Genomic DNA, 116,992 nt, shown 5'->3' on the forward strand with positions numbered 1-116,992 from the left:
ATATTGTTTCTAATATCCGGAGGGGAGAAAGATGATATTACTCCCAATTTCACAGGGAGTGTACACACACTGTGATATTGTCCCTAATATGCCTGGGGGGAGAGGATGATATTACTCCCAATATCGCATAGGGGTACACACTTCCTGTGCTATTGTTTTTAATATCCAGAGAGGAGAGGATATTACTCCCAGTATCGCAGACAGTGTACACAACCCTGTGACATTCTTCCTAATATCCATGGGGGAAAAGAATAATATTAATTTCAATATCCCAGGGAGTGTACTCATCAATGTGATATTGTTCCTAATATCCAGGAGGGGAGAGGATGATATTATTCCAAATATCGCAGGGGGTGTACACCCAACCTGTGATATTCTCTCTCGTATCCAGAGGGAGAGAGAGAAGATATTACTCTCAATATTGCAGGGGTGTACACCCACCTGTAATATTGTTCCTAATATCCAGGGTGGGAGAGGATGATATTACTCTCAATATAGCAGAAGGTGTACACAATCCCTGCGAAATTGTTTTCAATAAGCAGGGAGGGAGAAGATAATATTACTCCCAATATCTCAGGGTGTGTACGCCCACCGTGTGATATTGTTCCTAACATTCAAGGGGGAAGATGATGATATTACTTTCAATATCGCAGGCAGCGTACAAACTTCTGTGATACTGTTACTAATATTCAAATGGGGAGGGGGGATATTACTCCCAATATCGCAGAGGATGTACACCCCCCAGTGATATTGTTTTTAGAATTTAGGTGGTAGAAAATGATATTACCCCCAATATCCCAGGGGGTGGACATGCCCTCCGTGATATTGTTTCTAATATCCAGGGGGGAAGAAGATGATATTACTCCCAATATTGCAGGAGTTGTACGCCCCCTTGTGATATTGTTTTTTATATCCAGGGCAAGAGAGGATGACGTTACTTTTAATATTGCAGGGGGTGTACATCCCCCCATGATATTGTTCCTAATATGCAGGCAGGGGAGAAGATATTACTCCCAATATCGCAGGGGGTGTACAACCCCATGCAATACTGTTCCTAATAGTATATTAGAGGATATTACACCTAATATTGAAGGGCGTGTACACTTCCCCTGTTATATGGTTCTTAATATCCGAGTGAAAATAGGATGACTTTACTCCCAATATCGCAGTGTGTGTACGCATGCTCTGTAATGTTGGTCCTAATATCCAGAAGAAAAGAGGTTGGCATTACTCTCAGTATTGCACGGGGTGTTCACACCCCTTTTGGTATTGTTCCTAATATCCAGAGGGGAGAATATGAGATGATTCCCAATATCGCAGAGGGCTTGCACCCCGCTGTGATACTCACTCTAATATCCAGGAGGGAAGAGGATGATATTACTTTTAATATCACAAAAGGTGTACACATCAATGTACTATTTACTGTTCCTAATATCCGGGGGAGGAGAGGATTATATTACTCCTAATATCGCAGTAGGTGTACACTCACCCTGTGATATTCTTCCACATATCCACGTGGAGATGTTATTATTCTTAATATTGCAAGGGGTGTACACCCCCCTGTGATATTGTTCCTAATATCAGGGTGGAAAGGGATGCTATTACTCCCAATATGGCAGAGGGTGTACACCTCCCTTGTGATACTGTTTTTAATATCCAAGTTAGGAGAGAATGATATTATTCCAAATATCACAGAAGGTGTACACCACCCCTGTGGTATTCTTTTTAATATCCAAAGAGGAAGAAGATAATATTACTCCCAATATCGCAAGGGGTGTACATCCCCCCTTTAATATTGTCCCCAATATCCAGAATGGAAGAGGATGATCTTACTCCCAGTATCACAGAGTACCCCCTTTGTGATATTGTTCATAATATCCAGGGGCAGAGAATGTGATATTACCACCAATATCGCAGGGTGTGTACACCTTTTGCGATAGTGTTCCACATATCCGGGGTGGGGGAAGATAATATTACTCCCAATATCAGAGGGGGTGTACACCCTCGTGAGATATTGTTCCTGATACACAGGGAGGAGAGGATGACGTTACTCCCAATATCGCAGGGGGTGTACACACACTTTGTGATACTGTTCCTAATATTTAGGGGGGAGAAGATATTACTCTCAATATCGAAGTGGGTCTATACCCCCCGTGATATTGTTTCTCATATCCAGATGGAAAGAGGTTGACATACTGCCAATATTGCAGGTGGTGTACACACTCCCTGTCGTATTGTCCCTAATATTTAGGGGGTAGAGAATGACATTACTCCCAATATCACAGGGGGTGTACACCCACTTTATAATATTGTTCCTATTATTTAGGGGTGAGAGGATGATACTACTACCAATATCTCAGGGTGTATACACCCGTCTGTGATATTGTGTCTAGTATCCTAGGGGAAGAGGATATTATTCCCAATATCGCAGGGTATGTACACCCCTCCATGATATTGTCCCTAATATCCAGGGGGGAAGAGGATGGTATTACTCCCAGTATCGCAGGGAGTACACACTTCCTGTGATACTGTTTTTAACATCCAGGGAAGAGAGGATGATATAACTCCCAATATTGCAGAGGTTGTACACACCCCTGTGATATTCCTCGCATGGGATGAAACTATGTTTGATATTACTTTCAACATTTCAGGGGGTGTACACACCAATGTGATATTGTTCCTAATATCCGGGGGTGTGGATATTACTTCAAATATCAGAGGGGGTGCTCACCAACCCTGTGATAATCTTCCTCATATCCAGGGGGAGAGAAGAGGATATTATTCCCAACATTGCAAAAAGTGTACACCCCACTGTAATATTGTGATATTGTTCCTAATATCCAGGTGGGGAGAGTATAGTATTACTCCCAATATCAGAGGGCTGTACATCTCTGCTGTGATATTGTTTTTAATATCCAGGTTAAAAGAGGATGATATTACTCCAAATATCGCAGAAGGTGTACACCACCTCTGTGATATTGTTCCTAACATCCAGGGAAAGAGAAGATGATATTACTCCCAACATCGCACAGAGTGTACACCCCCCTCGTTATATTGTTCATAATATCCAGGGGGGAGTGAAGGTGATATCACTCCCAATATCGCAGGGTGTGTACACCACCTTTGACATTGTTCCTAATATCAAGTGGTGGAGAAGATGATATTACCCAAAATATAGCAGGGAGTGTACACCCCCTGACATTTTTTCCTAATAGTCAGGTAAGGAAAGGTTGATATTACTTACAATATTCCAGGTGGTGTGCACACTTTCTGTGAAATTTTTCCTAATATCTAGGTGGTAGAAGTTGACATTACTCCCAATATCCCAGGGGTGTACACCCCCTTTGCGGTATTGTTTCTAATATTTAGGGTGAAAGGATACTACTACCAGTATCACACGGCGTGTACACCCACCCCTCTTTGATAGTCTTCCTAATATCCCGGGGGGAGAGAGAATATTACTTCCAATATCATAGGGGCCGTACACCCCCTTGTGATATTGTTCCTAATATTCAAGGGGGGGAGATGATATTACTGTCAATATTGCAAAACATGTACACCTTTCTGTGATATTGTTTCTAATATCCTGGGGTGGGGGGGAGAATGATACTCCTCCCAAAATTGAAGAGGTTCTACACTCCCCCTTTGATATTATTTCTAATATCCAGGTGGGGACAGGATGATATTATTCCCAATATCGCAGGCATACACAATGCCTGAGATATTGATCCTAATAACCATGGAAAGAGAGGATGATGTTACTTCCAATAAGGCAGGGGGTTTCCCCCCCCCAATGTGATATTGTTCCTAATATTCAGGGGGAAGAGGATGATCCTATCCCCAATCACAGGGGGTATACACCCCCCTGTCATATTGCTCCTACTGTCCAGGGAGAAAGAGGATATTACTACCAATATCGCAGCAGGTGTATACCCCCCTTGTGACATTGCTCCTAATGTCCAGGTTCGGAGAAAGTTATTAGCCCCAATATCACAGGTTGTGAACACCCCATCTGTGATATTTTTTCTAATATACAGATACTTGTGATACTGCTCCTAATATCCAGAACGTAGAGGAATATATTACTCCCAATATCGCAGATATTGTTCCTACAGTTCAGGAAGGGGGAAGAAGATGATATCACTCCCAATATCACACAGGGTGTACACTCCCCTGTGATATTATTCCTAATATCCAGGGTGAAAGAGGATGACTTTATTCTTTTTTTTTTTTTTTTTTTTTTTTTTTTGAGAAGGAGTCTCGCTCTGTCGCCCTGGCTGGAGTGCAGTGGCACCATCTCTGCTCACTGCAAGCTCCGCCTCCCGGATTCACGCCATTCTCCTGCCACAGCCTCCCAAGTAGCTGGGACTACAGGCGCTCGCCACCACACCCGGCTAATTTTTTGTATTTTTTAGTAGAGACGGGTTTCACTGTGTTAGCCAGGATGGTCTCGATCTCCTGACCTTGTGATCCGCCCGCCTCAGCCTCCCAAAGTGCTGGGATTACAGGAGTGAGCCACCGCACCCGGCCGAGGATGACTTTACTCTTAATATCGCAGGGGTTGTACACAGCTTCCCCCGCCCCGCCCCGGGATATTGTTCCTACTATCCAGGGAGCAAGAGGATGATATTACTCCCAATAGTGAAGGGGTGTACACCTTCCTGTGATATTGTTCCTAATATCCGGGGGGGAAGAAGATGATATTACTCCTAAAATTGCAGGGGCTGTACACCCCTGCTCCACGATACTGTTCCTAACATTGAGCAGTGACGAGGATGATGTTATTCCCAATTTCCGAGAAGGTGTACACTTCTTCTGTGATATGGTTTCTAATATTTAGGAAAGGAGAGGATTATATTACTTCCAATAGGTGTATTTCTGTGATATTTTTCCTAATATCAATGGGGGAAAAGGATGATATTACTCCCAATATCACAGGAGGTGTACATCCTCCTTGTGATATTGTTCCTAATATCCAATGGGGGAGACAATGATATTACTGTGAATACCACAAGGAGTATTCCTTCTGAAACTATTCCAAAAAAAACTGAGAATGAGGGACTCCTCCCTTACTCATTCTATGAGGCAAGCATCATTCTGATACCAAAACCCACCATAGACAAAACAAAAAAGAAAACTTTACATCAATATCTGTGATGAACATAGATACAAAAATCCTCAACAAAACACTAGCGAATGGAATCCAGCAGCACATCAAAAAGCTAATCCACCACAATCAAGTAGGCTTTATTCCACAGACGCAAGGTTGGTTCAATATAAACAAATCAATAAATGTGATTCGTCACATAAACAGAACTTTAAAAACACATGATCGTCTAAATAGACACAGAAAAGGCTTTCAATAAAATTCAGTATAACTTCATGCTAAAAATCCTCAACAAACTAGGCATCAAAAAAACACCTCAAAATAACAAAAGCCATCTATGACAAACCCACAGCCAACATCACACTAACAGACAAAAGCTAGAAGCATTCCCCTTGAGAACCAAACAAGACAAGGATGCTTGCTCTCACCATTCCTATTCAACATAGTACTGGAAGTCCTAGCCAGAGCAATCAGGCAAAAGAAAGAAATAAAAGACATTTGAATAGGGAAAGAAGCCAAACTATCTCTCTTTGCAGATGATATGATTTTATACCTAGAAAACCTCAGAGTCTCTGCCCAAAGGCTCCTAGATCTGATAAACAATTTCAGGAAAGTTTCAGGAAACAAAATCGATGTACAAAACTCAGTGGCATTTCTATATGACAATAATGTCCAAGTGAGAGCCAAATCAAGAATTCAATCCCATTTGCAATAGCCACAAAATAACAATAATAAATAATACCTAGTAATACAGCTAATCAGGAAGGCAAAAGATGTCTACAGTGAGAATTACAAAACACTGCTGAAAGAAATCAGAGACAACACAAATGGAAAAACATTCCATGATCATGGATAGGAAGAATCAATATGGTAAAATAGCCATGTTGCCCAGAGCAATTTGCAGATTCAATGCTATTCCTATCAAACTACCAACAACATTTTTCACAGCATTAGAAAAAAGTATTCTAAAATTCATATGGAACCAAAAGAGAGCCCAAATAGCCAAAGCAATCCTAAGCAAAAACAACAAACCTGGAGGCATCACACTATCCAATTTCAAACTATACTACAAAGCTATAGTAACCAAAACAGCATGATACTAGTACAAAAACAGACACACAGACCAATGGAACACATTGGAGAACTCAGAAATAAAGCTGCACACCTACATCCATCTAATCCTAGACAAAGTTGACAAAAACAAACAACGGGGAAAGGATTCCCTATTTAATAAATGGTGTCAGGATAACTGGTTAGCCATATCCTAAAGATTAAAACTGGACTCCTTCCTTCTACCACATACAAAACTCAACTCAAGGTGGACTAAAGAAGTAAACGTAAAACTGAAAACTATAAAAACTCTGGAAGATAATCTAGGAAACACCATTCTGGACATCTGCCTTGGGAAACAAAAGAAACTATCAAGAGAGTAAACAGACAACCTACAGAATGGGAGAAAATATCTGCAAACTATGCATCTGACAAAGGTCTAACATTCAGAATCTACAAGGAACTTAAATTGACAAGCAAAAAACAAACAACCCCATTAAAAAATGGCCAAAGGGTTGGGTGGGCGGTGGCTCACACCTGTAATCCCAGCACTTTGGGAGGCCGAGGTGGGTGGATTGCTTGAGCCCAGGAGTTCAAGACCAGCCTGGGCAACATGGCGAAACCATGTCTCTACTAAAAATACAAAAATTAGCCAGGCATGGTGGTGCATGCCTGTAATTGCAGCTACTCAGGAGGCTGAGGCCCAAGAATCACTTGAACTCAAGAGGCAGAGGTTGCAGTGAGCAAAAATTGTGCCACTGCACCACTGCACTACAGCCTGGGCCACAGAGTATGACTCAGTCTAAAAAAAAGGGGGGGGAGGGGTGGTGGCAAAGAACATCAACACTTTTCAAAAGAAGACATACACGTGGCAACAAGCATATGAAAAAATGCCCAACATCACTAACCATTAGAGAAATAGAAATCAAACCCATAGTGAGATACCATCTCACATCAGTCAGAAAGGCAATTATTGGATGGGCATGCTGGCTCACGCCTGTAATCACAGCACTTTGGGAGGCCGAGGTGGGTGAATCATCTGAGGTCAGGAGTTCGAGACCAGCCTGGCCAACATGGTGAAACCCCGTTTCTATTAAAAATACAAAATTAGCCAGGTGTGGTGACACACCCTCTAATCCCAGCTACTTGGGAGGCTGAGGCAGGAGAATTGCTTGAACCTGGGAGGCGGAGGTTGCAGTGAGCAGAGATTGTGCCATTGCATTCCAGCCTGGGTGACAGAGTGTGACTCCATTTCAAAAAAAAAAGGCAATTATTAAAAAGTAAAAAAATAACAGATGCTGGTGAGGCTGCAGAGAAAAGAACACTTATACACTGCTGGTAGGAATGTATATTACTTCATTGTGGAAAGCAGTTTGGAGATTTCTCAAAGAACTTATAACTACCATTCAATCCAGCAATCCCATTACTGGGCATATGCCCAAAGGAATCTAAATCATTCACCAAAATGTTCACCAAAAACTTATACAAAAATATTCAGAGTAGCTTATTCAGAAAACTCCAAACAAGAAACAGTACTGATGTGCACCAATAGGATAAAAACTGTGGTATACCCATATAGTAAAACTACTAAGCAATTATAAAGGAATGAACTACTGATAAATGCAACAAGATGGATGATTTCAAAGACCATGCTGAGTTGTAAAAAAGTCTACACAAAAGAAAACATATTGTATGACTCAGTTTTATTAAGTTGAGTTGTAGGGGAGTTAACTGGAAAGGAACTTTCAGAAGTGCTAGTAACATGTCTAAGCAGAAGTTTAGGTTATAAATTTGTATACATTTTTCAAAACTCATGGTATGTACATTTACTATTTGTGCATTTTATTGTATGCAAACCTTACCTCAAGAAACAAAAACTGTAAAAAATAGTTTAAGAGGTATGGTCTGTTACAAACTACAGAGTAAAATTGTTCTTAAAAAGAAAAATAAATTCAATTATTTGGGGGGAATATATGCTTCAAATCAAGTATATGAAGGATCAGTATGGACCTTACACTTATCCACAAGTCTACATAGTTTGCTCCCTCATGTCCTTCGGGTCTCTGTGAAAATGCAATTTTAATAGAAAGGCCTAGCAGTCCTGTAACAAACAATCCCATTCCCCTCACTTTCTATCCCTATGTCCTATTTAATATTTACTTGTAACTTTTATTACCACTACAAGAACACATTTGTTTATTATGTCTCTCCACCACCGGAATATAAACTCCAAGGGAGAAAGCATTTTTCTTGTTTTCTGTTATCTTCAGAGCCTAGGACAATGATTGACCCATAACTGGTACTCAATATTTGTTGAATAAACAACTGAATGAATATTACCAAGGATGTGAATTGCACCTGGGGCAAACACTATAAAGGGCTTTACCATGGGAAAGGGAGAGCATTCTGAACACATTATTCCATTTACAACATGCAATGTTCCACTCAATTATCATCAACTTGTGATGTGGATTTTAATGGAAATGTGTCCGGGCTTTAAGGGACAAAAAAATATATATATATATACACACACACACACACACACACACACACACACACACACACTAACCAGAGTCTCCCTTCTTCTCTCATCTCTCTACCTTTTGGTCTCTACCCACAGGGAGGCTATCATTTCCACTGAAACCCGCCTACTCCACATATCTTGTCTCTCTCCAGCCCTTACTTGATACTCCCTCAGTAAGGAAGAGTGACGAATCTGATAAATCACTTTGATATTCATTTGGCCATGTTTTACTTGAGAGTGAGATCACCGAGGGAAGCTGGCTCATGTTCTTGCCAGCTTTTTGTCTCTTTTTTTTTTTTTTTTTTAAGGAGACCTATTAGGACTTGACTTTCTCAGTGCCACCTCTGATTAGCTGTGTGAGGCAGGTCTATAGGCCTTATTCACACTTCACATTGGGTAAGGAGTCTAACCTTTGCAAATCCAAGTCAAGACTCTACAGGTGACCTGAACAGATTCAGGATGGGGGTTTCAGGCCTAAGTCATGTTCTCCCGTACATTGTTTTACATTAAGAGCCTTGAATTGAGGATTATAGGATACTTGCATAGATTAATAAAGTTTCTACCAGTGTCCCATTTGGACAGTAATCACTGAATATATACCATATTAGTCAAAACACTAGATGAGTTCTGAAACTCTACCTCAAGAAAAATATAAAAGAAACATAAAAATAATGTAATACTCCATTGGTGCTAAATAACTTATTTTAATAAATTTGTCTTTAATACAAGTGTAAAACAAGAGTCCTTTCATTTCAACTATAGTTAAACCCAAACTTTAAAACCAGTCAATAATTAACAATGTATTAATTTTGAAAAGTTTTTAACTGTAAGAGTATCAAATATAATACAGAGCTCTTAAATACTTAATGCTTTCTGTCACAATATTAAAAATAAACTTAACATTCCAAGACTATGAAAAGTGCCCCCTCCCAATGTTTTTGAACAAGTAAAAGTATAGTACCTGCTGGTGTTTACATTTGTTAAAAATTTAAAATAACAACAACAACTTGAATGTGATTTGAGTACTTCTAAACCATCCAAAATACCTGATACGGGTAGTAGGTTCATGGTTTTGGTAAAAGAAACTAGGTCACAGAGTTTTAATGTTATAACTGGACTTTTAAATCATAAAGAAAGAAAATCTGATGTCATTTAGTAATTTTTCTTGTTTATTTTTAATTTTGCTAAGAAGGAACCAGATTTTATATCATCATTCTTCATCTGAATGGACTGCCATATGAAGTTCTGGTTTCTCCGTTTCTTCTTGGTTAGCTGGTTACTACCAAATGCCTGAGGACAATTCTCAGAGCATTTCCACATGAAGGTGATTAGTTTTCATTTAAAATAAAATTAATAACACATGTACATGTAGATGAAAATATAACAAAACCATATGAAAGCTTGTCAGAGACATTCAACTAGAAACTAAAACAGTAGCCACTAGAAAGAAGACATAGTGGAAAAATTTTTAAACTGAGATACTTTTTGTTGAATAATTACAGTAACTACTACCAATATATTCAGACCAATGAAGATTAGAAAGAACATGCAAAATGCTGAGAAAAGTAATTTCCCCTACAATTAAAACAAACGTGTTTTAATGAGAGATAAAAAAAATCAGTCAAGCTCTTAAAATGAAAATTACAAAACAAAACATGGGATTAACAATTTATTAAAAATTACACCCTTGATTTTCTTGAGGGAAAAAAACAGTAGTTTTTTTTATAACAAGGGCATGAGAAAGACTTCAGATTAAGACTCATACTCTGTTCTAAATGAAAAGTAGTAAAATTACTTCTAGTAGAAAATATCTGCTATGGAAAAAAACTTTCAGGTATTTTCCATTTGATGTAGGTATTAATAAAAAATATGATGTTTATATCTAAAATATAAAGCAGCAATTTATTTTCATTTATAATATAAAGTGTTTTAGGAAAAGTTTACTCTTCTCAGTGTTCAAAACAAAATGGCAATTGTTTTCCATACCCAGCAATTTTAATGATAATGTAAAGTAAAAATTTAATCCTGCTGAACTAAAGCTCAATAGATTCAAATTTTAAAAATATGAAAATATCTACATTTTTAAAAGTTTAAAATTTTTGTTACTTTGCAATGACAGATCTGCTTTTTCTAATATTGAAAAAATTTTGCCTTCTTTTATTAATATAAAACTATTCAAATAATCACAACACAATCCCTTATACCAGAAAAGCATAATCACATGATACACTCATAACACTCAAGAATTACAATCCAGAAAGGGGAAGTCTTCCTCAAACAATTTCTTTCTTTCTGTCACCTCCATTCCATATATATAGTCTTCATTTCACATCACATACATAGAAAAATTATCACAATCTAACAGGTAGATAAGAAAAAAATTTTTTTTGGCCTTGTAGAGCTCATCAAGTAAATTTATTCATTCTTCTTAGTATGTTTCTTTTTAACATTATCTGAAGCAACATCTACAGGCTTTGAGGCCAATGAACCAACACCATTGGAAGGTGATTTTGCTTCACTTTTCTTCTCACATGATGAAAACGGCTGCTGCCAGCCAAAGAGCATCCGACTCAATGTATCCTCAAAAGGAGCAAATGTCATAGTAGAAGTCTGTGTAGTCATCATGGTTATCTGGGGGAAGAAAGTTCAATTTTGAATTTAAATACAAATGCTTTTTGTTTCTCAAGAGAGAAAAACAAAGGAAAAAAATCAAAATGCATTAATGTAAACTGCAGGAAAAGCAATTTAAGCTACATTCTGGTAAAATCTCTGTTCTCCATGAGATTATACTTAATGGAAAAGAACACAACTCATTAAAAATAATACAAGGTACCATATTTTGGGGTGCCAAATGATCAGAATAACCACTTTCACAAAAATGCATTTAGTATTCAAAGGAAGTAAGATAAAATATCAACATTACCATGCACTTGTGTCAGAGCTAAGATAAGTGCTTTACATTGTCATTCTCTTTAATTTTAACCCAACAACTACTCTATTATTATCCTTATCAGTGAGATGTGGAACCAAGGCTCTGAGAGGTTAAATAACTTGCCCAAAGTCACAAAGCTAATAAGTGGTAAAGAAGTTTGCAATATCCAGATTTTGAGTTCAATTACTAAATAAACTGACTATCATCATCTAAAGTCACAGACTTTTAGTGAATTGCAGAATTCCACCCTCAACAGATTGTAGAAAGTCTCTATCCCCCAATTTTTTCCATATATATTTTTATATAAAGGAACCAAGACCTCAAAGGGTAGAGAGTGCTCCCATTCCTTTATGTGGCAAAATGCACAGTGTTCACAGATGTTTAGATACACTCAAGAAATTAGACTGATGCCAACATAAATCTGGGAGGAGAACTTTCAAGTCTAGAATAGCTCCAAAGAATCCAGGAATTTCCCCAAGAGTCAATTCCTCCAGAACACAGATAATGACTCAAACTAGAAATTTTGGGTATCAAATTTCCAAAGAAGACCCCTACATAACCTACCTGCTTGGGGAAAATGGTATCAAGAATAAATTCTTACTAGTTGCAATACAGTAGGGGGAGTTGGAAGAAAAGTATATGTTCATTACAAAAGGAATAGGTAAGTTAAATGCATACTATGCAACAGTTAGACTAGAAAAGAAAAAGCAAAAAATTCTTAGAACATACTGTTAGGTGAAAATGAGACACAAAACAAGAGCCAGAGTGTACTATAATTTATATAAATTAAAAACACATCGACACACAACATTGTGAGAGTACTAAAGATCACCGAAATGTATATTTTAAAACAGCTAATTTTATGTGAATTTGAACTCAATTAAAAAAATTTTTTTAAATACAAGCCCATGGACTTCAGGCCAGTCATGATTAAATAGCTTCTATCAGGGCTCAGTCTCTCACCAAAATCAACAAAAGGCAGAAGTACATAAAGTAACTGCTAAAAGACACTGACAAACAACTGAAATAGGCAGAACCTGATGGTGCTACTATCCAAGAGAAAAAAAGCTGAGCAGACACTTTAGCAGCCAGCTGCTTGGTACTGGGAAGATAAGTTGGAACTCAAGGTCAGACAAGGTGAAATTGCCCAGGGATATACTTCAGGCTTAAAGTAAGACCCCAAAAGGGTTACACTGTAGAAGGGCAAACTGAAATGCAATACAGCACTAAGTCTAAAACTAACAATATGATTAAAATATTCTGCTTGTGCATTAACATTAACAACTGTCTTCCAGAAGATGTTAAATGTAGTCCCTGCCCTCAAGGAGCTTACCTACTAGTCAGAGATAGGCAAGTAAATCAGTAATTGCCAAACAGTAAAGAAGAGTAAGGGCAGTAATGGAGATTTCCCAGGAACATTTAAACAATGGATATAGATCTGGAAGTCGTTTATCACACAAGTGAAAGGTAAACGCATAAATATGAGTGTACACACCTGGAGAGAATGTAAAATGAGGAGTCTAAATATAACATTAACCTCCAAGTTTATGCCATTATTGGGTAAGATCTAAGGACTTTTTTATATTAAATTATTCCTTAGAATAAATAGTTACAATGAGATACACTAGCATAATCACCTTGGTCATAGCTTGACTTAAGGAACTGCAAATAAAAGATAATAGAAGTCAAATAAAAAACAATGGTCTACTGTCAGGAAAACAGCAATGTCTTTTTTTTTTTTTTTTTTTTTTGTTTACAAAATCCAAAAGAGAAGAGTGTCAGGATTTAAAATATTTTCTGAGAACATGAACTATAATAAGTATTTTTCAAAGTCGAGTGTTTTAATAGAATCTCCACTCCCAAAAGACTCATCACTCGGTTGAGAAGTATTGCTGGCATCAGAAATTACTGCTGAGATAGACATATGAGGTTCAAGGACAAAATTCTGTGAATTCAGCCTCTTATCAGACCTTGATTTAACAAGGTGACAAATATAATTGTGACAAATAGAATAAATCCTTATTCTTTTACAAATAAAATATAAAACTGTCTCCTTATTTAGCAAACTATTAAAAGAAAAAGCATATTACCTAAAATAAACAGTATTTGGCTTCATAGTCTCTTACTTAAAAAGGAGAGGAAACAAAAGAAAATAGAAGCCCTAAAAATATTTTGGTATTTTCAACATATCCTAAAATATAAATTAATTCAGGTAAAGAAATTGTTTATATGCTATCTCAAGTTACACCATTTCAAAATGTCCAGTAAAATGTGACACACAATATAAGTACAAATGGCACTTACATCTACTTTTATATTCTCTGTAGTGCTTAGCATTGAGAATACACTGAATGAATAAATATAACATCTACTTCATAGCATTAATTCAAAGGATACCTTAATATATCTATATAAGAAAAATTTGCACAATTAATCTCTCTTTTCATCCAGAACATACTTCTTCCTGTCTCTACCTGCCCAAATTCAAATAATCCTTTGCAGTGCAACTTGTGTCTATTCCAATAGGCCCTTATCAGTGTCTTCCAATGAAAGTCACTTGGCCCTAAAATGAATCCCTAATGGCACATGGCATATTCAAGTAGGTTTTCTGATCACTCTATGCTTTCTCCATAGATTATATCATTCCCTCAGACTTTGCTAATTATTAATGTGAATGATTCAAATAAATTAAAATCATAGGGTTTATATTTTTACAAATGTAAAAAAAGCTAGGCGAATGAACTGTTCATTTTTGGTATATATCTTTAAGTGTGCAATAATTAGAGACCTGTGAAAGAGCATTTTGACCATTTACTAGTCAACAAATACATATTAAAAATCAACTATATACACTAGACTCAATGCTAACGATGCAGTGATGAATACTGCAAACTTAGTACCTACTCCTTAAAAAGTTGAGTTAGCATATCTCATGTTCCCTTTTAGACAATAATATCTTAAGAATAGGGTTTGGGTCTTATTCAATGTTTATATAATCACTTATATCCCCCAAAGCACCTAAGAACAGTGTCCCTCATTCATGTATTCAACAATACATTATACCTTATTCAATGCATCAATGAATAAAATATATACATTACACCTTATTCAATGTATATATGATCATGTGGATCCCCAAAAGGGCCTAAGAACAGTGTCTGTCATTCATGTATTAAACAATACATTACCTGAAGACACTTCTCATCAGTATTCAGCACATCTACACTCCTTAAAACCATCTCCTCCTCCTTAAAACTCTCATCAACCACTCCTTTTCCATTTCCCATTCTAGATTTCCCTTCTCTAAATATTAGAGAACTTTAAGGCTCTGTCCTCACTCCTGTCTCATTCCATGCTTGTCTTCCTATAACTGCCTCCCTAAATTAGCTTATAAATTGCAATAAACAATAAACACAATTGCAATAAAAATAACATGGTTTTTTACAGAGCTAGACAAATTGCTATTAAAGTTCATATCAATAAACAAGAATAGCTAAAAATATATTGAAAAAACACAAACATAGAAGAAATCCAGAAAACACTGAAAAAGAACATTTGCAGGAGTGCCTGATTCTCCACAGCCTCATCAACAGAATGTGTAGCCAGACTTTTAAACTTTTAGTTTGTGGGAAGGTTGCTTGAGTCCAAGTTTGAGACCAGCCTGGGCAATATAGTGAAACCAAAATTGTACAAAAAATACAAAAATTAGCCAGGCATGGTGGCACACACCTGTAGTCCCAACTACACTCAGGTGGCTGAGGTGGGAAGATCGCTTGGGCCTGGGAAGTCAAGGCTGCAGTGAGCCATGATCATGCCACTTCACTCCAGCCTGAGCGACAGAGCAAGACCCTGTCTCAAAAGTAAAATAAAATAAAAATTTAAAATTTTGTGCCAGTTTGATGAATGATAAATGGTATCTCAAGTGTTATTTTAATTAATGTTTCTCAAGTACGAGTTCTACATTTTTCAATATGTTTGAGGAACATTTCCCGATCTTTTCTGTGTGAACTCTCTGTTGATAACTTTAACTTTTCCATCAGGTTTTGGTCCTTTATCCCTTAATTTTTAAGAGGGTGTTATATATCAGGCATACCAGCCCTCTGATATATGTTGTAAGTATTTTATCACAGTTATTTGATAGCTATATTTTGACTTTGTCCACAGTGGCTTTTGCCGTGCAACTTTAAAAAACAATTTATGGAGTCAAATTTATCAATCTTTTCTTTATACTGAAGGAAGAACCAAGTAAACCCCAAAGTAAACAGAAGGAAGGATATAATAAAGACCTGAAATTAATGAAATCTAAAACAGAAAAACCAATGAAACCAAAAGCTGGGTCTTTGACACAAATCCATGAAATTGACGAACCTCTAGGCAGAGTGCTTTTAAAAGAGAGAAGAAGAAAACACAGATTACCAATATCAGGAATGAAAGGAGAGACATTACCACAAATTCCACAGACATTAAAGGGATAACAAAAAACTATTATGAACAATTTCATGCCAACAATAAAAAACTTAAGTGAAATGGCAAATTCCTTAATAAATACAACTTAGTAAAACAGACACAAGTAAATCTGCATAGCCCTGTATCTATGTAAGAAACTGTTATCAAAAACCTTCCTTTAAAGAAAATTCTAGGCCCAAATGACTTCATTAGTGAATCTATCAAACATTTACCAATAAATAATATCAAACCTACATAAACTCAGAGAATACAGAAATTCTTTTCCATTTATTTAAAAAGTCCAGTTTTATGTTAGTACAAAAAAGAGAAAAAAATTACAGAGAAAACTACAAACCAATATCCATTAACACACAGGAAAAAAAATCCTTGAAAATATTTTAAAAAATGGATTCAGTAATATCCATGACTGATAAACACATCATGACTAAATGGGGTTTATCACAGAAATGAAAGATTTATGTAACATTTTAATAATCAATCAATGTAATCCACTATACTAACAGAATATAGGAGAAAACCCCTATGATTATTTTAACTGATACAGAACAAAGCATTTGACAAAATCCCACACCCATTCATGATAAACTTTCAGCAAACTAGAAATAAAAGAGAACTTCCTCAACCTCATAAAGGACATCTATAAGATGCTTAATAGCTAACATCATATTTAAGGTAAAAGGCTGAATGTTTTTCCACTAAGGTCACAAACAAAACAAAGATGTCTACTCTCACCATTTTCCTTTCACATTGTACAGGACATTCCAGCCAATACAATAAGGCAAGGAAAAAAAAAAAAAAAAAAATTGAAAAGGAAAAAGTAAAACTATCTTTATCATAGACAAGACCATGTATATAGACAATGCTAAGGAATCTACACAGAAGCTACCAGAACCAACAGGCAAATTTAGCAAGGTCACAGGATACAAGAACAATGTGTAAGAATTAACTATATATTTAAATACAAGCAACGTAAAATTCCAAATTGAAATTTGAAAAACTACTATTTCTAAAGGCATCCAAAAATATGAACTACTTCAGGATAAATTTAAATTTAACAAGATACATATAAAACAATGAAAACCACTAAATAGTACTCCAAAAATTTAAAGAAGGCCTAAATACATGGAGAAACATGTATCAACAGACTAAATCTTTTTAAGACCTGACTTCTTCTCTATAGACACAATCTCAAAAACAATTCCAGAAGGCCTTTTTTCCATAGAAAGTGACAACTTAATCAGAAAACTTATTTAGAAATATAAAACATGTAGACTATCCTAAGAAATATTGAAAAAAGAATAAAGTTGGAGAAACTGTACTACTTGATTTTAAGACTTACTATAAAGTTATGGTAATTAAAACAGTTTAGTATTGGCTAGAAATAGACATATAAATCAATAGAACAGAATATACTCCAGAAATAGACCCACATAGGTCAAGCCAACTGATTTTCAACAAAGGTGGCAAGATCATTCAATGAGGGAAAGAACTGTCTTTTCTTTTTTTTTTTTTTTTTTTTTTTTTTTTTTTGAGACGGAGTCTCACTCTGTCGCCCAGGCTGGAGTGCAGTGGCCGGATCTCAGCTCACTGCAAGCTCCGCCTCCCGGGTTCACACCATTCTCCTGCCTCAGCCTCCCGAGTAGCTGGGACTACAGGCGCCCGCCACCGCGCCCGGCTAGTTTTTTGTATTTTTTAGTAGAGACGGGGTTTCACCGTGTTAGCCAGGCTGGTCTCAAACTCCTGACCTGGTGATCCGCCCGTCTCGGCCTCCCAAAGTGCTGGGATTACAGGCTTGAGCCACCGCGCCCGGCCAGAACTGTCTTTTCAACAGTGTTGTAACAACTTCATATTCATATGGAAAAAAAAAAAAAAACACCTGACCCTTACCTCATAGGACTCGTAAAACTTATTTTGAAATGGTTCACAGATTCTAAAAGTAAAAAGGATGAGTTCATGTCCTTTGTAGGAACATGGATGAAGCTGGAAACCATCAATTGCAAAGACAGAAAACCAAACACTGCATGTTTTCACTCATAGGTGGGAATTGAACAATGAGAACAATTGGACACAGGGTGGGGAACACCACACACCAGGGCCTGTTGTGGGGTGGGGGGAGGGGGGAGGGATAACATTAGGAGATATACCTAATGTAAATGACGAGTTAATGGGTGCAGCACACCAACATGGCATATGTATACATATGTAAAAAACCTGCATGTTGTGCACATGTACCCTAGAACTTAAAGTATAATTTAAAAAAAAAAAGAAAAAAAATCAAAAATTATAAAACTTTTAGAAGAAATAGGTGAAAATTCTTCAAAACCTTGAGGAATAAAATAATTTCTTAAATAGGACACAAAAAGAAGGACCATGAAAGGAAAATCTAGTAAAGTAAACTTCATCAAAATTTAAAACTTCAGCTCTTCTAAAGACAACACTAAAGAAATAAAAAGGAACAGCATAAACTGGGAGAAAATTATTTGCAATACATATATCTCACCAAGGATTGACATCCTGAATATACAGAGAACTGTTACAACTCAATAATAATACAATTTTTAATAGAGAAAATATTTAAATAGACACTATTCAAAAGATGATATATGAATGGCCAGTAAACACATGAAAAGACGCTCAAGTCTCTAGCCACCAGAGAAATGCAAAATAAAACTACAATGCGATATCACCTCATACTTATAAAATGCTAAAATTAAAATGACTGATAATACCAAATAATTAATAAGGATCTAGGACAATCAGAAGTCTCATACATTGCTGGTGGGAAAGTAAAATGATACAACCATTTTGAAAAATAGTGTGGCAGTTTCTTAAAAAGATAAACATATGCTTTTCAGATGACCTAGCAATTCTACTCCTAGTTATTAAGTGAAATGAAAATACATATCTGGCCAGGCACAGTGGCTCATGCCTGTAATTCCAGCACTTTGGAAGGCCGAGGCAGGCGGATCATGAGGTCAGGAGATCGAGACCATCCTGGCTAACATGGTGAAACTCCTTCTCCACTAAAAATACAAAAAATTAGCCAGGCGTGGTGGCACACACCTATATTCCCAGCTACTTGAGAGGCTGAGGCAGGAGAATCACTTGAACCCTGGAGGCGGAGGTTGCAGTGAGCCAAGATTACACCACTGCACTCCAGCCTGGGCAACAGAGCAAGACTCTGTCTCAAAAAAATACAAAAAAGAAGACAAAGAAAATACATGTCTATGTATAGACATATATGTACACATATTCCTAGCAGCTTTATTTATAACAACCTTATTCAAATAATCAAAAGCTGGAAATACACCAAAACCCATCAACAGATAACTGGAAAAACAAATTGTGGTACCTAATATTGTTGCGGGAAGTCAGGGACCCCGAACGGAGGGACCGGCTGAAGCCACGGCAGAAGAATATAAATTGTGAAGATTTCATGGACATTTATTAGTTCCCCAAATTAATACTTTTATAATTTCTTATGCCTATCTTTACTGTAATCTCTGAACATAAATTGTGAAGATTTCATGGACACTTATCACTTCCCCAATGAATATCCTTGTGATTTCCTATGCCTGTCTTTACTTTAATCTCTTAATCCCGTCATCTTCTTTGTAAACTGAGGAGGATGAACGTCGCCTCACAACCCCGTGATTGTATCAACCGCACAAATTGTTTGTAGAGCATGTGTGTTTGAACAATATGAAATCTGGGCATCTTAAAATTCACTGATGGCTCCAGTAATGGTAATGCTGGCTATGTAGGTCCTACCAGACAAGCTTATTTCTACACCACTGCACTCCAGCCTGGGCAACACAGCAAGACTCTGTCTCAAAAAAAATAAGAAGACAAAGAAAATACATGTCGATGTATAGACATATATGTACACATATTCATAGCAGCTTTATTTATAACAACCTTATTCAAATAATCAAAAGCTGGAAATACACCAAAACCCATCAATAGATAACTGGAAAAACAAACTGTGGTACCTAATACTACTTAGGAATATGTAATTATATGGGTAAATCTCAAAAACAAAATGAGTACATACTATATGACTCTATATGAAACTACAGAAAAGACAACTCTAATCTGTAGTGATATAAAGTGGATAAATGGTATACTGGGGCTATGGATAGTGGCTGGGATTTATCAGAGCAAGGTACAAGGGAATGCTCTGAAGTGATAGAAATGTTTCATACACTGACTGTGGTAGTGGTTACACAGGTATACAAATTTGTCAAAACTCATCAAAATGTACTCCTAGACTGAATGTACTTTATTATCCATGAATACAGTTTATTATGCATCAATTATACTTCTAAAAAGTTGACTTTTAAAAACTTTTAAAGCTCATTTCTAATAATTTCATAAATATTAAACGCTACTTTGCTAAAGCATTTTTCAAAATTGTTACAAAACCCCAAATAATTTTAATATCAATTTGCAATATAACCCACATTTTACATATCTATAAACAAAGAAAGTTTTAGCATACTAACGCCTTAGAAAGAATTCAATTTGGTCCAATAATTTTATAGCCAGAGTTTCTAGGATAAAGTCATATTTATAATTCTCTGTCCAGATTTTTAATAAAAATCAGTAATGTTAAATGGAACACTATCATTTTATAGAGAAATAGTATGAAATTATATTGAGAAATTGGAATAGTCATTAAACATTAAGATTTTATTACAACCCAGGCATTATATATTTCTTTACACTTAAGGAATAGATATCAAACAATCTTGGAGTAAAAAATAGAAGGCAACTTGCTTCAAGTTTGTACCAAGTCAATCAAGCAGAAACCTGAAGAACCTTGTTTTAAGATGAGAGGCATTTATACTTGGCAGGCATTTTCTTCCAATGAAAAAATAAAGTAAATGTGCCACTACCTTGACACTTATAAACATGTTTAAAAAAAGCATTGACGACATTGATTCTCACAGTTGGCTGAATATTGGAATCACCTAGATTAAAAAAAATACTAATCCCTATACAACATCCCTAAAATTCAGATTTAATTAGTGTAAGTTAGGCCCTAGGCATATAGGCTGTTTTAAAACTCCTCGGGTGAGTCTAATGTGCACTAATTTGAAAATCACTAGCTTAGAGACCTGTTCCATCATCATAGAAGTCAGTCGTGAGCTGAATGATTATATATGCCCTGATTTCAGTGGGTAGTGTTGTTATTTTAAGCATCTGATAAGTGTATCTCCCTTGATTAAAAATAAATACCTTACAGAAGAGATTATATGTTTTATTTATCATTGTCTCCACATATCTGGAACAATGAAGGCACATAGCAGTTGCTAAATAAGTATCTTTTGAATGAATATATGATTGCCTTATACTTCTTTTATATCCCCATCTTGTAATAGACTATGCAAATTAGAATTCAAAATATATATATTGAACAAATTAATGACTGAAGCAATTGGGGATAATATTTAAGGCAAAACCAAATCTGATAAAATATACACATATTTTAAAAACACACACATATATATAAGTAGATCAAAAGTGGAAAAAGGATATACAAAAGAGTGCAACATTTGGCAGCTGAGAATTATTTCATTGAGTTTTCAAATATTCTTCACATTCTTATACTTAGAAACAAAGAAGTAACCCCAAATAACTAATTCATTAGCTAATATCTCAGAACTTGTACATATGCAGATAAATTTTCTTTTAAAAACAGAATTACAGTTTAATCTTGATGAACACAGCTCAGGTTTTAAAATTCAAGTAAATAAAATTTTAGTACACGTCATGATAGTCTTACTGCATAGCTGCGTTAAAAATAAAAAGTATTTGGTATCACCTATTGTTATGTGCTCTCAGTTGAGATCTAGTTAGTTTCCTAGGAGTCTCACATTGATAAACAACTATTTTGGTACTTCCTTACATAATGTGTTTATTTAGAAATACCTTATTAATAACAGACTTCCTTTTGATTAGCTACATTCTCAGATATGGCTTCATTTATAAAAGTTCCACAACTATTACATGATTTTTAATTCAGTTAGTATCTTAGACTACAGAACTTCGGTTTTCTTAAAATCAGCATTGGTTGCTTGATTGTAGGTTTGTCACCAAAAAGTGCTGCTTCACTCTCCGTGGTTGGAAATCTTTTCTGATGTATCAAGGGATATTCATTCTGAAACTGTTTTAGCTTTTTCCTTTTCTCCTTTAGAGGTAAATTCTTGTTTTTAATAATATTTTCTAAAAGTTCTGCAATTGCAGCTTGAGAGGTAGAAACTTTTTGCTCATCAAAGTCCTGAGCACTAATCTGCTTACAGTATGAATAAGTTGGCAAACGAACAAACAGTCCATCTCCAGGATTTTCAATATGTCCCTTTTTTAAGTAGTCAAGATGTTTTTCCGCTGCAGTCTGTAAGTAAGAGGGTACTTGAAGAATTTCCTGATGATGATCCGGTAAGAAAGAAACTAATCTTCCAGCAAGAAGCTCATCAAGATCCACTTCTTTAGCACAGCATAGCACACACCAAGAAAAGGTATGTATCCTCAGTGATCTTGTGCCCAATGCATCATGAAGTTTAGGCATATCAACATTTTGACTCATTTGGGAAATCATACGCATTAAAAGTTGAAGCTTTCTATAATTTGCTGGGGGAAGTAACAAACAACATAACTGTACAGCATCGATGGCAACCCTCTCTAAATGACGTTGCAGGAAACTCTGTGTGCCAGTCAACACAGAAGAAGCTGGAAGTAAAGAATTTTCTGAAAATTCTATTGAACTTTTGCAGAGTCTTTTATTGATTGTGGCACTAGACTCTCCAAGTTCACTTTCCATAGCTGTTTGCACACTTTTGCTGCCTTGTCCAACATTTGCTTTCATGATAATTTCAGCCACTGGTGTATTGATATAACTATTCCTTCTTGTACTACTTCTTAAAAGCAAACTCTGAGACCTACAAAGCTGTTTTGACTTGCATTTCCCATGACACAACTTCTCTTGGTCTTGAGCAGTCAAAGTAGTGGTTCTCTTAAAACCAGCACAGAATGGCTTTTGAATATTTTCCTCTGAATGAAGATTCAACAGGAATTCCTCTTTGGGCTTAGACTCTAAAAACAGTTTATTATTTTGTCCTTCTATGTTTGGAAAAGATAGATGAAACACACTGGATGCCTCTTATTTGAATTCCCTGACACATCTACAATACCTTCCAAAGAACAACAGCTTGGTTTGCTGTTAGAGGATAGATCATGCATACCACTTAACCCTATTAAATTATGACAGCTTCCTCCCATTATGTCATTAGCACTCACTCTTCTGTTTCTTAAATTAACTAGCTGCATTTTCTTAGCAAATCTTTCTTGAAATCCTGGATTGCTTATCTGTAGTCTCTCAGAATAATCTGATTCTTCTTTTTTCTCTATGAAGCAGACTGAGAAGAAGGTACTCAGTTGATTTGAAGGAATTCAAATTGTTTAAGTGAAGGAATTTTTAAGACTGTGGATCATCTTGGATTCTATGTATCCCACTGGATCTATCTGAAACTATCACATAGCCACAAATAACCAAAATGTTCACAAATAATTTGTAATATTCAAAAGTAAGTAGAGGTTCAGGGAGATCTAGAAAATAATCTGTGATTGTTCTGAACACATCTTGTTCAAATCCAACATTAGTTGAATTATTCATATCATCAGTTCTTGGCCAATCTGCCAGGCCTCATGGCAGATAATACCCAGTGAGGGAGGTCATCCGATTTGTTTTGTAGTATGACTACCCCATGTTTACTTGTATTGGCCATGTTGTACATTACATATTGGGGAATTACTTGTTTTGGATTTATGACTTCTTCTAGGGATGGCACACCTAAAATGGTTTGCAGGTAGATCAGAATAACATATCTCGAAATTTCTTAAACATCTTCCTGGCTTAGTTCTCTATTATCAACTGTATTTTCTGGATCTTCACTGATTATTTCATGCTTTATTTTCTCAGCATTTTCCTCGGATAAATGTATTCCATGCTTTTTAGGAGTTCTACGAGATAAGTTTCATCATTTAAAAATGCTATCTTTATCTTTGGAAAAGTTCTCTATGTTGTTTTTTCTCAATTCTGGATGCCTTCGTGGCAGAGTTTTAAGTGGCGAAGTAGCAGGAAATCTGAAGAGCTGCTTATTATCGTCAACATTTTCTGATCCCCACCTGCCTTTGATATCTTCAATTACATGATTCTTAAGAAATATCCTCAACAGTTGGATAGTCTGTTGACTTGTAACTTTGGGACCAAAATTGCTATTATTTCTTAATAGGTCACAAAGCCAATCCACTGCTTCTCCTGCTGTGAAACAATTGCCATATTTTTTAAAGTGTTGTCTATGTTTTCTTAGAGGCATTCCTGCTCGAAAAGATGTGATAACTTCATTCCATAAGTAGCAGAATCCATTTAAGATGGCCATACCAGGAAGATCTGAATTCTAGCTCTGCCACTTGCTGTAGATGTGACTTTAGAAGGCCTCTAACGTCTGTGAGCCTCAGTGTCCACATTGGTAAAGTAGGACTAATAACACATGCCTGCCTGAAGGGCATTCCAGCTTGGTGGCCCGATAAGGCCCAAGAGGCACACCCAGACTCTCCATAGGTCTGTCAGCGCCCGGTGGCGTCCATGGCGGCGAAGGCAACACTCAGGCCCAGTGGCCCGGGCAGTGACGAGTCTCAGCACAACCATCAGCCCCGCCGCCAATTTGAATAGCATCTGCTAAAGCATTTTTTAAAGCGATCCTGATAAAGTTGGGCCCTGTACCATACCTTGGGAAACACTGCTGTTGGTTATACCTAGAAACAGAGTGAACAGGTCACAAGGTACGTGAATTTTCACCCTCGTCAGATATTGCCAAAATGCTCTCCCAAGTTTTATTCCTGTTTATACTCCCTCCAAATCCCTTTAAAATAGTTTATACTCTTCATCTTCACTTTTTTATTCACCTCAGTTGATTACAATCATTTTTCTATCCCTTACCAGTCCACTGAAATTGCTTTTACTAAGGTCACCAAATATCTCTTAATTTCAAAACCCAACAGCCTCTTTTCAGTTTTAGTCATTCTTTACCATTTCTTCTGCTTTATTTCACAACAGCTCTATTTCACAATTACTCCTTATAGAGCCAATTTTTATTTTTAAGTATTTTTAAAACATTGATGTAGATGTGGTGAAAAGGGAACACGTTTACACTGCTGGTGGGAATATAAACTAGTACAACCACTATGGAAAACAGTATGGAGATTCTTCAAAGAACTAAAAGTAGAACTACCATTTGATCCAGTAATCCCACAACTGGGTACCTCCACAGAGCAAAAGAAGTCATTATATGAAAAAGACACTTGCAAACTCATGTTTATAGCAGCACAATTAGCAATTGCAAAAATATGAAACCAGCCTAAATGCCCATCAAGCAACAAGTGGATAAAGAAAAGGTGGTACGTATACACCACGGAATTCTAATCAGCCATAAAAAGGAACAAAATAATTGGATTTGCAGCAACCTGGATGGAGCTGAAGACCATTATTCTAAGTGAAGTAACTCAGAAATGAAAAACCAAATATCGTATGTTCTCACTTATAAGTGGGAGCTAAGCTGTGAGGATGCAAAGGCATAGAATGATACAATGAACTTTGAGGACTTGAGGGGAAGGGTGGGAGAGAGATGAAGGACAAAAGACTACACATTGGGTATAGTATACACTGCTTAGGTGTACCAAAATCTCAGAAATTACCACTAAAGAACTTATCCATGTAACCAAAAAAACACCTGTTCTCCAAAAACTATTGAAATAAAATTTAAAAGATAAAAAAAATGATTAAGATTATGAAATATATTATCAGTTTCAGTAAACTCTAAATGGGATTTGGGCAAATGAATTAGTTTAAAATGAACATTCTATTTAGAAACTGGTGGATATACTTTCTAATTAGGAAAATGTTGAGAAATATTATAAAAGAAGTTCAGCATTGTATGTTTTCCTATTTTTAAATATCTTTATTATTATTACATTGCAGTATGGTGTTTAAGTTTGGGTGTTAAAATATAGAACTTTACATCCAGGAACAATTGTAAGAAAAATTATCATTTTTATTCCACAAATTAGGTCATGAACAAAAGCTGATCCTGTAACTCAAGAAAATGTAAGATATCAGTGCTATTTATTTATTCTTACCAAACCCACAATATACATTCATTTTCTTTAAAGATTAAAGTTAGAAACTCAAAAATAATACAGCTCCCACCCATTCAGCAAACTAGGAGTAGAAAGGAATTAACTTCCTACTCTGCTAAAAGGCATCTAGGAAAAACCCATAGCCAACATTATGCTTAATAGTGAAATACCAAATGCTTTCTCTCTAAGACGAAGAAAAAGACAAGAATGTTCATTCTCTCCATTTCTATCAACACTATACTGGAGGTTCTAGCCAGGATAACTGGGCAAGAAAATTAAAGACATGCAGATTGAAAAGTAAAGAGTAAAATCATCTCTATTTGCAGATGACATGATCCTGCATATAGAAAATCCTAAGGAATCTATCTTCTATTTTATTATTTATTTATTTTATTATTATTATTTTTTGAGATGGAGTCTGGCTCTGTTGCCCAGGCTGGAGTGCAGTGGCACAATCTTGGCTCACTGAAACCTCCGTTTTTGTATTTTTAGTAGAGACAGGATTTCATCATGTTGGCCAGACTGGTCTCGAACTCCTGACCTCAAGTGATCTGCCAACCTTGGCTTCTCAAAGTCCTAGGATTACAGGCATGACCCACCATGCCCAGCCAGGAATCTACCTTTTAAAACATTTATTAGAACTAATAAATGAGTTCAGCAAGGTTGCAGGATACAAAATCAATATACAAATATCAATTGTATTTCTACATATTTGTAATAAACAACCTGGAAGTGATATTTTAAAACAATTGTATTTAGCATAACATCAAAAAAGAATAAAATACTTAGGAATAAATTTAACAAAAAAAGTGTAAGACGTGTATATTGAAAACAAAGATGGCCAAACTAAATCAAAAGAACTCCTGTGTTGATGAATTGGAAACCTTACTGTTAAGATGGCAATTATTCTCAAATCAATTTACAGATTTAAAGCAATCCCTATCAAAATAAGTGCTGGCTTCTTTGCAGAAATTGTAAAGTTGATCCCAAAGTTCATATGGCAATGCTAGTGACCCAGAATAGTCAAACAATTCTGAAAAAGAATAACACACAAATTCAGAGGTGTCACACTTTTTTTTATTATTTATTTTTCTTTATTCTTCAACTTTCATTTAAGATCAGGGGTACATGTACAGGATGTGCAGGTTTGTTACACAGCTAAATGTGTGCCATGGTGGACTGCTGCACAGATCATTCCATAACATAGGTATTAAGCCCAGCATTCATTAGCTATTCTTCCTGATGCTCTCCCTCCCTCCACCTCCCCCTGACAGGCCCCAGTGTATGTTAGGGAGGAGTCTCTCCTTTTCAATATTTTGGACTAGATTCAGTAGAATGGTACCAGCAATTCTTGGTACCTCTGGTAGAATTCAGCTGTGAATTCATCTGGTCCTGGGCTTTTTTTGGTTGGTAGGCTATTTATTACTGCCTCAATTTAATAACTCCTTACTGGTCTATTTGGGGATTCAACTTCTTCCTGGTTCAGTCTTGCAAGGGTGTATGTGTCCAGGAACTTATCCATTTCTTCTAGATTTTCTAGTTTATTTGCACAGAGGTGTTTCTATTATTCTCTGTTTATAGTATAGTTTATAGTACACTGTTCTTTATACAGACGGTTGTTTGTATTTCTGTGGGGTCAGTGGTGATATCACCCTTATCATTTCTGATTGTGTTGGATTCTTCTCTGTTTTTCTTTATTAGTCTAGCCAGCAGTCTATTTATAAATGTTTTCCAAAAACCAGCTCATGGATTTGTTGATTTTTTTTTTTTAAGGGTTTTTCATGTCTCTGTCTCCTTCAGTTCAGCTCTGATCTTGATTATTTCTTGTCTTCTGCTAGCTTTGGGGTTTCCTCTTGGTTCTCCAGTTCTTTCAGTTGAGGTGATAGGTTGTTAACTTGAGATCTTTCTAGGTTTTTATGTGGGCATTTAGTGCTGTAAATTTCCCTCTTAACACTGCCTTAGCTGCATCCCAGAGATTCTGGTATGCTGTCTCTTTGTTCTCATTAGTTTCAAAGAACTTCTTGATTTCTGCCTTAATTTCATTATTTACCCAAGAGTCATTCAGGAGCAGGTTGTTCAATTTCCATGTAGTTGTCTGGTTTTGAGTGCATTTATTAATCTTGAGTTCTAATTTGATTGTGCTGTGGTCTAAGAGACTGTTATTATTTCAGTTCTTTTACATTTGCTGAGGAGTGTTTTACTTCCAATTATGTGGTCAATTTTATATTAAGTGCGTGTGGCAATGAGAAGAATATACATTCTGTTGTTTTTGAGCAGAGAGCTCTGTAGCTATCTATCAGGTCTGCTTGATCCAGAGCTGAGGTCAGGTCCTAAATATCTCTGTTAATTTTCTGTCTCAATGATCTGTCTAATATTGTCAGTAGGGTGTTAAAGTCTCCCACTATTATTGTGTGGAAGTCTAGGTCTCTTTGTAGATCTCTAAGAACTTGCTTTATGAATCTGGGTGCTCCTGTATTGGGTTTACATATATTTAGAATAGTTAGCTCCTCTTGTTGAATTAAACCCTTTACCATTATGTAATGCACTTGTCATTTTTTATCTTCATTGGTTTTAAAGTGTGTTTTGTCTGAAACTAGGATTGCAACCCTGCCTTTTTTCTCTGTTTTCCATTTGCTTGGTAAATTCTCCTCCATCCCTTTATTTTGAGCCTATGTGTGTCTTTGCGCAGAACATGGGTCTCTTGAAGACAGAATACTGATGGGTCTTGACTGTTTATCCAGCCTGCCATTCTGTGTCTTTAAATTGGGGCATCTAGCCCATTTATATTTAAGGTTAGTATTGTTGTTATTGAATTTGATCCTATCATCATGATGCTAGCTGGTTATCTGCAGACTTGTTTACGTGGTTGCTTCACAGTGTTACTGGTCTGTGCTTCAGTGTGTTTTTGTAGTGGCTGGTAATGGTTTTGCCTTTCCATATTTAGTGCTTCCTTCAGGACCTCTTGCAAGGCAGGCCTGGTGGTGATAAATTCTCTCAGCATTTGCTTGTCTGAAAAGGATCTTATTTCTCCTTCAATTATGAAGCTTATTTTGGCTGGACATGAAATTCTGGTTTGGAAATTATTTCCTTTAAGAATATTCAATATTGGCCCCCAGTCTCTTCTGGCTTGTAGGGTTTCCACTGAAAGGTCTGCTGTTAGTCTGCTGGGCTTCCCTTTGATGCTGACCTGGTCTGTCTCTCTGGCTGCCCTTAACATGTTTTCTTTCATTTCAACCTTGGAGAATCTGATGATTATGCATCTTGGGGTTGATCTTCTCGTGGAGTATCTTACTGGGGTTCCCTGGATTTCCTAAACTTGAATGTTCGCTTGTCTTGTTAGGTGGGGGAAGTTCTCCTGGATGATATCCTGAAGTATGTTTTCCAGCTTCGTTCCATTCTCCTCATGTCTTTCAAGTACTCCAATCACAGGTTAAGTCTCTTTACATAATCCCCTATTTCTCAGAGGTTTTGTTCATTCTTTTTCACTATTTTTTCTCAATTTTTGTCTACCTGTCTCATTTCAGAAAGATAGTCTTCAAGCTCTGAGCTGCTTTCCTCTGCTTCAGGTATTCTGCTGTTGATACTTGTGATTGCATTGTGAAGTTCTCATGTTGTGTTTTTCAGTTCCATCGGGTCAATTATGTTCCTCTCTAAACTGACTATTCTGGCTATCATCTCCTTTATTATCATGATTCTTAGCTTCTTTGCATTGGGTTAGAACATGCTCCTTTAGCTCAGTGAAGTTCATTATTACTCACCTTCTGAAGCCTACTTTTGTCAAGTCAGGCATCTCAGCCTCAGCCTAGTTCCATGCCCTTGCTGCAGAGATGTTGCCATCATTTGGGGGAGAAAAGACACTCTGGCTTTTTGAGTTTTCACCATTTTTGCGTTCTTTCTCATCTTTGTGGGTTTATCTACCTTTGATCTTTGAGGTTGCTGACTTTCGAATGGGGTTTTTATGGGGTCTTTTTTGTTTATGTTGTTGTTGTTTTCTGTTTGTTTTTAACAGTCAGGCCAGTCTATCATAGGGCTGCTGTGGTTTGCTGAGGGTCCACTCCAGACCCTAGATACCTTGGTTTTTCCCAAACCTGGAGGTATCATCAGTGAAGGCTATGAAACAGCAAAGATGGCAGTCAGCTCCTTCCCTGGAAGCTCTGCCCCAGGTGGGTACTGACCTGCTGCCGGACCGAATGCACCTGTAGGAGGTGGCTGGAGATTCCTATTGGGAGGTCTCGCCCAGTCAGGAGGAACAGAATCAGGGACCTGCTTTACAAAGCAGTCTGGCTGCTTTTTGGTAGAGGAGGTGTGCTGCACTGGAGGGGACCTTCCTTGTCCAAACCATTTGGGCACTCCAAAGCCGGCAGCCTAGAATGGATGAGTCAACTGAGTCACAGAGATGGTGACTGGCCCTCCCTCCGGGAGTTCCATCCCAGGGAGAGATGGAGAACCCTGGCTGGAATGGATGTAGTCCCTGCAGGGAGGTCCTGTCCAGTGAAGAGGAATGGATCAGGGTCCGGCTTAAAAAAGCAGTCTGGTAACGATCTAGCAAAGCAGCTGTGTTGCACTGTGGGGAAACCCTTTCTCATCTGTAACATTTGTATTCTCCAAAGCCAGCAGACTACAGTGGCTAAGTCTGCCAAACCACAGAGACGGTGGCCACTCCTCCCCCTAAGAGCTACGTCCCAATAGAACCCTTTTGAAGTGGCTGAAGGCCCCACAGGAAGGTCCCGCCCAGTGAGGAGGAATGAATCAGGGTCCTGCTTAAAGAAGCAGTCTGGCCATGATCTACCAAGGGAGCTGTGCTGCATTGTGGAGGACCCTTCCTCATCTGGACTGTTCATATTCTCCAAAGCCGGCAGGCTGGAACGGCTAAGTCTACCAAACCGCATAGATGCCAGCCGCCCCTCCCCCCAGGAACTCAGACCTGTCTCAGACAGATTCCAGCACGTTGCCGATGGCAGGCTGGAACCCAAGCCAGTGGGTCTTAGATTGTGAGGTGCCATGGAAGTGGGGCCTGCAGCACGATGCTGCTTGGTTCCCTGGATTCAGCCCCCTTCCTAGGAATATGTACGGATGGATTTCCTCACTTGCTGGGGACCCCAGGGCCACAGTATGTAAACTCCTGTGTCTCTGTGTGCGCCTGAGTGGCTGCTCTGCCAAAACTCCACACAGCTCTGTGCATCAGACCCAAGACCCTGGTGACATGGGTTCACGAGGGGATCTCCTGATCCACGGGTTGCAAAGGTCCATGAGAGAAGCGTGGATCCCTGGGCAAGTTGCATAATCACTCACTGCTTCCCTTGGCTGGCAGTGGGGGTTCCTTTGGCTCCATGCTGTTCCCAGCTGTAGGAAGTGGTTGGAGATCCCTATCGGGAGGTCTCACCCAGTCAGGAGGAACAGAATGAGGGACCCGCTTAAAAAAGCAGTCTGGCTGCTTTTTGGTAGAGGAGGTGTGCTGCACTGGAGGGGACCTTCCTTGTCCAAACCATTTGGGCATTCCAAAGCCCAAGGTCCCTTACCCTACATGAGCTGTTTGCCTAGACAGTCCCACTGCAAGGTGGGTATTTCAGTTGAAGGTGCTGAATTCACTTGCCCCTTTTCACTCCTTTCCATGAGTGCCATGGACCACAGCTGCTTCTAATCAGCCATCTTGGATCCTACCACAGTCACACGTCTTGATTTCAAAACTAACTACAATGCTACAACAATTAAGACATAGTAGTAATAGCATAAGGACGGGCACACATATGGATGGAATAACATTAAGAATCCAGAAATAAACCCTCAAATTTACAGTCAACTGATTTTTGACAAGATTGTAAAGGCAATTCACAAAGGAAAAGAATTGTTTTTACAATAAATAGTGCTGGAACAACTAGATATCCACATGAAAAAACTTGGACTGTTCATCATACCATACACAAAACTTAATTCAAAACAGATCATAAAAACCAAATACAAGAGCTAAAACTATAAAACTCTTGAAGAAGATATAGAGGTAAATCTTTATGATCTTAGATTTGGCAATGGTTTCCTAGTTATGACATACAAAGAACACATAATAAAAGAGAAAATAGGTAAATTGGACTCATAAAAAAAAGTGTTGTTGGGTTTTTTTTGTTTGTATTTTTTTTTCTGTTCAGAGAACAGTCTTTCTCTGTTGCCCAGGCTTGAGTGCAGTGGCACAATCTCGTCTCACTGCAACCTCTGTCTCCCTGGTTCAAGTGATTCTACTGCCTCAGCCTCCTGAGTAGCTTGGATTATAGGCACCCACAACTAATTTTTATATATTTATATTTTTAGTAGAGATGGGGTTTCACCATGTTGGCTAGTCTGGTCTCAAACTCCTGACCTCAGGTGATCTGCCCACCTCAGCCTCCCAAAGTGCTGGGATTACAGGCGTGAGCCACTGAGTCTGGCCTTCATGAAAATTTTACCAATTTGTGCTTCTAAGGGCACTATCAGTGAAGAAAAAACCTTACAGAATGGAAAAAAATATCTGCAAATCATTAAGTCTGATAGGGTTCTAGTATCCAAAATATGAAAAGAATTTTACAACTCAACATTAAAACAAAATATAAATTAAAAATGAGCAAATAATCTGACTATTTTTTCCAAAGAAGATATACAAATACCTAACAAGCACAAAAAAGATACTCAGCATCATTAGTCATCAGGAAAATGTACATCAAAACCACAATGGGATGCCACTTCACACCCACTAGGGTGCCTGTAACAAAAAATACAATACTATGCACTAGTAATGGTGTGGTGAAATTGGAAATCTCATACATTGCTGATGGGAATATAAAAAGATAAAGCTACTTTGTAAAACAATCTGTCAGTTCCTCAAAAGGATAAACAGAATTAACATATGGCCTAAAAATTCCATTCATAGATGATATACTCAAGAGAAATGAATCACATGTCCACACAAAAATATTTACATGAGTGTTCACAGCTTATTATTCATTTTAGCCAAAAAGTGAGACAATCAAACTATCCATCAACTGATGAGTGGATAAATAAAATGGCCTATAGCTGGAAGTATTGGGGAAAATGTGAAATGACTTCTAAAGAATACAATGTTTCTTTTTTGGAGTGATAAAAATGTTCTAATACTGATTTGTAGTGATAATTGCACAACTCCATGAATACACTAAAAAAACTATTCAATTATACACTTTAAGTGAACTGTATGATATATGATATGGTTTGGCTCAAACCATACATCACTCATATCTCCACACTCAAATCTCACCTTGAATTGTACAAGGGAGGGGCCAGATGAAGGTGACTCAATCATGAGGGTCTTTCCCGTGCTGTTCTTGGGATAGTGAGTAAGTCTCACGAAATCTGATGGTTTTATAAATGGGAGTTCCCCTGCATAAGCTCTCTTGCCTGCTGCCATGTCAGATGTGCCTTGGCTCCTCCTCCGTCTTCCGCCATGATGGTGAGGCCTCCCCAGTCATGTGGAAATGTGAGTCCATTAAACTTCTTTTTCTTTATAAATTACCCAGTATCAGGTATGTCTTTATTAGCAGCATGAGAACAGACTAACACAGTATGGAAAATATATCTCTATAAAGCCGTTAGAAAAAATATATACAGCTCAAAATTTGAGGACTGGAAGAGACTACATGTGAAGAGCTTTTGCCTCCAATATTTGTTACTTGATTACAGCCACAGACCATCTCCATTTCAGAGACTACTGAAACAAAAATGAATGATTCATACAGTGACTTCATTCTAAGACACATATTAGCTATCCTGTTTTCCTTTTAAAAATCCCAAAGATAAGTTTTTAGCCAAAAATATCGAATCTAAAATAGAGGTGGCCATAAAATTTTCTAGACTTAAATAACAATTTTATTATAAAATCAATTGTCAATTTGTGAACAGGGAACAATACTTATTCATGGTATGAATAGTCAGAATTAGCCTCATGATACAGCTGCAAATAAAATTCATAAGATACGTCAGATACAGTGACAGAAAGACATGCATCCTCTCTAATCCTCAACAACTGTACAATGAAGACGAGAAAATTAGGATTCAGCGACATAAGTGGCTTGCCTACTCAAGGATTAGCCAGCAAAGCTGGGATTTGAACCCAAGACTGCCTGTCTCTAACCTATCTTCAAGAAGGAATAAAGCTTCCACCCAGGCAATATTAATAGAAAAGAATGACCACAAATATGTCCTATATAAAATATTTGAAATTTTAGAGCTTAAAGGAAACTCAGAGAATATCTATCTCAAGTATCTCATTTTACAAATGAGACACTATCATCTTTGCAGTCTCTGATCAGCATTGGCTATTTCTACTACTCTCTCTTCTCCAATATACTACTAGGCTATCTGCAAGTGTTTCCTGATAGCCCTAGCATAAAGCAAATAAGAAATCACAGAAAAGTTAAGTTTCAGAAAGTCATGGATGTACTGAGTAAACCTCCCCAAATTCTTCCTCTTAGATAATAACAATAAATAAATGTTTCTCTTACTTGCCCAGTATGCAGAATTGTATCAAAGGGGAATGGTTATACAGGATTTGTAATAATTATAGGTACTTTGAATTCTTACCTTTGTGGCCACAATAAAGATGGTATAAAGGAACATAAGATTATGCTTTGATATTGCCAGATGCTGGGTGTGCTGGAATGTGAAGATAACTGACCCCAGAAGGGTTACCTTGGAAGGGCTGAAAATAAAACACATTTTAAATCAGCAAGTAATAAATATGACATATCTCCATCGTTTTCAAAGAGTGCTCTGCAAAACATTAACTTCGTGGGTTATTAATAGATGTAATGCAAAGATGAGTTTTGTTAATACACTTTAAAAAGTGTTGAAAATGCTGAGTTATACAAAGTTAAATACCTTTTTTCACATCATAAACTACAGATTTTAGAATAACCATACATATTCTGACTCTCCAACAAAAAGAGTACATTTCTATATGCAATATTTCTGAAACATATTTGGCCATATAACAATTTTTTCATAAAGGATTTCAAAGTTCCACATTGTACAGCATGATTTGGAATTAGTCATTAAAAACCTTACAGTGCTAAAAAGCTCACAGAGTGGAGTCAAGGAAAAGAAAGGCCAGATTTTTAGCATTTGCCCATTTCCATGATGTAAATACTCCCATCATGGCCAATGTCAGGCTGCTGCATGGAAGAGGAGAGATGTACACAACTGGTTCTCATAAAACGATAAAAGCCATCTCCAGCCTATCATTTAGCTAACTCCAGCACAGCATATTAGTTTTAGCTAATATATTAATGCTTAGATTGTAAAGTCTAAAATAAGATGCTAATTTACCAAATAAGAAGCATTACTTTATGTTATATATTTGCCGCATATTTAAAGTATATTTCAGTAACGAATCATTGCCTAGCTCTCTATCTTACAAGTAAAAAAGATAAATGGTAAACTCTAAGAATGCCACACTGCAAAACAGGACAAATCTAAAGGTTCCTATAAGTCATTTTATTACTTTATTTATTTAATTATTACAAGCAAAGGACTGAGTTCAAAACAGGGTGAAGTTTGGACAACAGACCAAACCTGAATTACTTTCCTGTGGCTACTGTAATAAATTACAACAAATTCAGTGGCTTGAAACAGAAAAATGTAAAATCAGTATCACTCAGTTAAAATCAAAGTGTCAGTAGGGCCATACTACCTCTAGAGACTCTAAGAAAGAATCCACTCTGTCTTTTTCAGGTTCTGGATCTTGCTTAACAATATGATTGAGTAACAGTCATGTTTTATTTTATTGTTTTCTTCTTTTTTTTTTCTTTAGTCCCCATATCTGTTCCATCCAAACACTGTTGAAGAAAGAAACAGATCTGCGGGACCACCAAATGCACTGCCAACAGTCATGTTTTGGAACAGTAGTCTCTAAATCTTTTTGATTGTACATCCCTATTGGTTAAAAAAAAAAAAAGTTTTACAGCATTCCCAAATTATGGCTATCAATTAATTTGGAAATTATATATAACTGCATTATAAAATGTACACAAAATTAAAAATTTAAAAGGATAAGATAAAAACATGGAATTATATCTGTTTTAAGGTTATTTTGTTTCTCTTTCTTTCTCACTGTTTTCTGCACCACGGTGGCTCATTATGAGCATTGCCTTGGCATACACATCTACCATTTTGGATTGTATTATCTTAAGGGTTGAATCTAAGGAATAAGGATTTCATAGACAATGCATTGGGGCAAGGCATTGGAGAAGGTCTTAAATTTAGGAAAAAGTCCATTTTAAATTGGAGTATGAGATTTGTTTAAAAGATTAGAATGCATTTAGAAAATCCTTATGCTTACTGTATTAGTTTCCTCTGAAACTAGCAAACAAGTTATCTGCTTCCAAAATGCAATGATGAAATAAGCACTGAATAACAGTTAAAGATATTGCCATTCCAAAAGGGAGAAAAGAGGAGGAAAAAGGTTCAACAGTCCCAAGCCATTTTGAAATCCAGAAGGGCAAATTCCATTAGGATTCAAGGCCTGGGAATAATCTTCTGTGGCTTGAACCTCTATGTTGGTGGTTCTGGCCTCTGCACCTGAATCCAGCCTATGCGCCTGGCCTCAGGCCTCTGGGCCTGTAGCTCCTACCATGAAGTCATTTTTCCTTTTCCTTCCTTTTTTAAGCATATGTTTGCAGGTGAGCAGTTTTATCAGCCTGATTCTGGTCTGCAGAACTTTAAAAGTCTGACAGCCTTCTTTCATTTAATCCTGTTTTTCTCCTTTCAGTCCAAGCTGGCAGCGTTCCTTCTGATTTAATATTTCCAAATCCCCATTGGGTCTCCTGTGTATGCACACCAATCCATGTCACTAGGCAAAGAGAGTCTTCCACAGATCTTTCTTGGATAACCTCCTCTCTATCCCTGGCTTCTGCTATAATGATTGAATGGATCCATGAGTCAAACATCCAATCCCTTCAGCACTAGGAAAAGTTGTTCAGTCACACCCTCACTTCTCTCCAGAGTGAATCTCAGTTTTATCAACTTTGCAGTCTCAATAGGCTGAAAGTTTCCCAAATGATAGAGTCCTGGTTTTGAGGGGTTTTATTTGTTTGTTTGGTTAGTAGCATTCATTCCCTCAATTTAACTCTTTCCTCTTGCACTCTACTATAAGCATCAGGAAGAAACCAGGCTGTACCTGGAACACTTTGCTTGGAAATTTCCTCAGCAAAAATATCCACGTTTACTGATTACAAGTTATGGTTTCCACACAACTGTGGCAAACAATTGTGCAGCTAAGTTTCCACCACTATATAACAAGGATAACCTTTCTCCAGTTCCCAATATCAGGTTCCTCATTTCCTTTCAAGTCTTCACCAGCACTTTTAACAACATTCCTACCAACATTTTGCTTCTAACAATATATGTATTCTCTAAGACTATATATTTATAGACTCTCTCTAATATGCTCCTCACTTCCTTCAGATCCCTCACCAGAAGTGCCTTTAACATCCATAGTTGTACTGCACACTTCAAAATTCCTCTAGCCTCCACCAATTATCTAATCCCAGGTGTCTGTTACAGCAGCACACCACATCGTGTATCAAAATCTCTATTACTTTCCTGTGGCTACTGTAATAAATTACAATAAATTCAGTGGCTTAAAACAGAGAAATTTAAAATCAGTATCACTCAGTCAAAATCAAAGTGTCAGTAGTGCCACACTACCTCTGGAGACACTAGGAAAGAATCCATTCCTTGTCTTTTTCAGCTTCTGGGAGCTACCAGCATTCCTTGGCTTGTGGCTATATCATTCTAATCTCTGAGATGTGTGGTCAAATCTCCCTCTGTTTTCCTCTTATAAGGATATATGTGACTGCATTCAGTCCCACCAGAAATCCACGACGATCTCTTCATCTCAAGATTTTTAATTTGCAAATATGGAAAGAGTGTGTTCCCATATTGGTAACATTTCAGGTTCCAGGGGTTGAAAACTATTAGAACTTTAGAAACCATTATTCAGTTTTACTGCATTTATTTACTGTAAAAATATGTTTATGCAGAAAAATACAGAAATATACTGACACATTAACAGAAATTGTCACTAAACAATGTATTAGAAGTTTCTTTTATGTTAATATTTTCCCAAATTTTCCACAATACGTATATTTTACTTCTTAAAACTTGGGGTAGAGAAGGAAAAGAAGGAAAACACTCTAAAAGAGTTACTGTGGGGCCAAGGGACAACTTGACTTTGTTTTTGGCAGGACTAGATTTTTTTATTAAATGAACTGGCAGCAATAAGCAATATGAAGGCAATTAAGAAACAATTCCACATACTAGCATTTAAAGAATACCTACGGGTCAGGTGTGGTGGCTTATGCTTGTAATTCCAGCACTTTGGGAGGCTGAAGAGGGTGGATGGCTTGATCCCAGGAGTTTGAGACCAGCCTGGCCAACATGGTGAAACCCTGTCTCTACTAAAAATACAAAAACTAGCTGGGCGTGGTGGTGTGCACCTGTAATCCCAGCTACTCGGGATGCTGAGGCAGGAGAATCACTAGAACCCAGGAGGCAGAGGGTGCAGTGAGCCAACATCACACCCCTGCACTCCAGCCCAGGTGACAGAGCAAGACTCTGTCTCAAAAAAAAAAAAAAAAGTTTAATAAGATCTAATTAAATAGAAAGCTATCTGATGTTCATACATTGGAAGACTTAAAACTGGACAGGCACGGTGGCTCATGCCCATAATCCCAACATTTTGGGAGGTCACGGTAGGCAGATCACTTGATGTCAGGAGTTCAAGACCAGCCTGGCCAACATGGTGAAACCCTGTCTCTACTAAAAATACAAAAATTAGCCTGGTGTGGTGGCATGCACCTGTAATCCCAGTTACTTAGGAGGCTGAGGCAGGAGAATCACTTGAACCCAGGAGGTAGAGGTTGCAGTGAGTTGAAATCATGCCACTGTACTCCAGCCTAGGGGACACAGTGAGACTCTGTCTAAAAAAAGGAAAAGGAACACTTAATATTGTTATAAGAGAGCAACAATTCCCAAAGCGATCTACGGGGTCAATGTTATCTCTATCAAAATTCCATCACTGTTTTTGTTTTTTGTTTGATTACTTTTTTTTTGTTTTGCAGAAATGGAAAAAATTACCTAGGATTTTTAAGGAAGCCTCATGTTCACATGAAATTGCTAGGGACCCTGAATGGCCAAAACAATCTTGGAAAAAAAAAAAAAAAGAACCAAGTTAAAGGACACACACTGCCCAATTTGGAACTTAACTAAAAAGCTACAGTAATCAAAACGGTATGGTACTAGCACAATGATAAACATATAGACAATGGAATAGAACAGACAGTCTAGAAATAAACCCATACATCTATGTTCAACTGATTTTCTACTAGGGTGCCAAGTCTATTCAGTGGGAAAATAATTCAATAAATGGTGCTGGGACAACTATATATCCACATACAAAAGAATGAAGGTGAACCCCTAATTCACATGATATATAAAAATTAACTCAGGCCAGGCACAGTGACTCACGCCTATAATCCCAGCACTTTGGGAGACCTAGGCAGGAGTATCGCTTGCATCCAGTAGTTTGAGATTAGCCTGGGTGACATAGTAAGACTCCATCTCTACAAAAAATAAAAGATAAAAATTACCTGGGTGTGGCAATATATGCCTGTAGTCCCAGCTACTCAGGAGGCTGAGATGGGGGCATTGCTTGAGGCTGGGAAGTTGAGGCTGCAGTGAGCTGTGACAGTGCCACTGCACTCAGCCTGGGTGACGGAGTGAGATCTTGTCTCAAAAAAAAAAAAAAAAAAAAAAAAAGAAAAGAAATTAACTCAAATGGATCTGTGAGCTTCTTTTAAGATAACTCTTTAAAGAAAACACAGGGGAAAATCTTCGTGACCTTAGATTTGGCAATGGATTCTTAGTGATGTCAAAAGCATAAGAAACAAGAAAATAGAGTGATGTTAGCAAGGTGGCCAACTACAAGTTCCTAGCCCTGCCCTCCACCCCAAAACAAACAAACAAAACAATAAATAACAACTACATTTTGATGAAAATAACTAAAGGAGAGTACCAGAATACAGCAAAGGAGCAGAAGCAACTCCATAGAGCACAAAAACACAGTATGGCCACATAGAGAAGGGAAGAAAAGTCCTTGTCTCCACCACTACTTCCCCTGAGAGGGTCAGCATGAAACCAGGAGGGACTTCTCCCTTCCAAGAAAAGGTAAACAACAGAACCCCAACAACCATCATCACTACCATGAACACCCACAGTCTTCACCACTGTGGACTTCTGCAGCCCTCATAGGTACTGAACCCAGCTGAGGGAATTGCCCAGAGTCCATATGGCTGTGTTCACCCCAAAGAAGAATCCTACACCTCCCTCATCTTCTATAGCCCTATCTGCTACTGTGCTATACCATTTTGAAAGCAGAGCCTCTCTGGGAGTGCATCCTGCTCTGTACATAAATAGTTACTGTACCCTTCCATCCCTGAGGTTTTGTTGTCACTGTAAAAAGCCTGTCTAGTGACCTGCCATCCTCAAGCCTACCTGCTACAATGCCCTACCCTTGGGGTCAAGCTGCTATGGAGCCATTCCATCCCCTATATCCCAGTTGTTTCTGTGTCCTACTCCTCAGGGTCTAAGCTAATGCAGCACTTCACCTTCTGAGAAATAAGGGCTTTGGCCAAGCAGAGCAGTCACACCTCTGGCACCTGAGCCAAAGCAGCACCAGAGCTGACATGGCACCCCACCTCCCAGGCAACCTGTGCACTGGTCTAGCCAAGCAGTTGATCCCCCTTGGCAACTGAAACAGGCAGGGCCCCGTATCCCAGGGAAATAAGAGCATTGGTTGAGTTGAACCACCCTGTCTTCCAGGTGGAACAGATGCAACACCCTATCCACAGAACCAGACTAGTCCCCAGAGTCTACACTGCTGAAGCATCCCACCTCCTCAGACAGTAGAGTCATCCTTGTGCTACTCCTTGCCCTCCAGGGCCCAAGACACAGCTGTGCTCCACCATTACCGGGTAACTATTGTTGCTGCACCTGGCCTCACAAAACTTAGGCCTCTGCTGTGTACTACCAGCCTAGGGTCCAGAGTCCCCACTGCAGAGTGCCTCATGCCCCAGGGCCTGAGTTTCTGGTGTGTACTCTTGACTCTGGGACTCTTGCTCCCTGGGGCTCAGGCCGTTGGAGCACCCCTTCTTCTCCAGAGCTATGCTAGTTCTGTGCCCTGCCCCCAGGATCAGAGTCACAGCTACGTCCCTGCCCCATGAGAACAAGCTGCTGTGGCAAACCTCAGCGTCACAGACCCTAATTTTGTGGCTAATCTGCATCTACTCAGACCTCATAGAGTAAATGTGCAGCCCAAGTCCCAGGTGCTACAGTAGTTTCAATGACCCTGAGCTCAGCACACTGTATCCACAGCTAATCCAAGCATGCACCCTGCAGCCCAGCACTGCTGTGACTGCCTGTGGGCCATGTCAGATCAGACACCAAAAAGGATCCCCTCAGTTAGGATCGCTCCCATTGTTGGGAAAACAAGAACTCGAGGACCCCAAAGTCCTTGCAACTGAGGATCCTAACAACTCATGCTGCCAGTACTGCTGCAACAAACTCTTAAAGCTTAAGCCACTTAGGCACCCAAAGTCATCAATGACACTGATTATAGTTAAAGAAGCTGCACAGAAACTACCAGTGTGCCCACTCAGAATAAGAGCCACCATACCCTGTCCAATTGGTACATACAGGTGAAAGCCTTTCCCTATGAAAACCACTATGTAAAGTTTGGAAGAGGTGATTGTTCCACCAGATGTGCAGATATAAATGCTGGGTAGGACACAAAATATAAAAAAGCAAGGAAATGTGACACCACAAAAGAAACACAGTAATTCTCCAGTAACTGACCCCAAAGAAATGAAAAGTTATAAACTGCCTAAAAAAGAATTCAAAATAATGATCTTAAGGAAACTCAGTGAGACACAAGAGAATACAGACAGATAATTCAACAAAACCAGGAAAATGATTAGAGATCTGAATGAGAAACTCAACGGAGACAGAAATCATTTAAAAACAACCAATCAAAACTCCTGAAGCTGAAGAATCCAATGAATGAAATTAAAAAAAAAAAAAAATAGAGCTTCAACAGCAGATTAGAAAAGTAGAAAAAGAATTTGTGACTTCAGAAGAAGTTTTTGAAATCAGCCAGTCAGGAGAAAAAAAGGAAAAAGAATGAAAAAGAGTAAAGAAAGCCTATGGGACTTATGGGACACCATCTGGCAAACAAATTTTCACATTATGAAAGCCACGGAAGCAGAGGAGACAGTAAAAGGACAGAAAGCTTATTTAATAAAATAATCCACATATGTAATCCCAGCATTCTGGAAGGCCAAAATGAGAGGGTCGCTTGAGGCCAGGAGTTCAGGACAAGCCAGGGCAACACAGTGAGACCCTATCTCTACCAAAAACAAATGTGTTTTAGTTAGCCAGGCATGGTGGAACAATCTCTAATACCAGCTATTTTTGAGAGGCTGAGGTGGGGAAGATCATTTGACCCAAGGAGTTCAAGGTTGCAGTGAGCTATGTCCAAGACACTGCACTCCAGCTTGGGCAACAGGGCAAGACTCTGTCTCTAAAAAAAATTATTTTTAATAAATCAAATTTGCTGAAAACTTCCCAAGTCTTAGTTGAAACACTGATATCCAGATCCAGGAAGCTCAAAAGTCCCCAAACAGGTTCAACCCAAAGACATCTTTACCAAGATGCATAATCACCAAATTGTCAAAAGTAAAAAGCAAGGAGAAAATTCTAAAAACATCAAGAGAAAACTAACATGTCACATACAAGGGAATCTCCATTAGATAATCAGTACACTTCTCAACAGAAATCTTACAGGTCAAGAGAAAATGGGATGATATATTCAGACAGCTGAAAGAAAACAAGTGTCAGCCAAAAATACTATACCCAGCAAAGCTATTCTTCAGATATTAAGGTTACATAAAGACCTTCCCAGATAAGAAAAAGCTGAGGGAATTCATCACCACTAGACCAGCCTTACAAGAAATGCTCACGAGTGCCACAACTGAAAGCAAAGGGACAACAATTACTATCAAGAAAGTATGTGAAAGTATATAATTCACCAGTAGATAACTTCAAAATCAAACTCAGAATACCATAGTGCTGTAATGGTGCTATATAAATCTTTCAATCTTCTAGTATAAACATAAAAAACCAAAATGGTCAAAAACAGCTATAATTCAAAGTTAAGGAACACACAAATGATAAAGTAAATTAAGGCAACAAAAATATAAATGAAGAATAGGGAAAATATCTAGAGTACTTTTATGTGAATAAAGTTAAGCTGTTACCAGCTTGAAATAGTCTGCTTTAACTACAAGATTCTTAAAGTCAGCCCAATGGTAACCACACAAAAAAAATACAGTGAATATGCAAATTAGAAAGAGAAATGAAATAAACCTAGGTAAATAACAAGAGGAAGAAAGGAACAAAGGATCTACAAAACAAACAGAAAACAATTAACAAAATGGCAGGAGAAAAGTCCTTTCCTAGGATGAACGTAAACGGATTAAATTCCCTAAAAAAGATACATAATGGTTGAACTGATTTAAAAAAAAAAAAAGATCCAACTATATATGCTGTCTACAAGGAACTCACTTTAGCTTTAAGGACGCACACAAACTGAAAGTAAAGGAATGAAAAATATATTCCATGCAAATGATAACCAAAAAAGAGCAGAGGTGAGTATACATACAGCAGATAAAACAGACGTCAAGTCAAAAACTTTCAGAAAAGACAAAGAGGGTCAGTATTTAATGGCAAAAAAGTCCATTCATCAAGAGAACATAATAATTGTAAATATGTATGTGCACAACATTGGACGAACTAAATATATGAAGCAAATATTAATAGACAGGAAGGGATGAAACAGCAATACAATAATAAACATCTATAGAATGTTCCATCCAACAACAGCAAAATACACATTCTTCTCTAGTGCACATGAAACATTCTTTAGGATAGACCACATGTTAGGCTGCAAAACAAGTCCTAACAAATGTAATAACATTAAAATCACATCGTGTCATTTTGATCACAACAGTATCAAACTAGAAATCAACAACAGGAACAATTTTGGAAAATTCAAAAATACGTGAAAATTACACAGGATGCTCCAGGGCAACCAATGGGTCAAAGAAGAAATCAAAAAGGAAATTTAAAAATATTATGAAACAAATGATAGTGGAAACAAAACATACCAATACTTACATGATGCAGCAAAAGTGGGTCTAAGAGGGAAGTTTATAGCAATAAATATCCACATTAAAAAAGAAATATTTCAAATAAATAACTAACATTATGTATCAAGGAAATAAAAAAAGAATAAAGAAAACCGAAAATTAGCACTAGGAAGGAAAAAATACAGAAATAAATCAAATAGAAAAAACATAGGGGAAAAAATCAATCAAACTGAGTTAGTTTTTTGAAAATCTAAACAAAATTGACAAATGCTTAGCTACACTAAGCAAAAAAAGATAGAAGACTTAAATAAAACCAGAAATAAAAGTAGAGACATTTCAACAGACACCAAAGAAATAAAAATAATAATAAGCGACTACTATGAACAATTACATGCCAACAAACTGGATAACCTAGAGTAAGCGAATAAATTCCTAAAAAATATAACCAACCAAGATTAAAGCAGGAAGAAGTAGAAAGCCTGCACAGGTCAATTACAAACAGAGACTGGAATATAAACTTAAAGTCTCCCAAGGGACTAAAAAGCCCAGAACTAGATGGCTTCACAGCTGACTTCTACCAACTTTCAAAAAAGAATTAATACCAGTACTTCTTAAACTCTTCCAAGGAAATAGAGCTAGAGGGAATGTGCCTAACACATTTTCAGAGGCCAACATCAGCTCATGCCTAATCCAAAGACGCCACCAAAAAAAAAAAAAAAAAAAAAAAAAAGAAAGAAAAAAAAGAAAACTACAGGCCAATCTCTCTGATGTAAAAAATATTAGTAAACCGAATTCAAATAGCCAAGATAGGAGAACTACCTAAGTGTACATCAACAGATGGCTGTTTGTGTTACTATAAAGAAATACATGAGGCCCAGAGCTGAGCAGAACTAATAGAAATCTACAGTACTCTCCACCCCAAATCAAGAGAATATATATTCTTCTCAGCACCATATAGTACTTATCCTAAAATTGACCACATAATTGGAAGTAAAACACTCCTCAGCAAATGTAAAAGAACAGAAATCACAACAAACTGCCTCTCAGACCACAGTGCAATCAAATTAGAACTCAGGATTAAGACACTCACTGAAAATCGCACAACTACATGGAGACTGAACAACCTGCTCCTGAATGACTACTGGGTAAATAATGAAATGAAGGCAGAAATAAAAATGTTCTTTGAACAGTCCATGCTCATGGATAGGAAGAATCAATATTATGAAAATGGCCATACGGCCCGAGGTAATTTATAGATTCGATCTATAATTCATATATCAAGCTACCAATGACTTTCTTCACAGAATTCGAAAAAACGATTTGAACGTTCGTATGGAACCAAAAAAGAGCCCACATTGCCAAGACAGTCCTAAGCAAAAAGAACAAAGCTGGAGGCATCAAGCTACCTGACTTCAAACTATACTACAAGGTTACAGTAACCAAAACAGCATGGTACTGGTACCAAAACAGAGATATAGACCAATGGAACAGAACAGAGGCCTCAGAAATAACACCACACAGCTACAACCATCTGATCTTTGACAAATCTGACAAAAACAAGAAATGGGGAAAGGATTCCCTGTTTAATAAATGGTGCTGGGAAAACTAACTAGCTATATGTAGAAAGCTGAAACTGTATCCCTTCCTTACACCTTATACAAAAATTAATTCAAGATGGATTAAAGACTGAAATGTTAGACCTAAAACCATAAAAACCTTATAAGAAAACCTAGGCAATATCATCCAGGACATAGGTATGGGCATAGACTTCATGACTAAAACACCAAAAGCAATGGCAACAAAACCCAAAATAAACACATGGGATCTAATTAAACTAAAGAGCCTCTGCACAGCAAAAGAAACTACCATCAGAGTGAACAGGCAACCTACAGAATGGGAGAAAATGTTTGCAATCTACCAATCTGACAAAGGGCTAATATCCGGAATCTACAAAGCACTTAAACAAATTTACAAGAAAAAAATCAAACAACCCCATCAAAAAGTGGGCAAAGGATATGAACAGACACTTCTCAAAAGAAGACATTTCTGCACCCAACAAACACATGAAAAAATGCTTATCATCAATGGTCATCAGAGAAATGCAAATCAAAACCACAATGAGATACCATCTCAAACCAGTTAGAATGGCCATCATTAAAAAGTCAGGAAACAACAGGTGCTGGAGAGGATGTGGAGAAATAGGAACACTTTAACACTGTTGGTGGGAGTGCAAACTAGTTCAACCATTGTGGAAGACAGTGTGACGATTCATCAAGGATCTAGAACTAGAAATACCATTTGACCCAGCCATCCCACTACTGGGTATATACCCAAAGGATTATAAATCATGCTACTATAAAGACACATGCACATATATGTTTATTGCGGCACTATTCACAATAGCAAAGACTTGGAACCAACCCAAATGTCCATCAATAACAGACTGGATAAAGAAAATGTGGCACATACACACCATGGAATACTATGCAGCCATAAAAGAGTATGAGTTCATGTCCTTTGTAGGGTCATGGACGAAGCTGGAAACCATCATTCTGAGCAAGCTATTGCAAGGACAGAAAACCAAACACCGCATGTTCTCACTCATAGGTGGGAACTGAACAATGAGAACACTTGGACACAGGGCGGGGAACATCACACACTGGGGCCTGTCATGGGGTAGGGGGATGGGGGAGGGATAGTATTAAGAGAAAAACCTAATGTAAATGATGAGTTAATGGGTGCAGCACACCAACATGAGACATGTATACATATGTAACAAACCTCAACGTTGTGCACATGTACCCTAGAACTTAAAGTATGATAATAAAAAATAAAAAAGATGTTCTTTGAAAACAATGAGAACAAAGCTACAATTTACCAGAATCTCTGGGGCACATTTAAAGTAGTTTGTAGAGGGAAATGTAGAGCACTAAATGCCCACAAGAGAAAGCAGGAAAGATCTAAAATCAACACCCTAACATCGCAATTGAAAGAACTAGAGAAGCAAGAGCAAACAAATTCAAAAGCTAGCAGAAGGCAAAAAATAACTAAGATCAGAGCAGAACTGAAGAAGATAGAGACACAAAAAATCAATGAATCCAGGAGCTGTTTTTTCTTTAAAGATAACAAAATAGACCGCTAGCAAGACTAATAAAGAAGAAAAGAGAGAAGAATCAAATAGACGAAATAAAAAATGATAAAGGGGATATCAACACCGATCCCACAGAAATAGAAATTACCATCAGAGAATACTATAAACACCTCTACTTAAATAAACTAGAATTTCTAGAAGAAACAGATAAATTCCTGGACACATACACCCTCCCAAGACTAAACCAGGAAGAAGTTGAATCTCTGAATAGACCAATAACAGGTTCTGAAATTGAGGCAATAATTAATAGGCTACTAACCAAAAAAAGCCCAGGACCAGACAGATTCACAGCTGAATTCTACTGGAAGTACAAACAGGAGCTAGTACCATTTCTTCTGAAACTATTCCAATCAATAGAAAAAGAGGGAATACTCTCTAACTCATTTTATGAGGCCAGCATCATCCTGATACCAAAGCCTGGCAGAGACACAACAAAAAAAAAGAGACTTTCAGGCCAGTATCCCTGATGAACACTGATGCAAAAATCGTCAATAAAATACTGGCAAATCGAATCCAGCAGCACATCAAAAAGTTTATCCACCACGATCAAGTTGGCTTCATCCCTGGGATGTAAGGCTGGTTCAACATATGCAAATCAATAAACGTAATCCATCACATAAACAGAGCCAACGACCAAAACCACGTGATTATCTCAATAGATGCAGAAAAAGCCTTAGACAAAATTCAACTAACTTTCATGCTAAAAACTCTCAATAAACTAGGTATTGTTGAAACGTATCTCAAAATAACAAGAGCTATTTATGACAAACCCACAGCCAGTATCATACTGAATGGGCAAAAACTGGAAGCATTCCCTTTGAAAACCTGCACAAGACAAGGATGCCCTCTCTCACCACTCCTATTCAACATAGTTATTGGAAGCTCTGGCCAGGGCAAAGAGGCAAGAGAAAGAAATAAAGCGTATTCAAATAGGAAGAGAGGAAGTCAAACTGTCTCTGTTTGCAGATGACATGATTGTATATTTAGAAAACCCCATCTTCTCAGCCCAAAATCTCCTTAAGCTGATAAGCAACTTCAGCAAAGTCTCAGGATACAAAACCAATGTGCAAAAATCACAAGCATTCCTATACACCAAGAACAGACAAACAGAGAGCCAAATCATGAATGAACTCCCATTCACAATTACTACAAAGAGAATAAAATACCTAAGAATCCAACTTACAAGGGATGTGAAGGACCTCTTTAAGGAGAACTACAAACCACTACTCAACAAAATAAAAGAGGACACAAACAAATGGAAGAACATTCCATGCTCATGGATAGGCAGAATCAATATCGTGAAAATGGCCATACTGCCCAAGGTAATTTATAGATTCAATGCTATCCCCATCAAGCTACCACTGACTTTTTTCACAGAGTTGGAAAAAACTACTTTAAAGTTTATATGGAACCAAAAAAAGGGCCTGTATAGCCGAGACAATCTTAAGCAAAAAGAACAAAGCTGGAGGCATCAAGCTACCTGACTTCAAACTATACTATAAGGCTACAGTATGGTACTGGTGCCAAAACAGAGAGATAGACCAATGGAACAGAACAGAGGCCTCAGAAATAACACCACACAGCTACAACCATCTGATCTTTGACAAACCTGACAAAAAAAAAGCAATGGGGAAAGAATTCCCTATTTAATAAATGGTGCTGGGAAAACTGGCTAGCCATAAGTAGAAAGCTGAAACTGCATCCCTTCCTTACACCTTATACAAAAATTAATTCAAGATGGATTAAAGACTGAAATGTTAGACCTAAAACCGTAAAAACCCTAGAAGAAAACCTAGGCAATATCATCCAGGACATAGGCATGGGCAAAGACTTCATGACTAAAACACCAACAGCGATGGCAACAAAACCCAAAATAAACACACGGGATCTAATTAAACTAAAGAGCCTCTGCACAGCAAAAGAAACTACCATCAGAGTGAACAGGCAACCTACAGAATGGGAGAAAATGTTTGCAATCTACCAATCTGACAAAGGGCTAATATCCAGAATCTACAAAGAACTTAAACAATTGTACAAGAAAAAAGCAAACAACCACATCAAAAAGTGGGCAAAGGATATGAACAGACGCTTCTCAAAAGAAGACATTTAGGCAGCCAACAGACACATGAAAAAATGCTCATTATCACTGGTCATCAGAGAAATGCAAATCAAAACCACAATGAGATACCATCTCATACCACTTAGAACGGTGATCATTAAGAAGTCAGGAAACAACAGATGCTGGAGAGGATGTGGAGAAATAGGAATACTTTTACACTGTTGGTGGGAATGTAAACTAGTTCAACCATTGTGGAAGACAGTGTGGTGATTCCTCAAGGATCTAGAACTAGAAATACCATTTGACCCAGCCATCCCATTACTGGGTATATACCCAAAGGATTATAAATCATGCTACTATAAAGATACATGCACACATTTGTTTATTGCAGCACTATTCACAATAGCAAAGACTTGGAACCAACCCAAATGTCCATCAATAATAGACTGGATAAAGAAAATGTGGCACATATGCACCATGGAATACTAGACAGCCATAAAAAAGGATGAGTTCATGTCTTTACAGGGACATGGATGAAGCTGTAAGCCATTATTTTCAGCAAACTATCACGAGAACAGAAAACCAAACACTATATGTTCTCACTCATAAGTAGAAGTTGAACAATGAGAACACATGGACACAGGGAGGGAAGCTTCACACACCAGGGCCTGTTGGGGGTTGGGGGGCTGGGGGAGAAGTAGCGTTAGGAGAAATACCTAATGTAAATGACAAGTTGATAGGTGCAGCAAACCAACATGGCACATGTATACCTATGTAACAAACTTGCATGTTGTACACATGTACCCTAGAACTTAAAGTATAATATCAATAATTTTTTAAAAAAGAAATACGTGAGGCTTGGCAATTTATAAAGAAAAGTGGCTTAATTGGCTCACAGTTCTGCAGGAGGTAAAAGCGTAGCACCAAAATCTGCCCAGCTTCTAGTGAGAACCTTAGGAAACTCACAACCATGGCAGAAGACAAAAAGGGAGCACATCACATGGTGAGACTGGGAACAAGAGAACAAGGAGGGAAAGGAACCAGACTTTTAAACAACTAGATCTTGTGAGAACTCAGTGAACAAGAACTCACTTATCACAAGAGGATGGTGCTAAATCATTCATGAGGGATCCGCCCCCGTGATCCAATCACCTCCCACCAGCCCCCACCTCCAACACTGGGAATCACATTTCAACATGAGAGCTGGAGGAGACAAAGACCAAACCATATCAACGGATGAATGGATAAAGAAACTGTGATATATACAGGTTGAGCACCCCTAATCCAAAAATCTGAAATTCTAAATCTTCTAAAATACAAAACTTTAGGAGTACCAACATGATCAAAAGAAATACTCATTGGAACATTTTGGTCTTCAGGTTTTTGAATTTGGGACGCTCAACCAAGTAAGTATATAATACAAATATTCCAAAATCCAAAAATATCTGAAATCCACAACACTTCTGGTCCCAACCACTTCAAATAAGAGATAGTCACCTTGTATATACAATGGAATACTATTTAGCCCTATAAAGGGAGATCCTGCCATTTGCCACAACATGGATGAATCTAGAGGACACTATGCTGAATGAAATAAATCAGACACAGAAAGAAAATTACTGCATGATCTCACTTATACATGGGATCTCGGGGAAAGAAAAGTCAAATATACAAGGACAGAGAATAAAACAGCAATTACCAATGGGCAGGGTTGGGGGAGGAAATGCAAAATATAGGTCAATGGATACAAAGGAGCACACATGTACGATGAACAAGTCTAAAGATCTAATGTATAACACAAGGACTACAGCTAATTATAGTGTAATGTATTCAGGATTTTTGTTAAATGGGTAGACTTTTAACAAAGTCTATGTATGGCTGCTCTTGCTGCATACATAAAAATGAGAAACTACGTGAGATGATGGATATGAAGCAGTACAATGTTCTCAGTAGTCTATGAAAAACTGAAAATATAATTGCTGGTACAACCAGTAAAAATAATAATTCAAAGAGGTATAGCTAATAAGCCAAAAAGTAAATTAAAGTGGAATTCCTACAAATATTATCTTGGAATCAAGAGAAGGCAAAAAGAAGGACTAGAGGAAACAATAAATAATAAAATCATAGACTTAAATGCAACCATATCCATAATTACGTTATTTGAATATAACTTATATATAGTCATATATTTTATTACCCCAAGTTACAAATTAATTGGACTAAACCCTCCAATTAAAAGGTAGAGATTGCAACAGCCTCCCATAGTACTAGGATTACAGACATGAGCCACTGTACCTGGCCTCTTTCTATTACTTATTTATTTATTTTTTAAGTGAACCGTAGAACAGCCTCAGTCAGATCCTTCAGGAAATATTCCAGAAGAAGGCACTGTTATTATAGGAGACGAAAGCTCCATGTGCATTATTGCCCCTAAGACCTTCAAGTGGGACAAGATGTGGAGGTGGAAGATGATGATATGGATGATCCTGACCCTGTGTAGGCCAAGGCTAATGTGTGTGTTTGTGTCTTCATTTTTAACAAAAAAAAGCTTAAACAGTAAAAAACAAATCTTAAAAATAGAAAAACACTTATAGAATAAGAATACAAAGAAAGAAAATACTTTTTTACAACTGTATAATGTGTTTGTGTTTAAGCTAAGTGTTACTACGAAAGCTCCAAAAAGTTTTTAAAAATTTAAAGTTTATCAAGTAAAAATATTAGTTAGGTAGAAGGAATAAGATCTAGTATTTGGTAGCATAATAGTACAATATAGTTAGCAATAATTTATTGTACGTTTCAAAATAACTAAAAAAGTGGAATCAGAATGTTCCTAATACAAAGAAATGATAAATGCTTGAAGTGATGGATATCCCAATTACCCTGACATCATTACACATTGTATGCCTGGCTGAAAATATCACATGTACCCCATAAATATGTACAATTATGTATCCATAATACTTAAAAATAAAAAATTTTAAAAATAAGTAAAGGGAATGTTTTAAAAAAGAAAAAAGTTACCATAAGACAAGGTTAGTTTATTATTAAAGAAAAAATTTTTCTATACATTTAGTGTTGCCTAAGTGTACAGTGTTTATAAAGTCTACAGTAGTGTATACTAATGTCCTAGGTCTTCACTTACCATTTGCTCAATGGCTCACAGAGAGCAACTTCCAGTCCTGCCACCTTCATTCTTGGTAAGTACCCTCTACAGGTGTATCATTTTTTATCTTTCAGACCATATTTTTATCACACCTTTTCTGTTTAGATATATTTAGATACACAAATACCTACCACTATGTTACAATTGTCAATAGTATTCACTACAGTAACATGCGGTAAAGGTTTGTAGCCTAAGAGAAATGGGCTAAACCATATAGCCTAGGTGTGTAGTAGGCTATACCATCTAGGTTTGTGTAAGTACACTTGATAACATTCACACAATGATGAAATGACACATTTCTTAGAACATATCTCCATTGTTAAGCAACATATGACTATATACATAAGCACAAACCATCATAATGAACCAGTGATCTATCTCACTTGACCCAGTTGTTGATAATTCATATAGTCATCTAGTATGTATTATCTACTATGTGCTAGGTGCTTGGGACACAAGAGCATTCAAAAGAGACAAAAATCTCTGTCCCTGGCATTTTATATTCTTTGAAAGGTGGGGAGAGGAGCCAAGGGGAGGGGAGAATAAATATAATGATTAAGTAAATTATATAACACGTTAGAAGGTGATAAATGTAGAAAAAAGTAAAATAGAAGGCGGTGTTGCAATTTTAAGCAGGGTAGTCTTCACTGAGAAGGAAGCATTGAGAAAATACTTTGAGCAAAGTAGATAAGGGAGTTAGCCATCTAAGAAAAATCATTCTAGGTAGTGATAAAAGCTAGTGCTAAACCAGACCACACTTGACTTGCTCAAGCATGGAGTAAAGCGAGCAAGGGAGATAATACCAAGAGATGAAATCAAAGCAAACTGGAAAGGAGGAAAGGCACATTTGGAGGGCCTTATAGGCCATTTGGAGGAGTCAATGCAAGGTTTCTGAACAAAGTAGAAACAAAATTTCATTTTGGTTATAAAAGCCCAAAAAAATGTTTTATGGAAGGTGCTTCAAGGCATATAATCAAAATGAGAAAAATCTCCCCTGAATATCAAGAATATCTTATTTATAACTTATCATTAATCAAAGCCTCCTTTGTTCTATTTCTAAACTATTTCATTCAAATTTAAAGGGGTATTTTCCAAGTTAAATATCCCGAAACTTGTTAGTTCACACAAATGTACTTCATCACTCGTACTGCCTTTAGACCTTCTTTTTTTTTTTTTTTTTTTTTTTTTTTTGGAGACAGAGTCTTGCTCTGTCACCCAGGCTGGAATACAGTGGTACGATCTCGGCTCACTGCAACCTCCACCTCCCAGGTTCAAGTGATTCTCGTGCCTCAGCCTCCTGAGTAGCTGGGATTATAGGTATATGCCATCATGCCCAGTAAGTTTTTGTATTTTTAGTAGAGACGGGGTTTCACCATGTTGCCCAGGTTGGTATCGAACTCCTGAGCTCAGGCGATCTGCCTGCCTCGGCGTCCCAAAATGCTAGGATTACAGGCATGTGCCACTGTGCCCAGCCCTCAACCTTCATTTTTAATTCATTATAATCTATTTTTAATCCAATTTAAATTAGAAAATGAGCTTATTTTTACATGAAGTCTTTCCTCACCTTGCTTCTTATAGCCACCATTCTCTAAGTCTTTTCCTTCTTGAATTATGGGAACAGTAACTATATTTCTCTACTTCATTTTTAGGTACATCAGAAACATATCTGTGACTTATTTAAGACTGAGTCTGGGCCAGGCGCAGTGGCTCAAGCCTACAATCCCAGCACTTTGGGAGGTCAAGGTGGGTGGATCACCTGAGGGCAGGAGTTTGAGGTCAGCCTGGCCAACATGGTGAAACCCCATCTCTACTAAAAATACAAAAATTAGCCGGGCGTAGTGGGGCACGCCCGTAATCCCAGCTACTTAGGAGGCTGAGGCAGGAGAACTGCTTGAACCTGGGTGGCGGAGGTTGCAGTGAGTCAAGACCATGCCATTGCACTCTGGCCTGGCATGTGAAACTCCGACTCAAAAAACAAAAAAGACTGAGTCCAGCCTGGCACAGTGGCTCATGCCTGTAATCCCTGACCCTTGGGAGGCCAAGGAAGGAAGATCACTTGAGGCAAAAGTTAAGACCAGCCTGGGCAACATAGCAAGACCCCATCTCTACAAAAATAAAAATAATGGCTGGGTATGGTGCTTCACATCTGTAATCCCAGCACTTTTGGAGGCCAAGGTACAAGGATCGTTTGAGCCAAGGAATTCAAGAGCAGCCAAGGCAACATAGTGAGATGAGACCCTGTATCCACAAAAATTTTAAAAAGTAGCAAGGCATGGTGGCAGATGCCGGTAGTCCCAACTTCTCAGGAGGCTGAGATGGAAGGATCACTTGAACCTAAGAGATCAAGACTGCAGTGACATACCACTGCACTCCAGCCTGGGTGACAAAATAAGACCCTGTCTCAAAAAAAAAAAAAAAAAAAAATACAAATACAAAAATTAGCCAGGCATGATAGCACACACCTGTAGTCCCAACTAGTAATACTTGGGAGGCTGAAGTGGGAGGATTGTTGGAGCCTAAGAGGTCTAGGCTGCAGTCAGCTATGACTACACGATTGCACTCCAGCCTGAACAACAGAAAGAGAATCTGTCTCTTTAAAAAATTAATTAATAAGACTAAGTCAGTGTCTTCAGAGAACAGATTATCTTAAATAGATGCAAAAGGCAGTTTGTATCACACAATGGGTTATTTCTATAATCTTTCTCTTATTTTTATCTGTAATTAAGCCCAACTGACATTTTTTAAAGCCACTCAAAGGGCTTTATAACGTATTGATTTGATCCCACAAACTTGACATTTTACTATCAGAACTATGTATATAGCCTGAAATCTGGATGATGTCATAGTCATTAATGAAAATGCCAAGAGCCTATCACCTATTCATTTCCATCCAGAGTAGTCTATTCCTACATAGCTTTCACTTCATAAATATATACTCTTCCCACAATTCTACAATTATCTAGAGGTTTTTGTTTGGTTTTGTTTTCTAAAGAGAGAAACCCACAGAGAAGGAAAACATATATTTTAAACTACATTTGAGAAAGCAGACTTTTTAAAAGAATAAAATTTGCTAGTTCTCTTCCCATTATCATTACTATTTATTTTTTCAGCTATATTCCACCCACATTTAAAGTCCCTAAAATGTTCTTAAAAAGAAATTTGGTGGCCGGGCGCGGTGGCTCACGCCTGTAACCCCAGCACTTCGGGAGGCTGAGACGGGCCGATCACGAGGTCAGGAGATTGAGACCACCCTGGCTAACACGGTGAAATCCCTTCTCTACTGAAAATACAAAAAAATTAGCCGGGCGCGGTGGTGGGCGCCTGTAGTCCCAGCTATTCCGGAGGCTGAGGCAGAAGAATGGCGTGAACCCCGGAGGCGGAGCTTGCAGTGAGTGGATATCGCACCACTAAACTCCAGCCTGGGCGACAGAGCGAGACTCCGTCTCAAAAAAATAAAAAATAAAAAAAAAGAAATTTGGTAAGATCTAAGGATAAACATCTAGGTCTCAGTATAATTTATACCAACTTACTATGACATCTTCAGCCATTCATCACCTTCTGGTTTCCAATCTCCTTTTACCAACCTCTCAAAATTCGTTATAATGGTACCACCTGCACCTAAAAATATGAAAATAAAACAAAAACATTTAGCCAAATTTTCTTGAAAAACATATTTAAAGGGAGCCATAATTCTATCACCTGATAAAAAAATTCCAAGAGGATTCCCAAAATATAATTCTTGGGAAGAAGAAAAAAGTTGCCTTGTATATTTAGGGTACCAAAACAACTGCAATTCTTCTCTTTCACCAGCATGGCAAGTGTCTATTGTACTGTAATTAAGGTTAAAACTGGGGCCTCGGGCACAAAGATATGGTTAGAGGTTTGTTTCAGAACTGAAAAATAAAATCCTCTGCTTTATACATTTCCTTTCCTGATATGACCAGTTGTAGGTGCAGTATATTGTAAAAAGAAGTTAGAGAGATGTGTTCAATTCCTACATACAAAACAAAAAGGCAAATGATGCAAAGTTCAGTGATCATGAACCCATAGTCAATCATATTTACTATTTCTAGTAATTCTGAATGAAAAAAACACAGAAAAGACAGAGCAGTATTTTTTGTCCACATGTACCACATAATTTCTTATGTAAACTTATTTTATTTACAGTGGCACTATACTTTAATTAACTATAAATCTTTCTGGTTCTGGGGATCTTAAACCAATCATAAAAATTTTCTATCATAAGACGATCTCAAAATAATGGCTTATGACTAGTACTAGTTTTGAATTAACTTTACTAGCCAACAGAAGGTTTTAACCTTCCAAAAAGTGTCTGTTATTAAAGTATGTGATCCATTAATATAACTAGAGAACTGTTCAGTAATGGTATTAATAATACACCAATAAGAGAATATTTATGAACACATATTGTTAATATTACCTCGGGCCCATCCAATAGCTATCATGACGATCCAGCCATTTTTGTAATAGCTATTAGCATGTGTGACTCCACCTACTATTTTCCAAGTTCTGGTCACTTCCTTCATTCCTGAAGCCAGCAGTTGAACAGGTAGATATGAATAGCCCTGGCAAACTAGGTCATACGGGCAAAAAAATGTAATATACCTGAAAATAAAATGTACACATTTTAATATATGAATGGAATCAGAAGAACAGAAATTAAAATCCAACCTAACAGCAGTAACAATTTGGCAAAACACAACAAATGAAATTTTCCATATAAACATTTAACTTGATTTCAATAAAAGCACAACTTGGGTAGGGAGTCAATATTTTAAATCACATGAAACATATGTCATCTGCCAAAAAGTCATGATCAGAGGAGAATGTAAATTGTGGACTTCTGAATACTTTATAGATAATATGAAATATTTAGTGAGTTCTTAATTTGTGCCTATATTGTTCTAGAAGCTAAGTGCTGAATCCAGTAACAAAACAAATGCATAATCATTTCCAGGGGTAGGGACTCCTACACAGTGTCTTTGTCCTCTGGGAAAATGAATTAGAGAAAGGGCCCTTTGGTAACAGCAAGGGCTACATTTCAATCCCAACTAACATATTCACCTGTGCCCCACTGTGCAGGACATAAACTACAATCTATACAAAGGTACATGACAGCTCACAAGAAGGCAGATTAATATTAAGGAAAAACACATTTCTACACAACTGAAAGAATATGAAGCTTGTTCTTTAATTTAGTTCACTAAGCTTAAGTTTTAACCAAATTAAATTGTGATGAAAAATAATTCAACCCATCTCTGGTAAATTATTTTTTTAAACTTCATTTGTTCTAAGCATCTGTTCAAATACTAGCAGTAAGATCTATCGGAAAACATACTGCTTTTTTCTCGCCATTCTCCAAATACTCTGGCAGACAATTTTGTGCTTAAAGTAGAACATATCTTCTTTCTAATGGGATGAATAAAAGACATGGCATGAAAGAATATCATACCTCTTTTAAAAGAAGCTATTAATCCTATTGTAATTCATGATTTATAAAGTCAGAATTCTTCAATGTTCATGAAATATGAAATGCTTGCCAAAATACTGCTTCAGCGACTAAATAAAAAGATACAATAGTCTGTTTAGCCTAAAGCACCCTTTCTTCTTTATCTCCACTTACCAATTCCTTCCTATTCTTCAAGGTGCCACTCAAATATTACCATAGTCATTGACTTTGGGATTCTTGTTTTATTTCATCATCTCAGCTGAGATCACATTCTGATGGCTCTGTAAAACTAAACCAATTGGTTCCTATGCCTAAAAATAGCTCTTTATACATTTTTCTTTATAGTATAAAATAAAGGCTATAATGCTCATAATGAACTATAATAGTTCTCAGATGACAGGAATCATTCATGTTACCCTCTAACCTAAAATTCAGCATGACGAAAAGTAGCCCTGAATTAAATCATTTATTAGCAATCAATCTAGAGACAAAATACAAAATATAGCAAATCAAAGCATTAGTTGATAATTAAAAGTTTGAGAAAAAAGAATAAACTATCTGAGAGTAGTAAAAAGATTTCTGAAAACCATTTGTATGGCTTTAAAATTTTACATGTTCATATAAGAATTTTAAAAACAACCAGTATGATTTAAAATTTTTACACATTCATAGAATATTTGAAAAGTCTCTGTATACTTCTCTCTTTGAATATAGAACTAAATTTCTAAGAAGTTGGTTAGGTAATGGGGGAAAGTATACACATTTAATTTTTAAATGTATTTTTAATAAAACAAAAATATTTTTGTATCTATTACAGATTACATTAAGGGGGATTTGTTTTCACCTTAGCAGTAATTAGCACCCAAAAGTAAAATATTCAAAAAAAACAACCAAAAGAATATTACAAATGACCCATTTTCATTCCTTACACTAAGCCTGACTCTAACATGAGTTAAAAACTTATACTATTACAATAGCAATCTTGGACTTTTATATTCAACTATGAGACATCATAGTATAACACAAAAAAATTTGCAATTATTGCAACTCTTCATTTAATCAGATCTTTCTAAAGCACAACTACAATAAGCTAACATTTTAAATAAAAAAACTACTTTCATTTGAGAGTTAAGTAGCCACAGGGCAAAAGAACAATTGTTTATTGTGCTCAGTAGACTTACAAGTAAACATATCAGACTAATGGCACCCTCAACAACCATTCCTGCTCTCTAACAAATTAGCTTTTTAAAATTCTTTTAATAGATCCCTCAACCAACACTTATTAGGTAATAACCTTGTAACCCCTTCTGTAAACATAATTCCACCTTTAACTAAAATTATCACATCTAAGGTAACTTTAACTTGTAAAGTGCCTAAAGAAAACGCATCGGAAAAAGAGAGAAGAAGTGAAATGAGAAAACAATTGACTTATCATACATTTAACTTGTAGAGGTTAAGTTAATGGAGAGAAAAAAGTAACGAAAACATAAAAGTCTCAAACGGGATACAAACAAGATCCTAGACCACTAACAAATGAAATCTCAACCAGTTTAAGAAAAAATGAGAGTAGAATTTAGGTTAATACAAAAAGTTAGGCAGAGAGAAGCTTCCCAGGCTTAGTCACTGAGAACTCTGTTTTCACTCTACTATCAATTCCACTCCTCTATGGAAGACAATATCACTTAACTAAGACAAAACACAATGATAAATTAAATACAGTTCATGTTAGTCCAATATGACAGCTTTGTTCTTGCTCTTATCACCGCAACAAATTGCCAATTTTTTGTACATGCTTTGAAAAATATAGACAGAATGACACCCATAAAATGATACCTTTTTGTTGTATTTTTCCTCATCTAAATGTAGTCTCGGTTACACAAATGTGCCATATGTAAGTAACTGATACTTGCAGTTTTAAGAAAAATGTACTAGGAAACAAAAATAAACATACTAAAAAATTATAAAATATTTATTTCCCCCGGAAACAGCTTTTCAAAACAAATAAAACCTATGAAAGTGTACACTGTCTTCCAAACAATACTATGACGTACCAAGTTATTGTTTCTCTTTGCCAGTAGATGGTGCTGATTTCCAGATGTATACACTATGAGCTACTGTACTAAAGATTACCTTGCTTGCTTGTTTAAAAACATTTCTAACATCATTTTATCTCTCAAATTAAAATCAAATGGGCCAGGCACGGTGGCTCACACCTGTAATCTCAGCAGTTTGGGAGGCCAAGGCAGCCGGATCATAAGGTCAGGAGTTCAAGATCAGCCTGACAAAACATAGAGAAACCCATCTCTACTAAAAAATACAAAAATTAGTCAGCATGGCAGCGGGTGCCTATAATCCCAGCTACTTGGGAGGCTGAGGCAGGAGAATCACTTGAACCCAGGAGGCAGAGGTTGCAGTGAGCCGAGATCGTGCCATTGCACTCCAGCCTGGACAACAAGAGCAAGACCCGTCTCAAAAAAACAACACCTCAAATGAAGCAAAGATTACAAATTTGTTCTAAATATGAAAACTTTATAAAAGAAAATAGTAAAATACACTATGTCTTTAAGCCATAAATTTTTTATATTTAAGGATCTCTGAAGACAAAGATAACATTCCTGTTTCCAGAGCACAAAACAATATACTGTGTAAGTAAAGATTAAAGGACTAGATACCCCAGATTGGAATCCCAGCTTCAACTACTCAGTAACTGTGACACCTCAGGCAAGTTAGTAACCCCTCCATGTCTCAATCACATGCTTTTTAACATGTAATTGAATAAAATAATACCTACATCACAGGGTTCTTGTCAGGTTTAAGTGAGATAATGTAAGTAAAACACTTAGAAAACTGAGACCCATTGTGCACATATACCCTAGAACTTAAAGTATAATAATAATTTAAAAAAATGAAAAAAAAAAGAAAACTGAGACACAGTAAATGCTGTGTAAGTACTTGCTATTATTGTTGTTTTGTAATGCCTAACAAAATACCTAGAACCAATAAAACTGCCATCAACAAAAGAATAAAATACAGATATTAATATAATGGACTATATAGCAGGGGGAAGGTATGTTCTACAGCTACATACAAACACACAGATGAATCTTAGTAACATAATATTGAATACAAATCTTAGCTTTTTTATGTAGTTTTAGCATGTTTATATCCATAAACAATATAGTTGTTAAAAGTTTTATAAATAGAATCATATGTATTTTTCTTTTTTTTTTTTTTTTTTTTTTTTTTTTTTTGAGATGGAGTCTCGCTCTATCGCCCAGGCTGGAGTGCAGTGGCCGGATCTCAGCTCACTGCAAGCTCCGCCTCCCGGGTTTACGCCATTCTCCTGCCTCAGCCTCCCGAGTAGCTGGGACTACAGGCGCCCGCCACCTCGCCCGGCTAGTTTTTTGTATTTTTAGTAGAGACGGGGTTTCACCATGTTAGCCAGGACGGTCTCGATCTCCTGACCTTGTGATCCGCCCGTCTCGGCCTCCCAAAGTGCTGGGATTACAGGCTTGAGCCACCGCGCCCGGCCAATCATATGTATTTTTCTGTTTAAGTTCTATTCCTGAGATTTATTCTTATTGTGTGTGGTTATAATTACTAATTTTCACCAGTATTTACCATAACAGAATTAATATGCCATAATTTATCGATTCATTTCTCTGCTGACAGAGTTGTTCCTAGTTTTCCCTATTATAAACAGTGTTTCTAAAAACATTCTTGCATATATCTGTACATAAGCAACATTTTCTCTTGTTTTATGCTTAAGAGATTTATTTTAGGAAAGTGATTCTTAAACTCTATTGGATAATGCCATTATGTTAACATCTGTATTTTTTCTTCTGTGGATGAGCATTTTTATTGCTTCTAGTTATTTCACTGGACATCACGAAGTTGAAGATAACCTCTGAAGGTGGAAGAAAAGAGATGGAATGGGAGGAGACCACAGAAGGGACATAAAAACTAATGGTAAGGGTTCTGAGAAGATGGTAGTGGCTGCAAACATTTTGATCTCTTCAAATTCCCATAAAAACATACAGAGAAATAAGACAGGAAAACCAAAATCCCTTGCACAATAGTTGACTCTTGAACAACATGGGGGTTAGGGATGCCAACCCCTATGCAGTCAACAATCCACACATAACTTCTGACTCTCCAAAATCTGACTATTAATATCTTACTGTTGACCAGAAGCCTTACCAATAATACGAACAGGTGATTAACATATATTTTTTATATTATATGTATAACTTTTTCACTGTCACCTATCTGTCCCAGATGTATTCTTATAATTAAGCCACAGAAAATGTTATTAAGAAAATTTTAAGAGGTAATGTATTTATTATTCATTAAGTGGAAGCGGATCATCATAAAAGTCTCCATTCTTCTTCATCTTCACAAAGAGTAGGCTGACGAGGAGGAGGGGTTGGTCTTGCTATCTCAGGGGTGGCAGAGGCAGAAGAAAACTGCATATAAATGGATCCACACAGTTCAAATTCATGTTGTTCAAGGGTCAACTGTACTTACAACAAAACTATGTAACAAGATATCCCCTCAAATCCCAAAATGCAAGTGGGTAGAGAAAAATCACCAACATCCACAACACTGTACTACTTGGCAGAAAGAAGAAAGCAACAAGGTGGCAACTGATGAACTTAAGACCAAAATAATACCAAAACAGCTAATGGATATTCACTGGAAAGCAGAGCAGACTAATTTGGAAACACACACAAACACACACACACACACACAAATGCTACAACTGACAGGGGTTCTGGCATCTCTAATACCAGATAAGACAAAGAGCCCATGATAAGAAGTTCTGAAAGGGTTGGAACAATTTAGTCCCTCTGAGCTTCAAGCTTTTGAAACTGATCCACCAGGGCTCTCTTCTATAACAAGCCCCACACTGAGAAGAAACTGAGAAGAATCGAACCTGAGCTCCCCACAATGAGAAGAAACTGGGAAGAATCAAACCTGAGCAGAATAGAAGAAAGAAAAGGCCCAGACCAAGCCAAGGAAGGCAAGAGACCCAAGAAATATCAAAAAGCAGGTCCTCATCTTTTGAACACTACATAAAAACAAAAGCAGGAGCTCTGTGAAATCAAAAAAATATTTCCACCACATTCTGCAAGTTTATGAAAGCCAATTTCATATAAAAATGACCAAAAGTATCATGATCAAATCCTATACAAAGTTATTACAAGAAAAAAATAAGCAGAATAAATCCTTACAGACAATGTAAGCACTCAGGAAAACGTCCCCACAAAACAGATCAAAACTGTAAACTATTTCAAAACAAGCTAAAGACATTAAGAAAGTCATGTAAGACATAAAAGAACACACATAAGAATAAGCAAAACTGAGAACCAAAGATTCAACACTCAGGAGAAAAAAAGAGATAGAAGAAAAAAAAATCACTTCCAAAATAAAAAACAAACCAGAAAACACAAAGAGAAATAAACATAACAGACAGTGTCTTCAAAGAAACAGCAGGTGAAAAGAGAAAAGAGAAAAACAGATGAAAAGCAGGTTAATTTTTTTAGAAATACAGATTTTTTAAAAATCCTTGAAGAAAGGCAAAGAAGAGCCAATATACCAATAATAAGAGTTCGTAACCAATGCAAAGGAAGAATACAAACACTAGTATTACTTTCTCAATTAAAAAAAAAAGTGTAGGTACCAAAAAGAACACACCATGTACAAGTGAATACTGTTGCACAACAACCAACACCAAGATATTTTATTTAAATGACTGGACTTTAATGAAAAAATAAATCTTTAGGGATCTAGAAAAAAAAAGATCTTAAAAGAGAAAGAAAATTAAAAGATCACCAGACTTTCACAGCAGTGCTTTAAGCCAGAAGAAAATGGAGTAATATATATTTAAAATGACAGTGTAAAATAGTACATTTATTGTTAAAATGGGAGAATGAATAGAATATATGCAATAATAATTTCTGTAATCATTTCCTTGGTAGTCTTCGAACATTACTCTAAGACTACTGTGTGCATAATACAGAAAAAAATCAGTAATGTTAGAATATATTAATTGAATCACATCCTATGTCCTTAAGAATCCAAATTCTTAGGGTACAAGAAAGGAGACATATATGAAATAGGGAAAAAATAAATAAAAGCTATATGGTCCTGAATTTGAATTAGAAATATGAATATCAACTCATGAGTTATTTTATCTTCATTTTTCCTAGCTCTGTTCACTAAAAAGGCGGAGACATAATGATCAACCCAGTAACAATGAGCAGATGAAGTCTCTAGCACTCAAGTCGTGGTATTGAAATGCCATTGTTCACCAAAAGAAACCAGAACATCTTAGAGAAACAAGTGATTCCAGAAGAAAAGCACAAGATGAATCTTACAACACCAGGTAGAAAGTAAGCTAATTCAAAATCTGTCTCAGGAGTCAACCTAAAGAGGCTTCCACTGGCTGAAGATGGGATAATTTGAGCTTCAATATGAAAATAACTGAAATTTTATTAAAACCAATGAAATACGGTTAGTCCATGGGCTCGTAATTATTTTCTTTAAGCTAGTATCTTTAGAGGATGACAGAGATCTAGTTCATTACACTGAAAATTGGTAAATGAAGGGAAAGAAGCAAGCATTACCTTTCCAGTATGAACTGTATAGCTGGTTTCCAAATAGATGATAAATAGGAAGTATCTATTTGTATTTTGGGATCTTTGGGATATCACTTTTCTGGGCAGAAACCTCTGTGGCTGGTGGCACCCTTGACCAAGCTCTTGTCCTGCATCCAGGAAGAATGAAGTACGCAGACAAGTGGAGGGTGAGCAAGACAAAGAGAACCTTTGTTTAGTGTTAGAGCAGCTCAGAGAAGACCCACAGTGGGTAGCTCCTCTTTGTAGGCAGGTCATCCTGTTGAGTGTGTAGCTCTCAGCAAAGAGGAGGGTGGGTGGCTCTTCTCTGCAAGCAGGTCCTCCCATTGTCTCTGCAGCTCTTAGCAGGGAGGAGGCTCCTCTCTGTGGTTTGCAGGCAGGTCATCCCATCAAGTGCTCGGCTCTCAACAGAGAGGGTAGCTCCTCTCTGCAGCTGGTCATCCCCACATCTGCAGCTCTCAGCAAAGAGGAGGCCCTGCAGAGAGGGTGGGGCTACTGCCTACTCCTGGCTCCCAAGAGCACAGGGGTGCCTGGGTTGCAGCCATGACTTGGGCAGCTACACTTGCACCTGGGGAGCTCCAGCCCCACCAACTTGGAAGGGGCAGGGCTCCCACATGTCCCCAGCTCCCTCCGCTCCGTGGGGCATGGCACTGGGCTGAGTCTCCTCACTGTCTAGGGTGGGTGCTCCAGGTCCTCACTGGGCCTGGGCTGGCATCCGGGGCAGGGGTAACATTGCCGTGCAAGCTCTCTTTGTGGCCCCAAAGCTCAGGGGCGACCTGAAGCTCCCCCTCGGCCCATGCAGGAACCAGCCTGGCCCAGTCCCATCATGGAGGCCCCAAGGGTGGCTGGTGGGCTGTGGGGGATGGGGGGCTGTCCACCTTCTCCCTGTGCCCTCCCTGAAGCAGCTGGCATGATGGCAGCAGCCACACCAGATGGCCTGCGGCTGTTATCATTTATAGTAATAGTCCAACTAATAAATAAGAAGAAAAGATAAAACTAGACTATCTTCACTTTGCAATTCCTAATAGACACTACGTGTAAAAGGGTGCTAATGTCACAAAACAGGACCTCTTAGAAGTCTTGCTAAAGGAATCTAGCCTAATCTGATTTGGATTCTGCATCAATCTTCCAACTGTAAGGAAACACAAAGAACAGAAGAATATAATGATCTATACCATGATTATGCAATCAGCAAACTCTGGACTATGGAAAACTTTACGGATTGACTGGCTCTGGTTCTTCAACAGATAAAGTTTAAGGAAAAGAAAGAAATGAAGGCATAACTTTTTTTTTTTTAATTAAGAAACATATGAAATTTTTAAATAGGCATGACTAAACTATAGTATCTAAGGATAAACATTGAGTTATAAAATTATTAAAATATTCAAAGAAGTGATTACCATAAAAGTCAAGATACTGGTATGTTATCATAATGGTTATCTAAAGTAGGAAGTGGGTCGGGCACAGTGGCTCACGCCTGTAATCCCAGCACCTTGGGAGGCCAATGCAGGCGGGTCACTTGAGCTCAGGAATTCAAGACCAGCATGGCCAACATGGTGAAACCTCAGCTGTACTAAAAATACAAAAATTAGTTGGGCATAGTGTCATGCACTTGTAGTCCCAGCTACTCAGGAGGCTGAGGCAGGAGAACTGCTTGAACCCGGGAGGCAGAGATTGCAGTGAGCCAAGAGCCACTCCACTCCGACCTGGGCGACAGAGCAAGACTCCATCTCCAAAAAAAAGACAGAGAAGGGGGTTATGATTGGAATGGGACACACAGAAAGCACTTCTAAGATAAGTGGAGATTGCAGTGAGCCAAGAGCCACTCCACTCCGACCTGGGCAACAGAGCAAGACTCCATCTCCAAAAAAAAGAGAGAGAAGGGGGTCTGCATTTATTTACTTGTACACCACATGCAGTTTACATCTTCCTTAACTACTCTCCTTCCCAGGTAAATTCCAATTATATTCGACATCCAGCTAAGCGGGCCCATCGCTTCTCACCTCTATCCTAGTCAGTATGTTCAGCAAATATTTATTGAGTGCTTACTGTGGGCAAAACATTGTACTGGATAATTGAGGAGAAAAATAGATAATTCCCTTATTCAGTAAATGTCTACTGAGCACAATCTAGTGAATCATTACAGTATGGCCTCATTGTTTTGTTTGAGGTGTATTATTCATAACAATATTTTATACCATTCATATCTTAATACAATTATAGAACCCAACATACTACCAAAGATAAGTAATTGTGTGGTTATATGCCATTTAAAAGTATCCAGTGTTTGATCCCATTATTACAAATAATGAAAAAATGATTTGTTTTAATCTGTAATAAACTGATTTATTGTGCAGTGACTGTAATATACTAGAGTTATATTAAATTGTTTACTCAGCCTTACCAAACACATACTAGGAAATAACCCCCAAAATAAGTATTTAACTTTGCATTAGATATAAAGGAGACTGGGTGCTATAATTAGATTATTTAAAGGCAGATAGTTGTTATCCCAACTGATGTAGTATGTTCTGTAATTGAGAACATGTTCACCAAATTTTACTTTTTAGTGATTTATATGTACATTTTATAGGGGACATGTTCTACGTATACTGAATAAAAAACTTTTATAGTAAAAAAAAAAAAAAAATAGCCAATGTGGGAAACATAGTGTGAGACCTCATCTCAACAAATATAAAAATTTTAAAAATGAGCCAGGGGCCAGGCATGGTGGCTCACTCTCTGATGGGCTATTATTCCAGTACAGTTAAAACAACATTTTTTAAAAAAAATCAACAGATAACATGTTGGATAGCAATAATTCTAAGAGGAAAAATAAAGAAACATGATGTGATAGTCATGGAAGAGGAGGTGCTACTTTAGTCAGTGAAGGCCTCTCTGATAAAACAAAATATGACACTTCTGAGGAAAAAAGATTACAAAGAGAAGAAAGCAAGTACAAAGGCACTGAGGTCGAAGAATACCTTACATTTGAACATTCAAGAAATTGCAAAGCTCTAGCAAAGCTCATGTGACTAGAGAAAAGTGAGCAAGAATAGAGTTGTAAAACATTACATGAAAGAAAGTGAAAGAGAATATTTTGTAGGATTTTACAGGCCATGGTAAAAGTTTGGGATATTGTTCTTTTTTATTTTTTATACTTTAAGTTCTAGGGTACATGTGCACAACATGCAGGTTTGTTACATATGTATACATGTGCCATTTTGGCGTGCTATACCCATTAACTCGTCATTTACATTAGGTATATCTCCTAATGCTATCCCTCCCATCTCCCCCAACTCCCCAACAGGCCCCAGTGTGTGATGTTCCCCTTCTTGCGTCCAAGTGTTCTCATTGTTCAATTCCCACCTATGAGTGAGAACGTGTGGTGTTTGGTTTTTTTGTCCTTGTGATCGTTCTTAATAACATAAGAAATTACTGAGCACATAAGTGACATGTTCTAATTTAAGTTGTCCCTCAGTATCTGTGGGGGACTGGTTTCAGGATTCTCCCTCAAAATCTGTGAATGTGAGAGTCCCTATATAAAGTAGCAGAGTATTTGCACATAACCTACACACATCCTCCGCTATATTTGAAATCATCTCTAGATCATTTATAATACCTAATACAGTGTAAATACTATATAAATTGTTGTTACACATTTTTTTATTTGCATTATTTTTATTCTTGCATTATTTTTTATTGGATTTTTTTCCCAAATATTTCTGATCTGCAGCTGGTTGAATTCAAGCATGCAAAACCCATGGGTATAGAAGGCCAACTGTAATAATTTCGTCTGCTCTGTGAAGAATAAAGAATAGACTCAAAGGGATAATCAAAGGAGCAGCAAGACCACTTAGGAAGCTCCTGCAATCATCCAGAAGGTTAGTATTATAGGAACAGAAATAGAAATAACAGAAAGTATCAAATTCTGGATATCTTCCTTTTTGTATAGTTGCAGCATCTATACACATCAAAAAATTCTTCCAAAATGCTAATAACTTTGAAAAATAGTGTTATAGAAATAAAAGTCTTTGGGAAAGTTTTTTAAAACACATAGCAACTGGAACACTACACTTTAAGAGACGGTTAAACAAATCTGTGAGAGATAGTGGCTATAAAGTGGGAAGACTCTAAAGTTAAAAACTTCGTGTTTTGATTCTAGCTCAACCACTTACTAGACAAGAAAATTATAGCAGCATTCCCTATGCCTCAATTTTATCATTTGTCAAATGGAAATAATAATAGCTACCTTACGGTACTCCTGTGATTAAATATGACAATGAATATAAAGAGCTTAACTGACATATGGTAACAACTCAACACTGCCATAGGTTCCCAGGATTACTTTTTCCCATAGTTATTATTTGTAATATCCCATATTCATTTTAAAATTATCACAATAAAAATGAACTGTAAGTGTTCCCGTTATATATTTAATGATATGGTTTTTAATAGAAAACACAGTTTCTGCTTTATATATAAAAAAGCACTATAATTTGTATTATAGATTTTTTTAAACTTGATGGATCAATCCTCTTAAGGATAACAAATTTGGATGTGCAAGAATTCAAAGCAATTCCGGGTAACATTTTTTTCTTCACTTCAAAATTATAAAATTTAAAGATCTCATAAAATCAACAAAGTATGAGAAGAATAATATGAGCCATAACTGTTTGGACTTTTTGGTTAGTTTCAGTTGGTCACATACATGATTTTATCATGTTGGATACCTGCATGTATCAGTTAGGTTCACAAGATAAACTCTAGGGCCAAATACTTAATGCCCTTTCATATTGGAAATGCTTCTATTAAAGACACATAAGAGGCTGGGCATGGTGGCTCATGCCTGTAATCTCAGCACTTTGGGAGGCTGAGACGGGCAGATCACTTGAGGTCAGGAGTTTGAGAATAGCCTGGCCAACATGGTGAAACCCCGTCTCTACTAAAAATACAAAAATTAGCCAGACGTGTTGGTGCATGCCTGTAATCTCAGTCACTCGGGAGGCTGAGACAGGAGAATCACTTGAATCCAGGAGGTGGAGGTTGCAGTGAGCCTGTAATAAGGGTTAAAAACAAAACAAACAAACAAAAAAAAAACAAGTTTTCCTCTGCTTAGCAGCTCACTTCAAGGACAGTTATAAGATAACACTGTCCAGAAAGCCAAGGCCAAAGGAATGGGCTCCAGACACCCCTACCCCCTCCAGAGCAAGGTTAAGAAAAAAAAAAGAGAAAGACAAATTCCTTTACTGTTACTCCTTTCCCTTGCGTCTTAAGCATAACTATGTTTTACAAATATCTGTATTTAGCCAGTTCTTGTTTTTCTTTTGACACAGCTACAAGGCCACCAGCTATGTAAGGCCACAAGTTATACACTATATGATTAACTACTTTTGTTTTGCTCTTATAAGCCCACTTATAAAAACCTCGCTCTGTCTTTGTTCAAGGTCTAGCTTTTTGGAAGTAAATCCACTGAGCCGGTGCATACCTCAAAATAAATATCCTCCTGTATTCACCCATTCTGGTCTCTCTAATCCTCTGCATCCCTCAACAAGCCAAGAGTGCGCCACTGCACTTGCAGTCTTGCACATAGCAAGACTATGCTCAAAAAAAAAAAAAAAAAAAAAAAAAGTACATAAGACAATGGCAGACAATAATTGCTTCTGGGAGAAGATAAGGGGAGACGAAAAAGAAAGAGACATACTTTGCACTTAAAGACTTTGGCATGGCTGGGCGTGGTGGCTCACGCCTGTAATCCCAGCACTTTGGGAGGCCGAGGCAGGCAGATCATCTGAGGTCAGGAGTTCAAGACCAGCCTGGCCAACATGGTGAAACCCCGTCTCTACAAAAATACAAAAATTAGCTGGGCATGGGGGCTGGTACCTGTAATCCCAGCTACTCCAAAGGTTGAGGTGGAAGAATCACTTGAACCCAGGAGGTAGAGGCTGTAGTGAGCTGAGATCATGCCACTGCACTTCAGCCTGGGCAACAGAGCGAGACTCCATCTCAAAAAAAAACAAAAAAAACAAAACAAAACAAAACAAAAAAAACCTTTGGCATTATTTGGGTTCCTCCCTTGCAGATGCATTAACTTCTCAAGCACATAAAATATTGTTCAAAGGAAAAAAATTCATTTTACTAACAATTTACAACACAATTGTTTAAATGTCACATAGGTCACCATAATGGCAGCTTACCAGATTGAAGATGCCAGTAATATGTTAGTGTTGTTTGCGAGAAACTTCAGTGGAGGCTCTGCAAGCAGTAGACAGGATAAAATTCCTCCACCAAAGCAGTGGAGCATAGCAGTAAACCAGCTTGAAATAGGATTCTTCCATGCCAGTGCAGCTGCTCCTGAAATGGTAAAGTAAAATATGGTCTGCGATCATTATATATTTATTAAACAAGCCCCAAAGTACAAGTTGCACTAAACAAATAAACTTCTTAAATTCATAATTTTCAACAACTATTATTCATAGTTGTACCAATCAAAATCATTAAAAACCATATCTTTTATTCTTTAAAGCAAGACTGGAAACATTTTGTTAATGGGTGATTTTTGGCACTTTGGCACCTTTAAAATATGCTGTTCTGTTTAGGCTGTCATTGCCATTTTCCTAGTAATGGATTATTATAAACAATATTCTCACTTATTGCCTCCTTTCATCCCAAACCCTACAGTAAGTACTCCCAGACAGTATGTCAAAGTGATTAAATAAGAAAAATTTATAATCTTAAGTATATTAGAAAATAAAGAAGCTGAAATAAACAAACTAAGCTTTCAACATGACAGGTGAGAAACAGAGTAACAAAATAAACCTAAAGGTGAAAGGTTTCTTAGGAATATATATTTATACTACCTCAACATGAGTCTTAACTAATTACTTATTAATTGTAGAGGGAAATAATAACTTCTGAGTGGGGGAAACCTTGCAGACATCACTGTAAATAACATCAAATGACTGCTGATATGATGCACTGAGAACACATCATCACTTCTGTGGTATCTTTTTTTTTTTTTTTTTTAAGACAGAGTCTCGCTCTGTTCCCCAGGCTGGAATGCAGTGGTACGATCTTGGCTCACCACAACCTCCACCTCCTGAGTTCAAGCAATTCTCCTGCCTCAGCCTCCTGAGTAGCTGGGACTACAGGTGCCTGCCACCATGCCCAGCTAATTTTTGTATTTTTGGTAGAGACGGGGTTTCACTATGTTGGCCAGGCTGGTCTCGAACTCCTGACCTCATGATCCACCCACCTCAGCCTCCCAAAGTGCTGGAATTATAAGCATGAGCCACTGAGCCCGGCCACTTCTATGGTATTTCTAACAAAAATATACAACCTGAACTAATTGAATCAGACAAACCCAAACTGAGGGCTCCTGAGAAAACAAAAACAAAAAACAAACAACAACAACTGGCTTATATTTTTTTAAATGTCAAAAACACCCAAAAAAAGGCCAATAAAACATTCTACATATGAACAATGTCTTTAACTCAAATTGTATTTATTTATTTACTTAATTACTTATTTATTTATTTTTGAGACAGGGTCTCGCTCTGTCGCCCAGGCTGGAGTGCAGTGGAGTGATCTCGGCTCACTGTAACCTCAGCATCCTGAATTCAAGCGAGTCTTGTGCCTCAGTCTCCCGAGTCGCTTGGATTACAGGCAGGTGCCACCATGTCAGGCTAATTTCTGTATTTTTAGTAGAGACAGGGTTCTGCCATGTTGGCCAGGCTGGTCTGGAACTCCTGGGCCTCAAGTGATTCACCCGCCTCAGCCTCCCAAAGTGCTGGGATTACAGGCGTGAGCCACCACACCTGGCTTCCAACTCAAATCATTTTATTTTTAATGTACTGGCATTTAGAAGAGAAAAAAAAAATTTCTCTGTCCTACATTAAGATGTTTGAAATATGCTATCAATAGAATGATTTTCCCCAAAATTCTTAGCAACATTTGTCACACTGAGACCTAAATCTAATTCCAAATATAAGATGTTTAAAATGCAAATAATTACATATGAACTTTAATATCAAAATACTTTCAGCCAGGCATGGTGGCTCACACCTGTAATCACAACACTTTGGTTTGGGAGGCCGAGCTGGCAGGATTGCTTGAGTCCAGGAGGTCAAGACCAGCTTGAGCAACATAGCAAGACCCCCCATCTCTACAAAATATAAAAAATTAGCCAGGCTTGATAGTACACACCTGTAGTCCCAGCTACTCAGGAGGCTAAAGTGGAAGAATCACTTGAGCCCAGGAGTTCCAGGCTGCAGTGAGCCATGACAGTGCCAATGCACTCAGCCTGGACACCAGAGTGAGACCCTGTATCGAAAATAAATAAATAAATAAATACCTTCATCATGAAATGAAAGCTACAAAGAAAAATAAAGTCATGCTCTACTTCCATAAATGCACTTAAAATCACATCTACATAATAATCCCAAATTCTGGCAAAATGAATCATTAAACTATGCTTAAAACAGTTTTATGAACTTACAGTTATAACAAAACTTAGAAATATATTTTGTTAATGCACTACATACATGACTTCTTTATTTTGTTGTACTCAGTCTATTTTAGTTCTAGAGTGTGTCCCTGTTTTTAAGAACTAGTTGCATTGTAGTTATTTTCAAAACAGTTGACATTCAACTTGCTAGGGGCTGACATAACTTCTAGAAAGAAGCATGGGAATGTTCTAGCCTTCTCAAAGCTTCAACTCTACATATTAAGTATTTTTAAATTGCATATTAGTTTACTTTTGATTTAGTCTTTCCCCTTTATAGATTTATCTTCTTTTTAAAAAGAGAGAAAAATGAACAACCCATATGCCTCAAGTATGCTTTTTCATCAAAATTATTTAAAAATAATCACGTAGGCAACAGAGGCTTACAGATTATCTATGACACAATTCAAGGAGTTTTAGATCAAGCTGGGGGGATGTTTTTGGTTTTTACATTTTTAAAATTTTTTCAGGGACAGGGTCTCACTATGTCGGCCAGGCTGGTCTCAAACTCCCGGCCTCAAGTGATCTTCCTGCCTCAGCTCCCAAAGTGCTGGGATTATAGTGTGAGCCACTGCGCCCAGCCTTAGATCAAGTTTGAATCATAGTGGACCAGGTAGATCCACATACTCACCTTGTAGTTATTCCCCAGTTCCTTAATGAGTAATTAGAACCAACATACTTGGCAACTGATTCAATGCCCATATAGATTCTTTGATTTATGGCATGAGGATCAATATGGTAGAATGGATCACATAGAAGCCCCTAGAGATTCCTCTCCTCACCAACAAAGTAACCAAACACAATACCACAAAAATTGGTGCCAAAACCAAAGATGAAAAGGTGGCTATCACATTCCACTAACTTAACTGTTTGATCTAAATATAAGACAGATGGATCTTGGAGAATAGCTAGGAATTATAAACACAGAAAGGTCATGACTGTAATTGCAGCTAGTATTCAAGATGTAGTATTTTTATGGGGTCAAATCAACACAATTCTTACAACTTGGAAGCAAATGCTTTTTTCTTCCTATTAATTTGCAAAAAATCCCAGAAGCACTTTGTGCTTTGTTCAACCATTACAGTCTTGCTTCAGGTCTATGTTAACACTCTTGCTCTCTAAAATAGTCCAGAGATTTTGATCACATTGAGAGATCACACATCACACTGATCTGCACTGATGACATTATACCGGCTGGGTCTGATGAGTGGCAAGTAGCAAGTACTTTAGTTATCTTAATAAGATATATGCAAACCAGAAAGTAGGAAGTTCAAACCCTGCTCCTGGGTTTCTGTTCAGTCCGGAGATAGAAAACACTATTATTTAAATAGAACTCAGTAGGTATAAAATTGTTCACTAGGTTATTGAAAAGGCAAAAAGTAAATACTATGTTATCACAGAGTTCAGTTCCAGAAAGCAGTTACTACTCTGGGGAAGCAAAAAAATAGACTGAAATTATTAAAATTTAGAAACTTGGTAGAGGAACTCTTTAGAGCCCAAACTGAGACCCCTGTGGAGGAAACACTGCTCAGGTGGTGTTCTAGACAGCTCATTTATTTTATTTTATTTTATTTTTTTTTGAGACGGAGTCTTGCTCTGTAGCCCGGGCTGGAGTGCAGTGGCCGGATCTCAGCTCACTGCAAGCTCCGCCTCCCGGGTTTGCGCCATTCTCCTGCCTCAGCCTCCTGAGTAGCTGGGACTACAGGCGCCCGCCACCTCGCCCGGCTAGTTTTTTGTTTTTTTTTTTTTTTTGAGTATTTTTAGTAGAGACGGGGTTTCACTGTGTTAGCCAGGATGGTCTCGATCTCCTGACGTCGTGATCCGCCCGTCTCGGCCTCCCAAAGTGCTGGGATTACAGGCTTGAGCCACCACGCCCGGCCCAGCTCATTTATTACACAAATAAAATACTGAGTTTAAGTTCTTATCCCAAGCTACCTAGCCCATTACTGATACACTCTAAACTAGATGCAGGTCTCCTGACTTTATGAGCTCTTTCTACTACAACATACTTCCTGATTAATATTTTTTGACAGGTCACCCAAATATTCTAACTTTTCTTTCACTTAAAAAATATTAAATAAATTTAAGCAAAATTCTTTAAACTCACAGAAGTAAATTATGAACTGTCATTTCTGAAACATACTGGAGTCAAACCTGGCTTTCTTTTTTCTTTTTTCTTTTTTTTTAAGATAGGGTCTAGTTCTGTCACCCAGGCTGGAGTGCAGTGGCATGATCTCGGCTCACTGCAAACCTCCACCTCCAAGTTCAAGCAATTCTTGTGCCTTAGCCTCCTGAGTAGCTGGGATTACAGGCGCGTGCCACCATGCCCTGTCAATTTTTGTATTTTCAGTAGAGGCAGGGTTTCACCATGTTGGCCAGGCTGGTCTCGAACTCCTGGACTCAAGAGATCCACCCGCCACAGCCTCCCAAAGTGCTGGGATTACAGGCATGAACCCCTGCACATGGCCTTTGGTGCTTCAAATCATGTAACAAAGGGGCAAAGCTTTGGGGAGGGTCATAAATGTTCTCTATTTATCTGCATATTGATTGTGGGTGTGTTTGAAAATCCATTGAGCCGGACATTGATAACTTTTGCACTTTTCCCTGTTTTTACATGGAGATTCATAAAGACATTGCAAAACTGGGCTGCCACCACTGCTGCCACCTTTCCAGGATGCCCAGAACTGATAAATTCTAGACCTATAAACTTGCATCTCCCACAAATTAGAGGAAAGGAACAATGACAAACTTTATTCCAGGATTTAATTCATAGAAATGACAGAAATCATTGGAGAAAATAACCATGTCAAATGATACCTTATTGAGAAATTGCTAATTATTAAAACCAAGAATATTAAATGGGTATGCAAAGGTAAGGCACAGAATAGTAAGAAATTTTGGAATTAACCAGATCTGGAGTCAAGAACTAGCTCCATAACTATAAACTATACGACTTAAGGAAGGTTATTTTATCCCTTTAAACTACTCCTCATCTATAAAATGAGTTAAATAATACCTACCTTACAGGAATGCATGAGGAACAGAATATGCTGAAATGTTCTCCCAGTATCTAAAATCAATCATGCCTACTATTACTGTGTAGAAGGCGCGGTGGCTCACGCCTGTAATCCCAGCACTTTGGGAGGCCAAGGCGGACAGATCACAAGGTCAGGAGATCGAGACCACGGTGAAACCCCGTCTCTACTAAAATACAAAAAATTAGCCGGGCGCGGTGGCGGGCGTCTGTAGTCCCAGCTACTTAGGAGGCGCCTGTAGTCCCAGCTACTCATTCCCAGCTACGCAGGAGAATGGCGTGAACCCGGGAGGCGGAGCTTGCAGTGAGCCGAGATCGCGCCACTGCACTCCAGCCTGGGCGACAGAGCGAGACTCCGTCTCAAAAAAAAAAAAAAAAAAAGGTAGTGCAACCTTATGTGACACTATCAAAAATAAAGAAAAAGCACCAATAAGTCTCTTTAGCGCTATAACAGCATCTTTCATTGTGGTATCCTCAACATCTAATATAATGCCCAATACAGAGTTTCAATGAGTATTTGCTAAAATTAATTATGCATGATTTGAGAGAGGCTAGCAGAATAGTCACATCAGAATTTAGAGTAAAACAATACATTTTGTGTGTAATAGAAATTACTGTAGTCAGGAAGTCTTATACAAAACGGTGGTTTGATGTGAATGTTGGATTGAAAATGTATTTATTTTAATGAAGACTTAAGAGACATTTAAAATGTAAGATAAGATAGATTAAAATTAATGATGTAAACTTTCCATTAAAATGGTTTCTCACTAGCAACCACCAAAACAGCATATTCCAACTTCCTAATAAAATGCCCAGGAGACGGAGAAAAGAAAAAACAGCACCAAGATGGCCGAATAGGAATAGCTCCAGCCTCCAGCTCCCAGTGTGAGTGACACAGAAGACGGGTGATTTCTGCATTTCCAACTGAGGTACCAGGTTCATCTCACTGGGGCGTGTTGGACTGTGGAGGCAGGACAGTGGGCGTAGCCCAACAAGTGAGAGCCAAAGCAGGGCGAGGCATCGCCTCACCAGGGAAGCACAAGGGGGAAGGGAATTCCCTTCCCTAGCCAAGGGAAACCGTGACACACAACACCTGGAAAATCGGGTTGCTCCCACCCTAATACTACGCTCTACCAAGGGTCTTAGCAAAGGGCACACCAGGAGATTATATCCTACACCTGGCTCGGAGGGTCCGGCGCCCACGGAGCCTCCCTCATTGCTAGCACAGCAGTCTGAGATCTAACTGCAAGGTGGCAGCGAGGCTGGGGGAGGGGCGCCCGCCGTTAGTGAGGCTTAAGTAGGTAAACAAAGCCTCCAGGAAGCTGGAACTGGGTGGGGCCCACCAAAGCTCAAGCAGGCTGGCCTGCCTCTGTAGACTCCACCTCTGGGGACAGGGCATTGCCAAACAAAAGGCAATAGAAACCTCTGCAATTGTAAATGTCCCTGTCTGACAGCTTTGAAGAAAGTAGTGGTTTTCCCAGCACGGAGTTTGAGATCTGAGAACGGACAGATTGTTGAGTCTCAGGACTCAAGTGGGTCCCTGACCGCTGAGTAGCCTAACTGGGAGACATCCCCCACTAGTGGCAGACTCACACCTCACACCTCACATGGCCGGGTACACCTCTGAGATGAAGCTTCCAGAGGACCAATCAGACAGCAACATTTGCTGTTCACCAACATTCACTCTTCTGCAGCCTCCATTGCTGATACCCAGGCAAACAGGGTCTGGAGTGGGCCTGGAGCAAACTCCAACAGACCTGCAGCTGAGGGTCCTGACTGTTAGAAGGAAAAATAACAAACAGAAAGGACATCCACACCAAAACCCCATCTGTATGTCACAATCATCAAAGACCAAAAAGGTACATAAAACCACAAAGATGGGGAAAAGCAGCACAGAAAAGCTGGAAATTCTAAAAATCGCAGCACGTCTCCCCCTCCAAAGGAACACAGCTCCTCGCCAGCAGTGGAACAAAGCTGGACAGAGAATGACCTTGACGAGTTGAGAGAAGAAGACTTCAAACAATCGAACTTCTCCGAGCTAAAGGAGGAATTATGAATCCAGCGCAAAGAAACTACAAACCTTGAAAAAAGATTTGACAAATGGCTAACTAGAATAACCAATGCAGAGAAGTCCATAAACGAACTGATAGAGATGAAAACCATGACATGAGAACTACGTGACAAATGCACAAGCTTCAGTAACCGAATCGATCAACTGGAAGAAAGGGTACCAGTGATTGAAGATCAAATGAATGAAATGAAATGAGAAGAGAAGTTTAGAGGAAAAAGAGTAAAAATAAATGAACAAAGCCTCCAAGAAATATGGGACTATGTGAAAAGACCAAATCTACGCCTGATTGGTGTACCTGAAAGTGGCGGGGAGAACGGAATCAAGTTGGAAAACACTCTGCAGGATATCATCCAGGAGAATTTTCCCAACCTAGCAAGGCAGGCCAACATTCAAATTCAGGAAACACAGCGAACGCCACAAAGATACTCCTCGAGAAGTGCAACTCCAAGGCACATAATTGTCAGATTCACCAAAGTTGAAATGAAGCAAAAAATGTTAAGGGCAGCCAGAGAGAAAGGTTCGGTTACCCACAAAGGGAAGCCCATCAGACTAACAGCGGATCTCTCAGCAGAAACTCTAAAAGCCAAAAGAGAGTACGGGCCAATATTCAACATTCTTAAGAATTTTCAACCCAGAATTTCATATCCAGCCAAACTAAGTTTCGTGAGTGAAGGAGAAATAAAATCCTTTGCAGAGAAGCAAATGCTTAGAGATTTTGTCACCACCTGGCCTGCCCTACAAGAGCTCCTGAAGGAAGCACTAAACATGGAAAGGAACAACCGGTACCAGCCACTGCAAAAACATGCCAAAATGTAAAGACCATCGATGCTAGGAAGAAACTGCATCAACTAACAAGCAAAATAACCAGCTAACATCATAATGACAGGATCAAATTCACACATAACAATATTAACCTTAAATGTAAATGGGCTAAATGCTCCAATTAAAACACACAGGTTGGCAAATTGGAAAAAGAGTCAAGACCCATCAATTTGCCGTATCCAGGAAACCCATCTCACGTGCAGGCACACATAGGCTCAAAATAAAGGGATGGAAGAGGATTTACCAAGCAAAGGGAAAACAAAAAAAGGCAGGGATTGCAATCCTAGTCTCTGACAAAACAGACTTTAAACCAACAAAGATCAAAAGAGACAAACAAGGCCATTACATAATGGTAAAGGGATCAATTCAACAAGAAGAGCTAACTATCCTAAATATATATGCACCCAATACAGGAGCACCCAGATTCATAAAGCAAGTCCTTAGAGACTTACAAAGAGACTTAGACTCCCACACAGTAATACTGGGAGACTTTAACACCCCACTGTCAACATTAGACAGATCAACGAGACAGAAAGTTAACAAGGATATCCAGGGATTGAACTCATCTCTGCACCAAGCAGACCTAATAGACATCTACAGAACTCTCCACCCCAAATCAACAGAATATACATTCTTCTCAGCAACACGTCACACTTATTCCAAAATTGACCACATAGTTGGAAGTAAAGCATACCTCAGCAAATGTCAAAGAACAGAAATTACAACAAACTGTCTCTCAGACCACAGTGCAATCAAACTAGAACTCAGGATTAAGAAACTCAATCAAAACCGCTCAACTACATGGAATCTGAACAACCTGCTCCTGAATGACTACTGGACACGTAACAAAATGAAGGCAGAAATAAAGATGTTCTCTGAAACCAATGAGAACAAAGATACAACATACCAGAATCTCTGGGACACAATTAAAGCAGTGTGTAGTGGGAAATTTATAGCACTAAATGCCCACAAGAGAAAGCAGGAAAGATCTAAAATTGACACCCTAACATCACAATTAAAAGAACTGGAGAAGCAAGAGCAAACACATTCAAAAGCTAGCAGAAGGCAAGAAATAACTAAGATCAGAGCAGAACTGAAGAAGATAGAGACACAAAAAACCCTTCAAAAAAAATCAATGAATCCAGGAGCTGGTTTTTTGAAAAGATCAACAAAATTGATAGACCGCCAGCAAGACTAATAAAGAAGAAAAGAGAGAAGAATCAAATAGACTCAACAAAAAAATGATAAAGGGGATATAACCACCGACCCCAAAGCAATACAAACTATCATCAGAGAATACTATAAACACCTCTATGCAAATAAACTAGAAAACCTAGAAGAAATGGATAAATTCCTGGACACATACACTCTCCCAAGACTAAACCAGGAAGAAGTTGAATCCCTGAACAGACCAATAACAGGCTCTGAAATTGAGGCAGTAATTAACAGCCTACCAACCAAAAAAAAGTCCAGGACCAGACTGATTCACAGCTGAATTCTACCAGAGGTACAAGGAGAAGCTGGTACCATTCCTTCTGAAATTATTCCAATCAATAGAAAAAGAGGAAATCCTCCCTAACTCATTTTATGATACCAACATCATCCTGATACCAAAGCCTGGCAGAGACACAACAAAAAAAGAGAATTTTAGATCAATATCCCTGATGAACATCAATGCAAAAATCCTCAATAAAATACTGGCAACCCGATTCCAGCAGCATATCAAAAAGCTTATCCACCATGATCAGGTGGGCTTCATTCCTGGGATGCAAGGCTGGTTCAACATACGCAAATCAATAAACGTAATCCATCATATAAACAGAACCAAAGACAAAAACTACATGATTATCTCAATAGATGCAGAGAAGGCCTTTGACAAAATTCAACAGCCCTTCATGCTAAAAACTCTCAATAAATTCGGTATTGATGGAACATATCTCAAAATAATAAGAGCTATTTATGGCAAACCCACAGACAATATCATACTGAATGGGCAAAAACTGGAAGCATTCCCCTTGAAAACTGGCACAAGACAGGGATGCCCTCTCACCACTCTTATTCAACAGTGTTGGAAGTTCTGGCCAGGGCAATCAGGCAAGAGAAAGAAATAAAGGGTATTCAGTTAGGAAAAGAGGAAGTCAAATTGTCCCTGTTTGCAGATGACATGAGGGTATATTTAGAAAACCCCATCATCTCAGCCCAAAATCTCCTTAAGCTGATAAGCAACTTCAGCAAAGTCTCAGGATACAAAATCAATGTGCAAAAGTCACTAGCATTCTTATACACCAATAACAGACAGACAGCCAAATCATGAGTGAACTCCCATTCACAATTGCTTCAAAGAGAATATAATACCTAGGAATCCAACTTACAAGGGATGTGAAGGACCTCTTCAAGGAGAACTACAAACCACTGCTCAACGAAATAAAAGAGGACACAAACAAATGGAATAACATTCCATGCTCGTGGATAGGAAGAATCAATATCGTGAAAATGGCCATACTGCCCAAGGTAATTTATAAATTCAATGCCATCCCCATTAAGCTACCAATGACTTTCTTCACAGAATTGGAAAAAACTGCTTTAAAGTTCATATGGAACCAAAAAAGAGCCCACATTGCCAAGACAGTCCCAAGTCAAAAGAACAAAGCTGGAGGCATCACACTGCCTGACTTCAAACTATACTACAAGGCTACAGTAACCAAAACAGCACGGTACTGGTACCGAAGCAGAGATATAGACCAATGGAACACAACAGAGCTCTCAGAAATAATACCACACATCTACAACCATCTGATCTTTGACAAACCTGACAAAAACAAGAAATGGGGAAAGGATTCTCTATTTAATAAATGGTGCTGGGAAAACTAGCTAGCTATATGTAGAAAGCTGAAATTGGATCCCTTCCTTACACCGTATATAAAAATTAATTCAAGATGGATTAGAGACATAAATGTTAGACCTAAAACCATACAAACCCTAGAAGAAAACCAAGGCAATACCATTCAGGATATAGGCATGGGCAAGGACTTCATGTCTAAAACACCAAAAGCAATGGTAACAAAAGCCAAAATTGACAAATGGGATCTAATTAAACTAAAGAGCTTCTGCACAGCAAAAGAAACTACCATCAGAGTGAACAGGTAACCTACAGAATGGGAGAAAATTTTTGCAATCTACTCATCTGACACAGGGCTAATATCCAGAACCTACAAAGAACTCAAACACATTTACAAGAAAAAAAAAAAACATCAAAAAGTGGGCAAAGGATATGAACAGACACTTCTCAAAAGAAGACATTTATGCAGCCAACAGACACATGAAAAAATGCTCATCATCACTAGCCATCAGAGAAATGCAAATCAAAACCACAATGAGATACCATCTCACACCAGTTAGAATGGCCATCATTAAAAAGTCAGGAAACAACAGGTGCTGGAGAGGATGTGGAGAAATAGGAACACTTTTACACTGTTGGTGGGAGGGTAAACTAGTTCAACCATTGTGGAAGACAGTGTGACGATTCATCAAGGATCTAGAACTAGAAATACCATTTGACCCAGCCATCCCACTACTGGGTATATACCCAAAGGATTATAAATCATGCTACTATAAAGACACACGCACACGTATGTTTATTGCGGCACTATTCACAATAGCAAAGACTTGGAATCAACCCAAATGTCCATCAGTGACAGATTGGATTAAGAAAATGTGGCACATATGTACCATGGAATACTATTCAGCCATAAAAAAAGGATGATTTCATGTCCTTTGTAGGGACATGGATGCAGCTGGAAACGATCATTCTGAGCAAACTATCACAAGAACAGAAAACCAAACACCGCATGTTCTCACTCATAGGTGGGAATTGAACAATGAGAACACTTGGACACAGGAAGGGGAACATCTCACGCCGGGGCCTGTTGTGGGGTAGGGGGAGAGGGGAGCAATAGCATTAGGAGATATACCTAATGTAAATGACGAGTTAATGGGTGCAGCACACCAACATGGCACATGTATACATATGTAACAAACCTGCACGTTGTGCACATGTGCCCTAGAACTTAAAGTATAATAAAAAAGAAAAAACAAACAAACAAACAAGAAAACTTACACTATTAGCCCAGACTGAAAACTATAGCCAATCACACGCCAGGGTTCAGGAGGATTCACATGTTTGTTCACAAGACAAATGGAAGTAAACAAAGAAAAAAATTAATCCCACTTGTTACATTACCTGATGTCTTTTATGTCTTTGCTTATGAAGCAAAAGTTACAGAGAAGGGTGGAGGAGTATTATCTTTCCTGGGATTTTAAAGCCTAAAACCTGAACCAAACAAAAATGGGATGCAGTCCTTCACACCTTAGGCAGAAAAGAGTTAATCCCCTTTCTCATTTTGCCTCCGGTGGCATTTTTTAAGATCTAGGCAGACAGTACAAATGATCCGATATAAATGGTGGGAAAGTAGGGGGTGAGGTACTGGCAGTGGTAGAGTACATACCAAAACAAAGTCTCAAGGAGTAACACGTCTGAGAGGGTAAAGATATGAAGAACTCCGGTAGTAGTATATATATGAATTATAGTTTACTGTAGGTGTGAGTTCTAGAGAATCAATCACTGGGGGGACAGGAAAAAGTTGCCAATTAAGTAACGCATACATATTCTACATAAAAATCTAAAAGAAATGGTGTTGAAATAGGAGGAATACACACATATTAGCTTCAGTTCTGAATATGAAAAAGGAATGCTGACCACATAAATAGAGAGTAATACAAGCTACTCACTCCATCTACTGACAGCCTGAACAAATGTATCTTATTCAAAATGAGTTAGAAGAAAAAAAGACATATATGGGGTGTAAAAAAATTACTATAGGACATAAAGTGATTAAGATTCAGAAGATTCAAGTGAAATAGATAACATTTAAGAATTAGCTACTAGAGAATCCAGAGAAATTTTCTACAATATAATGTAAACATTTACTCCAATAGATTTGGAAGTCTAAAAGAAATAGATGATGCCTGAGAGAGATATAAATTACCAAAACGACTTAAGTCTGGATTGGAAAAAAAATAAGATTTACCCATTAAAATATACCAAGAAACATAAAACTACATAGTTGAAGTCTACCAAATATCAAAGAACAAGCCTATTAAATAAACCATCCCAAGCTTAAAAAATGGAAAGCTTCCCATTCTATTTTACAAAAACAGCATAACCTTGGGCCCAAACTGAGGGTCACACAATAAAATAACCTAATAGGCTCATTTCTATTATAAACATAAATGCAAAAATTTTACATGAAGTACTGCCAAATCAAAATCCCTAATGAATTAAAATAATGTATCAAGTAGTTTAGTCCAAGAATATAAGGATGATTCATCATTTTTAAAAAATGTAATACTGTAATTCACTATATTACATTTTTAAATGGGAAACACAATATGATCTCAATAGATTTTGAAAAAAAAAAAAATAGCACTTGATAAACTATGTCACCTTCACCAGATGGTGTAAAGATATAGGGATAATCCTAGAAAGTTGGGAATAAAGAAAAACTTCCTTAAAAGTGTCCTTCATAAAAACCTATAGCAAACATCACTCTTGAGAAAACTTTAAAAGCTTTCTCTTTAAATTCAGGAATATTAGGAGTAAGACAAAGTCACCCACTATCATTAGTATTCAACAAAACACACTTCAATATAAAGAGGCTAGAAAAAAAAAAATAGAACTCGGGTTCTTGGCTACAAGCAACAAAAACCAACAAACTTAAGCCATAAATAATTCATTGGAAGGATTTCAGTAGCTCACAGAAAAAAATAAATAAATAAAAATAAGAGGCTAATGAAAACAAACAAGAGGCCGGGCGCGGTGGCTCAAGCCTGTAATCCCAGCACTTTGGGAGGCCGAGAGGGGCGGATCACGAGGTCAGGAGACCGAAACCATCCTGGCTAACACGGTGAAACCCCGTCTCTATTAAGAAATACAAAAAACTAGCCGGGCGAGGTGGCGGACGCCTGTAGTCCCAGCTACTCGGGAGTCTGAGGCCGGAGAATGGCGTGAACCCGGGAGGCGGAGCTTGCAGTGAGCTGAGATCCGGCCACTGCACTCCAGCCTGGGCGACAGAGCGAGACTCCGTCTCAAAAAAAAAAAAAAAGAAAACAAACAAGAACTAAGGACACTCAAGAGGTCTATGCAGGAGGGATGATCTTAGTAAAGGTCGAGAGCAGAACCAGTTCAGTGAGCTTAGAGCCTACTCTGTTGAGACCACTGAGTTCCAACTGTTCTATCCAGCCATGATCATACTTGCAAAGGAACATCTATACAACAGAAAATACTGCAGATAGATTAAGAACCTATACTTTTTTAGAACTATAGAATTTAAAAAAAAAAAAGATCAAGGAGGAGTATTTTTATAACCTTAGGCCTGAGAAAGCCCTTCTTAAAATACACAAATCCCAATAGTGACATAGGAGAAAAAAATTAATAGATTTTTTATGAAAAAGTAAAAATACTATGAAATTGTTTAAACTTCTGCCATAAAAGACAATATAAACAAAGCTAAAAGATAGCAAGAGTTATGCGGAAAAAGGACTACAGACATAAACAGAATTAATATCCATGATCCACAAAGAGAGTCAACAGAAGACAACAGCCTACAGCCCAATAAGAAAATGGACAAAAAAAAAATCAAGCAATTTACAGGAAATACAAATGACCAATAAGAGGCACAAACTCATCAGTACCATGACAAATGTAAATGAAAAATTGTTTTCTGATCATCAGAATGGCAAGATATTGAAGACCAATAATAGAACTGTCAAAGGAAATGGGCAGTCTAACACACTTCAGGTAAAAGGCTAAACAGGTACACTGTTCACTCTTGCGTCTGAATTCTATCATTTTTACCTCTTTACAAGTACTGGTACTGTCTGATACTATATTAGTATTCAATAATCACGTGGTTCTCAATTTTTGGAATCTCAGGAGCCCTCTACATCCCTAAAAATTAGCAAACAGATTAATGGTTGCCAAGGATGGGGGACAGCTTACACAAAAGTGCAGGAAGGAATTTGGGGTGGGTGAGAAAACTGTTCAGTATCTTGATTGTGATGGTGGTTAAATGACTGTATGTGTCTGTCCAAAAACACAGAACTTTGTATTAAAAATGGTGAATAGACTCTATGTAAATTATATCTTTTAAACAATCTGACTTAAATTCTTTGAGAACCCCAAAGGGTTTTGTTTATGTTGGTTACAAGTATCAATACTTAGCATCTTAGGAATTATAACTGAGAAAATTTTAAATAGTTGTGGAGGCTAAAGCAACTCCAACATCCGCCATGTTGACTTATGATTAACCCCAGTTCTGGGATTGCTTCTAAGATTTATATTTTATCTACTGTTCCTTGTGTAAAAGCATATACTTACCAATCTTGCCCTTAGGTCAAACAACCTTAACGCTATTTCACTTACCATAAATTCTGCCCTTAAGCAACTGTCCTACACATCCCTGGTTGGGGGTTGGGGGTCGGGTAATGGGGGTGATCCACCATCTTCTTGGGGCCACCCAAGACATGGCTTCTGTTCTTAAGTCCCTTTCAAAGGTTTCTTTCTGAGAAACTGAATTCCTCAGCCTTTCAGCTTCCTTAGCCTTTGCGGGTAGGACTGCATAGACCTGTCCACTATGCAACAATTGTTTTCCATGTTTTCATTTTTTAAAAAGTACATGTATTAAATGTTAACATAAATAATGTGTTCTTCCAGCCTGGCCAACATGGCGAAACCCCGTCTCAACTACTAAAAATACAAAAATTAGCCGAACGTGGTGGCAGGCGACTATAATCCCAGCTACTCGGGAGGCTGAGGCAGGGAGCATTGCTTGAACCCGGGAGGCAGAGGTTGCAGCAGGGAGCCAAGATCGCGCCACTGCGCTTCTGCCTGGGCGACAGAGAGGCTCTGTCTCAAAAACAGTAATAATAATTATTATAATGTATTCCTTATGAAAAATAACTTTTCTAAAACAAAAAACATTTAGTGAGAAGAATCACACTGTTGTACATTTTAACAAATGTCTGGCTTCAAATAGAAAACTGTTAGATTCTCATATCTACTTCCTTATGTTACAGTATCACAACTCAGCCTCTGGAAAACTCCACTGTACACTTTTGGAAAAATGAGAGTGACAAAGATAACATCTGCATATTATTATAAAAGTAATTTTAAACTGGCAGTGTCAGAGAATCCCATGGGTCCCTGGACCACAATTTGAACATCTGATTCAGCCTATACCAAAAAAAAATTTTTTTAATCAAATTCTGAACATGTAGTAGCAACAAAACTTTTTTTTCAAATCAAGGAAATAATATCTTATGCAGATAATGTGTTCTACTTTAATACAGTAATACCATCCTTACCCAGGTCAAAATTTGTATCAATGATTTAAACTGAGCTACAAACTTCAACGTAAATGAAAAATATTTCTGAGGTCTAATGAGTTTTTAAAACCAGTAAGCAGTCCATAAAAAAGGTACAGCATCATCCTCCAGACCTCACTCATCAACTATCTGTAGGGCAAGGCGACGAAAGACAGCAAGAACACAAAGAAAGTAGGCAAAGAAATGCCTGACCTCAAAGAAAGAAGAGGTCCATACAACTAAAAGGACAGTAGAATAACTACAAAAGTAAAGCAGTATTAGAGCAAACGCACCCTGGTGTAAAATCCAATAAAATACAACTACTGTCCCTTGATCGCATTGCTGAAAGAACTCAAAATGCTGTTTCAAGGATATATCCCCGTTCTGCAGATAGTCAAGCTATGCCAGGTAACTCTTACTTGTACTGTGTTCGTAGTGACTGGGAAAAGGGGAACGCACTCGCTTCTCACATGCTAGGCAGGATGTCAGGACACTGCGTGAAGGGGAATCCTGGTCTGGCTACAGGAGGCTTTTTGTTTCAGTGCTTGTACAACTTTCGTAACTGGAGAGTAGTCCGCAACCATCTATTACTCCAAGAGACTAAGTCAGAAACCTGCTGTCTCCTCCCGTGACTTTCAAACACTGTGCGAGCGAGTGGCGGTACGGCCAGGAGGCCGCGCAAGCCCTGGGCTGGCGCGGGTAACTATGGTTCCGAAACGCGGCGGCGGCTTCTGTCAGTCCTGGGACTTCTGCTGGCGGTTGGCAGGGTCCACCCCGCTCGTCCCGACTGCGGGGTCGCGGACCCCAGGTCACGCCTCCTTTGACAAGTACTAGAGCCTCCGTCCTCCCCGGCCCGTTTCCCCATCTGCACTCAGGAAGTCGGACCTACCGGCCCTTGGCGCCCCTCCAACTCTACCATCGAACTGTCTGGGCTAGCGGCCACTCAGCCGCCCACCCGACTTAGACGGTCCTCGCCGTCAGGGGCACTCTGAGGGGCCCGGCCCGCGGCGCCCCGCACTCACCCGGCTGACGTTTCACCGCCATCACTGACACTAGATAGTGCGCGATGTCAAAAAAGGGAAACATGGACGTGCGGGAGAAGGCCAAAGCCAAGTCGTCCCATGGAGAGTCCATAACGACCACCGACCGCGGCAACCGAAGCAGCCCCGGCGACTGGTTCCCCGCGCGCGCACAGTGAAGGGTAGCAGAGCGGACACCCACAGCCGGCAGCACCTCCGCGCCGGCTCCAGCCCTGCGCGTGCGCCCTGGCGCAGGGGGGGGCGGGGCCGCTCGTCGCGGGAGCCGCATGCTCACTGGCGCCAGGCGGGTGGGCGGGGCGAGCGGGTTCCCGGCAGCTGCAGCAGGCTCGGCCTGGGTTCTCCTAATAAGGGTCCAGCGTCTTCCCCATCCTGGGCGCGGCGCAGGACCTGAAGAGTATGCAAATGAACGAAACACGGTCCTCAAGGGGAGACGCTCAGAGTTGGATTTATTTCTGTAAATTGATGTCATTCACCTAACATTTATCGAGCAACCACAGTGCAAGTCACACTGACTTACTGGAGATATAAAAATAAAACAGTAATATCCTGCCCTCAAGAACTATGCCTTCCCTGAAAGATATTTTTTATAAAAAGAGATAAAACGCACATAATGGTACAAAAGCAAGTACTGAGAGGTAAAGCTGCCGTGCGAGAGCAGTTCCGAGACGAAGATTACAATTCTAGGAAGTGGGTAAAGTGACATGTGAGCCGGACTTTAAAAGTTAAGTGAGAAGCAAAAGCTAGGTGGGAGATGGAGGCGGGTGTTTTGGGTTGACTACGAAGTGAGAAATGAGGTTGGGAAAAGTCCCCGAATGGCAGACAAAGCCAGGCAGTTTGGCTCCAGAGGTTAAATTCTTGATCAATCAATATGTTATGCGCAGAGCCAGAATCCCTTCTCCTAATCATTACGCTAACCGGGTTGTTTGGTGGAGGATGAGGGCGTGGAGGTGCAACCAAGCAACAAGATTAAGAATAGATTGATGAGAAGCGACTGACAACGGAAAATCGGAGGGTATTCACTGGTCCAACCAAAAGGTAGTGGAGGCTGTGGCAGCAGAAATTGAGACCAATTGTGGGAAATATGGGTAGAAGCAAAATACCGTCAGTGAGTGTCAGTCTGTACAGGCCGGAAAGGCAGCATTTGTCAAAGAAAATGAGGAACAGGTGGGTAGGAGGATTGTGGTTGCATTCTGATAAATAGGAAACAAGAAGGAGTAGGTTTGGGTAAGAAAAAAACTAGCTTGGCACACTTTTATTTGATGTGTGAACAGAACATGCTGGCACCAGGAAATTGGAGAAACGTGATTAGCTGCTAGGTAGGCGAGGCAGCTTCACAGGAGTATGCACTACAAGAGGAGAATTTTTTTATCTGAATATTTATTCATTAATTTTAATTCATTTAACAAAATGTTTTTTGCGTGCCTACTATGTAGCCAGCATTTTGCTGGATGTCAGAAGTACTGCCCTAACACTAAGTGTTTAAAACGCAAGAAAATTGTAGTAAATCTCTACACTTCATTACTTATCAAGAAAGAATAGATTTGTTCAAATATTTTCACTTGTGGTTTTCTAAGCAAGCACTTCCTGTAGAGAAAAGTCTTTAGACCGGTAGCACACTTTCTAGCAAAACTAAGGGGAAAAAAAACACCTGTGAATATTTATACTTTCCTGTTTAAGTCTGTTCTTTCCATACTTTTTACACAGTCCCTTATTTTTGGAATTTTAGTTTTGTGAATTTAGGCTCAGAGTTTGGATATTACTTCTTTTTTCTTTTGTTTCCTTTTTTTTTTTTTTTTTTTTTTTTTTGCTATGTAGTCTCACTCTGTCGCCAGGCTGGAGTGCAGTGGCGCAATCTCGGCTCACTGCAACCCCCAACTCGCTGATTCAAGCGATTCTCCTGCCTCAGCCTCCCGAGTAGCTGGTTACAGGCACACGCCACCACGTTTTTTTGTATTTTTAGTAGAGACGGGGTTTCTTCATGTTGGCCAGGATGGTTTGGAACTCCTGACCTCGTGATCCGCCCACCTTGGTCTCCTAACGTGCTGGGATTACAGGCGTGAGCCACCACGCCCGGCCTGGATATTATTTCTTTAAATATTTTACATTTTAACAGTCTTTAATTTTGAAAAATATATGGTTAGTCTTTGGGCTTAAAAAAATACTTAATATGATGTAATCCTTAAGACATCACTGAGTTATGTGTCTTTACCGGTGTTATTCTGGGGTACCATTAAATCCATTATTAACACCGATAGGGCAAAAGTGAATAATCACTGATTTAAAAAAAAAAAAAATCAGAGGTTTTATGAAGAAAGTAAATCAAGCACTTTACTTCCTTAAACAGAATAATTCCAATAAAAAGGAATTAATTATCTCAGATCTACAGATAATTTGAAAATTGTTGCATTTCAAAACAGTAAGAATAAACTTGGTCCTATCTGCCTAGAGCCTAAAGAAATTTCCTTATAAAGTTCTAGGGGAAATTGAATGCTAATCTCACAAAAAGACAAGTTCCATCTACATTTAAATGTGCTCACCATATTTGCTTCTGGTCAGTGGTTGACTTATGTAGTCTACGAGCATCGTAGGAGGAAATGGAAGATGGAAAGACCCCTTTCCTTCTTACCTTTAAATTACCATGCTATTGAACTTTTTGAAGTACCTTAAAGTCCACAATTAGGAAGTTTTATATTAAAGGGACCAATTGCATTTTAATTACCAATTACCTTTAAATTGGTAAGAAGGAAAGGCAAGATTTGGGAAAATTACATGTGAAAATTCAAAGTCTTTCTGACTTTTGGAAGGGGTATACAAAATTACATAATTATTGGTGACAAAGTGAATCCGAATTACAAAGTATAGCTTATTCATTAGGAAGCCAAACTGGTCTAATTGTATTAATATCCGAAAAAGAGTTTCGTGGGGTGTTTTTTCATTTTGTTTTGTTTGTTTGTTTGTTTGTTTGTTTGAGACTGAGTTGCGCTCTTGTTGCCCAGGCTGGAGTGCAGTGGTGCGATCATGACTCACTGCAAACCCCACCTCCCAGGTTCAAGCAATTCTCCTGCCTCAGCCTCCAGAGTAGCTGGGATTACAGGCGCCCACCACCACACCTGGCTAATTTTTTGCATTTTTAGTAGAGACAGGTTTTTACCATGTTGGCCAGGCTACCCAGGCTGGTTGAACTCCTGAACTCAGGTGATCCACCCGCCTCAGCCTCCCAGTGTGCTGGGATTACATGCATGAGCCACCACGCTCGGCCTGAAAAAGAGTTTTGACTAAATCTGTTGGAGGCACTTTTTAGTTAAAAAATAGTGAATCTAATTTTTATAAGCCAGGTTTTGCAGCACCAGCATGATGAACATTTGGGGCTAAACAATACTTTGTCATGGTGGATTGTGCTTGCATTGTATGACGTTTAGCAGCATCACTGGTACTAGATGTCAGAGCCACGTGCATGCACACACACACACACTCTCCACTTGTGACAATCAAAAACGTCTCAGCTTTGCCAAATGTCTTCTGGGGCGGGGGCAGGGGTTGGGGGGCACAAGATCACCCCTGGTTCAGAACTAGTGTTGTAAATGAATAAATGCTTTCTTCAGCAATATAAGCCTCTATTAATACAAACAATATGGTCATGTCACTAATGTTAATTATCTCTTTAATTCTAGAAAAATCCATATAACCCTTCTTAGTCTCAGTTTACACATCCATCTTCCTGGGTCAAACTGACAATATCCTGAAACCCAGTGTCATACATGCAATCCTAGCTGTTTCTTCCCTGTAATACTGCTTTCTACCCACTAAGTGGCATGCCTTTCACTTTGGGAAATCTATAATAATAACTTTTTATTTTTTATTAATACATCATACTTGCACATATTTATGGGGTACATGTGATATTTTGATATATGCATACAACGTGTTATGATCAAATCAGGGCATTTAGCCTATCCACCACCTCGAACATTTATCATTTCTTTGTGTTGGGAACACTTCAAATCATCTTTTTTGTTTTTCTCTTTTGAATCTTAAAGGACTATGAATCAGATCATCTCTTCTAGCCATTTTGAAATAAACAATATATTATTGTTAACTATAGTCACCCTACCATGCTATTGAACTTGTTAAATTACCTTAGAGTCCACGATATGGAAGTTTCATATTAAAGGAACCAATTGCACTCCTAAACCTTAGTATCTTGGTCAGGCATGTTCATTCTAAAGTTATTTTGATAAGCACTTGATAGCCACACTGTATCAAATGATAGTGATATGTGACATTTAAGACAAAGTATATGTAATTTGAATTCAACCTTTTTAACTATTCAGGATTATCAAGGAGAATTAGCTAGAGAGCACCAATTGCCCTCAAAATACCCGCTGAGTTCAATCAGTATAATTAGATGCCAGTGCATGAGACTGAAGTAAAACCAATTTAAGTATACACTCAACTCTTTAGACTCAGCATGTATCTAATAATAGTGCCTTTGATATTGTGTCTTGGAAAAGCTGACATGGCTCACTTACTTACTGCACTGGAAACTAAAATCCTTTTCTATAATCGTCATTTGTACCACTAATATAAACTAGTAAACTAAAAATGTTCTCCGTGTATAACAAGTACAAACCTACCTGATTAAAAGCCTGATGTTATTATGGGAATATCTCTAACTTTCTTCAGCGTAAGGACCACCAAAACTGTAGTCACCCACCAATGCCATAGCTGTCAGTTATCTGTGGTCATTAACACTTAAGTTCAACATATTCCTCTTCAACATCTCTGTTCAAGAGTAACAGGTACCATTAAATCACAGAATAAACGAGTTTCGGAAGTTGAATGGACCCCCAAAAAAATAGTAACATGGAGTACAAGTAATAGAAAACCGTTTTGTGCAGCTTAAGCAAAATGAATAACTTGCCAAAAATCTACTAGGGAATCTCATGAAAGCCAAGAAAAGTTGAGCTCAAGAAGAGCAAGAAGCAGAGCATTTCTGGGCCCAGCAGCAACAGGTGGGTGTGCACTTCTCTCAGTCACTGATGATACTCAATGCCAACATCTCTTTGTCTCTGGGTCCCCCTATTGAATGTTGTCAGGAGGGAGACCCTGTCCTGACCTGGGACAGCTGTACACTCCTGGTTAATCGCTTCTGATGAGAGGCTGGGTCATGTGATTCAGATCTGAAGCATCCCTCCATATCAGAGGCAATTTCCTGAAAAAGGAGGGAGCGGCTAGTCACAGTGGTTCGACCTGTAATCCCAGGACTTTGAGAGGCCAAGGCAGGAGGATCGCTTGAGCCCAGGAGTTTGAGACCACCCTGAAGAACATAGTGAGACACTGTCTCAAAAAAAATAAAGAGAAAGGAGGGAGCTAGGCAGACATCCCAAGAGATGTCTAGTATAATCATTTTCTTTAACCCATTTATTTTATTTATTTTTTAATTTTTGTTTTAATTTGAGAGCAAGTCTTGCTCTGCTGCCCAAGCTGGAGTGCAGTGTGGCGTGATCTCAGCTCACTGTAACCTCTGCCTCCTGGGTTCAAGCAATTCCGTGCCTCTGCCTCCCGAGTAGCTGAGATTACAGGCACCTGCCATCACGCCTGGCTAATTTTTGTATTTTTAGTAGAGATGGGGTTTCACCATGTTGTCCAGGCTGGTCTCCAACTCCTGACCTCAAGTGATCCGCCCACCTCGGCCTCCCAAAGTGCTAGGATTACAGGTGTGAGTCACAGCACTTGGCCAACCCATTTATTTTAAAGTAGGAAACTAAGTGCTAGAAAGGTCACCACCAGCAGTGACAGACCAAAATTTGTTACTATTCTGTTACAATCAGTCTTCCTATGTACTCCTACTAGGTTTTCTCCTGTCCAACAGAACCCAAATACTTCTTTTAAAGTTTTCCTTTACGGATAGATTCAGCATCCCTACAGCAATGAAAAGGTTACCCACCAGATAAGGGCCAGGAAGACCAATTAGTAATCATTAGTAACCTCATACCATTCTTTGACATTATCTCAGCAGATCCCATTGCTTTGTTGTCATTTAAGATTTCTTTTTCTTTTTCTTTTTCTTTTTTTTTGAAACGGAGTCTCGCTCTGTTGCTCTGGCTGGAGTGCAGTGGTGGGATCTTGGCTCACTGCAACCTCTGCCTTCCGGGTTCAAGTGATTCTCCTGCCTCAGCCTCCCAGATAGCTGGGATTACAGGTGCCTGCCGCCATTCCCAGCTAACTTAAGATATTTTTAAAATAAAATAAAAAGTCCAGTCCAGCTACAACATCCATCTTACATGCAATACAGAACTTCTTTCCTCCCATTTGCTCAGGACTGCCTGTCTCAGAGACTTTGATGGGGGAATGGGCATGGTGGAGCCCTCCAAGCTTTCTTCATCTTCTGTTCCTTTCATCTTCTGTGTCTTCTAGGGTTAGAGCAGTGAGGAGGGAAATTAGAGAAAAGGAAGAGAAGACTTTCTAGTTGGCAAATGTTGGTCATAGTTTTTGTTTTTTGGTTTCTTGGTCTTGGTTTGCTTTTGGCTATTGATATTCTTCTCTATGGCAGGCTCTCAATGCAGACTCATGCATGGGGTGTATTTGTGGGTTTCCCAATGATGCCATGGAGCTCACATAGCAAGATCTCCTAACCTCTACAGTTATGGCAGACGCCATTGGTTGAATCACCCAGCACACGTATTCAACTCTGTGTATCAGGTTAAAACATTAGATATAGTTTGTTCAGCCTCTCAGCAAGGCGTGAACTTGTGTTAGGATATTGGCAAATAAAACTTCAGGGGACCTAGGTTGACATGCTTCTGAAAACAAAGTAAGGAAAAACAAAGTTGGAAGACTGACACCGTCCAGCCTCAATATTTACTACAAAGCTACAGTGATAATCAAGACATATGATATTGGTGAAAAAATAAAAAAATAGATCAATGAAAATATGTGGCTTCTCTGATAAAAGGGACCTATGCCCTTGACATTGGCCCTTCTCCTTGTCTTTCTGCCTAGAGCTGGGGCAGCCATGTTGTGACCATGAGAGAAAATAGCAGATCATCAAAATTATCAATTATCCTTCTCAGACTTCCTGTTATGTGAAAAAATAATTTCTTATCTGTTTAAACAGAGTCTGAATTGGCTCAGGGAAAGTTAGCACCTCTTTCTTCACGGGGAGAGGAGTAGGAAAGCAAAGCCTCTAGCCTACTGAATTCCCTTCCATGAATTTCCCTTCAAATTCTTGACCTCTTACGTTGTTGAAAGTGAAGTTCTCTGGACCAGTTGTTATATTTTATTAAGTCCTGCATAGACAGGGCTTAATTGTCTTTTCAGAATGTAGAAGTAACATCTTTTGTCTTAGGGGCTCTAATGGAATTTCACGATAAATTAGCATCTTGTTATACTAGACGACAGGCAAAGGAAGGAGATTAGAAAACGGGGTGGATGATGCTGGGCATGGTAGTTGATGCTTACAATCCCAGCACTTTGGAAGGCCAAGGTGGGAGGATATCTTGAGGATAGAAGTTTGAGACCAGCCTGGGCAACATAATGAGACCCCATCTCCACAAATTTTTTAAAAAAAATAGCCCGGGGTGGTGAGGTGCACCGGGTCCCAGCTACTCGAGAGGCTTAGGCAGAAGGATCACTTGAGCCCAGGAGTTTGAGGCTACCGTAAGTTATGATCGTACCACTGCACACCAGCCTGGGCAACACAGCAAGACCCTGTCTCAAAAAAGAATGAGATGGATGGGTGAGGTTTGAAAGGAAGTGCACATGGCTGCAGCTGGGAACCTACAAAGTGTCAGTTATCTGAATAGATGGGTTGATCAAACCAAAACACTAGCAATGAGAATACACCATGTACTTGATGTATGGGCAAATAAAAAGAATCATACCCAGGGATTTATAAATGTGTCCAAATACCAGAGCATGCATGGTCAGGAGGGTCCATAAATACAGAGAGAGCAAATACAGTTGCAGGTGGATTAACAATCACAGAGAGAAATTATTCCAATGTAAGCTGTTTCCATGTGACAATTGACAATAAATACAGACTTCATTGGTTGAGTCCAAACTTGTCTAGCTTTCATACAGAATGTGTCTACATTACATATATTTTCAAGACTATTGTTAAAGATAATGGTCAATTAGTGGAATTGTATATGTATGGATAGAATGTATAGTCCAAGGACTGTTTCAATCACTGTATGTGCTTTAAATAACCATAAATCACGTAAGATATAAAATCTGTAAAATGTAAAAATCTACCAGTATTCTATTTTTTATCTATGAAGCTGGATATTCTTATAGTTTTGCATACAAAAATTGGTAATGCTTCCTCAATCCAAAATAAACTAAGGAGAATATTTTTACTGTTAATAACAGCAGAGCTTTTCATAGGCATTATGATTATCTAAGAAGGGGATAATATCCCACAGTAATTTAACCTTGGAAACAATTTTTTCCCTGCAAGTAGTTCATAAAACTGGAAATTCATCTTGGAGAACCCCATGTAAAACCTTTCTGATCTCTGCTGTTTCAACTGGACTATCAGGTTATTTATAGTGTTTATTCACTCAGTAAATATGTATCCCATTTTTCAGATAGGAACCATCAGATTATGATAGCAAAGGTTTTTCTTCCACCTCTTTTCTTTTTTCTTTATATTTTACTTTAAGTTCTGGGATACATGTGCAGGACGTGCAGGTTTGTTACATAGGCATACATGTGCCATGGTGGTTTGCTGCACTTATCAACCCACCATCTAAGTTTTAAGCCCCACTTGCATTAGGTATTTATCCTAATGCTCTCCCTCCCCTAGCCCCCCACCCCCCAACAGGCCCTGGTGTGTGATGTTTCCCTCCCTGTGTCTATGTGTTCTCATTGTTCAATTCCCACTTATGAGTGAGAACATGTGGTGTTGGTTTTTCTGTTCCTGTATTAGTTTGCTGAGAATGATGGCTTCCAGCTTCATCCACATCCCTGCAAAGGACATGAACTCATTCTTTTTTATGACTGCATCTTCCACCTCTTTGGCTACTTTTCTGTTAGGCTTAACTAGCCACTAGCAGTATATCAAATTACATCCTTGACTACATCTTGAGTTCGTTTGAGAAATATTCTCATCTTGGGAGGCAGTGTAGTATGGTGGTAACATAAAACATACAGGCCTTAAAGTCAGACACTCCACTCATTGTGTAACTTCACAGAAAGTAGTTGCTAGGCTGGGTGCGGTGGCTGGCTGAGCGCAGTGGCTCACGCCTGTAATCCCAGCACTTTGGGAGGCCAAGGCGGGCGGATCATGAGGTCAAGAGATCAAGACCATTCTGGCCAAAAAGGTGAAACCCGGTCTCCACCAAAAATACAAAAGTTAGCTGGGCATGGTGGCACACGCCTATAATCCCAGCTACTCGGGAGGCTGAGGCAGGAGAATCGTTTGAACCCGGGAGGCAGAAGTTGCAGTGAGCTGAGATCATGCCACTGCACTCAAGCCTGGCAACAGAATGAGACTCCATCTCAAAAGAGAAAAAGTTGCTAAATCTCTATAAGCCTGTGTCTTCATCTTTAACATAAGAATAACAGTACTTACTTCACAGTGTTGTTTTCAAAATTAAGAGATCAGGTACATAAATTGCTTTCACAAGTGCCTGCCACAAGGTAAGTGCTTAATAAATCTTAACTATTACTCTTCTTCTAGACTATTCAGATCTCCAGATCTCTTAGTAGGAATTTGGAAGTTCCTTTCCTACTGCTTTCTTTATTATTATTATTATTATTATTATTATTATACTTTAAGTTCTAGGGCACATGTGCATAACGTGCAGGTTTGTTACATATGTATACTTGTGCCATGTTGGTGTGCTTTCTTAACTACTAACATTGTATAGAATATATTGATTTTAGAGGCTCAGTGATTAAGACTGCAGGTGATGAGGCCAGACATCCTCAGTCAAAGCCTGGCCCTGCTAGTTGCTAGTTGAAGTACTTTAGGCAAGTTTCTTTGTACGTGTTTTCTCATTCATAGGATGACAAAAATTAAAATCTGGACTTCATGGGTTTTTTTGTAAATATTAAATATATCAACACACGTAAAGAACAGTGTCCAGCACACAGAAAGCCCTCAATAAAGGTTGGTTATTATTATTCAAAATTTATTTTCCAAATATCGTAATGACTTTTTGAATAATTTTCTCTTGTCATGAATAGAATTTAATTTGGATCTAATTTCATAAAAATTACCTACTGCATAAAAGCAGTCAAATTTGTGTTCTAGTGTGCTGATCTGTTTGACCTAATTGAAATGAACAGAATTATCAGTGTGCAATAAAAAAGGATGCTTAGGTTACAGACTTCAGGAAGTTAAGAAAAATTGCAACATTCCAAGAAAAACGTGTGGGAATTTTTTCTTTCTTTTTCTCCCCTTTGGTTTGTGTTTTGTTTTTTAGTTTTATATCCTTTTTTAAGTGTTATATATGTATAATAACATATGCCCAAGTAGAAATAACAGTAATGCTTCCTTTAATACACAAAGATGATGTTATTGCTTTGACTAAAGCCATGTTCTCGAGTTTTTCTAGTCTGTTTTCACATCCTCCCAGCTACAAGTCCTCTATATTGAAATATACTAGTTCAGTTTGGAATAGTTTTCAATAGGGCCTCTCTGGTCCTCTAAATTCACCTAAGCTTGAGATGCCAAAATAAAAATACCGTTAGCCAGGACATGGTCTAAATAAAGGCTGGGAATGTTCCCTACTAGACTGAGGTTAGGACAACTGGGCTGACAGCTGCTGCAAATCCATAATCAGAAGAGAGGCTGAAGATAAAATTAGATAAAAGGAGGTTGAGACTGGCTAATTAGACTGGGTGGTTGGCAAGTTTGGTCAGTCAGATCATAGCTCAGACTAAGGAATCCACCCTAAGGACAGATGAGGTATAGTCAGCTGGCATCAATGTTACCAGAGCAAAAAGGTTAGGTGAGAAAAATTCAATGAGGTAAGAAGACACGTCAGGGACATTGTGGATGACCAGCCACATAAACCTATTGATGCCAGCACTGGCAGAGGCCAAACAAGGATTTCTCCCAGGCAGGTGAAGAGTTGCATCAAAAAAGATTTGCCATCCAAAAGACACTTTCTCACAAAAAGCCCTAATCAGAGAACAAAACACTGATAAATAGGATTACATTAACATTGAAAAATTCCAGTTACCAAAAGACACTTTAAGAGAGTAAAAAGGGGCCTGGCGCAGTGGCTCGCTCCTGTAATCCCAGCACTTTGAGAGGCCGAGGCAGGTGGATCCCTTGAGCCCAGGAGTTCGAGACCAGCCTAAGCAACATGGCAAAACCTGGTCTCTACAAAAAAAAAAAAAATAGCCAGGCATATTGGTGCTTGCCTGTAATCCCAGCTACTGGGAAAGCTGAGGTGGGAGGATCGCTTGAGCCCAGGCTATCGAGGCTGCAATGAGCTGAGATCACACCACTGCACTCCAGCCTGGGTGACGGAGTGAGACCGTATCTCAAAAAAAAAAAAAAAAAAAAAAAAAAAAAAGTAAAAAGGCAAGAAAAGAAGATACTTGTTATATGCACACACACATACCCAAACACACACACATATCCATCTCCAACAATAGACTCTTACCAGAAAATATAAAGAACTTGTATAAATCAATAAATGAAATGCAACTAATTTTTTAAGAAAGTTCAATACAAAAATAGTCAAAAGCCTTTACAGGTAATTCAGGAAAGAGGATATCTAAATAATCAGTAAACTTCTGAAGACGTGCTTGATTTCAATAGTCATCATGGAAATACTAATGAAAATGTTAAATAAACTACAGTAAGATATGCTTATAAAAACGGCTAAAATGAAAAAAAAAAAAGGTAATACCAAGTGCTGGTGAGGATGCTAGGCAACTTGAACTGTCTCACACCGTTGGTGAGAATATAAACTGGTACAACCACTTTGGAAAACTAGTGATATATGTTAAAAGTGAACACATACATGTCCTCAGACCCAGCAATTCCACTTCTAAAGGGGGCATATGTTCACCAAAAACATCTACACAAGTGTTCATAGCAGCAATATTTATAATAGCCCCAACACAAATGTTCCATTAAAAGTAGTACAAATGAATAAATCTTGGTTTAGACTTGCAATATATGTACAATTTTCTCTATAGCAATTAGGATGAATAAAATAATGCTACCTGCATCAAAATCAATAAATCGGACAAATGTGGTATTAAAAGAAGCCAGAGACTTAAAAAAAATACGTTCTGCGTGATTCCATTTATATAGAGTTCAAAAACAGGCAAAACCAACTTATGAAATTAGAAGTCCAGATCATGTTTGCTGTTGGATGCAGGAAAGGGGTTCTGGAGTTTGGGTTCTGTTTTGTGGGCTTGGGGTGTTCACTTTGTGAAAATTCATAGAGCTGCATTTTTATGGTTTGTGTACCATAAAATTTTTTATGGTTTGTGTACCATAAAATTTCAATAGGCCTGGCGCAGTGGCTCATGCCTGTAATCCCAGCACTCTGGGAGGCAGAGGCAGGCAGATCACATGAGGCCAGGAGTTGGGGACCAGCCTGGGCAATATAGCAAAACCCCATATCTACTAAAGATACAAAAAATTAGCTGGGTGTGGTGGCACGCGCATGTAATCGCAGCTACTCAGGAGGCTGAGGTGGAAGAACTGACTGAGCCCAGGAGGTTGAGGCTGCAGTGAGCAGAGATCGTGCCACTGCTCTCCAGCCTGGGCGACAGAGTGAGACTGTCTCAAAAAAAAAAAAAAAAAAAAAAATTCAATAAAGTGGGTAAAATGATATCTTCTAACAAATATACAAGGCAACTTGGGACCTAGTAAGCAGTTTGGCTCTGTTTAGGTTTTCTGTCTCTCCAGAGACGTGGGAGTAGCATGGTGAACTAACGGATAAGAGCCTAGCCGAGCCGAGCCTAGCCTAACTCACGTAAGTGTTTGTCAGAGGCATTGCTGTGTCATCAGCTCAGTCAGAGGTTCCTTCTGGAACCCTGAGACATAACAGCTAAACTGTATACAATTTCCTTAATCCCATGCTTCCCTGAGGTCTGTTTTTCAAAGAATTACTTCCAGGGCAGATGAAGTTAATAACTCCAGGTTAATCATCCAAGATCATCTTTAGGTGCCAGTAATCTAAGGACTTAAAAATGATTGGCTTTTCATGTCATTTACTTCTTCATTTATTTATTTTTAAATTCAGAGGTAGAGCTGCTTAAAAAGCAGATAGAGTGGCAGATTCCATGTCTACCGTGGGGCTCAATTATATGCCTCTGCATACTACAAGGGCCCTCCTCTCCTTCCTGAAAGGAAGTAATTTTACCTAAGTAGGGGTAAGATTCTTGTATTGCGTTATCGCTTGAACAAACATATAATTTGGGCTGCAGACACATGCAAATATTATGAGGCTCTTGGAGGTGCCTGGCCAGGAGCTAATAATATGTGTCATTCCCCTAGAATTCAGAGCTCAGTGGCAAGGATACCTGAAATCAGCCTCGAAATTCATTAAGCAGCTGTTCTCTACTGGCTGCTAGATCCTGAGTCACTGAGGATAGAGATGAGAATACACCAATTTCCCTAAAGACTGCCATTCAGGAGAAGAGGAATGGTGAATGCTTCAATAGTTATTTGAAAAAATGACCACCACCATCACTGCCTACATTGGACTCTTGGAAGATATTTATGACAAAATTCCCAAAGGCTGGTCATGCATCTAATCAACTGTATGTCCAGATAAAGAACATCTCCAGGCTTTCAGGAAGCTTTGCTTTAATAGCACACAAATAAATGAACAAAGATTGTATGGCATAATAAATGCTGTAACAGCAGGAAACACAAGGTATTGTGACAGCTCTTGGAAGTTGAGCTGCTGACTCAAATTAGAGAGGTTAAGAAAGTCTGGGAACTAGCTGGCTGTCGAATGCTCTAGAATCATAACCCCATTTTGTATACTATAGTGTTTTGTCTGCCCTCCCTGAATTTAAAACAAGGTATTTCTTTCAGAAGGGACCTAGTCAATCACATGGCAGCAAATTAGGCCACTAAATAGTGGACATTCTCCCAGATCTTGAGTCACAGTGTGCCCAGCTTGAAAGTTGATTAGGACTCTGGTCTCCAAGTTTGGGGTCCAAGGAGAACCCCTGAAGCTTTGCTGAAAATCACTGACACGAGGCAGAAGGCAAATTAGAGTAATATTTTTAGGTTTTATGGCTAGCTTTGGGGAAAACGGGTTCTGATTACTACTAATTTAACCCATCCTGGGGAAGAGGGAGTCTATTGGGTTGGTGCAAAAGTAATTGTGGTTTTTGCCATTACTTGTAATACCTTCTATGGCTAGCCTCAGGGGAGAATGGGACTGAGAGACAGGACAGCAGGAAAAGATCAAAGAAAAATCTGTCACTGATGGACTTTTGCTCTTAAAACATACGTGTGCATGTGTCTTTATGACTCTGAGGCCTTCATTTTGAGGTATTGTTTTCTGAGCCCCAACATCCACAATAGCCGTCTCCTAGAAGCTGAAATCCAAGTCCATGAACTGATGCAAACATTTCTGCATTAAGTAGGTGGAAGAACAGGTGTCGTGCAGGCAAGGTGGCCACCATATGAAGGACTACTCCATAGAACAGTCTCCTTCTCTTGTTTCTGTTTATATATCTAACCACAAAAGCATGGGCTCAAGCACCCCAAATATCCCCTCCCCCAGCATCATATTGGGAATCTCTGAGGCCCACCGCTATATTCATTGGTATACTGGCCCCTGGTCCATGGCATATGCATCTACCAAAGACTAGGCTCAGAAAGCAGATAAACTTTTATATTTTTCAGAATGAGGAAGAAAGAGCTCAAGGACTCCCTCTGACATCAGGGCAATTGCAGTGTTTGGTGGGTGGGGATTGGGAGCTGGGGAAAAGGTCAATGAGTGAAACTGAAAAGTTGCCCCCCCCCACTTCTGCAATACCTCAAACATGTGGTATCTTTCCACAGCCACCTTCCTGCAAAGTCCAAAGACCAGCACTACTCTGACTAGACACCTAGTACAAAGTTGGGGGAAAGAATGTCATAGTGGGAAGCCACTGTCACACACCAGTCCAGAGAGCTGTGTCATTATAAATAATGAAGGACAGTCACAGAGATGATATCCCATGTCTTTATAAGAAGCCCCAATAAACCAGACCACTGGATCTGGTAACCGTCTGGTCTTTTCTGTTTGTTAACTTTCTCTGGCTTTAATCCCAGAGGTGACAGTGGACTTTGATTCTTACGTTGCATTTGTATGTGGGAATTCCTGTTGTGCTACCCTAGAAACTGATCCGAGGCAAAACACCCAAAGCTATTTGGGCTTGGTTTTTGGCATCCTGCCTATTCTAGCCCGACATATAACTCCTTTCCATTCTTCGTTTGGTCTGTATTACACTAACAGTTGCAGCAGCTATTAGAGACTGCACTCTACTGTATAACTGGGGTTCAGAGGATAGTTGACCATGGTATTCTACATCAGGGATCAGTTAGACTCTGCCTATGGAGAATCCTGGAATCTAAACAACACAAAAGGGAAAAAGCTGTCGGTATAGATTCAGTAATACATTTTCTAGCATAATAATAATGTTTATTAGTAGGTCTTACCTAACCTTATACAGTACAAATATTTTCTATTCATCAGGGATTTTTTTAAATGTTAGACAGATTTTTTTAAATCCTCTAGGTTAAAAAAACTGTATCACTACAGTTTTCACAAACAAATCATCTTACTCACACAGCAATGTCTATGATAATTAATTTGAATGTGGTCAAGGTAGTTGGTTTGGCAAATCATCTACACTGCAGCCCACATCCACCCTAACCCTTAGTCCTTAGCCCATTATGATAATTTGGCAAAAGTATGTGGATGGAGCACAAAAATCCAACAGGGCAGCATTACATCAGCAAAAGAAAGCCATCCACAGCAAAATTAACACCAAGGTTAAGGTGTTTAAATATTCATTATTGTTTAGATTGCTAGTAGTAAAAGAAAGTCTGAAATTGATCTGTAATCATTAACCATCTAAGAAAATTGAGTTAAAACTATTAGTGGAAACTTTCCAGACAAGCTACCCTAAGGCAATTGTGAGTTGAATAAGGATATTTTAGTGTTAAGAAATTATTTATTTAAATTTATCTGAAGTCTTCCACCTCCAACCCTCTGCCCTTCCACTTCTCATCCCAAACGAGCAACTGAAGCTATGAGAATTCATAAGGATGTTCTTTAGCTTTAAAAGGGAGAGGGGGCAGGAATGAAAACAGAGATGAAAAATGCCCTCCTTTTCTTCTGTTGACAGAAACTAATCATTGCTGCATATTTGTTGCTCTCTGCTTAAGCTATTTCAGGGGTGGTGGAAAGGAAGGTGTGGCAAAATGAGCATCTGACCGAGAAGGCCTCAGTAATTCATTAATTTCAGGGTAGTGAATCTTTTCAGCTCTGTAAATGGACTGTGAATTACAAGAGTCTCTCAGATGAGAAGCAGGAGCTCAGTGAGAGACCCAGAGGGAATGAGTCCTCTGCATAAGAGAAAGGCGCGTTAGGCCGGGCGTGGTGGCTCAAGCCTGTAATCCCAGCACTTTGGGAGGCCGAGATGGGCGGATCACGAGGTCAGGAGATCGAGACCATCCTGGCTAACACGGTGAAACCCCGTCTCTACTAAGAAATACAAAAACTAGAGGTGGAAGCGCAGGAGCTCAGTGAGAGACCCAGAGGGAATGAGTCCTCTGCATAAGAGAAAGGCGCGTTCCACTGCCAGCTGTGACAGAGACAGGTGTGTGGCAGACAGTCTCCAGGGAAGATGTCTTCAACTGCTTGGGCCTCATCATCCAAGGGTATAGCCTGCTTAGAAACTAATGAGCAAAAGTACTGAGTGCCAACCACCCAGGACATCAAGAGCCTCATGGGGAAGAGGGTCAGTTCTTCAATTTCACAATGCATGAAGGCTTCTTAAAGGCTATTAGTGTAAACTTTTTAATGTTTTGTGTACAGTCCTACTCACATGCATGAGAACCAACTTGCTGACCTTGTAAGGTCCCCTCCAGCCTTATGTGAGGTAGCATACTGAGAGGACAGGGAACACTAGCTTTGGAATCAGAAGTCCAATTGGTAACGGGAGGATTTCTCTTGGAGGAGCCACTTAATATCTCGAAGTCTCAGTTTCAAGACTTCAAAATGGGGTTGAAAATACCACTTTTATTTATCTCATAGTCTATTATGAAAATTACACTATATACTTATATATTTTGATAAAATATAAAGCTTTGTATGAACATACATTATCTTTAAAAACTATCCGTGATGCTGGGTGCAGTGGCCAACACCTGTAATCCCAGCACTTCGGGAGGCCAAGGCAGGAGGATTCCTCGAGCCCAGAAGTTTGAGACCAGCCTGGGCAATATAGCGAGACCCTGTCTCTACAAAAAATAAAAATAAATTAGCTGCACTAGGTGGCACACACTTACAGTCCCAGCTATTAGGAAGGCTGAGGCAGGAGGATTGCCTGAGCCCAGGAATTTGAGGCTGCAGTGAGCCATGATTGTGCCACAGTACTCCAGCCTGGGTGGCAGAGTGAGACCTTGTCTCAAAACAAACAAAACCAAAAAAAAGAGAAAAGAAAAGAAAAGAAAAAACTAAAAATAATCATCAAAACCATCTGTGGAAGATTATGGAAAATGACTAGCAGAGTCAGCCAACGTGAGGCAGAGAGAATACAGGAATTGCAATCACCCCATTGAGGTGTTTTCTAATTGCTGTACCTAGAAAAAGGATATATCTGATAAGGAAATATCAGAGTATAAATTCTGAAGGGCAAGAACCAAGTCTTAGACAACTTTGCGCATCCCATAGCACCGAGTGTAGTCCTCGACAGGTAGTAGATGCCAATAAATATTTGTTGAATTGTACCACCTGACTTCGGCTTCCAAATTTACGAATTGATTAGCCAAGAGGTGAAAGTCAGTAAACTGGCAAGAGGAAAGAGAGGGGCCTTACTTTTTCACAGGGAGAAACAGCCTTGCCATTGTGGTCTTTATTGTGCCTTCGCTGTGCCGCCTTTTCTGTTCTGAACATAGACCGCTCCTGAGCACTCTAAATTGTCAAGAGCTCTGTAGGCTTCCCAGAGGAGCAGCTTTGTGTGGCTAAACACAGGACATACATTCTTTTTGCGCTTTTTCGGGGGTAGGTTTACTGACAAAGTCATTGTCCCTCTCTTCCTGGCCTTAGCCCTCTGCAGATCTAGTTATGCTGTTTAGGTTCATGAAGTACAAATTAGCATAATCCGATTAGATTAGCTGCTGAGGGGCGTCTTTGGTCTGAAAAGCAGAGAAAAGAAAAAAGTGTCTCACAAAGAGGGGAGCCTGGAGGATGGAAGGGGAGGGAGGGCAATCGCTCCTGTGCTGCTGGCCTGAAAGCTTGCACCTGCACAAGCCCTCTTGTAAATAAGGACTCTTAGATGGTATTAAACAGGGGACTGAGGAGTCCGGGGGAGCTCAGGGAGGTAAGCATGGGGAAGAGAAAGGCAAGACAGCAGCTCTGCATCCCATTAATTGATTTATCTGGATTGGCAAAGCAGGGGTTGCTGACAGAGAAGAATGTCCGTTTGATTCCTACTCAGCATTGAGAGTGGGTCAGCCTCATAATCTGGTCTATCGAGATAACGTTTTAGAATCTCTGCGAGAGACTGATAAGGGGTTTACTTGCAGGGAATAATGTCCATTGGATGTTTGATTTCAGTACTTTCTGAATGGGACTTCCGTATCTTTCCTTTATTTCTGGAAAAGAAAAAACCAGGCGATGGTAGTTGTTTTAGGCCTTTGGGTAAGGTGTACTTTTAAAACTACCAAAGAAAAACCCAGCAATCCACTTGTTAGAGGAGGTGACACAGGAACATTTTTGACTGGGTGCACCTTTCTCTGCTATAGACAGTTTATGGATTTGATCAAAGTTTTCATGATAAGAAAGGGACTGTATTTGTGAAGTAAATGTTGCATTTCAAGCAAGTCATTTCTTTTACCATTCTTAATCGAAAAAAGACTATTTCCCCCAACCCCTACCCCCCTCCCCCCAAAATATGGAGAAGCCCTGAGACACAGAAGTCCCTGCACTTTCTGAGGACTGAGAATGTTTCCATGATTCTCAGGGAACATAAAATATGTTTAACTCTATGGGACCGAAAGGAAGCCATAGGTTAGGCCTGATCTGTGACAAGATTTACCTCTAAGGTCAGGTGCAGAAGAAAAGGAATCACCTCCAGCTAGAGAAGGCTTGCTTCTGCTGAGATATCTTCCTAAGTGTCATTCAATGTAATTTAAATGCTGCGAGCAACAGGCATCCCCATCACTTCTTTTGAATAATTTTTTCCTTACCAAAGAATTCTTCTGGGCAGAAAACTCAGACCACCAACCAAATTAGTCTATGCATTTTGTTTTCTTTATTTCAATCATTGCCTGCCTGCAGTTAGCATTTATTTCACAGGAAGTTTCTTTCTTAGAGGCAAAAGAATATGTTAAAATAAATTTGACCTTTGCTGAAGGCAGACATGAGCTCAGAGCCTGGCTTGCTGTTGGCTGTGTGATCTGAAGTTTGCCTCTTAAAACTTTTTTAAGCCGCCATTTCCCAAACAGTAAGCTGGAGCAAACACCTCCATTTAATGGTTGTTAGAAGGATTAAAGGTAACTTTTATAAACTATCAGTAATAGGCATGCAGTGAATATGGAACACTTCCTTGAAGTGTTTATATTTTGACTCTTTCCCCAAATAAAACTTGCCATAGTCAGATACATGTATGTTGTGTGTACAAAAAGGTGTATCCTGATACCCAAGCACAGTACAAGGTGTTTTCTAGTCCCAAAGGGTGTCTTTGCTCTGTTTCCTCTGCTGTTTTACCAGTTCATCCATCCTTCTCAACTTCTGTGATGGGGCATCTTCCCCCTGGAGCCTAGAGCCATAAAGCCTCTTAGAGAGGGATGAAGGAGACACTGCAAGGTTGTTTTCAGAAGCTCTGGAGCCTAGGGAAGAAATTTAGTCTGGGAAGGCAGGTAGGAAAATGCTTTCTTCTTGTGTTGGTTTTATTTTTTTCTTTAGACGGAGTTTCGCTCTTGTTGCCCAGGCTGGAGTGCAATGGCACCATCTCGGCTCACCGCAACCTCTGCCTCCCGGGTTCAAGCGATTCTCCTGCCTCAGTCTCCTGAGCAGCTGGGACTGTAGGCGTGCACCATCATGCCCAGCTAATTTTTGTATTTTTAGTAGAGATGGGGTTTCACCGTGTTGGTTTCCTATCTGCTAGAAGCCGAGGTGAGCATTCGGAACACCTTCAGTGTGAGATGGGGATCTGGAGGCCTCATATCCAGAGGAAAGGGTAAGAAGCAGGTCAGGGGAAGGCCTAGGAAGCTCATTGACTCTGACAGCCCGTATCTCTGTCAGGCTGCAGGTGGACACATGGTGTTTCATGCATCCTCTTACAGAGACAGAGTGGTGGAATGGCAGTGGCATAAAAGCAAGTGGACAAGCTATCCTTAGTCAGACAAGGCGCTCTGCAGATATAAATTGTTTTTGTGCTTTCCCATATAGATTTTAGTAAAGGTTCATTGTGGAAATGTTTGACTTTTTCAGAAATATTTTATTAAAATGGTTAAGATTTAGATGAGGAACATAATTTGACTGTATATGAAAATAAAATTATACCATGACCAAGTAAGATTTCTCCAAACAATGTAAGAAAATATATTAATATTATATATCATATCCATCTCCATAGCTATCAGAAGGTCTTTCATTAAAATTTATTACCCATCAGGTAGAATGACCTTCAGCAAAAAAGAAAAAAATATATTATCTGGTTCTATTTTGGGGGAGAGGGTAGTGAAGATGCTCTGCCTGCTCTGTGCCCCAGGAGGTTTACCTATACGCACCTCAGCCTCCATCACTCTGGCCTCCCTGCCCTGGTTGGTTGTGGCCAATGTAAGGCAGTGGCAGAACAGCAGGTGGGAGGAGAGAAAGAGGTCACGGTATTTATCCCCCTCCCCATATCTACAACCACAGCTGCTATCAGACAGCCCCTCCCCCTCCCATGGCCACACCTGCGCTGGGTTCCAGTTACCCTGGGGACTAGCAGTGGGTAGCAGGAGACTTCGGCCTCACCTTTATTTACCCAGCAATCTCACTCCGGGGCCACACTTGTCAAGCAGTTGTTGTCAACTGAAACTTTATTTTTTTTGTCGTTTCCTTCCTCTTTTGGATTTTTTTTTTTGTTCCAGCCCAAGGGTATGTGTCCTCTTAGCTCAGCCTGCTAAAGGTCAGTGTACAGGGTACTCATCTATCAACACCTAGTGGACCCAGGGTCCTCTCTCTTCCTTGTGTCAGAGTTCCAGGGAGCACGTTTTTGAAACTCCTTTTTTTAGAGCCAAATTTAGAATGTGGTGAGGGAGCAATATTTTTTTCAATTGGAATTTACTTTAAAAATGTAATTTTAAGTTCATAAGAAGTCTTTATTAAAAGAGAGGGAATATTCAGTGTCTCCTGGCCCCCCATTTCTTGCATCAGAAGCCTCAAAGATAGGACCTCACAGCAAGATTTTAAACTGAATCCAGGAAGACAAAAACCTCAGAGTAAAGGAAGACTTTCTAACTACAACTCAAAATCCACAACCATCAAATTGATTAATTGTACTATATTAAAATACAATTTGAATATATGGCACATACCATAAGCAAAGTCATAGGACAAATGAAATATTGGGGGAAAATATTCGTAGCCCACAGCACAGAAAAGGAGTTGATCTCCTTCATAGATAAAGAGCTTTTAGAAATTGGGAAAGAAAAAAAGACCAACAGCCCAGTAGGAACAAAGGGCAAAGGACATTTAAGAGAGTCCACAGAAACAGAAATACAAACAACTCACAAACATGTTAAATCAAGTTTAGCATATTGCTGCCTCCTTACATATTTTAAGTTCAGCCTAAAAGTCTCTCTGTACATTATGAACTATAATAAGTAAACCCATCATAGCCTACACTTGTGCCAATCACCGAGTTTTGGCCAATCAAATGTGGCCAACTGTTCAAACCATGTTCAAATAAGGCAAACGCCCACCTGTAACCAATGCAGCTATTTCTGTACTTCACTTCCCTTTTCTATATGTCACTTTCCTGTTTCTGTCCATAAATAGTTCACCACATAGCTGTGCTGGAGCCTCAGAGCCTACTCTGGCTCGGAAGGCTGCCTGGTTTGCAAATTGTTCATTGCTCAATTAAGCTCCTTTAAATTTAATTTGGCTGAAGTTTTTCTTTTATCACATACGATGTCAGCCTCATTCATAATAAGAAAAAGGCAAACTAAAACCACATTGAGGTAACATTTTCACCTATCAGATTGGCAAGTATCCCAGCAATTGTCAACATAACCTGAAGGTGAATTTGTGCAGAAACAAGAGCACCCATACATTGCTGCTAAGGTTGCATTCATTCTACAGGTGTACCTACGCACTTGGGAAATCACATGTTACAGGTTATTCATTGCAGCAGCATTAGTATCAGCAAAAGACTGGAAACAACACAATGGACATGATGTAATACATGCAGATATTAAAAAGAATGAGAAAGTCCCCTATGATTTGGGAAGATCTTTAGGTTATAGTGTTACCAGAGAAAAGCAGGCCAGGCATGGTAGCTCAGTACTTTGGGAGGCCAAAGCAGGTGGATCACTTGAGTCCAGGAGTTCAAGGCCAGCCGGGCCAACATGGCGAAACCCCATCTCTACTAAAAATACAAAAATTAGCCGGGTATGGTGGTGCGCATCTATAATCCCAGCTACTTGGGAGGCTGAGGTAGGAGAATCACTTAAGCCCCGGAGGCGGAGGTTGCAGTGAGCCAAGATCACACCACTGCACTCCAGCCTGGTCAACAGAGTAAGACTCTGTCTTAAAAAAAAAAAGAAAAAAAAGAAAAAAAAAGAAAAAGCAAGATGGTGTGAAAAAGAGGAGGACATGAGAATATAGAGTTATACAGATGCTCCTCAATTTAGGATTACATCTTAATAAACCCACTGTAAACTGAACATATTCTAAGTTGAAAATGCATTTAATGCACTTAACCTACCAAACATCATAACTTAGCCTAGCTTGCCTAAGACATACTCAGGATACTTAACAATAGTGTTGGGCAAAAATCATCTAACACAAAGCCTATTTTAAAATAAAGTGTTGACTATTTATTGAATACTGTACTGAAAGTTCATGTAATTTACTTTACTATGTAATTTACTGAATACTGTACTGAAAGTGAAAAACAAACGTTGTATGGGTCCTCAAAGTACTGTTTCTACTGAATGCATTTCACTTTCTCATCATCTTAAAGTTGAAAAATCCTAATTCAAACCACTGTAAATTGGGAACCATCTGTATTTGCATAAGGAACTACTGAAAGATAATTAAACTCTGAAAAGGGATGGGAGATAGGGTTGATAGATACAAGGTAGAAACAAGACTTTTCAATACTTGTCTTTTAGTATAATTTGGATCCTTATACCATATAAGTAAATTATCTACTCAAAAATATTTTCCAAAAGAAAGAATACTCCTGTTATTAATCCCAGTCTTACTTTTTTTTTCCTTTAAAAATAGCTTTAGAAAATAACTTTCAATAACCATTTTTTGGGCATATTATCATTTTTCTCTCATCTTAATTGTATCTTAAACATTACTTCTAAAATATTTAAATTATAGATCTTAAAACACCATCAACTTATAAAAGATTGCCATTGAATTGAGGCCATTTTAATTTAATATAATTATAACCCACACATGATAAGATGTACAGATTTTTAAATTTTTACACAGTTAGCTCATTGACTTAAACCTGACCAGGTCACACTTATTTTTTTAAACAGGAGTACTTAGGGGAAAAAATTATGTTTACACCTTGAAAGTTTGGTGTTTTTTTTTTTTTTTTTTTTTTTTTTTTTTTTTTTTTTTTGAGACGGAGTCTCGCTCTGTCGCCCAGGCTGGAGTGCAGTGGCCGGATCTCAGCTCACTGCAAGCTCCGCCTCCCGGGTTTACGCCATTCTCCTGCCTCAGCCTCCCGAGTAGCTGGGACTACAGGCGCCCGCCACCTCGCCCGGCTAGTTTTTTGTATTTTTTTTAGTAGAGACGAGGTTTCACCGTGTTAACCAGGATGGTGTCGATCTTCTGACCTCGTGATCCGCCCGTCTCGGCCTCCCAAAGTGCTGGGATTACAGGCTTGAGCCACCGCGCCCGGCCGAAAGTTTGGTGTTTTTAAAATTTTGCTTAAAAAGACCCCATTTCATACCTAATGTAGATGACGGGTTCATGGGTGCAGCGAATCACTATGGCACATGTGTACCTGTGTAACAAACCTGCACATTCTGCACATGTATCCCAGAACTTGAAGTATAATAATAATTTTAAAAAGACCCCACTTTAAGTATAAATGTGACTGTATTCTGAAAACAAATTTTTACACCTGAGTATTTCACAATGTATTTGCCCAGATTAGGGTTCCAAGGTAAAAACTGATTTTTAGAGGCTTCCTGCCACAGTTTGGCAAACACGTTGTTTGTTCATTTGTTTACTTGATTGTTTTGTCCTCGGTTGCCCTCTCTCTTCTTCCTTTTCAAATCTACTCATCCAGGGATAATTAGAGCATGTTGGCTCTCCTCCCACATACTGCTGAAAAACTGAGCATGGAGCCAGTTTTTGCAGGGAAAGTTACTGATCCTCAGTCTAGCAGGAGCTGAGGAGGGGGTGTCTCTAGGGTAATATTCCGTCTGTAATATTACCATACCAGGTGATGAGATTGGGAACATCCCCAGAACACGTAGGTTACAGCCCTTGCTCCAGGCTCCTCCTCCCTGCGGGATGTGGCTCATGATGTAGATCTTCTATGCTCTCCACCTCTCTGGCTAGAATGTTAAAGAGAACCCAAGACCCTGGGTCTGAGGCCACCTGAGCCTCATCTCTCACCTTCTCTAGTCATTCACTAGTCCAAACTGAAAGGAGTAAGGGGAATGCCGGTAGCTTTCACTGATATGACATCCCCTACTTTTTCTCACAGACCAGACAATCTCGTGTAACAGACTATCCAGCCCTTCCAGGCATTTTTCAGTCACCATTGTCTTACTGTCAACATCTCTTTCAAAATCCATACTCTGTGTATTGCCAGTAGGAGGTGTGAGGGACACAATTGTACCATCTCTGGTGTACTATAGTCAGCGGAAAGAGAACAGGTGCACACACACAAACATATGTGTATACACACATATATACACACCATAAGGTAAAATCAAATCTTGATTTATTTAGTGAAAGGTTCAAAAAATATGCTTCAGTGATCTGGCTACTGGCGCAGACGCAAGGTATTTCACCATAACATTCCACTTCCTCCAAAGTGGAAAGAGGATCTCAATGGCTATGAGCCTATGCACAACGTAGAGTCTTGTTGAATCCAAGAGGCTGTTCTATGCCGTTCTTCAGTCTTTTAAAACCAGGTACTTATATATCACTAGTTAAAAAGAACTGATGCAAAAAGTCTTAAAAATATATGCAGAGAGCAAGAATGCAATTCCATATCTAGTGAACAAAACACTGTCCGTTTCCTTAAACCCTCCTTCCTCCCCAACTCCAGAGGAGCTAAAAGCAAAAGGGGGACAGCAGAAGATGTGGAGGAGTGGATCTCCCACCCTGGGAGTGTGCACCCACCCTGCGCACACACTTGAGACATAGGTCAGGCTTGAGCCAGGGTGGAGTTGGAGGTAGGAAGGAGATGAGATGGACTTTCAGATTGGCCCAGACTAGCCCAGCACGTCATGACTAGATGGGAAGGGAAGACTAGGCAGAGCATTGTTAAAGGCAGTGACTGGAAAACAACAAAACCATGTCAAGTTGGCAAGTCACCATGTCCAGACCATGGAACTAACAAGTTGTACCTGCAGGTATCACATTCAAGCCTGGCGCAGTATGACGGTCTTTTCATAGTGTCTCATCGTAGTGTCAACTCCAGCCTGGTGTTTCCAAATAGGAAGCTTTTTTTTTTTTTTTTTCAGGGGTTGTGTTTGTTTACCCAATATCATTATTGGGTAATATACCTAGTCCACAAGGTTCCATTAAGGTGGTTAGGATGAAAAAGAATTAAGAATTCTGACGTTAAAACAGAACGCTACCTGTAAAAAGCAACCCTGGCTTTACAGAATGCAGTGGTTTTGAGCAAAAAAACCTGAGGGTCAAATTCGGGCTCTGCAGTGGAAATGTGGGCAAGTTAGATAACATTCTACACTTCAGTTTCTTTATCTGCAAAATGGGAACAGTGATATTAATATATTCATGTGATTAATATAACATAGCTCATATTATATTAACAATATAATATTGTCACAAAGATTAGATGAGCTGACACACAGGAAGCTCTTGGCAGAGTGCTGGCATGTAGAAAGTACTCAGCCAGCCGGGTGTGGTGGCTCATGCCTATAATCCCAACACTTTGGGAGGCCAAGGCGGGAGGATCACTTGAGGCCAGGAGTTCAAGACCAGCCTGGGCAACATAGTGAGACCCTGTTTCCAAGAACAAATAATAAGTAAAAATAAAATAAAAAACGAAGCACTCAGCCAATCTTGATTTTACCTCTTAATATTGTAATTTTATAAGTGTTGTAAATAATTGTGAAATAGATACTTACGTACATAATTTTCAGTAGAGACAGGGTTTCACCATGTTGGCCAGGATGGTCTCGATCTCTTTACCTTCTGATCCACCCACCTCAGCCTCCCAAAGTGCTGGGATTACAGGCATGAGCCACCGCGCCCGGCCCAATTATTTTTTGATAGGTTCCTAGAAGGACAATGACTTAGGTTCAAGTGTAGGAGCATATTGACTACATTCTTTTTTTAAAGCTTACTAATAAAGACAATTCAATAGCTTGCTTCATTGGACTATCAGGGAATTGTTGGCTCTGGAAATTAAATTCTTAGAATAAATGCTAGCTGGTAGATTACAAACATAAGGTTTATCTATAAATCTAGTGCTCTTCAGAATCTCTTTGTGATAAGTCATTAGCAATAAAGAGAAAATAAAATGGAGCGTTTCTCTGTTTACAGTAAACTCTAATGGGCGCAGAAGTGCAAGTGTCATTCAGGAGACTTTGTCCCTGCTTTCTGTAATCCCTTAACTGCATTCATTCCTTGGCATTCCCTTCCTAACACCTGCCCTTTAAACCCTTCACTTTGCATTGCCATTGGACTTTTAGATTTCCTCCTTATCTTTGACCTTTTTATTTAAGGATGTGACTTTTGGCTAACCTTTGGCCTGTGGGTCAGCAGTTAAGCTGTCCATTCTCCCAGGCTCTTTCATCTTTTGCCTTTTTAGGGACAAAGCCAGTCGTGCATAATTTATACTTATTTTGGTCATCTCAAGCCATTCTTAGGTGATGAAACCTCAGAAGGCAGGTGCTGCCAGGGGTATCCTTGAATAGGAATTATGAGAAACTAACTTTTAAGAAGAGTATTAGACTTTGGGTTTCTCAGAAGAATTCAGCGTGTTCAAGTTTCATTTCAAAGTCATCTTTTAGAGAAAGCTAAAAGAGTACTCTTAACAGAGCCAGTCTTGACATAAGTTTTCACATTTTGAAAGTGGGGATCATTTGCAGCGCTGCTGTAGGGATTAAATATTAGAAACTCTTCCTGAACTCAAGTAGATTTTAGCTTTTTAGGGGAAATGATATACACAGATATCTAAGGTAGAAGAAGTAAGGATCATAAAACACATAAGGGGATTCTAAGGAAGGAGAGATTAGATTAAGTAGTAGAAATGTAGGAGGACTTTATGTAAGAGAGGGTGTTTAAGATCAGCCATGGGCTGGTGCAGTGGCTCATGCCTGTAGTCCCCTCACTTTGGGAGGCCAAGGCAGGAGGATTGCTTGAGCCCAAGAGGTTGAGACCAGCCTGAGCAAGACAGTGAAACCGTTTCTACAAAAAATAAAAAAATAAAAAAAAATTAGCCAGGTGTGGTGACATGCACCTGTAGTCCCAGCTACTCAGG

General features: G+C 38.7%; 1 protein-coding gene and 1 pseudogene across 1 annotated transcript; both read right to left on the reverse strand.

Annotated features, from left to right (window-relative positions):
• Positions 1-9,365: 9,365 nt before the first annotated feature.
• On the reverse strand, positions 9,366-89,135 carry TMEM38B (transmembrane protein 38B). Its single transcript, XM_050761867.1, has 6 exons — positions 88,895-89,135; positions 71,219-71,375; positions 57,355-57,539; positions 56,444-56,531; positions 34,861-34,978; positions 9,366-11,312 (listed from the first exon to the last, which is right to left on the reverse strand). The coding sequence occupies exons 1-6, from the start codon at positions 89,004-89,006 to the stop codon at positions 11,097-11,099; spliced, it is 876 nt and encodes a 291-aa protein (XP_050617824.1). The 5' UTR covers positions 89,007-89,135; the 3' UTR covers positions 9,366-11,096.
• LOC126937942 (DEP domain-containing protein 1A-like) lies at positions 21,889-34,854 on the reverse strand (annotated as a pseudogene).
• Positions 89,136-116,992: the final 27,857 nt, after the last annotated feature.

The sequence above is a fragment of the Macaca thibetana genome, chromosome 15 (assembly GCF_024542745.1).
Source record: "Macaca thibetana thibetana isolate TM-01 chromosome 15, ASM2454274v1, whole genome shotgun sequence".
NCBI classification, from domain to species: Eukaryota; Metazoa; Chordata; class Mammalia; order Primates; family Cercopithecidae; genus Macaca; species Macaca thibetana.

Excerpts from the sequence above, each read along its gene's own strand:
- TMEM38B (XM_050761867.1), bottom strand. The coding sequence starts at position 89,006 with ATGGACTCTCCATGGGACGACTTGGCTTTGGCCTTCTCCCGCACGTCC. Across the intron at positions 71,376-88,894 it reads GGCGGTGAAACGTCAGCCGG|GAGCAGCTGCACTGGCATGG; the intron begins GTGAGTGCGGGG and ends TTACCATTTCAG. Across the intron at positions 56,532-57,354 it reads AGCTATTGGATGGGCCCGAG|GTGCAGGTGGTACCATTATA; the intron begins GTAATATTAACA and ends TCATATTTTTAG.